Consider the following 144,179-nt stretch of genomic DNA (forward strand, 5'->3'; position numbering starts at 1 on the left):
CTGTCAAGGCAGTCATTGGTTTGTAGCTGGGCACCATCTAGTTCATCTGGTCTCAGGCTGATGTAGTCTCTGGTTTATGTGGCCCTTTCTGTCTCTTGGGCTCATCTTTACCTTGTGTCCTTGGTGTTCTTCATTCTCCTTTGCTCCAGGGGGGTTGAGACCAACTGATGCATCTTAGATGGCCAATTGTTAGCACTTAAGACCCTGGACTCCACCCTCCAAAGTGGGATGCAGAATGTTTTATGAATAGATTTTATTATGCCAATTGACTTAGAAGTCCCCTGAAACCATGGTTCCCAAACCCCTGCCCCTGCTACTCTGGCCTTCGAAGCAATCAGTTTATTCAGGAAACTTCCTTGATTTCGGTTTAATCCATTCATGCTGACCTTTCCTGTATTGTGTGTTGTCTTTCCCTTCACCTAAAGTAGTTCTTATCTACTATCTAATTAGTGAATACCCCTCTCCCTCACTCTGTTCCTGCCTCTCTCCCTCCTCTCATAACCATCGAACAATATTTTCTTCTCTGTTTAAACTATTTCTCCAGTTCTTATAATAGTGGTCTTATATAATACTTGTCCTTTTGCAACTGACTAATTTCACTCAGCATAATGCCTTCCAGATTCCTCCATGTTATGAAATGTTTCACAGATTCATCACTGTTCTTTATCAATGTGTACCATTGCATTGTGTGAATATGCCATAATTTATTTATTCATTTATCCATTGATGGGCACCTTGGTTGCTTCCATCTTTTTGCTATTGTAAACAGTGCTGCAATGAACATGGGTGTGCATATATATCTGTTTGTGTAAAGGCTTTTATTTCTCTAGGATATATTCCAAGGAGTGGGATTGCTGGATGGTATGGTAGTTTTATTTCTAGATTTTTAAGGAAGTGCCAAATCGATTTCCAAAGTGGTTTTACCATTTTACATTCCCACCAGCAGTGTAGAAGTGTTCCAGTCTCTCCAAAGCCTCTCCAACATTTATTATTTTGTGTTTTTTGGATTAATGCCAGCCTTCTTGGAGTGAGATGAAATCTCATTGTAGTTCCGATTTGCATTTCTCCAATGACTAGTGATCGTGAGCATTTCCTCACGTATCTGTTAGCTACCTGAATGTCTTCTTTAGTGAAGTGTCTGTTCATATCTTTTGCCCATTTTTTAATTGGGTTATTTGTCTTTTGGTAGTTGAGTTTTTGCAGTATTATGTAGATGTTAGAGATCAGGCAATGATCTCTAAAGCTTTTTCCCAGTGTGTAGGTAATCTTTTTACTGTTTTGAAGTCTTTGGATGAGCATAGGTGTTTGATTTTTAGGAGCTGCGTTGTTAGTAATGTTTTGTATACTGTTTATGCCATGTAATAGGGCTCCTAATGTTGTCCATATTTTTTCTTCCATGATCTTTATTGTTTTAGATTTTATATTTAGGTCTTTGATCCATTTTGAGTTTGTTTTTGTGCTTGGTGTGAAGTATGGGTCTTCTTTCATTTTTCTGCAGATGGATATCCAGTTATGCCAGCACCATTTGTTAAAAAGACTGTCTTTTCCCCATTAAACTGATTTGGGGCCTTTGTCAAATATCAACTGCTCATATGTGGATGGATTTATGCCTGGATTCTCAATTCTGTTCCATTGGTCTGTGTATCTGTTGTTGTACCAGTACCAGGCTGTTTTGACTACTGTGGCGGTATAATAGGTTCTAAAATCAGGTGGAGTAAGGCCTCCCACTTTGTTCTTTGTTTTCAGTAATTCTTCACTTATCCGGGGCCTCTTTCCCTTCTGTATGAAGTTGGTGATTTGTTTCTCCATCTCATTAAAAAATGTAGTTGGAATTCGGATCAAAATTGCATTAAATCTATAGATTGCTTTTGGTAGAATAGACATTTTTACAATGTTAAGTCTTCTTATCCATGAGCAAGGTATGTTTTCCCACTTACATAGGTCTCTTTTGGTTTCTTGCAGAAGTGTTTTGTAGTTTTCTTTGTATAAGTCTTTTACATCTCTGGTAAGATTTATTCCTAAGTATTTTATCTTCTTGGGGACTACTGTAAATGGTATTGATTTGATGATTTCCTCTTTGATGTTCTTTTTGTTGGTGTAGAGGAATCCAACTGATTTTTTATATTTATCTTGTGTCCTGATACTCTGCTGAACTCTTTATTAGTTTCAACAGTTTTCTTGAGAATTCCTTAGGGTTTTCTGTGTATAAAATCATGTCCTGTGCAAACAGAGATACTTTTAGTTCTTCTTTACCGATCTGGATGCCCTTTATTTCTTTATCTAGCCTAATTGCTCTGGCTAGGACCTCCAGCACAATGTTGAGTAAGAGTGGTGATAAAGGGCATCCTTGTCTGGTTCCAGATGTCAAGGGGAAATGCTTTCAGACTCTCTCCATTTAGGATGATGCTGGCTATTGGCTTTCTATAAATGTCCTTTATTATGTTGAGGAATTTTCATTCTGTTCCTATCTTGCTGAGAGTTTTTCTCATGAATGGATGTTTAACTTTGTCAAATGCCTTCTCTGCATCAGTTGATAAAATCCTGTGATTCTTTTCTTTTGTTTTATTTATATGATGGATTACATTAATTGTTTTTCTAATGTTGAAGCATCCCTGCATAAAATTAAAAAAAAAAAAACCTATTAATACCTGGTATAAATTTGGCTTGGTCATGGTGAATTATTTTTTTAATATGTTGTTGAGTTCTATTGGCTAGAATTTTGTTGAGGATTTTTGCATCTAAGTTCATGAGGGGTATAGGTCTGTAATTTTCTTTTCTTTCTTTTTTCTTTGGTGTCTTTACCTGGTTTTGGTATCAGGGATATGCTGGCTTCTTAGAATGAGTTTGGGATTATTCCATCCTTTGCTATGCTCTGAAATACCTTCAGTAGTAATGGTGTTAACTCTTCTCTGAGTTTGATAGAACTCTGCAGTGAAGCCGTCCAGACCAGGGCTTTTTTTTTGGCTGGGAGTTTTTTAATTACCTTTTGAATCTCTTCTTTTGTTATGGGTCTATTTAGTTGTTCTACCTCTGTTTGTGTTAGTCTAGGTAGGTAGTATTTTTCTAGGAATTCATCCATTTCTTCTAGGGTTTCAAATTTGTTAGAGTACAGTTTTTTATACTAATCTGATATGATTCTTTTAATTTCAGTTGGGTCCGTTGTAATATCACCCATCTTATTTCTTATTTGGGTTATTTGCTTCCTCTCCTGTTTTTCTTTTGTCAGTTTGGCCAGTGGTTTATCAATTTTGTTATTTTTTTCAAAGAACCAGCTTTTGGTCTTGTTAATTCTTTCAATTATTGTTCTGTTTTCTATTTCATTTAATTTTTATTATTTACTTTCTTCTAGTGTCTGAGGGTTTCTTTTGTTGGTCTCTTTCTATTTGTTCAAGTTGTAGGGATAATTCTTTGATTTTGGCCCTTTCTTCTTTTTGTATATGTGCATTTATTGATATAAATTGACCTCCAAGCACTGCTTTAGCTGTGTCCCAAAGGTTCTGATAAGAAGTGTTTTCATTCTCGTTGGTTTCTATGAATTTCTTTATTCCATCCTTAATGTCTTCTATAATCCAGTCTTTTTTGAGCAGGTATTGTTCAGGTTCCAAGTGTTTGATTTCTTTTCCCTGCTTTTTCTGTTATTGATTTCTACTTTTATGGCCTTAGGTCAGAGAAGTTGCTCTGTAATATTTCAATGTTTTGGATTTTGCCAAGGCTTGCTTTATGACCTAATATGTGATCTATTCTAGAGAATGTTCCATGTGCACTAGAAAAGAAAGTATACTTGGCTGCTGTTGGCTCGAGTGTTCTGTATATGTCTATGACATCAAGTTGGTTGATTGTGGCATTTAGATCTTCCGTGTCTTTATTGAGCTTCTTTCTGGATGTCCTGTCCTTCACCAAAAGTGGTGTGTTAAAGTCTCCTACAATTATTGTGGTGCTGTCTATCTCACTTTTCAATGCTGATAGAGTTTATGTATCTTGCAGCCCTGTCCCTGGGTGCATAAATACATAATATAGTTATATCCCTCTGGTATATTGCCCTTTTAATCATTATTTAGTGTCCTTCCTTATCCATTATGATGGATTTAACTTTAAAGTCTATTTTGTCAGAAATTAATATTGTCACTCCTGCTCTTTTTTGATTGTTGTTTGCTTGATATATTTTTTTTCCATCTTTTGAGTTTTACTTTGTTTGTGTCCCTTAGTCTAAGATGTGTCTCTTGTAAGCAGCATATAGACGGATCATGTTTTTTAATCCATTCTGCCACTCTCTGTCTCTTTATTGGTGCTTTTAGTCCTTTTAGATTCAGCGTAATTATGGATAGGTATGAATTTAGTGCTATCGTTTTGATGTCTTTTTTTATGTGTTGTTGACAGTTTCTTTTTCCCACTTAATTATTTGTGCTGAATAATTTATCTTTATATATTGTCTTTTCCTCTTCTTAGTTGTTAATTTTATTTCTGCTGAGTCTCTTATTTTTTTTTCTTGTATTTTATTTTGATGAGTAGGATAGTTTGTCTCCTTTGTGGTTACCTTAATATTTACCCCTAATTTTCTAAATTTAAATCTTTTATTTCTTTGCATCACCTTGTCTTCCTCTCCATATGTAAGATATATGACTGCATTCCTTAGTCCCTCTTTATTGTTTAAACGTTGTCTTTTTTAAAATTATTTTTATTGTGCTTTAAGTGAAAGTTTACAAATCAAGTCAGTCTCTCACATGTAAACTTATATACACCTTACTGCCTACTCCCAACAACTCTATCCCTGATGAGTCAGTCTGCTCCCTCCTTCCAGGCTCTCCTTTTGTGACCATTTTGCCAGTTTCTAACCCCCTCTACCCTCCCATCTCCCCTCCAGACAGGAGATGCCAACATAGTCTCAAGTGCCCACATGGTGCAAGTAGCTCACTCCTCATCAGCATCTCTCTCCCACCCATCGTCCAGTCCAATCCATGTGTGATGAGTTGGCTCCGGGAATGGTTCCTGTCCTGGGCCAACAGAAGGTTTGGGGACCCTGACCGCCGGGGTCCTTCTAGTCTCAATCAGACCATTAAATCTGGTCTTTTTATGAGAATTTGGGGACTGCATCCCACTGTTCTCCTGCTCCCTCAAGGGTTCCCTGTTGTGTTCTCTGTCAGGGCAGTCATCGGTTGTGGCTGGGCACCATCTAGTTCTTCTGGTCTCAGGATGATGTAATCTCTAGTTCATGTAACCCTTTCTGTCTCCTGGGATCATAATTACCTTGTGACCTTGGTGTCTTCATTCTCCTTTGATCCAGGTGGGTTGAGACCAATTGATGCATCTTAGATGGCTGCTTGCTAGCATTTAAGACCCCAGATGCCACTCTTCAAAGTGGGATGCAGAATGTTTTCTTAATAGATTTTATTTTGCCAATTGACTTAGATGTCCCCTGAAGCCATAGTCCCCAAACCCCTGCCCCTGCCTTGCTGACCTTCAAAGCCTTCTGTTTATTCAGGAAACTTCTTTGCTTTTGTTTTGGTCCAGTTGTGTTGACCTCCCCTGTATTGAGTGTTGTCCTTCCCTTCACCTAAAGTTTGTCTTATCTACTACCTAATCAGTAAATAACACTCTCTCACTCTCTCCCTTCTCGTAACCACAAAAGAATGTGTTCTTCTCAGTTTAAACTATTTCTCAAGATCTTATAATAGTGGTCTTATACAATATTTGTTCTTTTGCATCTGACTAATTTCCCTCAACATAATGCCTTCCAGGTTCCTCCATGTTATGAAATGTTTCACAGATTCATCACTGTTCTTTATCAATGCATAGTATTCCATTGTGTGAATATACCATAATTTATTTATCCATTCATCCATTGATGGGCACCTTGGTTGCTTCCATGTTTTTGCTATTGTAAACAGTGCTGCAATAAACATGGGTGTGCATATATCTGTTCGTGTAAAGGCTCTTATTTCTCTAGGATATATTCCGACAAGTGGGATTTCTGGGTCGTATGGTAGTTCTATTTCTAGCTTTTCAAGGAAATGCCAAATCAATTTCCAAAGTGGTTGTACCATTTTACATTCCCACCAGCAGTGTAGAAGTGTTCCAATCTCTCCACAGCCTCTCCAACATTTATTATTTTGTGTTTTTTGGATTAATGCCAGCCTTGTTGGAGTGAGATAGAATCTCAGTGTACTTTTAATTTGCATTTCTCTCATGGGTAATGATCGAGAGCATTTCCTCATGTATCTGTTAGCCGCCTGAATGTTTTCTTTAGTGAAGTGCCTGTTCATATCCTTTGCCCAATTTTTAATTGGGTTGTTTGTCTTTTTGTGGCTGAGTTTTAACAGAATCATGTAGATTTTAGAGATCAGTTGCTGATCAGAGATGTTGCAGTTGAAAATTTTTTCCCAGTCTGTAGGTGGTCTTTTTACTCTTTTGGTGAAGGGTTTAGATGAGCACAAGGATTTGATTTTTAGGAGCTCCCTGGCACTGGGTTTTTTCTGTTATCTGGTTTCTTTTCAACATTTTTAGTTATGTTTTATATTCTGTTTATGCCTTGTATTAGCACTCCTAACATTGTCCCTATTTTTTCTTCCATGATCTTTATTGTTTTAGATTTTATGTTTAGATCTTTGATCCGTTTGGAGTTAGATTTTGTGCATGGTGTGAGGTACGCATCCTGTTTCATGTTTTTGCAGAAGCGTCTCCAGTTATGCCAGCACCATTTGTTAAAAAGACTATCTTTTCCCCAATTAACTGACACTAGGCCTTTGTCAAATATCAGCTGATCATATGTGGTTGGATTTATATCTGCGTTCTCAATTCTGTTCCATTAGTCTTTGTTGTTGTACAAGGCTATTTTGACTATTGTGGGTGTATAATATGTTCTAAAATGAGGTAGAGTGAGGGCTCCCACTTTGGTCTTCTTTTTCAGTAATGCTTCACGTATCTGGGGCTTCTTTCCCTTCCATATGAAGTTGGTGATTTGTTTCTCCATCACATTAAAAAATGTCGTTGGAATTTGGATCAAAAGTGCATTGTATATATAGATGGATTTTGGTAGAATAGGCATTTTTACTACGTTAAGTCTTCTTATCCATGAGCAAGGCATGTTTTTCCACTTATGTAGGTCCCTTTTAGTTTCTTGCAGTAGTACCTTGTACTTTTCTTTGTATAGGTCTTTTACATCTTTGGTAAGATTTTGTCCTAAGTATTTTACTTTCTTGGAGGCTACTGTGAATGGTGTTGATTTGGTGATTTCCTCTTCAATGTTCTTTTTGTTGATGTAGAGGAATCCAACTGATTTTTGTATGTTTATCTTGTAACCTGAAACTCTGCCGACCTCTTCTATTAGTTTCCGTAGTTTTCTTGAGGATTCCTTAGGGTTTTCTGTGTATAATATCATGTTATATGCAAATAGAGATAATTTTATTTCTCTCTTGCCAATCCAGATGCCCTTTATTTCTTTGTCTAGCCTAGTTGCTCAGGCTAGGGCTTCCAGTACAATGTTGAATAAGAGCAGTGATAAAGAGCATCCTTGTCTGGTTCCAGTTCTCTAGGGAAATGCTTTCAGGCTCTCTCCATTTAGGATGATGTTGGCTGTTGGCTTCGTATAGATGCTGTTTATTATGTTGAGGAATTTTCCTTCAATTCCTATTCTGCTGAGAGTTTTTATCATGAATGGGTGTTGGACTTTGTCAAATGCCTTTTCTGCATCAATTGATAAGATCATGTGGTTTTTGTCTTTTGTTTTATTTATATGATGGATTAAATTAATTGTTTTTCTAATATTGAACCAACCTTGCATACCTGATATAAATCCCACTTGGTCGTGGTGGATTCTTTTTTTCATATGTTGTTGAATTCTATTGGCTAGAATTTTGTTGAGGAATTTTGCATCTATGTTCATGAGGGATATAAGTCTGTAAGTTTCTTTTTTTGTGGTGTCTTTACGTGGTTTTGGTATCAGGGATATGCTGGCTTTATAGAATGAGTTAGGTAGTATTCCATCCTTTTCTATGCCTTGAAATACCTTTAGTAGTAGTGGCGTTAACTCTTCTCTGAAAGATTGGTAGAACTCTGCAGTGAAGCTGTCCGGGCCAGGGCTTTTTTTGTTGGGAGTTTTTTGATTACCTTTTCAGTCTCCTTTTTTGTTATGGGTCTATTTAGTTGTTCTACTTCTGACTGTGTTAGTTTAGGTAGGTAGTGTTTTTCTAGGAATTCATCCATTTCTCCTAGGTTTTCAAATTTGTTAGAGTACAATTTTTCATAGTAATCTGATATGATTCTTTTAATTTCAGTTGGGTCTGGTGCGATATGGTCCATGTCATTTCTTATTTGGGTAATTTGTTTCCTTTCCTGTATTTCTTTAGTCAGTCTTGCCAATGGCTTATCAATTTTGTTAATTTTTTCAAAAAACCAGCTTTTGGCTTTGTTTACTCTTTCAATTGTCTTTCTGTTCTCTAATTCATTTAATTCTGCTGTGTTATTATTTGTTTCCTTCTGGTGCCTGACGGATTCTTTTGTTGCTCGCTTTCTATTTGTTCAATTTGTAGGGACAGTTCTCTGATTTTGGCTCTTTTTTCTTATGTATGTGTGCATTTGTCGATATAAATTGACCCCTGAGCACTGCTTTTGCTGTGTCCCAGAGGTTTTGATAGGAAGTGTTTCAGTCTCATTGCATTCTATGAATTTCTTTATTCCCTCTTTAATGTCTTCTATAACCCAGTCTTTTTTGAGCAGGGTATTGTTCAGTTGCCAAGTATTTAATTTCTTTTCCCTGATTTTTCTGTTATTGATTTCTACTTTTATCGCCATATGGTCTGAGAAGATGCTTTGTAATATTGCAATGTTTTGGATTCTGCAAAGTTTTGTTTTATGACCTAATATGTGATCTATTCTAGAGAATGTTTCATGTGTACTAGAAAAAAAAGTATACTTTGTAGCTGTTGGGTGGAGTGTTCTGTATAAGTCTATCAGGTCAAGTTGGTTGATTGCAGCAATTAGATCTTCTGTGTCTTTATTGAGCTTCTTACTGGATGTCCTATCCTTCACCGAAAGTGGTGTGTTGAAGTCTCCTACTATAATTGTGGGGGTGTACATCTCACTTTTCAATTCTGTTAAGGTCTGTTTTGTGTATCTTGCAGCCCTGTCATTGGGTGCATAAATATTTTATATGGTTATATCTTCCTGGTAAATCGCCCCTTTAATCATTATGTAATGTCCATCTTTATCCTTTGGGATGGATTTAACTTTAAAGTCTATTTTGTCAGAAATTAATATTGCCACTCATGCTCTTCTTTTTATTGTTTGCTTGACATGTTTTTTTCCATCCTTTGAGTTTTAGTTTATTCACATCTCTAAGTCTAGGGTGTGCCTCTTGTAGGCAGCATATAGATGGATTGTGTTTTTTCATCCAGTCTGAGACTCTCTCTCTTTATTGGTGCATTTAGTCCATTTACATTCAAGTGTAGTTATATATGAGTTTAGTGCTATCATTTTGATGCCTTTTTGTGTGTGTTGTTGACAATTTCATTTTTCCACTTACTTTTTTGTGCTGAGAAGCTTTTCTTTGTAAATTGTGTGTTCCTCATTTTCATAGCAGTTGAATTTATTTTTGCTGAGTCGTTATGTTTTTCTTGGTTTTTATTTTGAAGTATGGAATTGTTAGACCTCTTTGTGGTTACATTAATATTTACTCCTATTTTTCTAAGTAAAAACCTAACTTGTATCATCCTATATCACCTTGTTTTCCTCTCCATATGGAAGATATATGCCTCCTGTGTTTAGTCCGTCTTTTTTGATTATTGTAATCTTTTACATAATGACTTCAATGATTCCCTGTTTTGAGCATTTTGTTCTTTTTTAAATTAATCTTATTTTGTTTTTGTGATTTCCCTTTTTGAGTTGATATCAAGATGTTCTGTTCTGTGACCTTGTGTTGTGTTGGTATCTGAAATTATTGATTTTCTGACCAAAGAATTTCCTTTAGTAATTTCTGTAGCTTTGGTTTGGTTTTTGCAAATTCTCTAAGCTTGTGTTTATCTGTAAATGTCTTAATTTCACCTTCATATTTGAGAGAGGGTTTTGCTGGATATATGATTCTTGGCTGGCAGTTTTCTCCTTCAGAGCTCTATACATGTCATCCCATTGCCTTCTTGCCTGCATGGTTTCTGCTGAGTAGTCTGAATTTATTCTTATTGGTTCTCCTTTGTAGGTGACTTTTCTTTTATCCCTGGGTGCTTTTAAACTTTTCTCTTTATCTTTGGTTTTGGCAAGTTTGATGATAATATGCCTTGGTGATTTCCTTTTGGGATCTATCTTGTATGGTGTTCGATGATCATCTTGATGATGCCAGGGAAGTTTTCTGCCAACAGATCTTCAACTATTCTCTCTGTATTTTCTGTTATCCGTCCCTGTTCTGGAACTCCAATCATACGCAAGTTATTCTTCTTGATAGAGTCCCACATGATTCTTAGCGTTTCTTCATTTTTTCTTATTCTTTTATCTGATTTTTCTTCAACTATATTGGTGTCAATTGTCTTATCCTCTAACTCCCCCACTCTGCATTCCAATTCCTCAATTCTGCTTCTCTGGCTTCCTATCAATTGTCTAATTCTGTAATTTTATTGTTGATCTTTTGGATTTCTGAATGCTGTCTCTCTATGGATTCTTGCAGCTTATTAATTTTTCCACTATGTTCTTGAATAATCTTTTTGATTTCTTCAACTGCTTTATTAGTGTGTTCCTTTGCTTTTTCTGTTCATTGCCTTATTTTATTTCTGAGGTCATCCCTGATGTCTTGAAGCATTCTGTATGTTAATTTTTTATATTCTGCATCTGGCAATTCCAGGATTGTATCTTCATTTGGGAAAGATTTTGATTCTTTAATTTGGGGATTTGTAGAAGCAATCATGGCCTGCTTCTTTATGTGATTTGATATTGAGTGCTGTCTCCGAGCCATCTATAAGATATTGTAATGATTCATTTTATATTTTCTCACTAGTCTTATCTTCTCGTTTTGTTTTGTTTCAATATACCCAGATGGGCTACTGGATCACTTATGTCCTATTACCAGATGGTTTGAGCTGTTACCAGATATATGAGCTTATGAGTCCATCCACTGTTCTTGAATAGAATTAGCTTAGGTGTGCTGATTGTGGGTCACCTCGTGTGTGGTGTAGGCTCTGACCTATTAACATAGTGGAGTAGTGATGGTTGTATTCACCAGATTCTAGTAGTGGCAGGGGGTAACACTCCAAGGAGGGCAGGATGCTGACAGCCTTCTCCCACGTGCCAGTGAGGTAGGAGTGTCTCTATTCCCAGAGCACCTTGGTGAGTGGGCTCTGCTGCCGTACCTTAGGCACACAATGCTTTTACCTCTAAAGATTGGTAGGCTTCACTATCCTCAGACCCCTTTAGCAGGTGGCTAGTTGGTGTGGGTGGAGCTTTAGCCCTCAGTTCCCTGCTGTGGATCAGTGAGGACTCTAATAGGTAGAGGGGTATCAGACTTCCAAAACTTGTCTTTCCACTGCTTCGCTAAAACAATTACAGTCAGATCTCTATCAGAACGCCTTTGCATTATAATAGCCACCTGGTTCCCTGTAGAGATGAAAGCCAGAGACTATGGTTCTCTTTTGCTTGGCTGGAGCTATTTGTGTATTATTATTCCAGTTTAGGGATGTCAGGGAAGGATTTTTCTCTCCTGGATTGTTAATTGCTGCTTCTCTCAGGCCAGGAGAATGGGTTAGGAAAAAAAAAAAAAAAAAAACCCCCGCAGAGCACTTCACTCCCTGGCCCAGGAAATTCCAATGTTAATGAAGCTGCCTGGGGCAGGGAGGGGAGGGATCAGATAGATAGGAGAGAGTAGCTCGAGGCAATATAGACAAAGTTACTTATCTTGCTTGGTGAAGACTTTTATCTGAGATTCCAGAGGGGTGTGTAGCCTGTGTGTGCTAGCTGGGTCGAGATTGCCCCCGAGGGTCAGACTTGCATCCCATGCTTGCACCATCTCAGTAAGCCACGATCAGCCCAACCACTCTGCCACCAGGGAACCACGAGGGCTCAAGGCTGTGGTGGGGGACGCCGGTTCCAGAAGCAGTCACTGCTTCACCACACGGCTTTTCGCTCCCCTGTCACTCAGGTAACTCTGTAGTTCTGTGTTTGATGGTCAGGGTTTGTAGATTGTCATTTGTGTGATCATTCACTTGTTTTTCTGAGTCTTTGTTGCAAGAGGGATCCGTGGTACCTTCTACCTAGTCGGCCATCTTGGCCCCGCCTCCTAAAGTTGTCTTCTTTTATAAATCAACATTGCTTTTTCCCTGTTTTGAGCATTTTTAAAATAATTTTTATTGTGCTTTAAGTGAAAGTTTACAAATCAAGTCAGTCTCTCACATAAAAACTTATATACACCTTGCTACATACTCCCAATTACTCTCCCCCTAATGAGACAGCCCACTCTCTCCCTTCACTTTCTATTTTCGTGTCCATTTCACCAGCTTCTAACCCCCTCTACCCTCTCATCTCCCCTCCAGGCAGGAGATGCCAACATAGTCTCAATTGAGCTTTTTGTGTGTGTGTGTGTGTGATTTACCTGCCTGGGTTGACATCTGATTGCTCTGTCCAGTGTTCTTGTCTTCAGTCGATACCTGATATTATTGATTTTCTAACCAAAGAACTCCCTTTAGTATTTCTTGTAGTTTTGGTTTGGTTTTTTTCCAATTCCCTAAACTTCTGTTTATCTGGAAATGTCCTAATTTCACCTTCATATTTGAGAGAGAGTTTTGCTGGATATATGATTCTTGGCTGGCAATTTTTTTTTCCATCAGTGCTTTATATAAGTCATCCCATTGCCTTCTTGCCTGCTTGGTTTCTGCCGAGTAGTCTAAGCTTATTCTTATTGACTCTCCTTTGTAGGTGACTTTTCATTTATTCCTAGCTGCTCTTAAAATTATCTTTGGTTTTGGCAAGTTTGATTATAATATGTCTTGGTGACTTTCTTTTAAAATCTACCTTATGTGGAGTTTGACGAGCATCTTCGATAGATATCTTCTCATCTTTCACAATATCAGGGAAGTTTTCTCTCAACAAATCTTCAACAATTCTCTCTGTATTTTCTGTTATCCCTCCCTGTTCTGGTACACCAATCACTCGTAGGTTATTTCTCATGATAGAGTCCTACATGATTCTTAAGGTTTCTTCATTTTTTTAAATTCTCTTACCTGATTTTCCTTCAAATATTTTGGTGCCAAGTGCTTTATCTTCAAGTTCACAACTCTGCCTTCCACTTGCTCAATTCTGCTCCTCTGACTTTCTATTGAGTTGTCTAATTCTGAAATTTTATTGTTAATCTTCTGAATTTCTGATTGCTGTCTGTGGATTTTTCCAGATTATTAAATTTTTCATTATGTTCCTCAATTTCCTTTTGAATTTCTTCAACTTCTTTATCTGTGTGGTCCTTGGCTTGTCCTGTGTATTGCCTGATTTCCCTCCTGATGTTTTGAAAGGTTCTGTGTATTAATCTTTTGTATTCTGCATTCGGTAATTCCAGGAAGACACTTTCATCTAGAAGATCCCTGGATTCTTTGTTTTGAGAGCTTATTGAGGCAATCATGGTCTGTTTCTTTATGTGACTTGATGTTGACTGTTGTCTCCGAGCCATCTATAAGTTATTGTATTAGTTTACTTTATGTTTGCCTACTGTATCCTAGCTTCTTGCTTTGTTTTGTTTTGATATGCCCAAATGGGTTGCTTCAGTGAGCTACTTTCATTATTTTTGCCTTTGGAGCTCTGATGTCCTGCCCCCAGGCTAGCTCTGTTATCAGGTATTCAATCTAGGAGTCCATTCACTTTTCTTGTATGAATTCAACTCAGGTGTCCAGGTAGCTGATCATCAAGTGTGTGGTAGAGGCTCTGTCCTACAGTCTTAGAGGGGCATGGGTGATTGGTGTAGGTACCAGTATCTGGTTGCAACAGGGAGTCACACCCTGAACAAGGCAGTGGGCTGTGAATCATCCCCCAAGTGTCTCTGAGGAAAGCATGTCCCTCTTCCCTAGAGCATACAGGTGGGTGGGATCTGCAGATGAACCATGGGCACCCAGTGTTTTTGTTTGTAAGGACTGGGAGGTACCAGTTATCCTTGGACCCCAGTCATGGGTGACTGGGTGACCTGAGTGGACCCACCAGTCCTTAGGCCCCTGATGTGAGTAGATGAGGACCTTGTTTAATAGGCAAAGCAATGTCAAACATCAAACACCCACCTCTCCACTGCACAGCTGAAACAGTTGTAGTCTACCAACAAGGGCCTATTCTCTCAAAATAGGCCCACACAGGTCCATGCACGGGGGAAAGGTACTCAAACTCCATGGACCGTTTATGCCTGGACAGGAGCCGCTTCTGTCCTGAGCTCCTCTGGTTAATGGAGCTGGCAAATTATCTTTTCCCCCAATTGCAAATTTATTCCTTCTTCAAGGCCAGGAGATGGGTATAGGTGCTCAACAGGGCCTATTTCAGGCCGAGGAGAATCAACAGCCATTAAAGCTGGCTTGGGGGAGGGGGGCATGGTAAAATATATGCGAGTACTTGGCTTTTGCCGAGAGTGCCATTCTTCTCTCTTTCCAGAGGTGTGAGTAGGCTGTGTGGCTCGCTGCTTCTCCCTGAGGGAACTGGGGCCAAATGCTCATATTAGCCTGCCACACCCACTTCTGGGAATGGTGCCTGAGGGATCCCAGCAATTCAGGTCTTGCAACTCCTCTCTGCTTCTGAACTTTCTCTTCCTCCCATTGCTGCTCAGTTTATTTTCTAACTTTGCCTTTGATGTTCAGGGCTCCTAGCTTGTCATAAGTATACTCGTTTCACTTGTTTTTTTCAGGTCTTTGTTGTAAGAGGGCTCGCTGGAAGCATCTGCCTATTCCGCCATCTTGTCCCCACCTCCTCAGATTCATTTTAAGGGAGAGGATACATCCTGAATTCTTTCCTTTTAATTGTTGATTTTTACCTCCAATCAGGGAGATTAGCTTTAAATTTCTCTCTCTCTTTTTATAGCATTACTATTGATTCACAGATTTTAATTTACTTGATATTTTATAGTCACTTAAAGTTTTTCTTCTTTTTGATGCTCAAATCGTTTCAGATTTGACCAGTGGGAGAACGTTTTGAAGCAGGCACCTACCTGCATTCCTTAAAAGCAAACAAAAAACCACTGTTTATTTACAACTCTTTACTTTCAAAATGTCCAAACCTAAGAGAAGTTGAAAGAATAGCACATTTAACACCATGCCCAGAGGTGGTGATTCATTCAGTCTTTTTCCTGCCCCAAACTGGAATCAACCATTTCTCTGAGGAACCCCATTTCATTTTGTTAGGCATTGGTATTTAGAAACCAAGATCTTGGTTCTAAGGCAGCTCATTGGTATTGGGCTGTCATTTGCTTACAGGTTTTTTCAGTTCACCTTAACTTTGAAAACAGCTTACTAATTTCTCTCTCTACCTTAAGTGTTCCTTTTCCAATTCTTTTCTTTACCCTGCTGATGGAGTGACTATAGTGGACCATGATAACTAGACACTTTGTTCTTGGGCTTCCCTTCCCATTTCCATTCTTCACATCTGTTTGGGAAACTCCTCCCCTACTTCATTTAGTCCTGGTGATAATGTCCATCACTGGATCCTCCACCTGCCATGGAGTGGGTTTATAACCCAAGTTAACTGGAATACCCCACTCTCCCATCCATAAGGGTTGGAACATGACCCAAGTCGGGCTGATAATTTTCCCGGAGTTAATAAATAAACATTGGTAGAGAAAGAATTTCAGAGTCACTGTGTAGCACAACTAGTTAACACACTTGGTTTGTGGTTTGAATCCACCCAGAGTTACCTCAGAAGAAAGCTCTGACAATCTACTTCCATGTTGTTGTTGTTGTTGTTAGATGCTGTCGAGTTGGTTCCAACTCATAGTGACCCTATGTCCCACATAACGAAACACTGCCTGGTCCTGTGCCATCCTCACATCCCTTGTTATGCTTGAGCCCATTGTTGCAGCCACTGTGTCAATCTGCCTTGTTGAGTGCCTTCTTCATTTCTGCTGACCCTGTACTTTACCAAGCATGATGTCCTTCTCCAGGGACTGATCCCTCCTGACAACATGTCCAAAGTATGTAAAATGCAGTCTCGCCATCCTTGCTTCAAAGGAGCAGTCTGGTTGTACTTCTTCCAAGACAGATTTGTTCATTCTTTTGGTGGTCCATGGTATATTCAATATTCTTTGCCAACACCACAATTCAAAGGTGTCAATTCTTCTTCCATCTTCCTTATTCATTGTCCAGCTTTCACATGCATATGATGTGATTGAAATACCATGGGTTGGGTCAGGGCACCTTAGTCTTCAAGGTGACGTCTTTGCTTTTCAACACTTTAAAGAGATCTTGTGCGGCAAGTTTGCCCAATGCAATGTGTCTTTTGATTTCTTGGCTGCTGCTACCGTGGGCGTCGATTGTGGATCCAAGTAAAATTAAATCCTTGATAACTTCAATCTTTTCTCCCTTTATCGTGATGTCGTTTATTGATCTGTTGTGAGGATTTTTGTTTTCTTTATGTTGAGGTGTAATCCATACTGAAGGCTGTGGTCTTTGATCTTCATTAGTAAGTGCTTCAAGTCCTCTTCACTTTCAGCAAGCAAGATTGCATCATCTGCATATCGCAGGTTGTTAATGAGTCTTCTTCCAACCCTGATTCCCCATTCTTCTTCATATAGTCCAGCTTCTTGGATTAATTGCTCAGCTACTGGTTGAATAGGTATGGTGAAAGGATATAACCCTGACACACACCTTTCCTGACTTTAAACCTCTTGCTCTGTCCCAACAGCTGCCTCTTGATCTATGTACAGGTTCCTCATGAGCACAACTAAGTGTTTTGGAATTCCATTCTATCTACTTCCAAAGGAAGCAGATTATCAGGCCTTTGAAAACCCTATGGACCACAGTTCTACTCAGACATACATAGGGTCACCATGAGTCAGGATCAACTTGAAGGCAACTGGTTTATAAGGGCAGTGGTGGTTCAGTGGTAGAATTCTTTTCTTCAATGCAGAAGACCCAGGCTCTATGTGCCCTGGAATTGCTACTCTGGGAGAATGTGAGTTTGGAGAACTCATGGCCATCCTGCCTGCCACTTGGAGAGAGACAGTATGCAGAACGAAGTTGAACAGATATAAACAGAGTTCAGAAATACAAATTCTTGATGCCGTTATTGGAGCTCTGGTGGTGCAGCGGTTAAAAGCTTGGCTGCTAACCAAAAGTTTGGCAGTTAGAATCCACCAGCTACTACTTGGAAACCCCATGAGGCCATTTTACTCTGTCCTACAGGGTTGCTATGAGTCAGAAGCAACTTGAGGGCAACAGGTCCCACCCCCCAATGGTTGCCATTATTTGGGTACCTGAATCTAGCCCTACCTGAAACACACAGGCTTTGCAAGCAGATATCATGAACGTGGACTTTGCAATTACATCAACAAACAGATTCCATTTCTACTTAAGTTAAAATGAATTGGTTTCCTATCACTTGCAAACAAATGTAATTACTAATTCAGTAACTATTCACCTCTAATCTTTTATAATTAGCTTTGTGGGTTTTCCCCCCCCTTTGAGGAAGAAAGGATAGAACTTGATGTCTGTTATCATGTGTTTGATGGATACATGAGGGTTCATTATTCTGTGAGGTTCTTATCTTGAGTTACTTGGGTGTATGTGAATGCTATTTATTAAGACGCCACAGTCAGCATGAGGAACACATTGTTTACAAATAACTCCAAGTGGCAGATTAGTTAGAGGAACTCTCTGGTGTCCTGAGAACAATTTTTTAGGGATGCAACTGCAACCTCTGACTCAGGGTGCATGGTATTTATGAGTAATTCTTTAACGTTCTGAACCCAGGAAAGGAAAGTTTACAATGTATAAGGTCAAATGCTTTATGGATACATTAAAGCCAGATATTGTCTTCAGAATACCTACAGAGGAAAATTCTTGAATTGTGATATCTGCTGGACTCAAGAATTCTCTGTTCCTCATTGGAGTCCTTATTCTAACAATTTATAAATGGATTCATCAAAGGTTCCTATTTCTACCTTATTTACTAAAACATTAAAATATCAAAGAAAAGACTTGTCATCTGGCCCCTCATAAAAATGACTAGTGACATATAAAGATAAGCATATGACACTATTTTCAAGTGATATTTACCAAGAACATAGGTGACTGAGCAGAGAGTGAAGGATATAAATATATTTAATATCTTCAACCTTCACCTACTGGACATGGTCCTAGCCCAGTGCTTTGATGAGGGTGCTTAACATAAATTACCTCATTTAGTCTTCACAACTCTACAAGGTGACTATTATTTTTCCACTCTGTAGACGGTGAAATTTTGTGATTCAGTGAGGATAGGTCACTTACTTTGGATGTTAACAGGAAAGACAAATCGCTGGAGAAGGACATTATGCTTGGTAGAGTAATCAATTCCAACTCATAGTGACCCTATAGGACAGTAGAACTCCCCCATAGCGTTTCCAAGGAGCTGCTGGTGGATTCGAACTGCTAACTTTTTGGTTAGTAGCCAAGTTCTCAACCACTGGTGGGCTCAAAAATACCTACTATTGTAAAGATGATGCAGAACTGGGAAACTTTTCATTCTGCTGTACATAAGGTCACTATGAGTCGGAGCTGACTTGATGGCATCTAACAAAAACCAAGGTCACGCAACTGGTAAATGTGAATTTGGGAATTGAGTACAAGTCTGTGTGAATCCACAGATTCTCTTAATCCCTATACAGCTCCATGTATATTTCCCAACAGTGACACCATCCAAGGTTGGGGGAGGTATAAAATACAGAATTGTGAATTCTCTTTAGCAGAAGGGTTGTTGCCAGTGATTACCCCCAGGACTGCATCATTTCCAATGTCGCCAAGTCCTGCAGTAGGAGTTACATAACTTGGATGACAGGTCCTTATTATCAGTGTTGGATTGAAAGAGCGAAGGAGGAAAAGGGACAATTACTTTCTGGTTGTCTCTAATGAGGCTCTCTGGGAATATGGCCCCAGTAACCATGAGGCTCCTGTAAAGGGCTCACCCTGAGATTCCTTCAAACACCCTTCCTGCACTGAGGGCTGAAGCCATGCACTCCAGCTCTTCATTCATGCATACTTAGCCTGCAATCCCCAGGGACAAGTCCCTGTTCTTCCGGCCAATAACCTCTGTCCAGCTCTGAAGAAGTGAAGTGAGCCTGGGACTCCTGGTAACAATGAAGACTGCAATTCTTCCCAGGTAAGAGTCACACTAGTGGAGACTTCACCAATAACTGCTTGTTGGGGTGAAAAGCCTTATAGAGGAATTCTTCACTAAGTCTTTTAAGTGAAGCCACCGTTCTAAACTCATCAATTGTTTCTTGAGATCACCCAGGAATGACCAGTGCATGTCCTGTTTTTATGAGTCCCTGGCGTGTGAGCATCACTAGTTGGCTGAGTTTCTGCCTATACTTTTGGGTCATTTCCATTTTAATTTTACCAGTTGGACTTAGGGAGCTCAGTGGACAATGTTAAGAAATCTTAACTCAGGCTTCTGTAAAGTCTCTGTAACCATGGGCCCAGAAAGAAGCAATGGCAGCAGCAATATTATCAATAACACTTGGAAAACAGTGACTGATGGATGGCTGATATAAATCTCTTGGCATATGTGTTAAGAATATATTAAAGATGTTGAAACTGAAACTCAGAGAAATTAAACATTTCCTCTAAGACAACATCACTGATGATATCGATGACATCAGTCGCCTATATTAAATACTTATTACATGTTAGTCTCTATGGTAACCATTGCACATATATACGTGTTGTACACTACTCAATACAAGCCTTAAAGTCTGTATTGTTATTTTATATTTATGGTGTTTTAAAACATTTACTTAAAAAAATTCATGGTGATGGTAGAAAGTTCAAGCAGTACAAAAGGATCTATAGACAAAACCACCGTCACAATCTTTTGAGCATCTTTCCAGAGGTACTATGTGTGTGTAAGTGTTCGTTTTGATTTTGCTAATGAAGAAATGGAGGCTCAGAGAGGTCCAGTAGCTGGCTGAAACTCCCAGGGAGCAAAATCCTAATGACTTACCTATATCACACAGAGATTTCCCATTGTGATCTTAATTGTCTCTTCTCAACCATGCTTTTCCAGGTTTTGAAATTTATCCTGTCTTATGTGCATCCAAACTCAGGTCTCCATGTCCATGAGTGGGGAAAACCAGTCCAGAGTCTCTGAGTTCCTCCTTCTGGGGCTGTCCAGACCGTCCCAGCAGCAGTAGTTCCTGTTCGTGCTCTTTCTGAGCACGCACCTAGCCACAGTCCTGGGAAACCTGCCCATCATTCTGGCCATCAGGGCAGACCCCCTTCTGCACACCCCCCATGTGCTTCTATCTCAGCAACCTGTCCTTCATGGATGTCTGCTTCTCCTCCACCACCATCCTCAAGATGCTGACTAACCACATACTCGGGAGTCAGACTACATCTTTCCCTGAGTGTCTCCCACAGATGTATTTTTTCATTGTGTTTGGTGACATGGGCAATTTCTTCCTGGCTGTGATGTCCTATAATCGCTTCATTGCTGTATGCCACCCCTTACACTACACAACAAAGATAACCCGTCATCTCTGTGTCCTGCTGGTTGCTGAGTCATTGATCATTGCCAATCTGAATGCTGTGTTGCATACCCTGCTGATGGCTTGACTCTCATTTTGTACAGACAACACGATCCCCCACTTCTTCTGTGATCTGAATCCTCTCCTGAGACTCTCCTGCTTTTACACTCACCTTAAAGAGATGATGATTCTTATTGAAAGGGCCCTGATACTGAGCACCACATTTATTTGCATCCTAATTTCCTACCTTTGCATCACCTGTGCTGTCCTGAGAGTCCCATCTACAAAGGAACATGGAAAGCCTTTCCACCTGTGGTTCCCACCTGGCTGTGGTTTCCACCTGGCTGTGGTTTCCCTCTTCTATGGCACCATCTTTGCTGTGTATTTCAACCCTTCATCCTCCCACTCAGCTGAGAAAGGCATCACTGCTGCTGTAATGTACATGGTGGTGACCTCCATGCTGAACCCTTTCATCTACAGTCTGAGGAACAAGGACTTGAAATGGGCCCTAAGAAAAGTGATTGGCAGGAAGAAATTTACTACCTGATTAAAGCATCAATACTGAATCTCATTCCCAAGCAAAGTTCTTTTTCATCAGTTGAGTGTAAGGTAGCAGTTGTTTTGTCGAAGCGAGTCTGGAAACAAACGTATTACCAGGGGCACATAGAAGGCTATCATCACTTGTTACTCATTTATTAGTAGGATGGGATTCACCTGTAACCCTGCTGCATACACCAAGTAATGAGACTTCTTTATCTATTTATTAAGTGTGCTTTAAGTGAAAGTTTACAAATCAAGTCAGCCTCTCACACAAAAAGCTATACACACCTTGCTGTGTACTCCTAGCTGCTCTCCCCCTAATGAGGCAGCACATTCCACCTCTCTACCCTGTGTTCCCTGTGTCCATTCAACCAGCTCCTGTTCCCCTCTTCCTTCTCATCTCACCCCCAGACAGGAGTTGCCCACATAATCTCATGTGTCTACTTGAGCCAAGAAGCTCACTCCTCACCAATATCATCTATCTTATAGTCCAGTCCAATCCCCGACTGAGGATTTGGCTTTGAGAATGGTTCCAGTCTTGGGCTAACACAGTGTTCAGGGACCATAACCTCCAGGGTCTCTCTAGTCTCAGTCAGACCATTAAGTCTGGTCTTTTTATGAGAATTTAAAGTCCACATCCCACTCTTTTCCCACTCCATCAGGGATTCTCTGTTGTGTTGCCTGTCAGGGCAGTGATCGGTGGTAGCTGGGCACCATCTAGTTCTTCTGTTCGCAGGCTGATATAGTCTCTGGTTTATGTGGCCCTTCCTGTCTCTTGGGTTCATCTTTACCATATGTCTTTGGTGTTCTTCATTCTCCTTTGCTCCAGGTGGGTTGAGACCAATGGATGCATCTTAGATGGCCACTTTCTAGTGTTTAAGACCCCGGACGCCAGTGAGACTTCTTTTTGATCACTAATTTTTAATTATTTGGTGCCCAAAGTTTTCCTATTTAGGTGGTCTGTTGGGAAAGACACCTGAGTCACAGATTGAATAGTGTCCCACAAAAATATCTGTCAGTTGGCTAGGCCATGATTCCCAGTATTGTGTGATTGTCCACTGTTTTGTCATCTGATGTGATTTTCCTATGTGTTGTAAATTCCATCTCTACGATGTTAATGAGATGGGATTAGTGGCAGTTATGTTAATGAGGCAGGACTCAATCTACATGACTAAATTGTGTCTTAAGCCAATCTGTTTTGAGATAGAAAAGAGAATCAAGCAGAGAGGCATGGGCATGGCATACCACCAAGAAAGTAGTGTTGGGAATAGAGCTCGTCCTTTGTACCCAGGGTTCCTGCACAGAGTAACTCCTAGACCAAGGCAAGATTGTTGACAAGGAACTACCACCAGAACCAACAGATGGAGAAATCCTTTCTCTGGAGCTGGCACCCTAAATTTGGGCTTCTAGCCTCCTAGACGTGAGAGTATAAATTTCTCTTTGTTAAGCCATCCACTTGCAATATTTCTGTTATAGCAGCACTAGATAACTAACACACATGCTACAAGTATTTTTGAATGTTAAAACCACCTGGAAAAATTTTCAAACATCTTGTTGTCCAGTCCCCGGCACTGACCAAATAAATCAGAATCTCCAGGGTGGGCTCTACACTGATAACCAAAAAACAAAACCCACTGCTGTTGATTTCCTCTAGTTTAAGGAAAGTCTCAGGTGATTCTAATGTGCAGTCAGAGTAGAGAATCACTGGCCTACCTCATACTCCTTTATGTTTCCTCCATGACAGTCGATCATTAGGTCGTGTGCCAAAAGCCCTCACAAATTAGTTTTGAGACTTAGGCAAAAGGACAGCAGGGTGAAATTTGAGGACTCAAGTGGGTAATGACATTTCAGATAAGAAGCAGAGACTCTAATGGGCATTGTGGCCCAGAGCACCAAGAGGTGAAGAAACACAGAATCTTGGAAACTCTTCATGACCATTTGGCTTGGCTTCCTGACTTTGACAGGCAGGTCCAGTTGGAGTCATGTCTTTGATATCAAGGGAAAAAAAAAAAAATCAATATTTGCTATCCCCTCTGCCCAGACCAACTTCCTTTGTTTTCTTCTCAGGCTAACAACCTTCTCCTCACTCCATATCTTCAAAAACCAAGTGAAAGGTCACCTACTCCTCCATGAAGTCTCCCAGAATTTTGTTTGGGATTTCTCTCCATCAAAATGGCTCCATGGCTAGTATTTTCAAGTTTTGACCCAAAAGTAACATCTAAATATTAGGTAATCTTTCTTATCATTGTTTGGTCTAAAGGGGCCAAAAGTAGGTGGGACAATTACTCTCTTCTTGTCTCTAATGAGGTTCTCAGGAAATCTGTTCCCAGTGGCCATGGAGACGCCTATAAATGCCTGCTCTGTGATTCCCTCAAACATCCTTCCTGCAATGAAGACTATGAACCCTTGCTCCCCACTTGCACAGGACTTGCTTGTATTTCCAAGATTTTCCAATCCTCACAATAAAGAAAAACATCGGCCAGTTATGCAGAGGTGAAAAGCACATGATAGCTACAGAACCAATCTCCCTCAGTAAGATGACAGCAGAAGAGACATCAATTTTAGTTTATTAAGACATGAAGTTCTTCCAGATCCAGGCAGCAATGGTAGGAGTCTGCATCCATCAGGTAGAACTTGTGATAAATCCAGTAACAATGAACTGTTTCTCTTGCCTCTTTAGGCACGACTAATGGCTTGGGGGTGGAAACTGGGAAATATAAGTAGAGACAAATAGAGTTGGGCTGTGTATATGCCTGCGTGTTTTTTCATTGTTAAATATACAAAATAAGTGCCTGTGATTCCAGTAGGAATAGCATCAGGATTGAGTGTTGGAAATTGGGTGTATAGTTTGGATGACTGATTCTATCTTGACAACACTATTAACTGATTTGCAAATGTGGTTCAACCTGGAGATTGATTTGTCATAGCTTAACAATCCATGTCTAGGTTTCTGAATTTGCTGTTGTGCATTAACCTGGTTCTATGCCCATGAGAGGGGCAAATCAGTCAAGTTTCTCTGAGTTCCTCCTCTTGGAGTTCTCCAGGCAGCCCCAGCAGCAGCAGCTCCTCTTCCCGGTCTTCCTGAGCATGTACGTGTCCACATTCCTGAGAAACCTGTTCATCATCCTGGCAATCAGCACAGACTCCCATCTGCACACCCCCAGCAACCTGTCCTTTGTGGATGCCTGTGTCTCCTCCACCATCATCCCCAAGATGCTGACCAACCACACACTCAGGAGTCAGAACATTTCCTTCCCTGGGTGTCTCACACAGATGCACTTTCTCTTTGAGTTTGCTGACATGGACAATTTCCTTCTGGCTGTGATGTCCTACGACCACTTTTTTGCTGTGTGCCATCCCTGACACTGCACAACAAAGATAACCCATCAGCCCTGTGCCCTGCTGGTTTTTGTGTCATTGGTCATTGCCACCTGAATGCTCTGTTGCACACCCTGCTGATGGCTCACCACTCTTTTGTGCAGATAACACAATCCCTTCACTTATTCTGTGATCTGACTCCTCTCCTGAGGCTGAAGACGATTCTTACTGAGGGGTCCCTGATAATTATCACCCACTTCTTTGCACCCTGTTTTCCTATGTTTGCATCACATCTGCTGTTCTGAGAGTCCTGACCACAAAGGGAAAATGGAAAGCCTTCTCCACCTGCACAGCCCACCTGGCTGTGGAAACCACAGCCTCTCTATGGCACCATCATTGCTATGTATTTCAACCCTTCGTCCTCCCACTCAGCTGAGTACGGCACCACAGCTACTGTGATGTATACAGTGGTGACTCCCATGCTGAGCCCTTTCATCTACAGTCTGAGGAACAAGCACATGAAATGGGTGTAAGAAATATAATGGGCAGGAAGACATGTTCTAACTGACGAAAGAATCATGGACTATCATTCCCAGGTACAGAAATCTTTGCCAACTCACCATAATGTAACAATCTATTTGCCAGTGTCTGTAAGGAACTTACACTAAATATTCTCAATAGATACTTATCAATGGACTCTGACTTCACCAGTACCATGCTCTCTCAAATAGGTAATGATATTTGTTTTTAATTATTGTATTATAAAATATTTTAAATCAATGTTAAGCTGTTCCTTTCTAAGTGCTCACTCTGAAAAGCTCCAGCCATCAAATATTTTTTTGTTACCTAAAAACCCTCCTAGGATATCGTGGTCTAATGTGGGGACTATCAATAGGGATGAAAACTCTCTGGGGAGCTTTCTGCAGGCCAAAGTGTTCTTATTCTAAGACCAGTCCTTTATCCATAATTCACATTCACACAGAATCCTAAGAACATGTCATCCTTTTTAGTGTCACAACATCCAATTTGACTGTGTTTCATCTGGGGGTATATTTAGCATGAGGTATGCCTGTTTTCTTAGGAGTCCCTGGGTGGTGGAAATGGGTTAAGTGCTCATCAACTAGCTGAAAGATTGGAGGTTTGAACCCATTCAGATGTGCCTTGGAAGACTAAGGCTGGCCACCTGCTTTTAAAAGGTCACAGTCTTGAAAACCCTATGGAGCTATCCTACTCTGCACACGTGGGGTTGCCATGAGTCAGGATAGGCTCAATGGCAACTAAGAACTATAACAACAATGACTTTTTTCTTTCTAATAAATAGGTCAACATTTGTAATTCCATCTGTCCAGTCACTACTCAAAAGGAGAAGAAACAGCTACAAACATCCATTAATAATCAGAACATGAAATGTACTTGAAGTATGAATCTAGGAAAATTGGATATAAAAAAAAAACGAAATGGAATGCATAAACATCTATATCCTAGGCATTAGTGAGCTGAAATGGACTGTTATTAGCCATTTTGAAGCAGACAATCATATGGTCTACTCTGGTGGGAATGACAAATTAAAGAGGAATGAATGGTGTTACATTCATCATTGAAAGGAACATTTCAGATCTATCCTGAAGCCTGTGATAGGATAATATCATAGCCTGCAAGGACTACCAGTTAAAACGACTATCATTCAAATTTACACACCAACCACTACGGCCAGAGATGAAGAAATTGAAGATTTTTTAACCAACTTCTGCAGTCTGAAATTGATCAAACATGCAATTAAGATGCATTGGTTATTACTGGTGATTGAAATGTGAAAATTGGAAACAAAGAAAAAAGGATCAGTAGTTGGAAAATATGGCCTTGGTTATAGAAATGATTCCAGAGGTCCCATGCTAGAATTTTGCAATACCAAGGACTTCTTCGTTGTAAATACCTTTTTTCAATAACATAAACAACATGAACTTCACCAGATGGAATACACAGGAATCAAATCAACTACATCTTGGAAAAAGATGATGGAAAAGCTCAATATCATCAGTCAGAACAAGGCCAGGGGCCAACTTCAGAACAGATGATCAATAGCTCATATGCACGTTCAAGTTGAAGCTGAAGAAAATTAAAATAATTCCACGAGAGCCAAAGTACAACTTTGAGTATATCCCACCTGATTTAGAGACCATCTCAAGAATAGATTTGACACATTGGGCACTAATGACCAAAGAACAGACGAGTTGTGAAAGGACATCATACATGAAGAAAGCAAGAAATCATTAAAAACAAGGAAAAGACCAAAATGGATGTCAGAAGAGACTCTGAAATTTGCTCTTGAACATAGAGTAGCTACAGCAAATGGCAGAAGTGATGAAGTAAAAGAGCTGAAGAGGGTGGCTTGAGAAGACAAAATAAAGTATTATAATGACATGTGCAAAGATCTGGAGTTAGAAAACCAACAGGGAAGAATGTGCTCAGCGTTTCTCAAGCTGAAAGAAATGGAGAAAAGATTCAAGCTGCAAGTTGCTATATTGAAGGATTCTATGGGTAAATTATTGATTGACGCAGGAAGCATCAAAAGAAGATGGAAGGAATACAGAGTCATTGTACCAAAAAGACTTTCAATCATTTCAGGAGGTAGCACGCGATCATGAACCTATGGTACTGAAGCAAGGAATCCAAGCTGTACTGAAGACACTGGTGAAAAACAAGCTCCAGGAATTGATGGAGTAACAATTGAGATGTTTCAACAAAACATCTGGAACTACTCACTCGTTTATGCCAAGAAATTTGGAAGACAGCTACCTGGCCAACCAGATGGAAGAGATCCATATTTACATCTATTCCAAAGAAAAGTAATACAACTGAATGCGGAAGTTATCAAAAAATATCATTAATATCACACACGAGTAAAATTTTGCTGAAGATCATTCAAAAGCACATGCAGCAGTACATCAACATGGAACTGCCAGAAATTCAAACCAGATTCAGAAGAGGACATGGAATGAGGGATATCATTGCTGATGTCAGATGGATCATGTCTGAAAGCAGAGAATAGCAGAAAGATATTTACTTGTGTTTTATTGACTATGCAAAGGCATTTGACTGTGTGGATCGTAACATATTATGGAAAGCATTGCAAAGAATGGGAATTCTGCAACACTTATTTGTGCTCATGAGGAACCTGCACATACACCAACATGCAGCCATTCGATTTAAGGTCAAGAAACGTGTGTGTCAGGGTTGCGTTCTTTCACCATACTTATTCAATCTGTTTGCTGAGCAAATAATCCTAGAACCTGGGCCATATGAAGGAGAATGTGGTATCAGGATTGGAGAAAGACTCAATAACAACCTGTGATATACGGATGAAACAACTTTGCTTGCTGAAAGTGGAGAGGACTTGAAGCATTTACTGATGAAGGTGAAAGACTACAAACAGCCTTCAATATGGACTACACCTTAACATAAAGAAAACAAAAATCCTCACAACTGGACCAATAAGCAACATCATGATAAAGGAAGAAAAGGTTGAAGTTGTCAAGGATTTCATTTTATCTGGATCCATAATCAATGCATATGGAGGCAGCAGTGAAGAAATCAAATGATGCATCGCATTGGGCAAATGTGCTGCAAAAGACCTCTTTACAGTGTCAGAAAGCAAAGATGTCACTTTAAGGATTTAGGTTAGCCTGACCCAAGCCATGATGTTTTCAGTCGCCTCCTATGTATGCGAAAGCTGGACAATGAATAAGGAAGACCGAAGAAGAATTGATGCCTTTGGATTACAGTGTTGGCAAAGAATAGTAAGTATACCATGGACTGCCAAAAGAACAGACAAATTTGTCTTGGCAGTTCAGCCAGAATGCTTCTTAGAAGCATGGATATCGAGACTCAATGGCAACTAAGAACAATAACAGCAATGCCTTTTTTCTTTCTAAGGAATATATCAACATTTCTTATTCCATCTGTCCAGGATGACTTGCCTGTCCCTTCTTCCTGACCCTTCAACATCCAAGTCAATGTCATCTCCTTTGTGAAATTTTTGCTGATTTTTCTTGCTGAGACTGTCATTTCCTCTTCTGGGTTCCCACAAAAAACTATACTTTGAGCTATTGTTCACGTGACTGTCTAGTCGACTATTGCTGCTTCCTCTCCTGTTCCCTAGAGACTTTGAGGTGCTTGGGTATCATACAATTTTTACTTTGGTTGCTGTCATGGATTGAATTGTGTCCCTCCAAAATATGTGTTGCAAGTCCTAAACCTCTATACCTGTGGATATAATCCCATTTGAGAATAGGATTTTCTTTGTTATGTTAATGAGATCAGTGTAGGGTATATTTTAAGCCAATTACATTTCAGATATAAAAAGAGCAGATTAGGCACAGAGAAGGAAGCACAAATGGAGGAAAACATACACCCCACATGAAGATCACCAAGGAACAAGGAACAGAAGCCGAAAAGAGATAAGGACTTTCCTCTAGAGCCGACACAGAGAGAGAGCCTTCCCCTAGAGCTGGTGCCCTGAATTTGAACTTCTAGCCTCCTAAACTGTGAGAAAATACATTTCTGTCTGATAAGGCTGCTCACTTGTGGTATTTCTGTTATAACAGTGAGACAGAGCACCCACGGTGTTGCATTAAAAATCCTGTTTCCTTTGCGAGGCTTCCTCCCACCCAGCTTTGCATTTGAATCCTGCTTTTGCTTGAAGGTTATACTTAAACAACACTGTGCCTGCATAGTATGATTAAGAATGTTGCTGGTGTAACTTGTATAAACTCTCTACTTGTAAACCCCTTAAAAGTAACTTGTCTGCCCACCCTTGGGGAGCAGTCTTGGCAGCAACAGCTCCAACTGACTCCTTTTCCTTGTACAACGAAATAAAAGTGCCTTTCCTGTTCTCTCACCTTGGTCTCTCATTTTATTGGCCTGTATGAGTTATGCCAAACAAGAACCTGGGGTTTCTACCTGGACAGTTGCCCTGTGTAAAGCTTAGCTCCTGAAACAAAGTACAAAAATAACCCATGTTTACTGAATAAGTGAATAAATAAACATTGTCTTAATTTTCAAATTCACATACTTAATTGGGCAGTAGGCCCTAAATATTATAGTTTGGGAATTATAGTATAATATTTACATGCTGTAAGATATTTCAAAAAATATAAGGAAGAAAATGAAAATAACCCATAACACTACAGTTAAAAAAATAAGAAAATAATTTCAACCAAATCTGACCTCAAACTATCAATATAATATTGCATCCTGATGCTTCTACTTCCCATTTCCCATGCCGCTAAATACCTTAGAGATATGATTTTTTTAATGACTGCATGATGCTTCACAATATGGATGTATTACAACTTATTCAGTGAATCCCCGACTTTGCTTAGATTCCATTTCCCACAACTGTAAATTATGCTGCAGCACACATCTGGATCACATAGCTCTGTCTGCATCCATGACCATTTCTAAAAGTAATCAGTGTGACCCACTTCACCAACCAGGGCAAGAATCAGGTCATATTTTCCCTTCTTCAGTTATTCCCACCCAACCCAATGGCTTTTATTAGCATGTGGTCCCACATCTCCCTCTTGCTGACAAAGGACCCTGAAGCTCATTCAGTTAAAAGGAGTCAGTAGAGGTTCGTGAATCTAATATTCCCATTTATGGGTTGTTATGTTTTGGATTGTGTCCCCCCAAAATATTTGTCAAAGATCAGGTGACGGTAGATGGATGGATTTACATCTGGATTCTCAATTCTGTTCCATTGGTCAATGTATCTATTCTTGTACCAGTACCAGGCTGTTTTGACTACAGTAGCTGTATAGGAGGTTCTGAGGTCAGGTAGTGCGAGTCCTCCTACTTTATTCTTCTTCTTCAGGAGGGCTTTAATTATTTGGGGCTTCTTCCCTTTCCATATAAAGCTAACCATTCGTTTTTCCATCTCTTTGAAGAATGTTGTTGGTATTTGGATCGGGATTGCATTGTATTTGTAAATTGCTTTGGGTAGAATTGTCATTTTCACAATGTTGAGTTTACCTATCCATGATCATGGTATGTTTATCTGCTTATGTAGATCTCTTTCAGTTTCTTGCAGTAGTGTTTTGTGGTTTTCTTTGTATAGGTCTTTCACATCCATGGTTACATTTATTCCTAAGTTTTTTTTTTTTCTATTTTAGGGGCTAGCAGTAGGTTTTATAAATGGTATTGTTTTCATGATTTCCCTTTCATGGTTCTCTTTATTGCTGTATAGGAATCCAACTGATTTTTCTATGTTTATCTTGTATCCCGGAACTCTGATGAAGCTTTCTGTTAGTTCCAGTAGCTGTCTCATGGAGTCTTTCAACTTTTCTATGTATAGTATCATATCTTCGGCAAATAGGGACAGTTTAACTTGTTCATTACCAATTTGGATGCCCTTTATTTCTTTTTCTTGCCTTATTGCTCTAGCTAGGACTTCCAGCACAATGTTAAATAGGAGTGGTGATAAAGGGCATCCTTGTCTTGTTCCTGTTCTCAAGGGGAATGTTTTCAATCTTTCTCCATTAAGAAAGATGTTGGCCATTGATTTTATATAGATGCCCTTTATTATGTTGAGAAATTTCCCGTCTATACCTATTTTATTGAGAGTTTTTATCAGGAATGGGTTTTGCACTTTGTCAAATGCTTTCTCTGAGTCAATTGAGATGATCATGTGGTTCTTTTCTTTCCTTTTATTTATATGGTGGATTACATTGATTGATTTTCTAATGTTGAAACATCCTTGCATACCTGGTATGAATCCTACTTGGTCATGGTGTATTATTATTATTATTTTAATACAATGCTGAAATCTACTGGCTAGAATTTTGTTGAGAATTTTTGCATCTATATTCATGAGAGACATTGGTCTGTAATTTTCTTTTTTGTGGTGTCTTTAACTGGTTTTTGTATCAGGGTTATGCTGGCTTCATAGAATGAATTTGGAAGTATCCCTTCCTTTTCTATGTTCTGAAATAGTTTGAGTAGTACTGGTGTGAGCTCTTCTCTGAATGCCTGGTAGAATTCTTCAGTGAAGGTATCTGGGCCAGGGCTTTTTTTGTTGTTGTTGGGTGTTTTTTATTGTTGTTGCTTTTTCAGTCTCTTCTATCATTATGGATCTGTTCAGATTTTCAACATCATTTTGTGTTAGTTTGGGTAGGTAGTATGTTTCTAGAAATTTGTCCATTTCCTCTAGGTTTTCAAATTTGCTGGAGCATAGTTTTTCATAGTACTCTGTTGTGATCCTTTTTATTTCATTTGGGTCTGTTGGGATGTCCCCTATTTCATTTCTTATTTGGGTTATTTGCTTCCTCTCCTGTTTTTCTTTTGTCAGCTTGGCCAGTGGTTTGTCGATTTTGTTGAACCTTTCAAAGAACCAACTTCTGGTTTTGTTGATTCTTTCGATTGTTTTTCTATTCTCTATTTCATTCATTTCTGCTCTGATCTTTATTATTTCCTTCTTCTGGTGACTGTGGGCTTTTTTTTTTTTTTTTTTTTTTTTGCTGTTCTCTTTGTATTTGTTCCCCAGTTGGTGGGAGGGGAGAGGATGCGGCCTGTGGGGCAGCAGAGTTTTTGTCCAGAGGTCCAGGAGTCCAGAAATTTGAGTCAGATTTAGGGTATTATCAGCTGTAGGTCTATCCTTCTCAGTGTCCAAATGTGATCCAATCCCCAGGAATCTGGCAGGTGTGGATGAACCTGTCCCCTGCCCTGCAGTGCCCAACCTTTCCCCTCTTCACCATCCCCCTGACTCATGTGAATTTCCTCCAAACCAGACCAGCCAGGAGCCCCCACTTAAGTTCTGCCACAGGAACCCCAGGCAGTGTCATCCTCCACTTTCAGCTAAAATGCTATTTGAACTAAGAAAGTAGGGCTAATCGCGACCCTACAGGCCAATGCCTGGAGCCCACACAAGAATTAGATGCCTTGGGCAATCAACTGAGGAACGTGAGTTTTGTGTTTTCTTATTCTAAATAACCTCCCCTAGCCCAGGATCCCAGCTCAGGGTTATGGGCTATGGGTGGGACTGTGATCTTTTGGGACTGTGACCTGATTACCAGGGGATGTGAGCTTGTCTCACCTATTGGAACCTTTGGGGTTGCCGAAAGGCTGTGCCAGCTGGAACCTTCCATCTCCTGGGTCTTCCTTCTGCCTTCTGGGTCTCTTACCTGACCAGATGACCCCTAGGAATTTTACTGACTTTCAGACCTCGCACCTTGTGGGGGTTCACAGCTCATCCTCTCCCTTGTAGGTGGATGATTAGGGCATCTAGACACTCCTGCAATAAAGAAACATCGTCAGCAGTTAACATCATGTCATCAATGTAATGAAATCAGCCAACAGCAGTGGGGAAGGGAAAAAGAGTCAAATCTCTAGCCACCATACCATGGCAAATAGTGGGACTATGTAAATATCTTTGAGGAAGCACTTGAAATGTCCATTGCTTCCCCTCCTCACCCCCCCACCTCCCACCCCGGCCAGTTGAAGGCAAACTGGTCCTGGGTGGACAGGGTAAAGGGATGCTAAAGAATGCATTGGCCAGATCTAATACAGCATGATACATGCCCAGGTCTCTACTAAGGGTTTCTAACACGGAAGTTATGCTCAGAACTGAAGCAAGTATAGGAGGGATCACTTTGTTAATTTCCCTATAGTCCACAGTCACAGCCAGGAGCCAACTGGTTTCTTCACAGGCCACAGAGGGCTATTAAAAGCACTGTGGGGGACTTCCAGCCAAGATGGCACCACAGAGAGAAACACCACACTGTCCCTCCACAGCAAAGACCTGAAAAACTAAGTAAAACAGAAATAAATGCCAATCCTGGAACCTCAAGTGTCAAATGAAGAGATAAAGAACTCAGCCAAGCACTGAATGAAATAAGAAACTCACAGAGAACAGAGAGAGAGAAGAGATACATGCAGATGTCCCTTATCAGCTAACGCAGCATAGGTTCACCAGCTTGGACTCCTGTCAGAGATTGGCAGACAGGGAGCATGGGAAAGCAGCTTCATGAAGCTCTCAGCAGGAGACAGAGTACTCAGTAGCCAGTGATACACGCTTTCCCACCCCCCATCCTCTCCCCGCTGCTCTACCCCTGCACTTCCTGGCTGGCTGCAGTGGCTAGGCCAGCCATGAAGTGCAGCATCTGGGCTGCTTGAATTCACCCCACCCACATCAAGGATCAGCAGACAGGGAGTATGGGAAAGCAGCTTCACAAAGTTCCCAGGAGGAGACAGAAACCAGTAACCAATGATATATGCGTTCCTAGCCCTCACCCTTCCCCCCAACCCCCCCACCGGCTGCAGTCTCTTGGCTAGGAGGCAACTGCTTTGGCCCCAGTCTGCTTGGATTCACCCTGCCCACAGTGGCCAGCTCCCTGAGTGCCATTTGTCTGTTGCTGATGTTGCTTTTCTCTGTTTCTTTTGGTTTCTTCCATGCTCCCCACCACCTCCCACTCCTTTCTGTTAAACATCTAGCTCCATGTGCCATCTTTGCTTCTTCTTGAAAGGCTGTGAAGCACTGCTCAACTGGGGAACCACTCTTCCTGCTCATGACACCACACTGGTGGGATCCCTGGGGCTTTTTTTTTTTTTCTTTTTTCACTTTGCTTTGTTTTCTTTTTCATTTCTCCGCTTGGGAGCCCCTTCTAGCTGGAGTGCATTGCATGACTTAGGAGCCACTTCCCCAGTCTGTGCAGCCACATCGGTGGGATGCCTGGGGGCATTTTTTCTTTCTTTCTCTCTTTTTTCCCCTTTCTCCCTTTCCTCATTTCTCAGTTCCTGTCTTTCTATACATTTTTTCCTGTCTCCTGAATACCTGGTGCTGTGTGACATCTATATGCCCTCTAGCCAGGCTATACTGTGCAGCCTGGGAGCCACTTCCCTGGTCTTTAAAGCTGCACTGGTGGGATCCCTAGGGGTTTTCTTTTTCTTTTTTTCCCAAATTTTTATCGAGCCATTTTTTTCTTTTCATTTTTCTCCATTTCTTGGTTTCTCATCTCTACACTCCAATGGCAAGCTCCCTTAGCACTCCTTTTTTTTTTTTTTTGGCTCCTGTTTGTCTCTTCTCTCTCTCCTCTTTGCCATACTCATAATAGCTTCACACAGCACAACCTCCCCCCTCCTTCCTGCCTATCTGTACTATGCAGTGAACATCATACCCCCAAGCAGCACAGGCATGGCCTACTGGAACCTGCCCACCACTGATTCCCAGCCATCCCTGTCTGTCCTAGTACGTGCCACAAAAAAACCCATCCCAACCCCTCCCTTTCAGCTGTACCCACCCTGCTGCACCATAGCTGAGCAACTGGCCTTGCTCATTGGACAAGGAGGTGAAAAGTATCATGACCACAGTCAAGTAAACACCAAAGGATGCACAGCCTGCCTGCTCAGACATAAATTAAAAAAAAACAAACAAACAGGATGAAACAAATTTACAATCAAGAAATGAAGAAAATGACTACTGTATGTCCTGAAGACAGCAGACAATATCAAAACATATTTTAAAAAAGGAGAAGATGGTTCCAGTAGGCATCCCAAATGAAATACCAGATGACTTTCCAGTAGAAGAAAAGGCACTAGAACTACCTGACAGGGAATTCAAATCTCTAATATTCAGAGCTATCCAAGAGTTGAACCAAAAAGCAGACAAGAATGAAAAAATAGACAAACTCACAGAAAAGGCAGACAAATTCATGGAAAATACAGACAAAAAAAGGAAGAATTCAGGAAAATAATACAGGAACAAGATGCCAATACAAATTCACAACTAGAAATCATACAAAAACAACTGTTAGAAATCCAAAACATAAACAACAAGATTTCAGAAATGGACAGTGTCAGAAAAATGCTGAGGAGCAGGTTGGAAATAATGGAAGACAGGATCAGTGAAATTGAAGAGAAACACTTGTATACACCTCTGTTTGAGGAAAAATCAGAAAAAAGAACAAAGAAAAAAGAAGGAACCCTGAGAATTATGTGAGATACGATCAAAAGCAAAAATTTGGAGGTGATCGGGTTTCCAGAGCACACAGCACAGAAACACAGAAAGGACCATTGAAGAATTGCTAACAGAAACCCTCCCTAATATCATGAAAGATGAAAAGCCGGCCATCCAAGAACCTCAATGAACCCCTTATAGGATAGACCCCAAAAGAAAATCACCAAGGCATATCATAATCACACTCACTAAAACCAAATACAAAGAAAGAATCCTGATAGCAGCTCGAGAAAAACAAAAAGTCACATACAGAGGAGAAACACTAACACTAAGCTCTGATTATTTGGCAGAAACCAGGCAGGCAAGAAGACAACGGGATGACATATATAAAACTTAGAAAGAAAAAAACTGCCAACCGAGAATAATATATCCTGCAAAACTCTCATTCAAATATGATGGGGAAATTTCCAGAAAAGCAGAAATTAAAGGAACATATAAAAACCAAACCAAACTTACAAGAATTATTAAAGGGAGTCCTTTGGTCTGAGAAAAAACAACATCAGACCACAGCCTGAATCTAGGATGCAAGATTGTATCAGCCAGATACCAACCTAGGAAATGAACTCTCAAGGACTATCCAAAACCGAAATAATTACAACAGGGAACCAGAGAGGTTAATGTGTAAATGACAACAACGTCAGGACAATGAAAGAGGGAATAAACTGTGTAGGTATAGATCTTTCTAATGGAAAGGAAGGCAAGGTGATACCAAGTGATAATAGACTGGTTCAAATGTAGGAAGATAAGGGTAAATTTCAAGGTAGCCCCAAAGAAAGTTAACAAACCTACTCATCAAAATAAAGAAAAAAAAAGAGTCTCAATAAAAACAAGGTCTACAAAAACAAAAGAAATCCACACACACACATGAAAGGAATTCAGCACAGGAGAGTAAGAAGAAGAAAGAAAATGTCAGCACGACAAAAACAAGCACTACAAAATGACAGCAATAAATTCACACCTATCAATAATTACACTGAATGTAAATGGCCTAAATGCACCATAAAGGGACACAGAGTGACAGAATGGATTTAAAAAGAGGGTCTATCAATATGCTGTCTATAAAAGACACATCTTGGAAACAAAGACATAAATTTATTAAAAATCAAAGGAATGAAAAAAATATATCAAGCAAATAGCTACCAAAAAAGAGTGGTAGTGGCAATTCTAATCTCAGATAAAATAAACTTTAAAACAAAATTCACCATAAAAGGCAAGGAAGGGCACTTGTTTGATCAAGTCCCTTTAATGATCAAAAGGACGATCCATCATGAAGACTTAGCCATAATAAACATCTATGCACCCAATGACAGGGCTCCAAAATACATAAAACAAACTCTAACCACACTGAAAAGAGAAATTGACAGTTCCACAATAATAGTAGGAGACTTCAACACACTACTCTTGGTAAAGGACAGAGCATCTAAAAGAAACTCAACAAAGATACAAAAGAGCTAAAGAGCACAGTCAGCCAACTTGACCTCAAAGACGTATACAGAACTCTCCATCTGAAAGCTGCAAAGTCCACATTTTTTCCCAACACTCATGGAATGTTCTCAAGAATAGACCTCATCCTAGGCCACAGAGCAACCCTCAACAAAATCCAAAACATTGAGATAATACAAAGTATCTTCTCTGACCACAATGCCATCAAGGTAGAAATTAACAACAGGAAGAGCAAGAAAAAAGTAATAAATTATCTGGAAACTGAATAACACCCTGCTTAAAAACCACTGCGTAATAGAAGATATCAGAGATGGAATAAAAAAAACTCCTAGAATCAAACGAGAATGAAAACACATCATAATATCAAAACCTTTGGGACATAGCAAAGGCAGTCCTCAGAGGTCAATTTATAGCAATAGATGCACACATCAAAAAGAAGAAAGAGACAAAATCAAAACATTAGCTACACAACTCGAACAAATACAAAGAGAACAGCAAAAAAAAAAAAAAAAAAAAAGCCCACAGTCACCAGAAGAAGGAAATAATAAAGATCAGAGCAGAAATGAATGAAATAGAGAATAGAAAAACAATCGAAAGAATCAACAAAACCAGAAGTTGGTTCTTTGAAAGGTTCAACAAAATCGACAAACCACTGGCCAAGCTGACAAAAGAAAAACAGGAGAGGAAGCAAATAACCCAAATAAGAAATGAAATAGGGGACATCCCAACAGACCCAAATGAAATAAAAAGGATCACAACAGAGTACTATGAAAAACTATGCTCCAGCAAATTTGAAAACCTAGAGGAAATGGACAAATTTCTAGAAACATACTACCTACCCAAACTAACACAAAATGATGTTGAAAATCTGAACAGATCCATAATGATAGAAGAGACTGAAAAAGCAACAACAATAAAAAACACCCAACAACAACAAAAAAAGCCCTGGCCCAGATACCTTCACTGAAGAATTCTACCAGGCATTCAGAGAAGAGCTCACACCAGTACTACTCAAACTATTTCAGAACATAGAAAAGGAAGGGATACTTCCAAATTCATTCTATGAAGCCAGCATAACCCTGATACAAAAACCAGTTAAAGACACCACAAAAAAGAAAATTACAGACCAATGTCTCTCATGAATATAGATGCAAAAATTCTCAACAAAATTCTAGCCAGTAGATTTCAGCATTGTATTAAAATAATAATAATAATACACCATGACCAAGTAGGATTCATACCAGGTATGCAAGGATGTTTCAACATTAGAAAATCAATCAATGTAATCCACCATATAAATAAAAGGAAAGAAAAGAACCACATGATCATCTCAATTGACTCAGAGAAAGCATTTGACAAAGTGCAAAACCCATTCCTGATAAAAACTCTCAATAAAATAGGTATAGACGGGAAATTTCTCAACATAATAAAGGGCATCTATATAAAATCAATGGCCAACATCTTTCTTAATGGAGAAAGATTGAAAACATTCCCCTTGAGAACAGGAACAAGACAAGGATGCCCTTTATCACCACTCCTATTTAACATTGTGCTGGAAGTCCTAGCTAGAGCAATAAGGCAAGAAAAAGAAATAAAGGGCATCCAAATTGGTAATGAACAAGTTAAACTGTCCCTATTTGCCGAAGATATGATACTATACATAGAAAAGTTGAAAGACTCCATGAGACAGCTACTGGAACTAACAGAAAGCTTCATCAGAGTTCCGGGATACAAGATAAACATAGAAAAATCAGTTGGATTCCTATACAGCAATAAAGAGAACCATGAAAGGGAAATCATGAAAACAATACCATTTATAAAACCTACTGCTAGCCCCTAAAATAGAAAAAAAAAAAAAAAAACTTAGGAATAAATGTAACCATGGATGTGAAAGACCTATACAAAGAAAACCACAAAACACTACTGCAAGAAACTGAAAGAGATCTACATAAGCAGATAAACATACCATGATCATGGATAGGTAAACTCAACATTGTGAAAATGACAATTCTACCCAAAGCAATTTACAAATACAATGCAATCCCGATCCAAATACCAACAACATTCTTCAAAGAGATGGAAAAACGAATGGTTAGCTTTATATGGAAAGGGAAGAAGCCCCAAATAATTAAAGCCCTCCTGAAGAAGAAGAATAAAGTAGGAGGACTCGCACTACCTGACCTCAGAACCTCCTATACAGCTACTGTAGTCAAAACAGCCTGGTACTGGTACAATGACAGATACTTGACCATAGGAACAGCATTGAGAACCCAGATGTAAATCATCCACCTACTGTCACCTGATCTTCAAAAAGGGCCCAAGGTCCATCAAATGCGAAAAGACAGTCTTTCTAATAAAGGTTGCTGGCAAAACTGGATGTCCAGAGTCTGCAAAAAAAATGAAACAAGCCCATACCTCACACCATATACCAAAACTAATTCAAAATGGATCAAAGACCTAAGTATAAAGCCAAAAACTATAAAGTTCATAGAAGAAAAAATAGGATCAACACAACAGGCCCTAATACACAGCATTAACAGGATACAAACCATAACTTACAACACACAAACTCCAGGGATAAGCTAGATAACTGAGATCTTCTAAAAATTAAACACTTGTGCTCATCCAAAGACTTCACCAAAAAAGTAAATAGAGAACCTACAGATTGGGAAAAAATTTGGGCTATTTTAAATCAGACTATGAGTCGGAATCAACTCGAGGGCACTGGGTGGTGGGTTTAAATCAGACAAAGGTGCAATCTCTAAAATCTATGAGACAATCCAACACTTCCACAACAAAAAGACAAATAATTCAATTAAAAAATGGGCAAAGACAGTGTAGCAGGGGCAGGGGTCTGGGGACCATGGTTTCAGGGGACGTCAAAGTCAATTGGCATAATAAAATCTATTAAGAAAACATTCTGCATCCCACTTTGAAGAGTGGCGTCTGGAGTCTTAAACGCTAGCAAGCGGCCATCTAAGATGCCTCAATTGGCCTCAACCCACCTAGATCAAAGGAGAATGAAGAACACCAAGGACACAAGGCAATGACGAGCCCAAGAGACAGAAAGGGCCACATGAACCAGAGACTACATCATCCTTAGACCAGAAGAACTAGATGGTGCCTGGCTACAACCGATGACTGCCCTGGCAGGGAACACAACAGAGAACCCCTGAGGGAGCAGGAGAGCAGTGGAATGCAGACCCCAAATTCTCATAAGACCAGACTTAATGGTCTGACTGAGACTGGAAGGACCCTGGTGGTCATGGCCCCCAGACCTTCTGTTGGCCCAGGACAGAAACCATTCCCGAAGCCAACTCTTCAAACATGGATTGGACTGGACAATGGCTTGGAGACGACGCTGGTGAGGAGTGAGCTTCTTGGATCAGGTGGACACTTGAGAGTGTGTTGGCATCTTCTGCCTGGAGGGGAGATGAGAGGGTGGAGGGGGTTAGAAGCTGGCGAAATGGACATGAAAAGAGAGAGTGGAGGGAGAGAGCGGGCTGTCTCAGTAGGGGGAGAGTAATTGGGAGTGTGTAGCAAGGTGTATATGGGTTTTTGTGTGAGAGACTGACTTGATTTGTAAACTTTCACTTAAAGCACAATAAAAATTATTTTTAAAAAAAGAGGCAAAGGAAATGAGCAGATACTTCATCAAAGAAGGCATTCAAGCAGCCAGCAGACACAGAACATGCTCACGATCACTAGCCACTAGGGAAATGCAAATTAAAACCACAGCGAGATACCATCTCACCCTGGCATTACTGGCACATATCAAAAAAACAGAAAATAACAAATGTTGGAGGGGCTATGGGGAGATTGGACCTCTTATGCACTGCTGGTGGGAATGCAAAATGATACAACCAATTTGGAAAATGATATGGCTCTTCCTCAGAAAGCTAGAAATAGAAATACCATATGATCCAGCAATCATGCGAATCCGTCATACGAACAGACATATGCACAACCATGTTCATTGCAGCTTTGTTCGCAGTAGGAAAAATATGGAAACAATCTAGATGTCCACCAACAGATGAATGGATAAAGAAACTATGGTACATATACACAATAGAGTATTATGCAACGATAAAGAACAATGATGAATCTGCGAAGCATCTCACAACATGGGTGAATCTGGAGGACATTATGCTGAGTGAAATAAGTCAATCACAAAAGGACAAATATTGTATGAGACCACTACTATAAAAATTCATGAAAAGGTTAACACTCAAAAAGAACCACTCTTTGATGTTTACAAGGGAGGGGAGGGGTGGGGATGGAAAAACACTAAACAGACAATAGATAAATGGTAACTTTGGTGAAGGGTAAGACAGTACACAATACTGGGAAAGCCAGCACAACTTGTCCAAGGCAAGGTCATGGAAGCGCCATAGACACATCGAAACTCTCTAAGGGACCAAATTGCTGGACTGAGAGCTATGGGGACCATGGTCTTGGGGGAACATCTAGCTCAATTGGCTTAACACAGTTTATAAAGAAAATGTTTTACATTCTACCTCAGTGAGTAGCATCTGGGATCTTAAAAGCTTGTGGGTAGCCATCTAAGATAGTTCACTGGTCTCACCCCTTCAGGAGCAGGGGAAAATGAAGAAAACTAAAGATACAAGGGAAAGATTAGTCCAGAGGACTAATGGACCACATCTACCACAGCCTCCACTAGACTCGGTCCAGTACAAGTACATGGTGCCCAGCTACTACCACTGACTGCTCTGACAGGGATCACAATAGAGGGTCCTAGACAGAGCTGGAGAAAAATGTAGAACAAAATTCTAACTCACAAAAAAAGACCAGACTGACAGAACCTGGAGAAACCTCAAGAGTATGGCCCCTGGACACCCTTTTACCTCAGTAATGAAGTCACTCTGGAGGTTCACCCTTCAACCAAAGATTAGACAGGCTAATAAAACGAGATTAAAGGGACACACCAGCCCAGGGGCAAGGACTAGAAGGCAGGAAGGGACAGGGAAGCTGATAATAGAGAATCCAAAGTCAAGAAGGGAGAGTGTTGACATGTCGTGGAATTGTTAACCAATGTCATAAAACAATATGTGTACTAACTGTTCGATGAGAAACTAGTTTGTTCTGTAAACCTTCATCTAAAGTACAATAAAAAAATTACATGAAAAAAGAAATGATGTACTGCATTGGGCAAATCTGCTGCAAAAGATCTCTTTAAAGTGTTAAAAAAACAAAGATGTCACTTTAAGGACTAAGGTGTGCCTGACCCAAGCCATAGTGTTTTCAATGGACTCATACACATGCAAATACTGGACAATGAATAAGGAAGGCTGAAGAAGAATTGATGTCTTTTTATCACAGTGTTGGCAAAAAATATTGAATATACCATGGACTGCCAGAAGAAACGAACAATCTGTCTTGGAAGTACAGCCAGAATACTCCTTAGAAGTAAGGATGTTGATACTCAATGAAAACTAACAATAACAACGTCTTTTTTCTTTGTAAGAAACATATCAACATTTGTTGTTCCATCCATCCAGGATGACTTGCCTGTCCCTTCCTCCTGACAACCTGACATCCAAGTCAATGTTATCTCCTTTGCTGATTCCTCTCACTTAGACTGCCATTCCCTTTTCTGAGTTCCCACAAAAAAAAAAAATTATACTTTGAGTTACTGGTCATGTGTCTAGGAGGCTAGCGCTTCTTCCTCTCCTCTTCCCCTAGAGACTTTGAGATGCTTGGCACTAACATACAGTGTTTACTTTTGTTGCTGTTATGGACTGAATTGTGTATCCCTCAAGTATGTAGTGTAAGTCCTAAGCCCCTATACCTGTGGATATAATTCCACTTGGGAATAGGACTTTTTTTGTTATGTTAATGAGACCGTATCACTGAAGGGTGTGTTTTAATCCAATTACCCTTGAGATAATTGAGAGCAGATTAGGCACAGAGAAGGAAGCACAAATGGAAGGGAAGATACACTCTACATGAAGATCACCAAGGAACCAAGGAACAGAAGCTGAAAAGAGATAAGGACAGTTCCCTAGAGCTGACACAGAGAGAAGGCGTTCCCCTTCAGCTAGAACCTTGAATTAGAACTTCTAGCCTCCTAAACTGTGAGAAAACACATTTCTGTTTGTTAAAGCCACCCACTTGTGGTATTTTGGTTATAGCAGCACTAAGAAACTTAGATGCCCTGTGCAAAGCTTGGCTCCTGAAACAAAGTACATAAACAACCCACATTTACTGAATAAGTGAATAAATAAACATGGTCTTAACTTTCAATTTTGCATACTTAATTGGGCAAAAACCAAAAAACAAACCCCCCTGCCGTGGAGTAAATTCCGACTCATAGAGACCCTACAGCACAGAGTAGAACTGCCCCATAGAGTTTCCAAAGTGCACCTGGTGGATTTGAACTGCTGACCTTTTGGTTAGCAGCCCTAGCACTTAACCACTACGCCACTAGGGTAAGAGGCTGTAAAAATTATATTTTGGGAATTATGGTACAATATTTGCACTGCAAATTATTTTTTAAAATATATGGAAAAAAGTAAAATAACTTGTAACAGTACAGTTAAAAAAAATAATTTTAGCCAAAACTGATCTTGAACTGTCAATATAGTTTTGCATCCTGATTTTTCTACTTGTGATTTTCATGCCATTAAACACCTTAGAGATGTGATTTTTATGACTGCATGGTATTTCATGATATGGATGTATTACAATTTATTTAACAAATCCCCAACTTTGAAGATTCAATTTCATACAGCTGTAAATTATGCTGCAGCATGCATCTGGATCACATAGCTCTGTTTGCATCCATGACCATTTCTAAAGATAATCAGTGTGATAGACTTCACTAGCCAGGGCAAGAATCAGGTCATATTCCCATCCAACTCACTGGCTTTTATTAGCATGTGACCCCACATCTCCCTCTTGTTGACAAAAGACCCTGAAGATCACTCAGTCCAAAGGAGTCAGCCAGGTGTAAGGTGTTCATGAGTGTAATAAGCCCATATATGGGTTGTTATGGTTTGGATTGTGTCCCCCAAAAATATTTGCTGTAAATCCTAATCCCTATACCTGTGGTTATAAACCCATTTGGAAATGGATTTTCTTTGTTATGTTAATGAGACCATCTTAGTGTAGGGTGTGTCTTAAGCCAATCTCTCTAAAGGAGATTAAATGAGTAATCCAGCAAGCAGAAATGGGGAGAGAGAGATGTCACACCACGTAAGGATTACCAAGGAGTCAACGAACAGAAGCTGAAGAGACAAGGACCTTCCCCCAGAGCCAAGAGAAGGAGGAAGCCCTCCCGTAGAGTCAGTGCCCTGAATTCAGATTTCTAGCCTCCTAAACTGTGCAAAAACAAATTTATTTCTTAAAGCCACCCAGTTGTGATATTTCTGTTAGCAGCACTAGATGTCTAAGACATGAATTGTGCATATAGTCCCTTTGTCCTTGTAATTCTTTTGTTGCTTGACGTCTAATTGTTCAGTAATAAAAATCACTACCTGTGCTTCCTTGTGGTTTGAGCCTACCAGGTGTATACCTGCCCATTCTCTAGGTCACTGTCTGGGTTCTGATACTTGGGAAATGAGTTCCCATCCTCAGTGTCGGGGGGGTTTGTTGTTTTTTAAATAAAGGCTGTCCTGCTGTATCTACTTTTGGTCAGTGATAAAGAAAATAAAGGCCAAAGTCTACTGGTAATGCTTCTAAAAAAAAAAAAAAATTACCTTACATTAATTCTTTTAAAAAAACTTTTTTTTCTGATTATAAAACTAATGTATCTTTATTATAGATATTTTTAGAAAATGCAAGAAATTATAAAGAATGAAGCCTAAACTTCTAATAAAGTGAATATTCAATAACGTTTTCATGAACAATTTTTGTATTCTATCCAATCTTTTTCCTGCGAACATATAATCAATGTACTTAAATTTATACATTTATAAATTTAGATTATAATCTATGTAAAGTGCTATATTCTGCTTTTTTTTTTAGGGTTTAACACCCATTATGTAAGATTTTCAGAAGCCCTAGTGGTGCAGTGGCTAAGCACTTGACTGCTAACCAAAAGATCGGTGGTTTGAACCCACCAGCTGCTCCTTTGGATAAAAGACCTGGTGATCTGCTCCCATAAAGATTGGAGTCTTGGAGTCAAATGAAAATGAAAGTACAACATATCAAAAATTTATGGGATGCAATGAAGGCAGTACTCAGAAGGAAACTTATAGCAACCAATGCCTACATGAAAAGGAAGAAAGATCTCATATGAACAGCCTAACTCAGCAACTCCAGGAATTAGACAAAGAAGAGCAAACTAAGCCTAAACCTACAAGAAGAAAGGAAATAACAAAGATCATAGTATAAATAAGATAAAAAATGGAAAAACAATAGAGAGAATCAATAAAACCAGAAGTTGGTTCTTTGAAAAGATCAATAAAACTGACATTTAGCTAAGCTGACAAAGAAAAAAGGTACAAATAATCAAATAAGAAATGAAACCTACAACTGACCTAACAAAAATAAAAGAATTATGACAGAATATTATGAACAACTGTATGGCAACAAACTGGACAACCTAGATGAAATGGACTAATTCTTAGAAGCACATAACCTCTCCAAACTGACTCAAAAGGAAATAGAAAGTTTAACAGACCCATAACAATTGAAGAGATTGAATCAGTGATCAAAACCTTTCCAGAACGAAAAAAGTCCTGAACCAGATGGGTTCACTGGGGAATTCTACCAAACATTTACAGAATAATTGACACCAATACTGTTTAAACTCTTCCAAAAGCTAAAGAAGAAAGGAATACTCCCTAATTCATTCTATGAGGTAAACATAACCCTAATACCAAAACCAAAGAAATAACAAGAAAAGAAAACAACAGGCCAAAATCTCTTATGAATATAGATGCAAAAATCCTCAGCAAAAGACTAGAGAACAGAATCCAACAGCATATTAAAAGCGTCATGCATCACAACCAAGTGGGAGTTATTCCAGGAATTCAGGGATGGTTCAACATTAGAAAATCAATTCATGTAATACACCATATCAATAGGTCAAAAGAAAAGAACCCCCTGATCATCTCTATAGATGCAGAAAAAGCATTTGATAAAATCCAACACTTTTTCTTCATGAAAACCCTAAGGAAGATTGGAATAGAAAAGAAATTCCTTAGTATGATTCAGGGCATATAGTATAGGAAAAGCCAACAGGCAACATTATACTTAATGGAGAAAGATTGAGAGCTTTCCCCTTGAAATCAGAAATAAGAGAAGGGTGCCCTCTCTCACTACTTATATGCAATATTGTATGAGAAGTCCTAGCCAGAGCAAAAAGACAAGAAAAAGAAGTGAAAGGTATCCAGATTGGAAAAGAAGTAAAATTATCTCTATTTGAGGATGATATAATCCTATACATAAAAAAATCCCAAAGAGTCCAAAAGAAAACTTCAAGAGATAATGGAGAAATTTAGAAAAGTTGCAGGGTACAAGGTCAACAAACAAAAATCAGTTGGGTTTCTATATACTAGCAATGAGAAATCTAAAAGGGAAAATAGGGAAACAATTCATTTACAATAGCATCTAAAACAATGAAATACCTAGGAATAAATCTAACCAGAGACCTGAAGGACTTACACAATGAAATCTATAAAACACTGCTGAAAGAAATTAAAGAATACTTAAATAAATGGAAAGATGTTCTTTGTTCACGACTGGAACACTTAACATTGTTAAGATGCTGATACTACCCAAAGTGATTTGTAGAATCAACACAGTCCCTGTCAAAAATTCCAATACCCTTCTTTACAGAATCAACTTTATATGGAATGGCAAGAGGACCTGAATAGCTAAGGCAATGTTGAAAGAGAAAAACAAAGTAGTAGGACTCACACAACCTGATTTTCAAACATATTATACAGCTAGAGTAATCAAAACAGCCTGGAACTGGTATAACAAGAGACACATAGACCAAGAGGCTAGGATTGAGAGTCCAGAAATAAACCCACACATCTTTGGTCAACTGATTTTTGATAAGGATTCTAAGTCCATTCAATTGGGAAAGAATAGTCTCTTCAACAAATGGTGCTGGGAAAACTTGGATTTCCAAATGCAGGAAAATGAAACAGAATCCATGCCTCACACCATACACAAAAACTAATTCAAACAGATTAATGACCTAAATGTGCAAACTAAAACCATATAATTCTTAGAAGAAAAAACTGGAGCAATATTGTGAGGCCTAGCTTTTATCAATATATTATCTAATACAACAAAAGTACAAACAGCAAAAGACAAAATAAATAAACAAGACCTTGTAAAAAATTAAAAAATTTTATTTATCAGAAGACTTCATAAAAAACGTGAAAAGACAAGCTACTGACTGTGAAAAATATCTTTAGAAACCATATATCCAACAAGAATCTAATAATCAAAATATATGTAAAACTTCAATAACTACAAAAAGACAAATAACCCAGTCATAAAATGGGCAAAAGACTGAGTAGACATTTCACCAAAAAGGACATTCAAATGACCACCAAACATGTAAAAAGATGCTCAGTGCCATCAGCCACCAGAGATGTAAATCAAAACCACAATGATATGCCATTTCACTCCCACTGGGATGACTAAGATAAAATAATAAATAAGTAACTAATGTTGTTAAGAATGTGGGGAAATTGGAACCCTTACCCATTGCTGGTGGGAATACAAAATGGTACAGCCGTTGTGGAAAACAGTGTCATGGTTCCTAAAAAAAACTAAAAATAGAACCACCACACCATACTTTTGCCATTGAGTCAATTCTGACTCAGAGAGACCCTACAGGACAGAGTAGAACTGGCTCATAGAGTTTCCAAGGAGTGCCTGGTAGATTTGAACTGCCAACCTTTTGGTTAGCAGCTGTAGCTCTTAACCACTATGCCACCAGGGTTTCCAAGAACCACCATAAAAACCCACTGCCATCGAGTCGATTCCAACTCATAGAACCGCCATATGACCCAGCAATTCCAGTCCTAGGTAAATACCCAAAAGATTTGAAAGCAGAGACTCAAACAGAGACTTGTACACCAATGTTCATTGCAGCACAATTCACAATAGCCAAAAGGTGGAAACAACCTAAATGCTCCTCAACAAATGAACGGATAAACAAAATATGGTAAACAAATACAATGGAATACTACTTAGCCAGTAGGAGAGATGAAGTCTTGATACAGCCAGTAATATGGATGGAGCTGGAAGAAATTATGCTGAGTGAAGTAAGTCAATCACAAAAGGACAAATATTTTATGATCTCCCTTACATGAAAAGAAAAGAAAATGCAAATGTAAAGAGAACAAACTTTTTTAGTAGTTACCAGGGGTGGAAGGGAGGGGAGAAGTGGGGTTAACAATGATGGAAAAATCACATTGACTAAAGGTAGGGTTGCACAGTCATTTACTGTAATTGCTGTAAAAAGTTGAATTGGCAAAAGTTATGTGATATATTTACAACTACAACAAAAAAATAGAGTAGATGCTGAGGCTGCTTATGTACAAACCTCAGGGGATTTGGTTTCTTGGTTTGGAGGTTTAGGGTCATGGTTTCATGGTACATTCCAGTTAGTTAGCCTAATCACATATTTAGTGCTTCTGTTCTACCTCCTAGTTTATTGTGTAGTGCCTAGGGTCTTAAAAGCTTGCAAGCCACCATGCAAGACAGAACAGTTAGTCTGTTTTTGACTGGAACAACAGAGAAAGAAGGACAGTCAGGAATAGGAGGAGGATAGGCAATGTGTGGCTAATTGCCTCCATGACCAACTGCTTCCTTTGCCATGAAGCCAGAAAAACTGAAGGTGCTCAGCCACCATTACTGAACATTTTGATCAAAGATTCCATAGAAGAATGTTGATCAAAAGGGGGAAAATATAAACAGAATTTCAAATTCTCATGGACTCCAGACTGCCTGGAGCCATGAAGGCTGGAGGAACCCTGAAACTATTGCCCTGAGACAATCTTTAAGCTTCAAACAAGGAAACAAACAAAAATCCCCTGAAGTCTTCTGAAAAATAAACAATAATTATCTTAACTAGTAAAAAAAAAAAAAAAAGCATGCAAAAGCTGGACAATAGATAAGGAAGACCAAAGAAGAATTGACATCTTTGAGTTGTAGTGTTGTCAAAGAATATTGAACATACCAAGAAATCTGTCTTGGAGGAAGTACAACCAGAGTGCTCCTTAGAAACAACTATGGTGAGACTACATCTCACATTCTTTGGACATGATATCAGGAGCAATCAGTCCCTGGAGAAGGATAGAGGGTCAGGGAAAAAGAGGAAGACTCCCAACGAGATGGACTGATACAGTGGCTGCAACAATGGGCTCAAGCATAGCAACAATTATGATGATGGCACAGGACCGGTCAGTGTTCACTTCTGTTGTGTGTAGCATTGCTATAAGTCAGAACTGACACAACAGCACCTAACAACAACAGTAATAAAAATCTGCCTTTTAAGAGCTATCTATATAGGATCAAATTGACAACAGCAACTCAAAAGATTAGATAAGAACCTTAGGGGGCATGAATTTATGTTAATGGGGTAGAACAATGCAGAAAAAAAGGGTGAGAATGGTTGCACAACTCGAAGAATGTAATCAATGTTACTAAATTGTATATGTAGAAACTATTGAATTGGTGTATGTTTTTCTGTGTATATTCTAAACAACAACAACAACAAAATAAATAAAATTGAAAAACAAAAAGATTACAGTCTCGGAAACCCTATGGGGCAGTTCTATTCTGTCCTACAGTGACAATATAAGTTGGAATCAACTCGACAGCAAGAGGTTTATGTAAGATTTTACCTGTATCATTAAGAGTTCTTCAAAAAAACATTTTTTAAATGCTATATAACGGGGCTTTGAAACATTTGAACAATAATACATGGTCACTGTAGAAAATTTGAGGGAATAAAAGAAAAGCATAAAGAAGTAACTGAAGATGTCAATACTATCCAAAGTGATTTGTAGTTTCAACACAGTCCAGGTCAAAATTCCAACAGCCTTCTTTACAGAAATAGAAAAACCAATCCTCAACTTTATATGGAATGGCAGGAGGCCTCGAATAGCTAAGGCAATGTCAAAAGAGAAAAACAAAGTAGGAGGACTTACTCCCCGTGATTGCAGGAAATAATCACACAGTCAAGATAGTACCTCCTTTTGCATTAAAAAAAATTTTTTTAATTGAAGTCATCCAGCATACTTGATGGTTTTGTAACCCATCTTTGCTATTTAACATTGAGGGTGGATGCAGATCTATGTTACCCAGATTCCCCTTCCAGAAAGGTCTTGTGACCTTCAGCTGCCAGCTCCTTCCAGGATGGCCTCAGCAGCAGAGAGGGGCCTCTCTGGAGGTCATGTCATTCCCTGGTGGCCAACATCCAGTGAGTGATCCAGGAGGGGTATAAAGGCCCTGACGTGGCAGCCACACAACTGGACCAATCCTCGCAACTGGACCAATGAGCAACATCATGATAAACGGAGAAAAGATTGAAGTTGTCAAGGATTTCATTTTACTTGGATCCATAATCAACAGCCATGGAAGCAGCAGTCAAGAAATCAAAAGATGCATTGCATTGGGCAAATCTGCTACAAAGGACCTCTTCAAAGTGTTGAAGAGCAAAGATGTCACCCTGAAGACTACGGTGCGCCTGACCCAAGCCATGGTATTTTCAATCACATCATATGCATGTGAAAGGTGGACAAAGAATAAGGAAGACCGAAGAAGAGTTGACACCTTTGAATCATGGTGTCGGTGAAGAATATTGAATACACCATGGACTGCCAAAAGAACGAACAAATCTATCTTGGAAGAAGTGCGGCCAGAATGCTCCTTAGAGGCAAGGATGGCGAGACTGCAATCTTACATACTTTGGACATGTTGTCAGTAGGGATCAATCCCTGGAGAAGGACACCAGGCTTGGCAGAGTACAGGGTCAGCGGAAAAGAGGAAGACCCTCAACGAGGTGGATTGACTCAGTGGTTGCAACAATAAGCTCAAGCATAACAACGATTTTAAGGATGGCGCAGGACCAGGCAGTGTTTTGTTCTGTTGTGCATAGGGTCACTATGAGTCGGAACTGACTCGACGGCACCTAACGACAACAACATGGCAGCCAAGCCTGTGACAACTGTGATGGACTATATAGTGTCCAGACCTCCCTTTTGAGCTAGCCGCTGTGGCTGTGTGCAAACTGCACTGGAGTTTCACTTTTCCCATCACACAGTCCTGCTTCCACCCCTTCCCTCCACAGGTGTTGGTCTCTAGTAAACATCTCAACCCCAAACTTCACCTTAGTGTGTGCTTTTAGAGAATTTAACAGGAAACAACATAACAATAATAATAATAACAACAGCAGCATGACCATAATGAAAACATTATGTTGAATTACCATGGGTTAGGTATTTGAATCTAGTCCATTTGCTATATCACTATCATTGAAAACATCATTTAGTATTTTATTTGAAAACCTAAATTTGCAAAATACAATAATGCTATCCAGTCATCTTATTTGATTTTTTTGTGCATCCAGCATTATTTATCATTCATTTCTTTTTAAAACTTATGTGTCTACTAGCTCCTTAAACACTAATTTCTCTTGTTCCCTGTCTTCTTGCCCCATTTATTTCGTCACCTGCTCCTCCTCCATTATCCCCATATATGTTTTTTATCTTCCTGGACAATTATATCCACTCTAGTGTCTGTAACTAAACCTGATAATGGTGACTTCTGAATTCATATACACCAGCCCTCCCTTTGACTATGGAGCCATAATATCCAACTTTTGGGTTCCCGCACCTGCATATCTTACACAGCTTCGCACCAATATTTTCTGCAGCCTTCGTTAGCACCGCAGCCTGCCCCACACGCACAAACATGCCTTGTACTTCCCTCTAGCCTGCATTGCCTATCCCAGTTGATGGTACCACCATGTTGGGTATTACCCTACAGTCTCCCTCGTCCTGCTATCTAATCATCCACTAAGTGCTCTGCACTTGACCTCTTTAACATCCCTCCTAATATTCCCTACAATTCATGTTTGCCATCTTTTTTTAAATTAACTAGCTAATTTATTTTTTATTGTACTTTAGATGAAGGTTTATAGAAGGTTCATCAAACAGTACACACATTGTTCTATGACATTGGTTAACAACCCCACGACATGTCAATACTCTGCCTTCTCAACCCTGGGCTCCCTATTACCAGCTTTCCTGTTACCTCCTGCCTTCCAGTCCCTGCCCCAGGGCTGGTGTGCCCCTTTAGACTTGTTTTCTTCCATGGATCTGTTCAATCTTTGGTTGAAGCATGAACCTCAGGAGTGACCTCATTACTGAGCTGAAAGAGTGCCCAGGGGCCATACTCTCAGGTTTTCTCCAGTCTCTGTCAGGCCAGCAAGTCTGGTCTTCCTTTCTGAGTTAAAATTTTGTTCTACATTTTTCTCCAGCTCTGTCTGGGACCCTCTATTGTGATCCCTGTTCAGAGCAGTCAGTGGTGGTAGCCAGGCACCATGTAGTTTTACTGGACTCAGTCTGGTGGAGGCCGTGGTAGACGTGGTCCATGAGTCCTTTGGACTAATCTTTCCCTTGTATCTTTAGTTTTCTTCATTCTACCTAGCTTCTGAAGGGGTGAGACCAGTGCAGTATCCTAGATGGCTGCTCACAGACTTTTAAGACCCCAGATGCTACTCACCAACGTAGAATGTAGAACATTTTCTTTATAAGTTATGTTACGCCAATTGAGCTAGATGTTCCCCAAGACCATGGCCCCCATAGCCCTCATCTCAGCAATTTGGTCCCTCAGGGAGTTTCGATGTGTCTTTGGACCTTCCATGATCTTGCCTTGGACAAGTTGTACTGGCTTTCCCAGTATTGTGTACTGTCTTACCCTTCACCAAAGTTTCCACTCATCTATTGTCTATTGTGTTTTTCCATCCCACTCTCCCCTCCCTGTAACAATCAAAGATTGTTTCTTTCTGTATGTAAACCTTTTCATGAGTTTTTACAGTAGTGGTCTCATACAATATTTGTCCTTTTGTGATTGACTTATTTTACTCAGCATCATGTCCCCCAGATTCATTCATGTTATGAGATGCTTCACAGATTCATTGTTGTTCTTTATCATTGCATAATACTCCATTACATGTATGTACCATAGTTTGTTTATCCATTCATCTGTTGATGGGCACCTAGGTTGTTTCCATCTTTTTGCTATTGTCAACAATGCTGCAATGAGCATGGGTATGCATATGTCTATTCATGTGACAGCTCTTATTTCTCTAGGATATATTCCTAGAAGTGGGGTTGCTGGATTGTATGGTATTTCTATTTCTAGCTTTCTAAGGAAGGAAGTGCCATATCATTTTCCAAAATGGTTTTATCATTTTGTATTCTCACCAGCAGTGCATAAGAGTTTCGATCTCCCCGCAGCTTCTCCAACATTTGTTATTTTCTGTTTTATTGATTTGTGCCAGTAATGCCGGGGTGAGATGGTATTTCATTGTGGTTTTGATTTGCATTTCTCTTTTTTTTAATGGCTAGAGATCCTGAGCATTCCTCATGTGTCTGTTGGCCACTTCAATGTCTTCTTTGGTGAAGTGTCTGTTCATTTCCTTTGCCCATTTTTTAATCGGATTATTTGTCTTTTTGTTGTAGAGATGTTGGATTTTCTTATAGATTTTAGAGATTAGAGCTTTGTCTGATTTGTAATAGCCAAAATTTTTTTCCCAGTCTGTAGGTTTTGTTCTTACTACTCTTGGTGAAGTCTTCTGATGAGCATAAGTGTTTAATTTTTAGAAGATCCCAGTTATCTAGCTCATCCTCTGAAGTTTCACATTTGCCACCTTTAAGGGGCTCACCTCTGGCTGGTCTGTTGCAATACTTCATATTGGTCTTCCTTCCTCAGGGTTTTCCTTCTCTGATTTCACCCAACACACAGGGATCATTCCACAATACAAATCAGATCACATTCTGCATGGGATTTCAATGTTTGAAGGCACTCCCCCTGATTGCAGGATAAAATCCATACTTCTTAATATGACTTATTGTGGGGCAACTATATAGATTATCATCTAAACCATGATTTTGTAAAAGGACAAATAGTAATTATTAAAGGAAAAATCAAGGCTATGTCAGGCAAACCAGACTGCACCATCACTGTCCTTTCAAGGATGTCGTGATCTGCTGTCTGCTCCATGTCTTTCTCTGCTCTAATCCGCACACTCTACCTTCAGCCAAACCTGAATGTTCCTCCCCAATAGACTAGGTTACCTGATGGCCACGCTTACTTCCTCCTGCCTAAATATCTTCACAAGCGTCTTTCTTCTCAGTGACCTCCCTCTCCTGAGAACCTATTTGTGCTTAAAGCTCCAGTCGTTCTTTACTCCTCTCCACCCGTCCCAATGAAATTGCTTTATTTATGCTCTTAGTGTGCCTTGTACAACCTTCTACGGTAGTTGTCTGCATTCTTTTGGATCTTCTACCATGAGAATATAAACCTTGAAATGAAAAAGAAACATTCTTGTGGATCTATGGAGGCATTCTCTGAAAAGGTGATCTGTTGTGTGTTGAGAAGACATACCAAGAGAAATCTACTCCAGGAGCCTGGAGTTCCTCAATCATGGCATGCTATCCTCTTCCTGATATCCCTTCAACTGCCATTAAAAGCTGATTATCCTTTACATGAAATGCTTTCAAGGATTAGGGATAACTCTATAAAGCAGTACCTCCACTGGCAAAGCCATCACTCAGTCTGTGCAGTAGATGGCCAGACATGTGGGGAAAGAAGTTTACACAGATAACACTGCAATAACTCAAGTTTCAGAGCTAAGAAAGTAAGAAGAAAAATATTTTAATAACTGCATTTCCAAACCCATAGACTTAAGTCTAGATCAGAAAGGTGATGACATTTGAGATCCCAGGGAATCCTGTTTGGGGCCTGTCTCCACCAAGATGGTTTCGTCTCCAAGTTTTAGGTAATATTCTATGTCATTACTGTTTGGTCCAAAGGGGCGAAAAGTAGGTAGGACAATTACTCTCTTCTTGTCTGCCATGAGGCTCTCAGGGAATGTGGTCCCAGTAGCCATGGAGACACCTGTAAATGCCTGCTCTGTGATTTCCCCCAAACATCCTTCCTGCAGAGAGGACTAAGATGGTGAATGCCTCCTCCTCACTTGCTCAGGACCTGCCTATGTTTCCAAGAATTTCCAATTCTCACAACAAAGAGAAGCACTGGCCAGATATGCAGAAGTGAAGAAAACTTGATCACTATATCAGCAGCTACCTCCAGGTAAGATTACAGCAGAGGAGATATAAATATTTGTTTTTTTAAGATATGAAGTTCTTTCAGGAACTTCCTTTGCTAAATCTTCAAGGTCAAGAAGTAGAAGTTCTGAATCCATGAGCTAAACTTTGAGATAAACTCAGCACTAATCAGCTTTTCTCTTTTCTCTGAGCTGTAAAGGAGTTGGGGCTGGAAACCGAAAAATGTAAGCAGAAACACATATATCCCAGAGTTGGGCTGTGTATATTCTTGTGTGTTTTTCAATATTAAATACACAAAAAAAGAGTCAGTGAGTCCAGTAGGAATAATATCAGAACTTAGTGTTAGGAATTGGGTGTGTAGGTAGGGTGGGCAGATTTTGTCTTAGCAAATGTGTTAATTGATTTTCAATGTGGTCCATCCTGGAGCTTGTTTGTCATATCTTAACCATTAATGTGTAGGTTTCTGAATTTGCTGTTGTGCATTAACCTGGTTCTATGCCCATGAGTGGGGAAAACCAGTCGAGTGTCTCTGAGTTTCTCCTCCTGGGGCTCTCCAGGCAGCCCCAGCAGAAGCAGCTCCTCTTTGTGCTCTTCCTCAGCATGTACCTAGCTACAGCCCTAGGAAACCTGCTCATCATCCTAGCCATCAGCACAGACTCTCACCTGCACACCCTCATGTACTTCTCCCTGAGCAAACTGTCCTTTATGGATGTCTGCTTCACCTCCACCACCATGCTCAAGATGCTGACCAACCACATACCTGGGAGTCAGACCATCTCCTTCTCTGGGTGTCTCACACAGATGTATTTTCTCATTGTGTTATGGACAATTTTCTCCTGGCTGTGATGGCCTATGACTGCTTTGTTGCCATGTGCTACCCCTTACACTACACAACAAAGACAACCCATCAGCTCTGTGCTCTGCTGGTTGCTGGCTCGTGGGTCATTGCCAATCTGAATGCTCTGTTGCATACCCTGCTGATAGCTCAACTCTCATTCTGTGCAGACAAGATGATCCCCCGTTTCTTCTGTGATCTGAATCCTCTCTTGAGACTCTCCTGCTCTGACAGACACCTTGATGAGATGATGGTCCTTACTGAGGGGGCCCTGATAATGATCACTCCATTTTTTTGCATCTTTGTTTCTTACATTTGCGTCACCTGTGTTGTTCTGAGAGTCCCATCCACAAAGGGAAAATGGAAAGACTTTTCCACTTGTGGCTCCCACTGGCTGTGGTTTCCCATCATTGCTGTGTGTTTCAGCCCTTCATCCTCCCACTCAGCTGAGAAAGACACTGCAGCTGCTGTGATGTACCCAGTGTGACCCCCATGCTAAACCCTTTCATCTACAGCCTCAGGAACAAAGACTTGAAAGGGGCCCTAAAAAAAGTGATTTCTATGAAATTTTTTTCTGTTCAATGACATGAACGCTGAATGTCGCAAAGTAAACTAATTTGTGATAAAAATCCTTTTTTTTTTTTTTTTCTGTTCTTTTAAACACAGCAATTGTCCATCCATGGACAATGTATTTGTCTTGGGAGAATGAAACTCTTGATACAGACTTTTCAAGTTAAAGAGGGAAAGAGACATCCTTTTACCAAATGACCCAACTATTCCAACTGCCAGTGTCCTCCAGCCAAAACCACCAGGAACACACCATGAGTTTATTGTGTTTTTTATTCATTACAACAAGAAAGAACACACTCATTGGGGAACTGTGGGACTTCTCAGCAGTAGGGTGTTAGAAAGGTCTTGTAGGATTTTAATGTGAGTTGATTTTGGTGAGGATTTAAGGAATCAGGGCTTTGATCTGGATTAGATGTTGTCAGGACTAGGGTAATTCTTATTGAGCATGTCAAATATCTTGTCTAGAAGGAGAGAAAACTAGAGGGACAGGAAAGATGTAATTTGTGAGGAATCAATCATTCACTCATATCAGCCAGGATGGAGGATGTTTGGTCATTTCTGGAGCTTGGACAATGTTTATGGTTTTATCTGATGTTCTGTGAATTTCTCTATGTTTAGCAGGGAAATGTTGGTTTAGGGCTCCAACCCCAAAAAAAACAAACCCACCGTCATCGAGTCAATTCTGACTCATAGCGACCCTAGAGGACAGCGTAGAACTGCCCCATAGAGTTTCCAAGGAGCACCTGGTGGATTCAAACTGCAGACCTTTTGGTTAGTAGCCATCACTTTTAACTACGACGCCACCAGGGTTTCCATTTAGGGCTCCAGTAAGCCCTAATTCTGCCAGGCATTTGAGCTAATTATTCTTACTTTTTAATCTGAGTTTTCTGTATCACACAACATTACAGCAGAAATATGGATAATTTAAACAAGAAAGAACTATCTTCCTGAATCCCAATGCCCAGTCATGCTATCTTCAACTTTTTATTGTCTTCTGTCAATGTGCTCAGGTATTTGTACACAGATCCTAATTTTTATCCCAGGTTTCCACTTTCATTTTATAACAAACCTTTTCCAGATTTCTACACAATCGCCACAATTTTTATATTACTGCCCTTTTATATTTCCATCAGGTTTCTTTAGCAAAATTTACTCACTAGTAATTTATTTCTGCATTAAAACATAATGGAAGTTTCATATTTAAAATGTGATTTGAATTTTTTTTTTAATTGTGTGAAATAAAAAATTGAGTAATATTTGAAACTCGGTAAAACACCACTGAACAGGATGCTCCAGATTTAAAGGAGGGAAATAGGGCAGTTTGTCTTAATTTCTTGTTTCAGGGAGTTGGGTAAGATGACATCTTGTGTGAAAACTGTAGAAATCAGAATCAGAGGCTGTTTCTGAGTTTAGCATACAATTTTCTTTTTTATACTTGTCAGATTTATGTAATAAGATATTTGCCTTGAAGAATACATGATAGAGTTTTCAATATTCAGTCTCTATATATCCATGAATTCTTCATAATATCATAGAAAGTGCCTCTTCCTGGAAAGTTTGAAAGAAATTACCAGCCTTTCGTTTGTATGTGGGCATGTGGAAAGGGTGGAGGTATGTGAAAAGAAAGAAGGGGTGATGTTTTCTAATGTCTCCCTCACTTAGTAGACTATATTGCTTTTTATTTCACGTGTTAGTTTTTGCTGCCTTTACATTTTTACAGAAAATCATCTATTTCACTAGGTTTTCATGTGATTGTGTCTAGTATTTCTACACATTTAAAAATCTTTTTTATATTTATTACTATTCTTTTTGTTTCTAACTTTGTTCATGTTTTTCTTAACAGTTTTTTGCAGATACTTGTACCATGTATTTCTTCTGAACCAGTTCTTGGTTCAGAATCATTTCTAATAATTTTCTAGTTTAAAAAAAAACTATTTTACCTGAGTATCCTTGGTTTTTTTTTTTTTTTTATCCTTGGTTTTATTTCCCATGAACATCTATGTTTTGTGCCCTGCTTTACCATTAACATTAATTCATGAAACATAAAATCCTAAAACATGCTTAGAAATATATACTTGAATACCAGCTGCCTACGTGTCTACTCTAACTCATGGCTACCCTATAGTACAGAGGAGAACTGCCCCATAAGGTTTCCAAGGAGCCCTGGTGGCACAGTGGTTAAGAGCTCTGCCGCTAACCAAAAGGTTGGCAGTTCGAATCCATGAAGCTGCTCCTTGGAAAACCTGTGGGGCAGTTCCTCTCTGTGCTACAGATGGTAATGTGTGGGTTTTTAAATCTTTATGGAAGCAGATCACCAGGCCTTTCTCCCTGGAGCCACTGGTTGGTTTAAATGGCCCAAGAGGTGACCTTTTGGTTAGCAGCCAAACACTTAACCACTGTGCCACCAGGGCTCCTCAGATTCACTTGTATTTTGTTCATTTTTTACTCTTATACATAATATATCAGTAAGCTTTGTAAATATACTTCTGTAGCCATTCTTCATTATTTCCCAAGGATAAATTCCTCAAAAAGGAATTTGTGATGATAGTTGACATTTTAATACAAAACTGCTCTTTCCTTCTAAAAATCTGGAGCATCCCATTCAGTGGTGGTTTACATAGTTTCACATGTATTAAAATACATTCATACAATTGCCTATCAGAACTTTTTTTGTAAAAAAAAATAATATTTTATTGTGTTTTTGGTGAAAGTTTACACAGTAAATTAGGTTGCCATTTGACCCCTGGTGGCCAGTGGTTAAAAGCTCGGCTGCTAACAAAAAGGTGCAAAGCTCCAATCCACCATCTGCTCCTTGGAAACCCTACAGGGCAGTTCTACCCTGTCCTATAAGCTGCTATGCATCGGAATCCACTGGACAGCAATGGATTTGGTTTCTTGGTTTTATACAAATTTTTCAGTGATGTTAGTTACATTTTTCACAATGTGTCAGCATTCTCTTTAATTGTGTTCTGGTTGTTTCATTTCCAGTACTCTAGTTTCTCTGCCCCCTTATCTTCCCTTCTTTGCTTTAGAGTTATTGGTCACCTCTTGGCCTCATATAGTTTTTTTAATGGCAAGGTACTCACAAGTTTCAGAACGTTTTTATCAAATTATTTCCTAACAGCAAGTTATGAGATTGCCTTCTCACCACACTCTCATCAGCCCTGGCATTTTAATATTTTGCCAGTTTATTAAATAAAATGATACTGAATTTTTGTTTCAATTTGCATATATGCTTCAATTTCCATTTCCTTTCTTTTTGCTAATAAGAACAAACTTTTTCACTTATTCTTTTGAATTGTCCATCCTATCCTTTGTTTTTCACTTAATTTTTTCCTGATTTATGAGTTTAAAAAATATTGATTCAATAATAAATTGTTAAATAATATTTATTGAGTATGTCACACATCTTTTCACAAATGATGCAAAATGCTTCTGCTGGTTTATACTTGGCCTTTTGGTCTTGTTAATGGTTTTTTTGATATATAAAATAATTAAAATTTTATTTTTATGTATTCACCACTAGCAAGTATTTCTTTTGTGGTTTCTCCAATTCTCTTATGGTTTATCTTTTCTTTCCCATTCTGTCATTATTTAAATCTTTAGCTACATTTTCTTCTAGTTTTTACGTTTAACTTTTAAATAAATCCACAATCAATATAATTTCATTTTCTCAAATATTTATCACGTTGTCTCAGTTCATTTTTAATGGTCTTCCCTTTCCTCAATGATTTGTAATACTATTTTTGTCATTTACAAAATGCTATTATGTGGAATATGTGTTGAGAACTAATTATGTTCCAGGCTGTTGACCTAGTCCTTTCTCTAAGGTATCTACTTTAATAATCACAGCAATGAGGTAAATATCCTTATCCCCACTCAAGATGTCCCAGGTTTAGAGAGATTCAGTGACTGGTTCAGAGTCCTGCAGTAAGGTCGTAATAGAGCCAGGATTGTGGCATATTCAACTCCATGACCAAGCACATCCTTGAACAACTCTGTAAAATCATATATATCGATATATAGAGATAGATAGATACAGATATATAGATTTAGATATGTTTTTAGTCACTCTGTTCTGCTATATTGATATGTGTTTTTATTATTGTGCCGATACAGGACCATTTTAGTTTCAGGACTTTTTTTTTTTTGTGGGAGGGGGCATTATAATACTTTGCAGCATCTGGTGAATTATTCTTACAAAATTATGCCAACATACAGGTACAAGAAAGTTTATTGTTATAAACACAAATAGAGATAATACCTGAAAGAGCCCAAATATCGATCAAAAGGGAACCAAAAATATGCATCTGTATAAGGGAATCCAATATATCCACTAAAATGAATACAGATTTGTATGTTTTTATATAGAAAGAACTCCAAGATGTATTTTTAAGAGTGTTTTACAGAATGATTTCTGTGTCGATAAGAGAATAAAGATTACATAGACATACACTTCTAAGAGAAGCCATGGCTGTGTGGAGCCTGCATTGGAGTTTCACTTTTCCCATTCTATAATCCTGCTTCCACCTTATTCTTCCAAAGGTGTTGATCTCTGGTAAACATCTTGTACCCCAAACACCACCTTAGCATGTGCTTTTGGAGAACCCAACCTGAGACAACATTTAATAACAGTAACAACAACTGCATGGCCACTGTCACGGATTGAATTGTGTCCCTCAAAAATATGTGTTGTAAACCCTAACCCCTATACCTGTGGATATGATCCCTTTCGGGAAAAGGATCTTCTTGGTTATATTAATGAGGCCATGTCAGTGTAGGGTGTGTTTTAAGCCAATCACTTTTGAGATATAAAAAGAGCAGATTAGGAACAGAAGTAAGCACCAGTGGGGGGAAATAGACATAATGCCACATGAAGATTCTGAAAGAATGCAGGAACAGAAGCAAAAAAGTGACAAGGAGCTCCCCCCAGAGCTAAAAGAGACAGAAAGCCTTCCCCTATAGCTGACACCCTAAATCTGGACTTGTAGCTGCCTACACTGTGAGAAAATAAATTGCTGTTTGTTAAAGCCACCCACTTCTGTACTTCTGTTACAGAAACACTAAGAAACTAAGACAACCACACTGAAAAAGAACAGCTACAACATGCTGCCTGACCTAAGTTTAGGTACCAGGACCTAGTCCATTCACCGTATTACTATTTATTGAAACTATTATTTAGTATTTTACTGAAAATATAATTTTATAAAATACAATGATGCTGTCCACTAATTTTACTTGATTTCTCATGCATTTGGCATTGTTTACCATTAGTTTCTTTTTAAAACTCACGTCTATTATCTTATTAAATGCTATTATCTCCTTGCTCCCTGTCTTTTTTACCTATTTATTTTATCACCTCTTCATCTGTCATCCCATATATGTCTTGTCCTTCTGAGTTTTATCTTGAACTTCTTCTGTCTCACTCTACACTCTCTCCCTGGACAATTACATCCATATTTGCATCTGTAATTGAACCTGAAATGGTGACTTCTGAATTTATACCCAACAGACCTTTTCTTAGCTATAGACCCATAATATTCACCTCTTTGACAACTCTACCTGTATGCCTTACACAACTTCACACCCACCATTCCCTGCTGCCTATATCAGCACCACAACCCACCCCACATGTGCAAACACACCTTGTACTTCTCCCCAGACTTCATTGCCTATTCCAATCGACAGTACCACCATGTTGGGTATCACCCTATAGTCTCTCTCAGCCCACATAGCCAATCAGCCACAAAGCGCTCTGCACTTTACCTCCTTAGCCATTCAGGGTCTCACATCTTGCTGAACTATGGCAACGCTTAATATTGGTCTCTCTGGCTCAGAGTTTTCCTTCTCTGATTCAACTCACCACACTGCAGTCACAGGGATCTTTCTGCAATGCAAATCATATCATATCCTTCCTGGGATCGCAGCCTTTGAAGGCAGTCCCTTTGATTCCAGGATAAAATCCAAACATTTTAATATGGCTTATTGTGGGGTGACTGTAAAGTTTATCACCTAAACAGTGATTGGATAAAAGAAGGCTTATCAATAATTAGAGGTAAAATCAGACTTTCCAGGCAAACAAATTGCATGATCACCCTCCTTTCAAGGATGTCGTGATCTGCTATCTGCTCCTCACTTTTCTTTCCCTGCTCTAATCCTTACACTAACTCTTGTCAAATCTGACTGTTCCTTCTCCAATACGCTAGGTTACCTGATGGCCTCACTTACTTCCTTCTACCTAAATATCTTAACAATCCTCCTTCCCCAAACTGACCTCTCTTTCCTGAAAAGCACCTATTTGTGTTTAAAGTCAAGTCTTTCTTTACACTCCTGCACCCACTCCAATGGAATTGCTTGATCTGTGCTCCCAATGTGCCACATATAATCTTCTCCTGCAGTTGCATGCATTTTTGGGGGGTTTCCACTATGAGAATATAAGGCCCTTGAAAGGAGAAACACACTTGTGGATCTATGGATTAGGAGGGCAGTCTCTGAATAGGGTGGTTCCTTGTGAGTTGGGAAGACATCTCAAGAGAAACCTATTCCAGGAGCCTGGAGTTCCTCAATCATGGCATGCTATGCACTTCCTAATATCTCCCTGTCTTTCTTCTACCCCATTACACACAGATTATCCTTTACACAAATGCTTTAAGATTCAATGACAACTTTATAATGCACCCCAGCATTCCTACTGGCAAAGGCATCACTAAGCCCATGCAGTAGATGACTAGACATGAGAAGAAAACAGGTTTAAAAGGATAACACTGTAAATCCCCCCAGTTTCTGAGCTAAGAAAGCAAGAAGAAAAATGTCTTAATAAAGGAATTTCCAAACCTATAAACCTCAGCCCAATCAGCAAGGTGATGAGATTTGAGCCCCCAGAGAATTTTATCTGGGAATTGTCTCCACTCAGAGTGTTCTGACTTAGGAGTTAACTAATATTCTTTGTCATCATTGTTGGGTCCAAAGGGACTAGAAAGTAGGTGGGACAATTACTTTGTCTTTGTCTGTAATGAGGCTCTCAGGGGATCTGGCCCCAGTGGCCATGGAGGCCTGTAAATTCCTGCTCTGTGATTGCCCCAAACGTCCTTCCTGCACAGAGGGCCAAAGCCATGAACCTCTTGTCTTCAGTCACTCAAGACTTACCTTTATTTCCAGAATGTTCCTATCTTTAGAATACAGTGCAGCATTGGTCACTCCATACTGACAGCATCAACTTTTCTTAGGTAAGATTATGTTGGTAAGTGCTGTTGAGCCAGTTCCGACTCATAGCGACCCTATGTACAAATGAAGGCAACATTGCCCAGTTGTGAGCCATCCTCACAATCATTGCTAAGGTTGAGCCCATTGTTGCAGCCACTGTGTCAAGCCATGTTGTTGAGGATCTTCTTCTTTTCCCTGACTCTCTACTAAGTGTCATTTCCTTCTCTGGAGACTGGTCCCTCCTGACAATATCTCCAAAGTACATGAGACAAAGGCTCGCCATCTTTGCTTCTAAGGAGCATTCTGGTTGTACCTCTTCCAAGACAGATTTGTTCTTTCTTGTGGCAGTCCATGTTACTCAATATTCTTCAACAACACCATAATTCAAAGACACCAATTCTTCGGTCTTCCTTATTTATCGTCCAGCTTTTTCATGACTATGAGGCAATTGAAAATCCTATGGCTTGGGTCAGGTGCACCTTAGTCCTGCCATCTTTGCTTTTTAACACTTTAAAGAGGTCTTTTGCTGCAGATTTGCCCAACGCAATGTGTCATTTGATTTCTCAACTGCTGCTTCCATTGGTGTTGATTGTGGATCCAAGTAAAATGAACTTCTTGAAAACTTCAATATTTTCTCCATTTATCATGATGTTGCTTATTGGTCCAGTTGTGAGAAGTTTTGTTTTCTTTATGTTGAGATGTAATCGATAGTGAATGCTGTAGTCTTTGATCCAGCATCACAGCAACACACAAGCTACCACAGTATGACAAACTGACAGATGAATAAGTAAGACAATAGCAGTGGAGACGTCAAAATTTATTTATGAAGGAGTAAATTTTAGTAACTCCCTTTGCTAAATCTTGCAGATCCAGGGAGCAATAATAAGAGTCCTGAATCCATCAGCCAGAGCTTGTGATAAACCTAGTAACAATCAGCTGTTTCTCTTGCCTCTTTAGGAGCAGTTAAGTATTTAGGGTTGGGAACTGGGAAATGTAAGAGAGCCACATACAGTCATACAGTTGGACTATGTATGTCTGTGCACTTTTCAACATAAAACATACAAAATAAGAGACAGTCCAGTAGGAATAGCATTAAGACTGAGTGTTGGAAATTGGATGTGTATGTAGGATGGACAGATCCTGTCTTAACAACTACATGAATTGCTTCACAACCTGGTCCATCCTGGAGCTTGATTTGTCGTATCTTAACCATCCAAGTGTAGGTTTCCGAATCTGCTGTTGTGTATTAACTTGGGTCTGTGTCCATAAGTGGGGCAAAGCAGTCGAGTGTCTCTGAGTTCCTCCTCCAGGGGCTCTCCAGGCAGCCTCAGCAGCAACAGATCCTCTTCCTGCTCTTCCTGAGCACATACCTGGTCACAGTCCTGGGAAATCTGCTCATCGTCCTGGCCATCAGCACAGACTCCCACCTGCACACAAACATGTACTTCTTCCTCAGGAACCTGTCCTTCGTGGGTGTCTGCTTCACCTCCGCAAACATCCCCAAAGTGCTGACCAATCACGTACTTGGGAGTCAGAACATCTCCTTCTCTGGGTGTCTCACACCGCTATATTTTCTTATTGTGTTTGCAGACATGGACAATTTCCTCCTGGCTGTGATGGCCTATGACCGCTTTGTTGTTGTGTGCCATCCCTTACACTACACAACAAAGGTGACCCATCAGCTCTGTGCCATGCTGGTGGCTGGGTCATGGGTCATTGCCAGTCTGAATGCTCTGTTGCATACCCTGATGATGGCTCAACTCTCGTTCTGTGCAGACAACACAACCCTCTACTTCTTCTGTGATGTGACTCCTCTCCTGAGACTCTCCTACTCTGACACACACCTCAATGAGATGATGATTCTCACAGAGGGGGCCCTGATAATGATCACCCCATTTGTTTGTATTCTGGTTTTCTACATTTGCATCACCTGTGCTGTCTTAACACTCCCATGCACAAAGGGAAAATGGAAAGCCTTCTCCACCTGTAGCTCCCACCTGGCTGTGGTTTTACTCTTCTAAGGCACCACAATTGCTCTGTATTTCAACCCTTCATTCTCCCACTCAGTTGAGACAGACACCACAGCTACTATGATGTACACAGTGGAGACCCCCATGTTGAACTTTTTCACCTACAGCCTCAGGAACAAGGATATGAAAGGGGCTGTAAGAAAAATGATTGTTATGAAAATTTATTCTGTTCAATATTGACATAGACTCTGAATATAGAGGGGAACTAGTATCTAATAAAATTCTGTTTCCTTTTCCCATTGTTTCAAGCCTAGTGGTTTTCCTTTTAAGAGGTCCATCCCTGTATTTACCTGGTGAGAATCAATCTCTTAGTACAAAGACTTTTCAGATTAAATATGTAAAGAGAGATCTTTTACCAAATAACTGGACTATTCCAACTGCCAAGGCCCTTCAGTCAAAACACCCAGGAATAGACCTCTAGTTTAATGGGTTTGTTACTCATTTCGACAAGGAAGAACACACTCTGAGGGATCCTGGGACTTCTTAGTAGGAGGATGTTCAAAAGGACAGGATTTGAAGTAGTTTGATGCAATTTTCATGAGAATTTAAACAACTAGTGCTTTGATCTGAATTAGTTGTTACCAGAAAGCAGGGCTAATTCTCACTGGGCATGTTTGTATCTTATCTAGAATGAGGGAAGACTAGAGGGAGGCTAAAGCTGAGATTTGTAAGAAAGCAGCCATCATTATCAGCCAGGATTGGGGAATGTCTGTGACTTGGATCATGTTTATACTTTTGTCTGTGATCAAAGATGACTACAGGTGATTCTGCGAAACATAGGCACCACTTGAAAGTGGACAGAGGCAGCACTATAGCCCCTTTCTGGGATCTCATACCACCAAGAAAGAAGTGCTGGGTGTGGAGGGCATCCTTTGGACTGGGGTCCCTGTGCTGAGAAGCTTCTACACAGGGGAAGATCGAAGACAAGGACCTTCCCCTAGAACTGACAGAGACAGAAAGTCTTCCCCTGGAGCTGGCACCCTGAGTTCAGACTTCTAACCTCCTAAACTGTGACAGAATAAATTTCTGTTTGTTGAAGCCATCCATGTGTGGTATTTCTGTTATAGCAGTGCTGGATAACTAAGATGCTGCTCTTATACATTTCCATGTAGTTCCTTTAGCAAAACTTACTAGAAATTTTTTCCCAAGTTAAGGCATAATGGAAATTTATAGCTTACAGTCTGATTTGAAATTATTTTGAAAATGATTACAGGAAATTGAAAATTGAGAAATATTTGAAACCGAACAGGATGCTCTGAATTTCAAGGAAGAAAGAGGAAAACAGAGCAGTTTCTCTTCATTTCAGAGAGATGGGTAAGATGTCATGTTGTGTGAAAACTGTCAGAATTCAGAATCAGAAGCTGTTTCTGAGTTTATCATACAATTGTCTTTTTTATATTTACCATATTTGTGTTTTAAGGTACTTTCACCTCAAATAATACATGGGAGTGTTTCTAATATTTAGTCGATATAATAAAGAATTCTTCATATGATAGAAAGTGCCTGTTCCTTGAAAGTTTGAAAGAAACCTCCAGCTTTTGGTTTGTATGTGAGCATGTGCATAGGGGTAGAGGTGAGAAAAGATGTGACATTTTAAATGTCTTCATTTAGTAAACTATATTACGTCTTATTTCATCTCCTCATTTAGTAAACTATATTACGTCTTATTTCATCTATGTCAGTTTTTAGCACAAATCAAAAAAACAGAAAATAACAAATGTTGGAAACACTGCTGAGAGCCTGGAACTCTTACGCACTGCTGGTGGGAATGCAAAATGGTACAACCATTTTGGAAATGATATGGCATTTCCTTTGAAAGCTACAAATAAGAAATACCATATGATCCAGCAATCCCACTCCTAGGAATATATCCTAGAGAAATAAGAGCTGTCACATGAATAGACATATGCATACCCATGTTCATACCAGCATTGTTCACAACAGCAAAAATACGGAAACAACCTAAATGCCCATCAACAATGGATAAACAAACAAATGGATAAACAAACTATGATACATACATACAATGGAGTCCTATGCAACCATAAAGAACAATGATGAATCTGCGAAGCATCTCACAACATGGATGAATCTGGAGGACATTATGCTGAGTGAAATAAGTCAATCACAAAAGGACAAATATCGTATGAGGCCACTACTATAAAAACTCATGAAAAGGTTCTGTGTAACACAAAAAGAAACAATCTTTGATAATTACAAGGGAGGGTAGAAAAACACTAAATAGACAATAGATAAGTGGTAAATTTTGTGAAGGGTAAGACAGTACACAATACTGGTAAAGCCCGTACGACTTGTCCAAGGCAAGATCGTTGAAGCTCCAAAGACATATGCAAACTCCCTGAGGGACCGAATTGCTGGGCTGAGGGCTATGGGGACCATGGTCTTGGGGAACGTCTAGCTCAATTGGCACAACATATCTTATAAAGAAAATGTTCTACATTCTACTTTGGTAAGTAGTGTCTGGGGTCTTAAAACCTTGTGAGCAGCCAACTAAGATACTCCACTGGTTTCACCCCATTGGGAGCATGATAGAATGAAGAAAACTGAAGATACAAGGGAAAGATTAGTCCAAATGACTAATGGACCACAACTCCCACAGCCTCCACCAGACTGAGTCCAGCAAAACAATGGTGCCTGGCTACCACCACTGACTGCTCTGACAGGGATCACAAGAGAGGGTCTCAGACAGAGCTGGAGAAAAATGTAGAACAAAATTCTAACTCACAAAAACAGACCAGAGTTACTGGCCTGACAGACAGGAGAAACCCTGAAAGTATGACCCCCGGACACCCTTCTAGCTCAGTAATGAAATCACTCCTGAGGTTCACCCTTCAGCCAAAGATTAGACAGGCCCATAAAACAAAACGAGACTAAAGGGGCACACCAGCCCAGCAGCAAGTACTAGAAGGCAGGAGAGGACAGAAAAGCTGGAAATAGGGAATCCAAGGTTGAGAAGGGAGAGTGTTGACATGTCATGGCATTGGTAACCAATATCACAAAATAATATGTGTACTAATTATTTAATGAGAAGCTAGTTTGTTCTGTAAACCTTCATCGAAAGTACAATAAAAAATTAAAAAAATAAATGTCTGAAAGCTCAGCAGATGTTTTATGAATATTTTGAACATTAGTGAAGAATCTGATAACTCCATGAGATTTTATTTGAAATCTGGGTCACATAAATTGAAACCAGAATACAATAGCGTTAACAAGCACTAATTATAAATATGCCATGAGATGTGTTTAGTGGGGAAGGTACTAAATGCCAGTTAATAGAATATTATAAAGTGTCAATAAGATATTAATTACTAGTATTTTCAATTTGACAATAATTAAGAAGTGTCGAAATATGAGTGTATAATATAAGGAATCAGAAATAAAGCCCCAAAACAATAAAAGTATATTGTCCTTAATTTGCAAAAGAAATATATATATATATCAGTTTTTGTTGCCTTTACATTTTTACAGCTAATCATCTACATCACTGGGTTTTCAAATGTATTAATATGTAATTGTGCCTACTATTTCAATATAAGTCTTAAAACCCATTTTATTATTATCATGATTATTCTCTTTATTTTTAGCATAATTTTGCAAGAATAATTAATCAAGTATTGCAAAGTATTATAAAGCCCCTACCCCCCCCCAAAAAAATTCTAAAACTAAAAACTAGCACAATAATAAAAACCCAAATCAATGTAGCAGAACAGAGACGGTAAAAATATATCTATATCTCTATAGCTGTTATCTCTCTCTATATATAGATATATATAAGTTTACAGAGTTGTTCAAAGGATGCACTTGGCCATTGGGTTGGATATATCACAACCCTGGCTCCATCATGACCTTACGGCAGGGCCCTGAGCCAATCACTGAATCTATCTAAACCCAGGATGTCTTCAGAGGAGAAGCTAATGACATTTGCCTCGTTGCTGTGATTATTAAAATAGATTCTTTAGAGAAAGAATTTGGTCAATTGCCTGGAATATAATAAGTTCTCAACACATATTCAACACAACAGCATTTTGCAAATGATAAAAGTAGTGTTACAAATCAGTGAGGATGTAAAAATACCAAAACTAATGGTCTGACAGAGACTGGAGGAACCTCCAAAACTATGGCCCCCAGACACTCTGTTAACTCAGAGCTGACACTGTTCCCGAAGCCCTCTCTTTAGACAAAGATTAGACAGGGCTATAAAATAAAAAAGAATACATGTGAGGTGTGCTTCTTAGTTCAATCAGATACACGAGACCAAATGGGTGGCTACTGTCGGGAGGCAGGATGAGGAGGCAGAAAGGGACAGGAAATGGTTGAATGGACACAGGAAACCTGGGTGGAAAGGGGGGTGGAGTGTGCTGTCACACTGTGAGGATTGCAACTAATGTCACAAAACAACATGTTTATAAATTTTTGTATGAGAAATTAACTTGAGCTATAAACTTTCACCTAAAGCACACACATACACACACAAAAAAATCAGTGAGGGAAGGCAGGTTCACTAAAAGTGAACTGAGACGATTTGATAAATATTTGAGAACATAAAATTATATTGATTGTGTATTTACTAAAAAGATAAATGCAAAAATTAAAAACTAGAAGAAAATATAGCTGAATATATAAATAATGACAGAATGGGAAGAAAAGATAAACCATACGAGAAGTGGGAGAAGCCACAAAAGAAATGCTTGCTAGTGGTGATTACATAAAAATTTAATTATTTTTTATATCCAAAAAACCATTAACAAGATGAAAAGTCCAGGCATAAACTAGCAGAAGCATTTTGCATCATTTGTGAAAAGATGTCTGACATAACCCACATAATAATTATCATTTAACAATTTATTATTGAGTCAATATTTTTTAAACTCATAAATAATAAAAACAATTTAAGAGAAAAAAGTTAAAGGATAGTGTCCCCCAAAAATATCTGTCAACTTGGCTATGCCATGATTCCCAGTATTGTGTAATTGTCCACCATTTTGTCATCTGATGTGATTTTCCTATGTGTTGTAAATCCTATCACTATGATGTTAATGAGATGGGTTAGCAGCAGTGTTGTTAAAGAGATCTACATGATTGTGTTTTAAGCCAATCTCTTTTGAGATATAAAAGAGAGATGCCAGCAGAGACATAGGGACCTCATACCACCAAGAAAGCAGCGCTGGGAGCAGAGCGAGTCCTTTGGTCCCAGGGTCCCTGTGCCTGAGAAGTTCCTAGACCAGGGGAAGATTGATGATGAGGACCTTCCTCCAGAGGCAACAGAGAAAGCATTCCCCTGGAGCTGAGGCTCTGAATTTGGATTTCTAGCCTAATAGATTGTGAGAGAATAAAATTCTGTTTGTTGAAATGACCCACTTGCGGTATTTCCGTTATAGCAGCACTAGATAACCAAGACAGATTGGGTATTTAAAAGAATAAGTGAAAAAGTTTGCTTTTTCACTTATTAGCAAAAAGAGAAGAAATAGAAATTAAAGCATGAGCACAAATTGAAACAAAATTTTCTGATGAGAGTGCGGTGAGAAGGCAATCTCATACCTTGCTGTTAGGAGATAGTTTGATAAAAACCTTCTGGATCCTGTGAATTTGATGACATTAAAAAAACAAAAAACTATAGGATAGCAAAAGTAAACAATTACTCTAAACCGAAGATGTGAAGATAAGGGGGCAGAAAAACTAGAGTACTGGAAACAGAACAATCAGTGCACAGTTAAAGAGAATGCTGATAAATTGTAAAAAATGTAAATGATGTCACTGAACAATTTATATAGAAATTGTCAAATGGGAACTTAATTTACTGTGTAAACTTTCACCAAAAACACAATAAAACATTATTTAAAAAAAAAAGTCCTGATAGGCAATTGGGTAATATGTATTAAAATGTCAACTATCATACCAAATTCCTTCTTTCGGAATTTATCCTTATGAAGTAATCAAGGACACCTACAAAAATATATTTACAAAGCTGCTTATTGACTTATTATGTATAAGAGTACAAAATCAGAGTAAATGAACAAAATATTGAATTTGAAGAGCCCTGGAGGCAAGGTGGGTAAGTACCCTGCTGCTACCGTAAAAGTCAACTGTTAAAATCTACCAGCCACTCTTGGGAGAAAGATGTGTCAGCTTGCTTCCATAAAGATTACAGCCTCAGAAACCCTATGGGGCTTGTTTTTTTTATAAATACTTGTTTTTTAAGACATGAAGTTCTTTTAGGAACTTCCTTTCCTAAATCTTCCAGTTCTGGGGATCAATAGAAGTCCTGAATCTGTTAGCTGGACCTTGAGATAAACCCAGTAGTAGTCAACTCCTTCTCTTTTCTTTATGACCTACAAAGGAGTTGGAGCTGGGAACAGAAAAAAGCAGAGACATATATAGTCACAGAGTTGGGCTGTGTATATTCCTGTGTGTTTTTCAATGTTTAATATACAAAACAACAGTCAGTAAGTTGAGTAGGAACAGCATCAGGACGGAGCGTGGGAAATTGGGAATGTAGACAGAGTAGACAGATCTTGTCTTAGCAACTCCATTAACTGATTTGCATAAATGTTGTAGTCTGGAGATTGATTTGTCCCGTTTTATTCATCCATGTCTAGGTTTCTGAATTGCTGTTGTGTTATTAACTTGGTTCTATGCCCAGGTGAGGAGCAAACCAGTCCAAAGTCTCCAAGTTCCTCCTCCTGGGGCTCTCCAGGCAGCCCCCACAGCAGCAGCTCCTCTTCATGCTCTTCCTGAGCATGTACCCGGCCACAGTCCTGGGAAACCTGCTCATCATCCTGGCCATCAGTGCAGACTCCCGCATGTACCCTCCCTCTCCCCCCACCCTGCCATGTACTTCTTCCTCAGCAACTTGTCCTTCATGGACATCTACTTCTTCTCCACCACCATCCCCAAGATGCTGGCCAATCATATATTCGTGAGTCAGAATATCTCCTTCTCTGGGTGTCTCACACGGATGCATTTTCTCATTGTGTTTGCCAACATGGACAATTTCCTCCTGGCTGTGATGGCCTATAGCCTCTTTGTTGCTGTGTGCCACCCCTTACGCTACACAACAAAAATGACCCATCAGCTCTGTGCCTTGCTGGTCACTGAGTCATGGGTGATTGCCAATCTGAATGCTCTGTTGTATAACCTGCTGATAGCTCAACTCTTGTTCTGTGCAGACAACATGATCTCAAAGTTCTGTGATGTGACTTCTCTCCTGAGACTCTCTTGTACTGACACACATCTCAATGAGAGGATGATTTTTACTGAGGGGACCATGATAATGATCACCGCATTTGTTTGCATCCGGATTTCCCACATTTGTGTCACTGGTGCTGTCCTGAGAGTCCCTTCCATGAAGGGAAAATGGAAAGCCTTTACTGCCTGTGGCTCCCACCTGGCTGTTGTTTCCTTCTTCTATGGCACCTTCATTGCTGTGTATTTTAACCTTTCATCCTCCCACTCAGCTGAGACAGGCACCACAGCTGCTGTGATGTACACAGTGGTGACCCCCATGCTGAAACTTTTCATTTACAGCCTCAGGAACAAGGACTTGAAAGGGGCCCTAAGCAAAGTGATTTCTATGAAATTTTTTTCTGTTCAATAACGACATGGACTTTGAATGTCATAATGGAAACAGTTTGGAGTCAAAAAAAATTTCTTTTCTTATTTCCTGAAATACAGCAGTTGTCCATCCATGTATTTGCCTTAGAGAATGAAACTGTTGATACAGACTCTTCAAGCTAAAGCGGGAAAGAGAGATCCTTTTAAAAAATGGCCCAACTATTCCAAGTGCCAATGCTTTCCAGCCCAAACCACCAACAACACAGCTCTAGTTTATCGTGTTTATTATTCATTGCAACAAGGAAGAACCCAATGGAGAACTGTGGGACTTCTCAGCAGGAGGGTGTTAGAAAGCTCTTATAGGATTTGAGCTGTGAGGCAAGCAGTGCCACTCCAGATGAATTTTCCACATTTGGAGAGATAGAGCGGTGGAGAGTCTGCTCAAACCTTCAGAGCCAGCGAGAAGCAGCACTCAATCGGTGAAAGATAAGTACAAGCATCTAACCTACCCTGTGGATTAAAAAAAAAAAAAACTCTTTTGGGAAGTACCTTTTTCCCATTTACCTGACCCCTCCCCACTCTGCTCCAGTCCAGGTCTGCTTCAGTGATTGCTGTTGTCCCTCAGCCAGAAGTAGGACTTGTCTCACTCCCTGAGCCATTCTCCCAGCTTTGGCGAGGGAACAAATTAACAAACAGGAAAAAATAATCTGCCAGCTCCCCTAAGCTGGGAAATTCAGGGCAGGCACACCCTCTTTTCCTAGGCATAGGCGTTCATGGACTTTGAATGTCTTTCACCCCTGCATAGACCTGTGTGGGCCCATTTCAACAACACAGGCCCTCATTAGCACATTATAACAGGTATATACCTGAAGCCTATTTTCATCTGTATCTTCTGTAAGGCGGAGTGGCAGATTTGTGACATTTGACACCACTGTGCCCATTAAGCAGGGTCCTCACCTACCTACATCAGGGGCCTGAGAACTTGTGGCTCCACCCACTCCACAGAGCCACCCACAACAAGGGTCCAAGAATAAGTGGTGAATCCCAGTCCTTACAGCCAACAGCTTTAGGTGCCCATAGTCTGGCTGCAAAACCTACCTACCTACATGATCTAGAGAACTGGGAAATGTCTTCCACCTAGACACTCAGAGGCAGCAGTCAGCCCCCTGCCTTGATCAGCACATGACCCCCTACTGCAGCCAGATACCTGTGCTTACTCCAATCACCCCTGCCTGTCTAGGACTGTGTCTAGGAGAGCCTGCACCACACACTTAGTGACTGACAATCTGGACATCTGAGCTGAATCCACACAAGAAAAGTAAATGAACCCCTAGGTTCACATATGTAGTAACAGCTCCAATTACATGGATACAGGACATTAGATCTTCAAAAATGCCAATAATCAAACGAGCTCACACAGCCAGCCTATTTGGGCATATCAAAACAAAACAAAACTGGAAGCTAGGACACAGTAAGCAAACATAAAATAAATAAATATAATAACATATTGACAGCTTGGAGGCAACAGTCAATATCAAATCACATTAACAGGCAGACTATGATGGCTTCAGCAAGCCACAAAAACAAAGAATCAAGAACCCTTCTAGAGGAAGATAATTTCTTAGAATTGCGAGAGGTAGAACTCAAAAGATTAATATGCTGACCTCTTCAAGAGATCAGGCAAAATGAAGACCAAGTCAAGGAACACATAGATAAAGGGACAAAGGAACTTAAGAAGGTTATATAAGGGCATAATGGTAAATTTAATAAGTTGCAAGAATCCACAGAGAGACAGCAAACAGGAACCCAAAAGATTAACAATAAAATTTCAGAATTAGACAACTCAGTAGAAAGTCATAGGAGCAGAATTGAGGCAATGGAAGTCAGAATTAGTGAGATTGAAGATAAAGCACTTGACACCAACTTATTTGAGGAAAAATTAGATAAAAGAATTAAAAAAAATGAATAAACCCTAAGAATTATGTAGGAATTTATCCAGAGGAATAACCTACGAGTAATTGGAGTACCAGAACAAGGGGAGATAACAGTGAATGCAGAGAGAATTGCTGAAGATTTGTTGCAGAAAACTTCCCTGATATCATGAAAGATGAAAAGATATCCATCCAAGAAGCTCACTGAACCCCACACAAGGTAAATCCCAAAAGAAAGCCACCAAAACATATTATAATCAAACTTGCCAAAACCAAAGATAAAGAGAGAATTTTAAAAGAGGTTAGGGTTAAATGAAAAGTCACCTACAAAAGAGAGTCAATAAGACTAAGCTCTAACTACACAGCAGAAACTATGCAGGCAAAAAAGTGAAGGGATGACATATATAAACCCTTGAAGGAAAAAATTTGCCAGCCAAGAATTATATATCCAGAAAAACTGTCTGTCAAATATGATGGTGCTATTAAGGCATTTCCGATAAACAGAAGTTTAGGAAAGTGGTAAAAACCAAACTAAAATTACAAGAAATACTAAAGAGAATCCTCTGGTTAGAAAATCAATAATATCAGATAAGAACCCAAGACAGAGCAATCAGATATCAACCCAGATAGGTAAGTCACAAAAATAAAGCAAAGCTAAAACACTGAAAATAGGGAAACAGAGACATCAATACGTAAAAGATGACAACATTAAAACAAAAAAGAGAGACTAAAAAATGTAGTCATAGATCTTTCATACGGAGAGGAAGTCAAGGAGATATAAAGAAATAAAAGACTGGTTTAAACTTAGAAAAATAGGGGTAAATATTAAGGTAACCACAAAGGAAACTAACAATCCTATACATCAAAATAAAAAACAAGAAAAACATACAGACTCAGCAAATAAAAAATAACAACAATGAAAAAGATGAAAAGAAAATACATAAAGAAAAGGCTCAGCACAGAAAATTCAGTGGATCAAAGAAACTGTCAACAACACACACGCACACACACAAAAAAATACATCAAAATGACAGCACTAAACTCATACCTATCAATAATTACACTGAATATAAATGGACTAAATGCACTAATAAAGATACAGACAGTGGCAGAATGGATTAAAAAATTTTTTAAAAGAAACATGATCCATCTATATGCTGCCTACGAGAGACACATCTCAGACTTAAAGACACAAACAAACCAAAACTCAAAGAATGGAAAAAACATATATCAAGCAAACAACAATCAAAAAAGAGCAGGAGTGGCAATATTAATCTCTGACAAAATAGACTTTAAAGCAAAATCCACCACTAAAGGATAAGGAAGGACACTATATAATGATTAAAAGGTCAATATACCAGGAGGACATAACCATAATAAATATTTATGCACCTAGCAACAGGGCTCCAAAACACATAAAACAAACTCTAACAGCATTGAAAAGAGAGATAGACAGCTCCACAATAATAGTAGGAGACTTCAACACACCACTTCTGGTGAAAGAACATCCAGAAAGAAGCTCATTAAAGACATGGAAGATCTAAATGCCACAATCAATCAACCTGACCTCATAGACATATACAGAAGACTCCACTCAACAGTAGCCAAGTATACTTTCTTTTCCAACCACATGGAACATTCTCCAGAATAGACCACATATTAGGCCACAAAGCAAGCCTTAACAGAATCTAAAACATCAAAATATTAAAAAGCATCTTTTTTGACCATAAAGCCATAAAAGTAGACATCAATAACAGGGAAAGCAAGGAAAAAAAAAAATCAAATACATGGAAACCGAGCAACACCTTGTTCAAAAACTACTGGGTTATAGAAGGAATTAAGGACAGAATGAAGAACTTCACAGAATCAAATGAGAATGAACATACATCCTACAAGAGCCTTTGGGATGGAGCAAAGCACTGCTCAGAGGTCAATTTATAGTGATAAATACACACATCCAAAAAGAAGAAAGGGCTAAAATCAAAACATTAACTCTACAACTTGAGCAAGTAGAAAGAGAGCAGCAAAAGGAGTCCTTGGGCACCAGAAGGAAGGAAACAATAAAACTTAAAAACCAAAAACCAAACCCATTGCCATCAAGTCGATTCTGACTCATAATGACCCTATAAGACAGAGTAGAACTGTCCCATAGAGTTTCCAAGGACTGCCTGGTGGATTCGAGCTGCAGGCCTTTTAGTTAGCAGCTGTAGCACTTAACCACTACGGCAACGGATTCAGGTTTTAATAAAACTTAGAGCAGAATTAAATGAAATAGAGAATAAAAAAACAACTGAAAGAGTTAACAAGATGAAAAGCTGGTTCTTTGCAAAGATCAACAAAATTGATAAACTATTGGACAAACTGACAAAACAAAAACTCGAGAGGAAGCAAATAACCTGAATAAGAAATGAGATTGGTGATACCACAATAGACCCAGCTGAAACTAAAAGAATCATAACAGAATACCATGAAAAATGGCACTCCAACAAATTTGAAAACCTAGAGGAAATAGATAAATTTCTAGAAACACACTACCTACCTGATTAAAAGAGGTAGAACAACTAAATAAGCCTATAACAAAAGAAGAGACTGAAAAGGTAATTTAAAAACTCCCAACAAAAAAAGCGTTGGTCATGATGGCTTCATTGGAGAATTCTACCAAGCTTTCAGAGAAGAGTTAACACCACTACTATTAAAGGTATTTCAGAGGATAGAAAAGGATGGAATACTCCCAAACACATTCTATGAAGCAGGCATAACCTTGATACCAAAACAAGGTAAAGACAGAACCAAAAAAAAAGAAAATTACAGAACAATATCCCTCATGAACTTAGACGCAAAAATCCTAGCCAACAGAATTCAACAACATATCAAAAAAATAATCCACCATGACCAAGTGGGATTTATACCAGGTATGCAGGGATGGTTCAACATTAGAAAAACAATCAATGTAATCCATCACATAAATAAAACAAAAAACAAGAGCCACATGATCTTATCAATTGTTGCAAAAAAGGCATTTGACAAAGTCCAACACACATTCATGATAAAAACTCTCCGCAAAATAGGAATAGAAGGGAAATTTCTCAACATAATAAAAGCTATTTATACAAAGCCAACAGCCAACATCGTCCTAAATGGAAAGAGTCTGAAAGCATTCCCCTTGAGATCAGGAAGCAGACAAGGATGCCCTTTATCACCACTCTTACTCAACATTGTGTTGGAGGTCCTAGCCAGAGGAATTGGGCTAGATAAAGAAATAAAGGGTATCCAAATTGGTAAGGAAGAAGTAAAAGTATCTTTATTTGCAGATGATGCAATTTTATACACAGAAAACCCCAAAGAATCCCCAAGAAACTACTGGAACTAACAGAAGAGTTCAGCAAAGTATCAGGATACAAAAATCAGTTGAATTCCTTGACACCAACAAAGAGAACGTTGAAAAGAAATCGCCAAATCAATACCATTTACAATAGCCCCCACAGAGACAAAATACTTAGGAATAAATCTAACCAGAGACATAAAAGACTCATACAAAGAAAACTATAAGATACTACTGCAAGAACCAAAAGAGGACTACATAAGTGGAAAAACATACCTTGCTCATGAATAGAAAGACTCAACATTGTGAAAATATCAATTCTGCCCAAAGTGATCTACAAATGCAATGCAATCCCTATCGAAATTTCAATGGCATTTTTTAATGAGATGGAGAAAAAAATCACCAACTTCATATGGAAATGGAAGAGGCCCCGGATAAGTAATGCATTACTGAAAAAGAAGAACAAAGTGGGAGGCCTCACAATACCTGATCTTAAAACCTGTTATACCACCATGGTAGTCAAAACAGCCTGGTACTGGTACAACATAGACCAATGGAACAGAATTGAGAATCCAGACAAAAATTCATCCACCTATGAGCAGCTGATATTTGACAAAGGCCCAAAGTCTGTTAATGAGGAAAAGACCATCTCTTTAACAAATGGTCCTGGTATAACTGGATATCCAACAGCAAAAAAATGAAACAAGACCCATATCTCACACCATGCACAAAAACTAACTCACAATGGATCAAAGACTTAAATATAAAATCTAAAATGATAAAGATCATGGAAGAAAAAAATAGGTACAATGCTAGGAGCCCTAATACATGGCACAAATAGGATACAAAACGTAACTAACAATGCACAAACACGAGAAAAGAAACTGGATAACTGGGAGCTCCAAAATCCAAAAATTATGTTCATGCAAAGACTTCACCAAAACAGTAAAAAGACAGCCTACAGACTGGGAAAAAAATTGGCTACAAAAAATCCAATAAGGGTCAAATCTCTAAAATCTGCAAGATACTGCAAAACTTCAACAATGAAAAGACAAATAATCCAATTAAAAAATGGGCAAAGAATATGAACAGGCACTTCACCAAAGACATTCAGGCAGATAACAGATACATGAGGAAATGCTCAGGATCATAGCCATTAGAGAAATGCAAATCAAAACTACAATGAGATACCATCTCACCCCAACAGGCTAGCATTAATCCAAAAAACACAAAATAATAAATGTTGGAGGGGTTGTGGAGAGACTGGAACACTTACAGACTGCTGGTGGGAATATAAAATGGTACGACCAGTTTGTAAGTCTATTTGGTGCTTCCTTAAAAAGCTAGAAATAGAAGTACCATATGATTCAGCAATCCCACTCTTTGGAATATATCCTAAATAAGAGCCCTCACATGAATAGATATATGCACATCCATGTTCACTGCAGCACTGTGCACAATAGCAAAAAGATGGAAACAACCTAGGTGACCATCAATGGACGAATGGATAAACGAATTATGGTATATTCACACAATGGAATACCACACAATGATGAATCTGCAAAACATCTCATAACACGGATGAATTTGGAAGGCATTATGCTGAGTGAAATTAGCCACAAAAGGACAAATACTGTATGAGACCACTATGGTAATAACACAAGAAAAGGTTTAAACATAGAAGTAAACATTCTTTGATGGTTATGAGGGTGGGAAGGGAGGGAGAGGGGTATTCACTAATTAAATAGTAGACAAGAATTATTTTAGGTGAAGGGAAGGACAACACACAGTACAGGAGAAGTCAGCACAACTAGACTAATCCAAAAGCTAAGAAGTTTCCTGAATACAATCAAATACTTCAAGGGACAGACTAGCAGGGGTGGGGGTCTGGGGACTATGGTTTCAGGGGACATCTAGCTCAACTGGCATAACAAAGTGTATTAAGAAAACATTCTGCATCCCACTTTGGTGAGTGGCGTCTGGGGTCTTAAAAGCTAGCAAGTGGCCAACTAAGATGCTTCAATTGGTCTCACGCCACCTGGAGCAATGAAGAATGAAGAACACCAAAGAAACAAGGAAAATATGAGCCCACAAGAAAGAAAGCGCCACATAAACCAGAGACTCCATCAGCATGAGACCAGAAGAACTAGATGGTGCCCCACTACCACCAATGACTGTCCTGACAGGGAACACAACAGAGAATCCATGATGGAGCAGGAGAAAAGTGAGGTGCTTAAGACCTCAAATTCTAGTAAAAAGACCAGACTTAATAGTCTGACTGAGACTGGAGGCACCCCAGAGGTCATGGCCCCTGAACTCCTGTTAGTCCAAAACTAAAACCGTTCCTGAAGCCAACATTTCAGACAAAGATTAGACTGGGCTAGACTGGGCTATAAGACATAAAATGATACTAATGAGGAGTGTGATTCTTAGCTCAAGTAGACACATGAGACTATGTGAGGAGCTCCTGTCTGGAGGCGAGATGAGAAGGCAGAGGAGGGTAGGAGCTGGTTGAATGGACACGGGAAGTTCAGGGTGGAAAGAAGAAGTATGCTGTCACATTGGAGGGAGAGCAACTAGGGTCATATAACAATATGCGTATAAGTTTTTGAATGAGAAACTGACTTGAATTGTGAACTTTAACTTAAAGCACAATTAAAAAAAAAAAAACTAGCTTGAGTCCTGGCAGAATTAGGACTTCCTGGAACCCTAAATGAACTCTTCTCCATCCTGCCTCAACACCAGTATGATCCTCCCTTCAGCTGTGCTCATGTGAAGTTCTCTTTTATGAGAAAGAGAAAAGCAATACTGACATCCAGGAGTTGGGTGACCACTCACAGCTGGGCCTAGAGAATTTCACAGAACATCACTATCAGACAAGGTCATTCTGTGACCATGGTGGATCAAGACAAAGGAAGACCACAGTAGTCGTATTTGACGAGAGACAAAAGCATAAACATGGTCCAAGTCACAGACATTTCTCATCCAGGCTGATGTGATGGCTGCTTCTTTACCAATCTTGCCTTTAGCCTCCCTCTAGCCTTCCCTCCTCCTAGATAAGATAATGACATGCCCAATAAGAATTAGCCCTGATTTCTAGCAACATCTAATCCAGATCAAAGCACTGATTGCTTGAATTCTCATCAACATCACCTCGCACTAGTACAAATCCTTTCAGTTCTTTCTAACACCCTCCTACTAAGAAGTCCCAGGGTTCCCCAAAGAGTATGTTCTGCTTTGTTGTAATGAGTAACAAACCCATTAAGGTTCATTCCTGGGCGTTTTGACTTAATGACATTGCAGTTGGAATAGTCCAGTCATTTGGTAAAAGAGTATCTCTTTCGATATTTAACCTGAAAGTCTTTGCATCAGGAGATTCGTTCTCACTAGATAATACCTGGATGGACCTCTTATAAAGGAAAACTGCTAGGTTTCACACAGTTGGGAAAGCAAACAGGATTTTATTAGATACTAGTTCTCCTCTATGATATTCAGAGTCCACGTCAAGATTGAACAGAAAAAAAATTTCATGGCAATCATTTTTCTTACGGCCCCTTTCATGTCCTTGTTCCTGAGGCTGTAGATGAAGGGGTTCAACATGGGGTTCACCACAATAGCTGTGATGACTGTCTCAGCTGAGTGGAAGAATGAAGGGTTGAAATACAGAGCAATGATGGTGCCATAGAAGAGTAAAATGACAGCCAGTTGTGAGCCACAGGTGGGGAAGACTTTCCATTTTCCCTTTGTGGATGAGACTCTCAGAATACCACAAGCAATAAGGACGTATGAGATATGGGTGTAAATGAATGGAGCAATCATTATTGCCCTGTTACAATAAGAATCATTATCTCATTGAGGTGTGTGTCAGAGCAGGTGAGTTTCAGTAGAAGAGAAACATCACCAAAGAAGTGGGGGATCCTGTTGTCTGCAGAGAAAGAGAGTCAAGCCATCAGCAGGGTATGCAACAGACCATTCAGTTTGGCAATAACCCACAACCCAGCAACCAGTAGGCCACAGAGCTGATGGGTCATTTTTGTTGTGTAGTGTAGGGGTGGCACACAGCAACAAAGCAATCACAGGCCATCACGGCCAGAAGGAAATTGTCCACGTATGCAAACACAATGAGAAAATACAGCTGTGTGAGACACCCACAGAAGGAGATGGTCTGACTCCTGAGTAAAGGATTGGTCAGCATCTTGGGGACAGTTGTAGAGGTGAAGCAGATGTCCATGAAGGACAGGTTGCTGAGGAAGAAGTACATGGGTGTGTGCAGGTGGGAGTCTGTGCTGATGGCCAGGATAATGAACAGGTTTCCCAAGACTGTGGCCATGTACATGCTAAGGAAGAGCATGAAGAGGAGCTGCTGCTGCGGGGGCTGCCTGGAGAGCCCCAGGAGGAGGAACTCATAGACACTCGACTGTTTGCCCCACTCATGGGCACAGACCCAAGTTAATACACAACAGCAAACTCCGAAACCTACAAATGAATGGATAAGAAATGACTAATCAAGCTCCAGGATGGACCACATTGCAAATCAATTAACAGAATTGCTAAGACAAGAACTGTGCAATTTCCAACACTCTGTCCTTATGCTATTCCTACAGGATTTACTGACTCTTATTTTGTATATTTGGCATTGAAAAGCACACAGGCACGTACACAGTTCAACTCTATGACTGTATGTATCTCTCTTATATTTCCCAGTTCCCATCTTCAGCTGGAGCCCTGGTGGCGCAGTGGTTAAGAGCTACTGCTGGTAATCAAAAGGTTGGTGGTTTCAACCCACGAGCTGGTCTTTGAAAACCCTATAGGGCAGTTCTACTCTGTCCTATAGGGTCGCCATGAGTCAGAATTGACTTGATGGCAACAGGGTTTTTATCCCCAACTATTTAGGTTCTCCTAAACAGACAAAGAAACGCCTTATTATTACTGGCTTTATCACAAGCTCCAGCTGATAGATTCAGGACTCCTATTATTGCTCCCTGAATCTGCAAGATTTACCAAAAGGAGTTCCTAAACTTTACTCCTTAGTAAACAAATATTGACATCTCTACTGCTATAGTCTTACCAACTTGTCTGTCATTTTGTCGAGCTGTGGTGGCTTGCATGTTGCTGTGATGCTGGATCAAAGACTACAGCCTTCACTATGGATTACACCTCAACATAAAACAAAAATCCTCACAACTGGACCAATAGCCAACATCATGATAAATGGAGAAAATATTGACGCAGTCAAGGATTTCTTTTTACTCGGAAGCACAATCAACACCCTTGGACACAGCGGTGAAGAAATCGAACAACTTATTGCATTAGGCAAATCTACTGAAAAAGCCCTCTTTAAAGCCTTAAAAAGCAAAGATACCATTTTGAGAACTAAGGTGTGACTGGCCCAAGCCATGGTATTTTCAATTGCTTCAAATGCATGCAAAAGCTGGAAAATAAATAAGGAAGACTGAAGAACTGATGCCTGTAAATGATGGTATTGGTGAAGAATATTGAATATACCATGGAATGCCAGAAGAACAAACAAATCTGTCTTGTAGAAAGGACAAACAGAATGCTCTTTAGAAGCAAGATTGGCAAGACTTTGTCTCATATACTTTGGACATGTTATCAGCAAGGACCAGTCCCTGGAGAGGGACATCACGCTTGGTAAATTAGAGGATCAGCAAAAAAAGAGGAAGACCCTCAACAAGATGGGTTAACACAGTTGCTGCAACAATGGGCTCAAACATAACAAAGATTGCTTAGATGGTGCAGGACTGACAGTGTTTTGTTCTGTTGTACACAAGGTCGCTGTAAGTCAGGACCAACTCGATGGCACCTAACAACATAACAACAACAACATAGTCTTAGCTGGGAGAAGTGGGTGCTGTTACTGTGGAGTGGTCAGTGCTCTACTGTATTATAAAGATGGGCAAGTTTTGGAAATAAAGACAAGTCCTGAGTGAGTGAAGACAAGAGGTTCATGGCCTTGGCCCTGTGTGCAGGAAGGATGTTTGGGGCAATCACATAGCAGGCATTTACAGGAGCCTCCGTGGCCACTGGGACCAGACTCCCTGAGAGCCTCATTACAGACAAGCAGAAAGTAACTGTCCCAACTAGTCCCTTTGGACCCTACAACGGTGACAAAATGTATTAGTTAACTCCTAGGTCAGAACTTGAAGATGAAGCAATCTGGGTGGAGACAATTCCCAGACAAAATTCCCTGGGCCTCAAATATCATCACCTTGCTGATTTGGGTTTATGTTTATAGGTTTAGAAATTTCTTTATTAAGACTTTTTTCTTCTTGTTTTCTTAGCTCAGAAACTGGGTGGATTACAGTGTTGTATCTGTAAACTTGTTTTCTTCTCATTTCTGGCCATCTACTGCATGGATTTAGTGATGCCTTTGCAAATGGGACTGCTGAGGCACATTAAAAAAAAAAAACATTATAAAGCTGTCCTTAATCCTTAAACATTTGGCATAGAGGATAATCTGTGTGTAATGGGGTAGGGGGAATACGGGGAGATATCAGGAAGTGCATATCATTCCATGATTGAGGAACCCCAGGTTCCCGGAGTAGGTTTCTCTTGGGATGTCTTCCCAACTTTCAAGTGATCACCGTGTTCAGAGAGTGCCCCCTAATCCATAGATCCACAAGTGTGTTTCTCCTTTCAAGGGCTCTGTATTCTCCTAGTGGAATGCCCTAAAAAATTCAAACAACTGCAGGAGATACAGGGCACATTGGGAGCATAAATCAAGCAATTCCATTGGGATGGGCGGGGAAGAGTAAAAAAAGACGAGTTTTAAACACAGATAAGTGCTTTTCAGGAAAGGGAGGTCAGTTTAGGGAAGGAGGCTTGTGAAGATATTATACCCAGATGGAAGTAAGTGTGGCCACCAAGTAACCTAGTCTATTGGAGAAGGAGCTATCAGGTTTGAGTGGAATTAGTGCGTTTGGATTAGAGCAGGGAAAGAAAGGCATGGAGCAGACAGCAGACTACGGCATCCCTGAAATTAGGGTGATGGATCATGCAATTTGCTTTGCCTGGCAAGTCTGATTTTAACTCTAATTACTGATAAGCCTCCTTTTACCCAATCATTGTTTGGATGATAAATCCAATCTTTTTAATATGTGTGTTATAGCCACTCCATAACACACATATTAAAAAGATTGGATGTTATCCTGGAGTCAGAGGGATTGCCTTCAAAGATTGCAATCTCAGGAAGGCTAGGATATGATTTGCATTGTAGAAATGTCCCTGTGACAGCAGTGTGGTGAGTGGAATCATCAGAGAAGGGAAACTCTGAATCAAGAAGACCAATATTAAGTGTCACCATAGTTCAGCAAGTCATGAGACCCTCAACAAGAGCAAATGTGGAGAATAGAGAATATCATGAAGGATGCTAAGGAGGTAGAACGCAGAGCACTTATTCACTGATTGGCTATGCCAGCTGAGACAGAGTGTAGGGAGATATGCAATATGGTGTTACTATTAATTGGGATAGGCAACACAGGCTGGAGAGAAGTATGAGGTGCGTTTGTGCATGTGCAGCAAGCTGTGGTACTAATGTGGGTAGCAGGAAATATTGGGTGTGAAGCTGTGTAAGATGTGCAGGTGGAGTTGGCCAAGAGTTGGATATCTTGGGTTTACAGTCAAGAGGAGGTCTGTTGGGTATGGATTCAGAAGTCACCATATCAGGTTCAGTTACAGATGCGAATGTGGTTGTAATTGTCCAGGGAGAGTATAGAATGAGATGTGGAAGAAGTCCAACAATAAAACTCAAAAGTACAAGACATGTATGGGATGATAGATGAGGAGGTAACAAAATAAATGGGGCAAGGTGACAGAGCAATGAGAAAATACTGTTGAAGAAGCTAATAGACACGTGAGTTTAAAAAAAAAATGGAGGTGGAGCCAAGATGGCAGAATAGACAGACTCTTCCAGTGAGCCGTCCTTACAACAAAGACCCAAAAAAACAACTGAAACGAGTATACTTGTGACAAGCTGGAAGGCGTGAGCTTCAAAGGCAAGCTCAGAAAATGAACTGAGGGGCAGGGGGAGGAAGAGGCCGTTCAGAAGTGGAGAGGAGTTACCGGATCTGAATCGCGGGGAGCCCTCAGGCACCATTCCTGGAGCGGCACTGGCGGTGGACTGGTACTAGCATTCAGCAGCAGTTTCCTCAGGGAGAAGCAGCCAGCCACACAGCCTACTCACGTCTCCAGAACCTGAGAAGAATAGCACTCTTGGCAAAAGCTAAGTACTTGTGTATATTTTACCACGCCCCCCTAACGCTGAGCCAGCTTCAGTGGCTGAATTCCCTGGGCCTGAGATAGGCACTGTTGAACACATAGAGCCATCCTCCTGGCCTTGGGGAAGGGAAAGAATTTGAAATTGGGGGAAAAGATAATTTGCTAGCTCCACTAACTGGGGGAGCTCAGGACAGAAGCGGCTCCTGTCCAGGCGTAAACCGTCCATGGACTTTCAGCACTTTTCCCTTCTACATGGACCTGTGTGGGCCTATCTCAGGAGAATAGGCCCTTGTTAGCAGACTCCAACTATTTCAGCTGTGCGGTGGAGAGGTGGGTGTTTGGTGTTTGACATTGCTTTGCCTATTAAACAGGGTCCTCACCTACCCACATCAGGGACCTAAGGACTGGTAGCTCCATTCAGGTCACCCAGCCACCTGTGACAGGGGTCCAAAGATAACTGGTACCTCCCACTCCTTACAACCAAAAACTTTGGGTGCTCATGGTCCATCTGCAGAACCCACCCACCTGCACACTCTCGGAAACAGTGATGCACTTTCCTCAGAGACACTTGGGGGTTGGTTCTCAGCCCCCTGCCTTGTTCAGAGCATGATCCCCCACTGAAATCAGTTACTGGTACATACACCAATCACAGCTGCCCCTCTAAGACTGTAGAACAGAGCCCGTACCACACACTTGATGATCAACTACCTGGAAACCTGAGTTGAATTCATACAAGAAAAGTGAATGGACTCCAAGACTAATATACCTGATAACAGCTCTAACCATCTGGGGACAGGATGTCAGAGCTCCAAAGGTGAAACTAATCAAGTTAGCTCACTCAAGCAACCCATGGGGGTATACCCAGTGCACCCAGTGCCATAAAACAAAACAAAGCAAGAAGCTACGACACAGTAAGCAAGCATAAACTAATATAATAATTTATAGATGCCTCAGAGACAACAGTCAGTATCAAGTCACATAAAGAAACAGGCCATAATCACCTCAACAGACTCTCAAAACAAACAATCCAGGGATGTAATAGATGAAAGTGCATTCCTGGAATTACCAGAGCCAGAATACAAAAGTTTAGTATACAGAATCCTTCAAGACATCTGGAAGAAAATGAACACACCAAGGAACACACAGATAAAGCAATTGAAGAAATTAGAAAGATTATTCAGGAACATAATGAAAAGTTTAATAAGCTGGAAAAATCCATAGACAGCAATCAGAAATTCAGGAGATTAACAGTAAAATTACAGAAGTAGACAACTCAATAGAAAGTCAGAGGAGCAGAATTGAGCAAGTAGAAGCTAGAATTTCTGAACTCGAAGATAAATCACTTGGTACTAGTATATTTGAAGAAAAATCAGATAAAAGAATTTTAAAGAATGAAGAAACCTTAAGAATCGTGTGGAATTGTATAAAGAGAAATAACCTCTGAGTGACTGCAGTACCAGAAAAAAAAAACGGAAAATACAGAGAGAATTGTTGAAGATTTGTTGGCAGAAAACTTCCTTGATATCGTGAGAGATGAAAAGATATCTATCCAAGATACTCATCGAACTCCAAATAAGGTAGATCTTAAAAGAAAGCCACGAAGACATATTGTAATCAAACTTGTCAAAACCAAAGGTAAAGACAGAATTATAAGAGCAGCGAGGGATAAACAAAAAGTCACCTACAAAGGAGAGCCAATAAGAATAAGCTCAGACTACTCAGCAGAAACCAGGCAGGCAAGAAGGCAATGGGATGACATATTTAAAAAATTGAAGGAAAAAATTGCCTTCCAAGAATCATATATCCAGCAAAACTGACTCTTAAATATGAAGGTGAAATTAAGACATTTCCAGATAAACAGAAGTTTAGGGAATTCGTAAAAACCAAACCAAAACTACAAGAAATACTAGAGGGAGGTCTTTGGTTAGAAAATCAATAATATCAGGTATCGACCCAAGACTAGAACACTGGGCAGAGCAACCAGAAGTCAACCCAGACAGGGAAATCCAAAAAAACAAGGTTATAAAAAGAAAAAAACAAAAATAAAACTTCAAAACAGGGTAACAGCGATGGTATTATATAAAAGAAGACAACATTAAAATAATAAAGAGGGACTAAGAAATGTAATCATACACCTTCCATATGGAGAGGAAATATGGCAATACAAAGAAATAAAAGTTAGGTTTAAATTTTGAAAAATAGGGGTAAATGATAAGGTAACTACAAAGGAGACAAACTATCCTACTCATCAAAATAAGATACAAGAAAAAAATAGAGACTCAGCAGAAACAAAATCAACAATAACAAATATGAGGAAAGGACAATATATAAAGATAATCTACTCAGCACATAAAATTAAGTGCGAAAAAGAAACTGTCAACAACACACAAAAAAAAGACATCAAAATGATAGCACTAAATTCATACCTATCCATAATTACCCTGAATGGAAGTGGACTAAATGCACCAATGAAGAGACAGAGAGTAGCAGAATGGATTAAAAAACACGATCCATCTACAAGAGACACAGCTTAGACTTAGAGACAAAAACACACTAAAACTCAAAGGATGGAAAAAAATATATCAAGCGAACAACAATCAAAAAAGAGCAGGAGTGGCAATACTAATTTCTGACAAAATAGACTTTAAAGTTAAATCCATCAGAAAGGATAAGGAAGGACACTATATAATGATTAAAGAGACAATACACAAAGAAGATATAACCATATTAAATATTTATGCACCCAAAGACCGCGCTGCAAGATACATAAAACAAACTCTATCACCATTGAAAAGTGAGATACACAACTCCACAATTATAGCAGGAGGCTTCAACATACCACGTTGGTGAAGGACAGAACATCCAGAAAGAAGCTCAATAAAGACACAGAAGATGTAAATGCCACGATCAACCAACTTGACCTCTTAGACATATGCAGAACACTCCACCCAACAGCAACCAACTATACTTTCTTTTCTAGTGCACATGGAACATTCTCTAGAATAGACCACATGTTAGGTCATAAAGCAAGCCTTAGTAGAATCCAAAACATTGAAATATTACAAAGCATCTTCTCTGACCATAAGGCCATAAAAGTGGAAATCCATAACAGGAAAAGCAGGGAAAAGAAATCAAACACTTGGAAACTGAACAATACCCTGCTCAAAAAAGACTGGACTATAGAAGACATCAAGGATGGAATAAAGAAATTCAGAGAATCAATGAGAATGAAAACACTTCCTATCAGAACCTTTGGGACGCAGCAAAAGTGGTGTTCAGAGGTCAATTTATATCAATAAATGCACATATACAAAAAGGAGGGCCAAAATGAAAGAATTATCCCTACAACTTGAACAAATAGAAAGAGAGCAACAAAAGAAACCCACAGGCATCAGACGAAAATAATAAAAATTAGAGCTGAACTAAATGAAATAGAAAACAGAGAAACAATTGAAAGAATTAACAAGACCAAAAGCTGGTTTTTGGAAAAAATCAACAAAATTGATAAACCACTGACCAATCTGACAAAAGAAAAACAGGAGAGGAAGCAAATAGCCCAAATAAGAAATGAGATGGGTGCTATTACAACAGACCCAAATGAAATTAAAAGAATCAGATTACTATGAGAAATTGTTCTCTAACAAATTTGAAAACCTAGAAAAAATGGGTGGATTCCTAGAAACACACTACCTACCTAAACTAACACAAACAGAGGTAGAACAACTAAATAGACCCATAACAAAAGAAGAGATTGAAAAGGTAATCAAAAAACTTCCAACAAAAAGAAGCCCTGGTCCGGACAGCTTCACTGGAGAGTTCCACCAAATTTTCAGAGAAGAGTTAACATCACTACTACTAAAGGTATTTCAGAGCATAGAAAAGGATGGAATACTACCAAACTCATTCTATGAAACCACCATATCCCTGATACCAAAACAAGGTAAAGACACCACAGGAAAAGAAAATTAAAGGTCTATATCCCTCAAGAATGTAGATGCAAAAATCCTCAACAAAATTCTAGCCAATAGAATTCAACAACATATCAAAAAAATAATGCACCATGACCAAGTGGGATTCATACCAGGTATGTAGGGATGGTTCAACATTAGAAAAACCATTAACGTAATCCACCACATAAATAAAACAAAAGACAAGAGTCACATGATTTTATCAATTGATGCAGAAAAGGCATTTGACAAAGTTCAACACCCATTCAAGAGAAAAACTCAGCAAAATAGGAATAGAAGGAAAATTTCTCAACATAATAAAGGGCGTTTATACAAAGCCAACAGCCAACATCACCCTAAATGGAAAGAGTGTGAAAGTATTCCCATTGAGATCGGGGACGAGACAAGGATCCCTTTATCACCGCTCTTATTCAACATTGTGTTGGAAGTCCTAGCCAGGGAATTAGTCTAGATAAAGAAATAAAGGGCATCCAGATTGGCGGGAAGAAGTCAAAGTATCTCTATTTGCAGATGACATGATCTTATACACAGAAAACCCTAAGGAATCCTCCAGAAAACTACTGAAATTAATAGAAGACTTCAGCAGAGTATCGGGATACAAGATAAACATACAAAAATCAGTTGGATTCCTCTACACCAACAGAAAGAACATCGAAGAGGAAATCACCAAATCAATACCATTTACAGTAGCCCCCAAGAAGATAAAATACTTAGGAATAAATATTACCAGAGATGTAAAAGACTTATACAAAGAAAACTACAGTACACTTCTGCAAGAAACCAAAAGAGACTTACGGAAGTGGAAAAACATACCTTGCTCGTGGATAGGAAGACTTAGCATTATAAAAATGTCTGTTCTACCAAAAGTGATCTATACATTTAATGCAATTCCGATGCAAATCCCAATGACATTCTTTAATGAGATGGAGAAACAAATCACCAACTTCATATGGAAGGGAAAGAGGCTCCGGATAAATAACGCATTACTAAAAAAGAAGAACAAAGTGGGAGGCCTTACTTTACCTGATTTTAGAACCTATTATACTGCCAAAGTAGTCAAAACAGTCTGGTACTGGTACGACAACAGACACATAGACCAATGGAACAGAATTGAGAATCCAGACATAAATCTATCCACATATGAGCAGTTGATATTTGACAAAGACCCCAAAATAGTTAAATGGGGGAAAAGATAGTCTTTTTAACAAATGGTGCTGGCATAACTGGATATCCATCTGCAAAAAAATGAAACAAGACCCATACCTCACTCCATGCACAAAAACCACCTCAAAATAGATCAAAGACCTAAATATAAAATCTAAAATGATAAAGATCATCGAAGAAAAAATAGGGACAATGTTAGAAGCCCTAATACATGGCATAAACAGTATACAAACATTATTAAGAATGCAGAAGAAAAACTAGCTCACTGGGAGCTCCTAAAAATCAAACACCTATGCTCATCCAAAGACTTCACCAAAAGAGTAAAAAGACTACCTACAGACTGGGAAAAAGTTTTTAGCTATGACATTTCCGATCAGCACTTGATATCTAAAATCTACATGATACTGCAAAAACTCAACAACAAAAAGACAAATAACCCAATTAAAAAATGGGCAAAAGATATGAATAGACACTTCACTAAAGAAGACATTCAGGTAGCTAACAGATACATGAGGAAATGTTCACGATCATTAGCCATTAAAGAAATGCAGATCAAAACTACAATGAGATTTCATCTCACTCCAACAAGGTTGGCATTAATCCAAAAAACAGAAAATAATCAATGTTGGAGAGGCTGTGGAGAGATTGGAACACTTCTACACTGCTTTTGGGAATGTAAAATGGTACAACCACTTTGGAAATTGATTTAGTGCTTCCTTAAAAAGCTAGAAATAGAACTACCATACGACCCAGCAATCCCACTCCTCGGAATATATCCTAGAGAAATAAGAGCCTTTACACGAACAGATATATGCACACCTATATTTATTGCAGCACTGTTTACAGTAGCAAAAACATGGAAGCAACGAAGGTGTCCATCAATGGATGAATGGATAAATAAATTATGGTATATTCACACAATGGAATACTACGCATTGATAAAGAACACTGAGGAATCTGTGAAACATTTCATTACATGGAGGAACCTGGAAGGCATTATGCTGAGTAAAATTAGTCAATTGCAGAAGGACAAGTATTGTTTAAGACCACTATTATAAGAACTTGAGAAATAGTTTAAAGTGAGATGAAAACATTCTTTTGTGGTTACGAGATGGGGGAGGGAGGGAGGGTGGGAGAGGGATATTCACTAATTAGATAGTAGATAAGAACTACATTAGGTGAAGGGAAAGACAGCACACAATACAGGGGAGGTCAGCACAACTGGACTTAACCAAAAGCAAAGAAGTTTCCTGAATAAACTGAATGCTTCGAAGGCCAGTGTAGCAGAGGCAGGGGTTTGGGGACCATGGTTTCAGGGGACATCTAAGTCAATTGGCATAATAAAATCTTCTAAGAAAACATTCTGCATCCCACTTTGAAGAGTGGTGTCTGGGGTCTTAAGCGCTAGCAAACAGCCATCTAAGAAGCATCAATTGGTCTCAACCCACCTGGATCAAAGGAGAATGAAGAACACCAAGGACACAAGGTAATTATGAGCCCAAGATACAGAAAGAGCCACATGAACCAGCGACTACATCAGCCTGAGACCAGAATTGCCCTGACAGGGAACAAAACAGAGAACCCCTGAGGGAGCAGGACAGCAGTGGGATGCAGACCCCAAATTCTCATAAAAAGACCAGACTTAATGGTCTGACTGAGACTAGAAGGACCCTGGGGGTCATGCCCACCACACCTTCTGTTGGCCCAGAAATGGAACCATTCCCGAAGCCGACTCTTCAGACATGCATTGGACTGGACAATGGGTTGGAGAGGGATGCTGGTGAGGAGTGAGCTTCTTGGATCAGGTGGACACTTGAGACTATGTTGACATGTCCTGCCTGGAGGGGAGATGAGAGGGTAGAGGGGGTTAGAAGCTGGTGGAATGGACACAAAAAGAGAGAGTGGAGAGAGAGAGCGGGCTGTCTCATTAGGGGGAGTGTAATTGGGAGTATGTAGCAAGGTGTATATATGTTTTTGTGTGAGAGACTGACTTGATTTGTAAACTTTCACTTAAAGCACACTAAAAATTATTTAAAAAAAAGATTAATTAAAAAAAAACTAATGGTAAACAATGCCAAATGCATGAGAAATCAAGTAAGATTAGTGGACAGCATCATTGTATGTTGCAAAATTATATCTTCAGTAAAATACTAAATGATGTTTTCAATAAATAGTGATATGGCAAATCCTAGTACCTAAATTTTGGTCAGGCAGCATGATATAGCTATTCTTTTTCATTGTGGTTGTCTTAGTTTCTAGGGTTGCTATAGCAAAAACACACAAGTGGGTGACTTTAACAAAGAGAAATTTATTTTCTCATAATTTAGGTGAAGTCTGGATTCAGGGTGCCGGCTCTAGGGGGAGCCTTTCTGTCTCTGTTGGCTTTGGGGGAACATTCCTTGGTTCCTTAGATATCTTCATGTGGCATGCATCTATCTTCCCTGATCTGTGCTTGCTTGCTTCTGTTCCTAATCCAGTCTTTTTATATCTCAAAAGTGATTATCTTAAAAATACACCCTGGACTGATATGGTTTCTTAACAAAACAAAGAAGACCCTTTTCTACAGGTATAAAAAACAAAACCAAACCAATTGCCATAGAGTCAATTCTGACTCATAATGTTCCTCTCGGACAGAGTAGAACTTCCCCACAGGGTTTCCAAAGAGCACCTGGTGGGTTCAAACTGCCAAACCTTTTGATTAGTAGCCAAACTCTTAACCACTACACCACCAGGATTTCCATCCACAGGTATATAGGTCGATTTACAGCACATATTTCTGAGGGACACAATTCAATCCATAACGGTGGCCATGCTGTTGTTGTTACTGTTACTAAATGTTGTCTCAGGTTGGGTTCTCCAAAAGCACATGCTAAGGTAGCATTTGGGGTACAAGATATTTACCAGAAACCAATCACCTATGGAAGGAGGAGGTGGAAGCAGTATCGTGCAAATGGGAATAGTGAAATTCCAATACAGGCTCCACACAGTCACAGCTTCTCTTAGAAGTGTATGTCTATGTAATCTTTATTCTCTTATCAACACAGAAATCATTCTTCTTGGAGTTCTTTCCATATGTTGTTAGATCCCGTCGAGTCAGTTCCATCTCGTAGTGACTCTATATACCACAGAACGAAACACTGCCCAGTCCTGCGCCATCCTTAAAATCGTCATTGTTATGTTTGAGCCCATTGTTGCAGCCACTGTGTCAATCCATCTCATTGAGGGTTTTTCTCTTTTCCACTGACCCTGTACTTTACCAAGCATGATACCCTTTCCAGAGATTGATCCCTCCTGACAATATGTCCAAAGTATGTAAGATGCAGTCTCACCATCCTTACTTCTAAGGAGCAAAACCCAAATCAATGTAGCAGAACAGAGAGGGTAAAAATATATCTATATCTATCTCTCTCTTATATAGATATATATGAATTTACACAGTTGTTAAGAGGACATACTTGGTCCTGGAGTCAGATATATTACAATCCTGGCTCCATCATGACCTTACTGCAGGACTTTGACCCAATCAGTGAATCACCGTAAACCTGGGATTCTTCGGTAGGAATGATAAGGATGCTTACCTCATTGCTGTGATTATTAAAATAGATAAGATACCTTAAAGAAAGGACTTGGTCAACTGCCTGGAACATAATAAGTTCTCAACACATATTTGACATAACAGCATTTTCCAAATGACAGAAGTGGTGTTACAAATCAGTGAGGAAAGAGAAAGTCATTAAAAATGAACTGAATCAATTTGACAAATATTTGAGAATATGAAATTGTATTGATTGTAGAGTTATTGAAAAGTAAAATGTAGAAACTGAAAACTAGAAGAAAATGTAACTGGAGATTTAAATGACAGACTGGGGAAGACAAGATAAACCATAAGAGAAGTTGGAGAATCCACAAAAGAAATGTTTTGCTCATGGTGATTACATAAAAATTTAATTATTTTATATATTCAAAACACCAGTAACAAGACCAACAGCCAAGTATAAACTGGCAGAAGCATTTTGCATCATGTGTGAAAACATGTTTGACATACTGAATAAATATTACTTAAAAATTTATTATTGAATCAATATTTTTTAAACTCATAAATAAGAAAAACAGTAAGTGAAAAACAGTTAAAGGACAGGATAGACAATTTAAAAGAATAAGTGAAAAAGTTTGTTTTCATTAGCAAAGAGAAAGGAAACAAAGCATAAACACAAATTGAAACAAAAATTTGGTATTGTTTCAATTTATTACATTGGCAACATATTAAAATGCTGGGGCTGATGAATGTGTGTTAAGAAGGCAATCTCATACGTTGTTTTTAGGAAATAATTTGATAAAAACATTTGGAATTCTTGAGTACAGTGCTATTAAAAAAACTATCAACAGGAGACCAACAGGTCAACAACTACTCTAAAGCAAAGATGAGAAGGGGGCAGAGAAACTCATTGTTGTTAGGTGGTGTTGAGTCAGTTCCTACTCATAGTAAACCTACACACAAGAGAACAAGACACTGCCCAGTTCTGAGCCATCCTCACATTTGTTGTGCTTGAGCCCATTGTTACAGCCACTGTGTCAATGCATGTCGTGCAGGGTCTTCCTCTTTTTCACTGGCCCTTTACTTTACCAAGCATGATGTCCTTCTTCAGGGAATGATCCCTCCTGATAACATGTCCACAGTATATAAGATGAAGTTTTGCCATCCTTGCTTCTAAGGAGCATTCTGTCTGTACTTCTTCCAAAACAGATTTGTTCGTTCTTTTGGCAGTCCATGGTACATTCAATATTCTTTGCCAACACCATAATTTGAAGGCATCAATTCTTCAGTGTTCCTTATTCATTGCCCAGCTTTAGCATGCATATGAGGCAATTGAAAACACTATGGCTTGGGTCAGGTGCACCTTAGTCTTAAGGTGACATCTTCACTTTTTAACTTTTTTTAAAGTAGGTCTTTTGCAGCAGAATTGCCCAATCCTATACATCTTTTGATTTCTTGACTGCCGCTTCCACGGTGTTGACTGAGGACTCAAGTAAAATGAAGTCCTTGACAACTTCAATATTTTCTTCATTTGTCATGATGTTGCTTATTGGTACAGTTGTGAGGATTTTTGTTTTCATTTTGTTGAGGTATAATCCATACTAAAGGCTGTGGCCTTTGATCTTCATCAGTGAGTGTTTCAATTCTCTTCACTTTCAGCAAGCAAGGTTGTGTCATCTGCATAGTGCAGGTTGTTAATGAGTCTTCCTCCAATCCTGATGCTGAATTCTTCTTCATATAGTCCAGCTTTCCGTATTATTTGCTCAGCATACAGATTTAATAAGTATGGGGGACGGGTACAATCCTGACACATACCTTTCCTAATTTTAAACCACAGAGTGTCCCCTCGTTCTGTTCGAACAACTTGCCTCTTGATCTATGTACAGGTTCCTCATGAGCACAATTAAAAAAAAAAAAAAACAATTAAGTGTTCTGGAATTCCCATTCTTCACAACATTATCCATAATTTGTTATGATCCACACAGTCAAATGCCTTAGCGTAGTCAGTAAAACTCAGGTAAACATCCTTCTGGTATTCTCTGCTTTCAGCCAGGATCCATCTGACATCAGCAACGATATCCCTGGTTCCACGTCCTCTTCTAAATCTGGCTTGAATTTCTGGCAGTTCCCTGTCCTTGCACTGCTGCATTTGCTTTTGAATGATTTTCAGCAAAATTTTGTTTGCACGTGATATTAATGATATTGTTTGATAATTTGTGCATTTGGTTAGATCGCCTTTCCTGGGAACAGGCATAAATATGAATCTCTTCCAGTTGGTTAGTATAGACAAGTGAGCACTTCCAGCACTGCATCCTTTTGTTGAAACATCTCAATTGGTTCTCTGTCAATTCCTGGAGCCTCATTTTTCACTGATGCCTTCGGTGCAGCTTGGACTGCTTTCTTCAGTACCACTGGTTCCTGATTGAAATGGTTGAACGTCTGTGTATTCCTTCCATGTTCTTTTAATGCTTCCTGCATCGTTTAATATTTTCCCCATAGGATCCTTCAATATTGCAACTCAAGGCTTGAATTTTTCCTTCAGTTCTTTCAGCTTGAGAAATGCTGAGCGTGTTACTCTCTTTTGGTTTTCTATCTCCAGGTCTTTGCACATATCATAATACTTTGCTTTGTCTTCTCAAGCTGCCCTTTGAAATTTTCTTTTCAGCTCTTTTACTTCATCATTTTTTCCTTTTGCTTTAGCAGCTCGACGTTCAAGAGCAAGTTTTAGAGTCACTTCTGACATCCATTTAGGCCTTTTCTTTCTCTTCTGTCTTTTTAATGATGTCTTGCTTTCTTCATGTATGATGTCCTTGATGTCATTCCACAACTCCTCTGGTCTTCAGTCATTAGTATTCAACATGTCAAATCTATTCTCGAGATAGTCTCTAAATTCAGGTGGTATATACTCACAGTCATACTTTGGCTCTTGTGAACTCATTCTAATTTTCTTCACTTTTGACTTGATGTTGCATATGAGTAACTGATGGTCTGATCCACAGTCGGCACCTGGCCTTGTTCTGACTGATGATATTGAGCTTTTCCATTGTCTCTCTCCACAAATGTAGTTGATTTGATTCCTGTGTATTCCATCTGGTGAGGTCCATGTGTATAGTCACCGCTCATGTTGGTAAAAAAGCGTATTTACAATGAAGTCATTGGTTTTCCAAAATTCGATCATGCAATCTCCAGTATCGTTTCTATCACCAAGGCAATATTTTCCAACTATCGATCATTCTTCTTTGTTTCCCACTTTCACATTCCAATCACCAGTAATTATCAATACATCCTGATTGCATGTTTGATCAATTTCACACTGTAGAAGTTGGTAAAAATCTTCAATTTCTTCAACTTTGGCCTTAGTGGTCGGTGCATAAATTTGAATAATAGTTGTGTTAACTGGTCTTCCTTGTAGGCATAGGGATATTATCCTGTCACTAACAGCGTTGTACTTCAGGATAGATCTTGAAATGTTCTTTTTGGTGATGAACATGACACCATTCCTCTTCAAATTGTCATTCCTGGCATAGTAGACCCTATGACTGCCCAATTCTAAATGGCCAATACCAGTCCATTTCAGCTCACTAATGCCTAGGATACTGATCTGTATGTGTTCCATTCCATTTTTGATGATTTCCAATTTTCCTAGATTCATACTTTGTACATTCCAGGTTCCGATTGTTAATGGATGTTTGCAGCTGTTTTGTCTCATTTTGAGTTGTGTCACATCACCAGTGAAGGTCCCGAAAGCTTGACTCCATCCACGTCATTAAGGTGCACTTTGAGGAGGCAGCTCTTCCGCAGTCATCTTTTGAGTGCCTTCCAACCTGAGGGGCTCATCTTCGAGCACTGTATCAGATAATGTTCTGCTGCTATTCATAAGATTTTCACTGGCTAATTCCTTTCAGAAGTAGATTGCCGAGTCCTCCTTCCTAGTCTGTCTTAGTCTGGAAGCTCAGCTGAAACCTGTCCACCATGAGTGACCATACTGGTATTTGAATACCGGTGGCATAGCTTCCAGCATCACAGCAACACACAAGCCCCCACAGTAAGACAAACTGACAGGAAGTAAGGAGAAGATGTAATGACTGAATTTCCACATCTGTTTTATCCACAGAACCCGAAGAGCAAGGTGCTGTGGATTGAGGTCCTAGGTGCTTTTGTCTGGGATTTGTCTCCACCAAGATGCCTCCATGTCTAATATCTTTACGTTTTGACCCAAAAGTTATATCTAAAACTTAAGTAATCTTTGTCATCACTGTTTGGTTCAAAGCGGCCAAAAAATAGGTTGGAAAATTATTCTCTTCTTGTTTCTAATGAAGCTCTCAGGGAATCTATTCCCAGTGGCCATGGAGAGGCCTGTAAATGCCTGCTCTGTGATTCCCCACACACGCTTCCTACAGAAAGAACTAAGACCATGAACACTTGCTCCTCACTTGCTCAGGACCTGCCTTTATTTCCAAGACTTTCCAATCCTCCCAATAAAGAGAAGTATTGCCCAATAATGCAGAAGTGAAGAACACACAATAGCTACAGAACAAACTTCCCTCCATAAGACTACAGCAGAGGAGACATCAATTTTTATTAAGACATGAAATTTTTCCAAATCCAGGCAGCAATAGTAAGAATCCTACATCCATCATTTAGAACTTATGATAAAGCCAGTTAACAATCAGATGTTTCTCTTGTTTCTTTAGGCACAACTAAGGACTTGGGAGTGGAAACCAGGAAGCATAAACAGAGACAGATAGAGTTGGGCTGTGTATATGTCTCTGTGTTTTTCAATGTTAAATATACAAAATAAGTTCCAGTGATTCCAGTATGAATAGCATCAGGATGAAGTGATGGAAATTGGATGTATAGTTGGGATGGGCTGATTCTATCCTGTCTGATTTGCAAATGTGGCTCAACCTAGAGCTTGATTTCTCATATTTTAACCATCCCTGTCTAGGTTTCTGAATTTGCTGTTGTGCATTAACCTGACTCTATGCCCATGAGTGTGACAAACCAGTCCAGTGTCTCTAAGTTCCTCCTCCTGGGGCTCTCCAGGCACGCCCAGGAGCAGCAAGTCCTCTTCATGCTCTTCCTGAGCATGTACCTAGCCACAGTTCTGGGAAATCTGCTCATCATTCTGACCAGCATCACAGACTCCCACCTGCAAACCCCCATGTACTTCTTCCTCAGGAACTTGTCCTTTGTGGACATCTGCTTCACCTCCACCACAGTCCCTGAGATGTTGGCCAAGTACATCCTCAGGAGACAGACCATCTCCTTCCCTGGGTGTCTCACACAGATATATTTTCTCATTCTGTTTGCAGACATGGACAATTTTCTCCTGACTGTGATGACCTATAATTGCTTTGTCGCTGTGTGCCACTTCTTACACTACAGAACAAAGATGATCCATCAGCTCTGTGTCCTACTGGTTGCTGGGTCATGGGTCATTGTCAATCTGAATGCTCTGTTGCATATCCTCCTGATGGCTCAACTCTCATTCTATGCAGACACCATCCTCCACTTTTTCTGTGATATGTCTCCTCTCCTGAAACTCTCCTGCTCTGACACACAGCTCAATGACATGATGATTCTTACTGCAGCAGGGCCGATAATAATTGCTCCATTCATTTGCATACTCATCTCATACATCCTTATTACTTATGCTGCCCTGAAAGTCCCATCCACAAAGGGAGAATGGAAAGCCTTCTCCACCTGTGCCTCACACCTTGCTATGGTTTCTCTCTTCTATGGCACCATCATTGCTCTGTATTTCAACCCTTCATCCTCCCACTCAGCTGAGACAGACACCGCAGCTACTGTGATATACACAGTGGTGACCCCCATGTTGAATCCTTTCATCTACAGCCTCAGGAACTAGGATATGAAACGGGTCTACGAAAAATGATTGCCATAAATTTTTTTTCTGTTCAATATTGACACAGACTCTGAATATCATAGAGGGGACTAATCCAAACCCACTGCTGTCGAGTCAATTCTGACTCATAGCAACCCTATAGGACAGAGTAGAACTGCCCCATAGGGTTTTCAAGGAGCGCCTGACAGATTTGAACTGCCAACCTCTTGGCTAGCAGCCATAGCACTTAACCACTACGCCACCAGGGTTTCCTAGGGGGGACTAGTATCTAATAAAATCCTGTTTTTCCCATTGTGTACAACCTAACATTTTCCTTTGTAAGAGGTTCATCTCTGTATTTACCTGGTGAGAATGAAACTCTTGATAGAAACTCTTTTCAGGTTAAATATGGGAAGACAGACCCTTTTACCAAATGACTGGACTATTCCAACTTCCAATGCCCTCCAGTCAAAATCTCCAGAAATATACTTCTAGTTTAATGAGTTTGTTACTCATTAGAACAAGGAAGAATACACTCTTGGGAAACCCTGGGACTTCCCAGTAGGAGGGTAAGGAGTTTTGAACTAGTGTAAGGAGTTTTTTGGGTTTTTTTAAGGAGATTTTGGTGAGAATTTAAACAATCAGTGCTTTGATCTGAATTAGATGTTGTCAGAAAGCAAGGCTAATTCTTACTGGGCATGTCATATCTTATCTAGAAGGAGGGAAGACTAGAGGGAGGCTAAAGCTGAGATTGGTAAGGAAGCAGCCATAACTCGTATCAGTCAGGATTGGGGAATGTCTATGACTTGGATTATGTTTATGCTTTTGTCTGTTGTCAAACATGACTACCATGGTCTTCTTTAGTCTTGATCCACCATGGTCACAGAGTGGCCTTGTCTGACAGTGATGTGAAATTCTCTATGTTCTACAAAGGAACACTAAGGCCCAGCTGTGAGTGGCCACCCAACTCTTGGGTGTCAGGACTGATCCCAAGAGAAAACAACATGAGCACAGCTGATGGGAAGATCAGACTGGTGTAGGGGTAGGAAGGGAAAGGTTCATTTAGGTTTCCAAGAGGTCCTAGTTGTGCCAGAACTCAAGTTAATTATTTTTATTTTCTTTTCCGAGCTTCATGTATCATACAACATTACAACAAGAATATGGGTAGAAAAAGCAAAGAAGTTTCCTGAATAAACTGAATGCTTCAAAGGCCAGTGTAGCAGGGACAGGGGTTTGGGGACCATGGTTTCAGCGGACACCTAAGTCAAGTGGCATAATAAAATCTATTCAGAAAACATTCTGCATCCCACTTTGGAGAGTGGTGTCTGGGGTCTTAAACTAGCAAGCGGCCATCTAAGATGCACCAATTGGTCTCAACCCACCTGGATCAAAGGAGAATGAAGAACACCAAGGACACAAGGCAATGACGAGCCCAAGAGACAGAAAGGGCCACATAAACCAGAGACTACATCAGCCTGAGACCAGAAGAACTAGATGGTGCCTGGCTACAACCGATGACTGCCCTGACAGGGAACACAACAGAGAACCCCTAAGGGAGCAGGAGAGCAGTGGAATGCAGACCCAAATTCCCATAAAAAGACCAGTCTTAATGGTCTGACTGAGACTAGAAGGACCCTGGTGGTCATGGCCCCCACACCTTCTGTTGACCTAGGACAGGAACCATTCTCAAAGCCAACTCTTCAGACAGGGATTGGACTGGACAATGGGATGGAGAGGGATGCTGGTGAGGAGTGAGCTTCTTGGACCAGGTGGGCACTTGAGACTATGTTGGCATCTCCTGTCTGGAGGGGAGATGAGAGGGTAGAGGGGGTTAGAAGATGGTGGAATGGACATGAAAAGATAGAGTGGAGGGAGGGGGCAGGCTGTCTCATTAGGGGGAGAGCAATTGGGAGTATGTAGCAAGGTGTATATATGTTTTTGTGTGAGAGACTGACTTGATTTGTAAACTTTCACTTAAAATTTGTAAACTTTCACTTAAAGCATAATAAAAAAATTAAAAAAAGAATATGGGTAGAATCACCTTCCTCAATCCCAATGCCAGACACTCTAACTTCAGCTGTTTTTATGCTCTGTCAATGTGTTCAGGCTTTTGTGCAGAGATACTAATTTATATTCTGGGTTTCCACTTTCATTTCATAACAAACTCTTTCCAAATTTTTACATAGTCTGCACAATTTTATTTTATTGCCCTTGTATATGTCTATGAAGTTCTTTTATCAAAATTTACTCACTAGAAATTTTGTTCTAGAGTTAAAGCATAATGGAAATTTACAATTTAGAGTCTGATTTGAAATTTATTTTGAAAATGATTACAGGAAATCAAAAATTGAGAAATATTTGAAACTGAACAGGATGCTCTGGATTTTGAGGAAGAAAGGAGAACAGAACAGTTTCCCCTAATTTCAGAGAGATAGGTAAGATGACATCTTGCGTGAAAACTGACAGAATTCAGAATCAGAGCAGGTTTCTGAGTTTATCATATGATTGTCTTTTTTATATTTATCAGATTTGTATGTTAAGATATGTTTGCCTCAAAGAATACATGGGATTGTTTCCAATATTTAGTTTATGTATCTAAGAATTCTTTATATGGTAGAAAATGCCCTTTCCTTGGAAGTTTGAAAGAAACTCTCAATCTTTGGATTGTATGTGAGCATGTGGACAGGGGTAGGGGCTAGAAAAGGAGTGGTGTTTTAAATGTCCTACTCAATCAGTAAACTATATTGCTTATTTCATATATGTCCGTTTTTGTTGCCTTTACATTTTTACAGATAATCATCTACTTCTTTGGGTTTTTGATTGTATTAACATGTAATTGTGCCTACCCAGTGCCATCGAGTCGATTCCAACTAGTATTATAAATTTTTTTAATACGTTTTATATTTATTATGATTTTTTTTTTGTGTTCAACTTCATTCATTTTTTTCTTCATTGCATTTGGTGGTCGTTTATACCACTCATTCCCTATGAATCCGTTCTTGGATTCACTGAACAATTCCATTAATTACATTGCTTTAAAAATGTATTTATTTTATCTGAGTATCCTTGGTCTCCTTTCCTCTGAAAACCTAAGTTTTATATTCTGTTTTTTTCATTTAACATTAATTCATGAAACACATAATCATAAAATGTTCTTAGAAACATAATTTGAATAAAAAAACATAAAAACCAAAGTGGTTATCATTGAGTCAATCCCGACTCATAGCAGCCCTATAGCATAGAGTAGAACTGCCTTATAGGGCTTCCAAGGAGCAGCTGGTGGATTCGAACTGCCAAACTTTTGGTTAGTACCTAAGCTCTTAACCACTGCGTCAATCAAGTTCAATCATATTTTGTTCATTTACTGTTTTTTTACTTTTATAAATAGTATGTCAGCAAGCAGCTTCATAAATAATTTCCAAAGGCATACTTGATTATTTGGCAAAGTAGAACTATCAAGAAGGAGTTCTATACTTGGGTTTAGACATCAGGAGAGAAGTTGGAGTTGGATATACATTTGGGGAACATCAGTATGTAAATAGTATTTGGTGGTGCAAACTTGTTTGTGCTCAACTGCTAATCTAAAGGCTGGCGTTTTTGAACCCCCCCAGTCGAATCGTAGAAGAAAAGACCTTGAGATGTACTTCCATTAATATTAGAGCCAAGAAAACCCTATGGAGCAGTTCTACTCTGTAACACATGGGGTCACCGTGAGTCAGAATCAACCTGTCAGCAACTCACAATAACAAAAACCATGAAATTAGATGAGATCACTTAGGGCAGTTCTCCACACCAGACTAATGGAGTCAATCTCTGGGGGTGGGCCACAGGCATTGGTAATTTTGGAGGCTACCTAGGTGATTCTATTGTGCTCCTAGTGTTAAAAACTTCTGATGTAGAGAGTTAGTGTCCACAGGGGAGATAAGAAGAGGGCTAAGGACTGAGCACTGGGGTACATGGATATTTACAAAAGTGGTCCTGATCTTGGCTGAAAATTGGAATCACCTGGGAGTCCTAAAATCTATGGACATTAAATCTACCAGTTAAGATCAGAAGAACTGAAATGTTCCTGCCAATCCAGGAACATTTTATAATGTCACAACTTATGGTGTTAAATCTCTTGTGTGGTTTTCTTCATAAAGGTCTTGTAGCCTAGTTTACTCCTAAGTATTCTCAAACCCCATTCTTTTCCACCCCCGGGCCTTAGCACATGCTGGTCCCCTGCCTGGAACATTCCCATCTGCACCCCATCTCATCCTTATGGTTTCAGTTTAAATGCCACTTCCCCAGAGGTCTCTCTAGAATACTCTTCTACAACACTCTCCTAGAATCCTTTCTCTTCCTTGCACTTGTCATCTTTTGTAGCTACATACATATTTATGAGATATACTGAATTTCTGTCTTTATTGAATCCTTCCCCTGTTGAACATAGAGAAATTCACAGAATATCAGTATCAGACAAGGTCACTCTGTGACCATGATGAATCAAGACAAAATAAGACCACTGTGGTCACGTCTGAACACAGACAAAACCATGAACACTGTCCAAGCCACAAAAATGACCAAACATTCCCATCCTGGCTGATATGAACGATGGCTGATTCCTTACCAATTACAGCTTCTGCCTCCCTCTAGTCGTCCCTCCTTCTAGATAAGATATTGGCATGCCCAATAAGAGTTATCACTGATTTCTGACAACATGTAATCCAGGCTTGATTCCCTATATCTTCACTAAAATCAGCTCACACTCAAATCCTATAAGAGCTTTCTAACACCCTCCTTCTCAGAAGTCCCACAGTTCTCCATTGTGCTCTTTCTGTTTGCAATGACTAATGAACACAATAAACTAGAAGTGCGTTGCTGGTGGTTTTGAGTGGAGGGCACTGATGGTTGGAATAGTTCAGCCAGTTGGTAAAAGGATCTCCTTTTCCCTCTTTAATTTGAGGAGTCTATACCAAGAATTTCATTCTGCCAAGAAAATACATGGATGGACAACTTCTATGTTTAAGAGAATAGGGAATTAAAAAAAAAAAAAAGATTTTATTACAAACTAGTTTCCTTTATGACATTCAGGGTCCATATCATTATTGAACAGAAAAAAATTTTCATAGAAATCACTTTTCTTAGGGCTCCTTTTTTGTCGTTGTTCCTGAGACTGTAGATGAAAGGGTTCAGCATGGGGGTAACCACTGTGTACATCACAGCAGCAGTGATGTCTTTCTCAGCTGGGTGAGAGAATGAAAGTTTGAAATACACAGCAATGAGGGTGCCATAGAAGAGGGAAACCACAACCTGGTGGGAGCCACAGGTGGAGAAGGCTTTCCATGTTCCCTTTGTGAATGGGACTCTCAGGACAGCACAGGTAACGCAAACGTAGGAAACAAGGATGCAAACAAATAGGGTGATCTTGTTGCCTTCACAGAACTAGTTGAGCCATCAGTAGGGTATGAAAAGAGCATTCGGATTGGCAATGACCCACAGCCCAGCAACCAGCAGGGCGCAGAGCTGATGGGTTATTTTGTTGTGTAGTGTAAGGGGTGGAAGACAGCAACAAGGCAGTCATTGGCCATCACAGCCAGGAGGAAATTGTTCATGTCTGCAAACAATGAGAAAATGCAGCTGTGTGAGACGCCCAGAGAAGGAGATGGTCTGACTCCCAAATATGTGGTTGGTCAGCATTTTGGGAACAATGGTGGAGGAGAAGCAGACATCCACGAAGGACAGGATGTTGAGGAAGAAGTACATGGGAGTATGCAGGCGAGAGTCTGCACTGATGGCCAGGATGATGAGCAGGTTTTCCAGGACTGTGGCCATTTCCTTTCTTTTAGCTAATGAAAACAAACTCTTTCACTCATTCTTTTAAATTGTCCATCTTGACCTCTGTTTTTCTCTTAATTTTTTTTATTATTTATGAATTTAAAAGATACTGATCCAATAATAAATTGTTAAATAATATTTATTGAGAATGTCAGACATCTTTTCACAAATGATGCAAAATGCTTCTGCCAGTTTATACTTGGCCTTTTGGTGTTGTTAATAGTTTTTTTTGGTTTATAAAATAACTAAATGTTTATGTAATCACACTAGAAAGCATTTCTTTTGTGGCTTCTCCTGCTTCTCTTATGGTTTATCTTTTCTTCCCCATTCTGTCATTATTTAAACCTTTAGGTATATTTTCTTCTAATTTATAGTTCTTACATTTAACTTTTTAATAAATCTACAACAAAAATAATTTCATTTTCTCAAATATTTATCAAATTGCCTCAGTTCGCTTTTAATAAACTTCTCTTTCCTCACTGATTTGTAACACCACTTTTATCATTTGCAAAATGCTATTGTGTCAAATCCCCCATGCATCTGTCAGTTTGTAGTACTGTAGGGGCTTGCTTGTTGTGGTGATACTGAAAGCTATGCCACCATTATTCAAATACAAGGAGGGTCACCCATGGCAGACAGGTTTCAATCGAGCTTACAGACTAGGAAGAAGGACCTGGCAGTCTACTTCTGGAAAAAAAAAAAAAAACTGGCCAGTGAAAAAGTTATGAATAGCAGCAGAACATTGTCTGATATAGTGTTGGAAGATGAACCCCTTAGGTTGGAAGGCACTTAAAAGATGACTGGGGAAGAGCTGCCTCCTCAAAGTAGAGTTGACCTTAATAATGTGGAAAGAGTCAAACTTTTGGGTCCTTCATTTGCTGATGTGGCACAACTCATAATGAGAAGAAACAGCTGCAAACACCCATTAATAATCGGAATGTGGAATGTACAAAGTATGAATCTAAGAAAATTGGAAATCACCAAAAATGAAATGGAACACATAAACATCGGTATCCTAGGCATTTGTGAGCTGAAATGGATTAGTACTGGCCATTTTGAATTGGACAATCATATGATCTACTATGCCAGCAACAACAACTTGAAGAGGAATGGTGCTGCATTCATTGTTAAAAAGAACATTTCAAGATCTATCCTGAAATACGATGCTATGAGTGATAGGATAATATCCACACATCTGCAAGGAAGACTAGTTAATATGGCTATTATTCAAATTTATGCACCAACCACTAAGGCCAAAGATGAAGAAATTGAAGATTTTTACCAACTTCTGCAGTCTGACGTTCATTAAACATGCAATCAGGATGCATTGATAATTACTGGTGATTGGAATGTGAAAGTTGGAAGTGAAGAAGGATCAGTAGTTGGAAAATATGGCCTTGGTGATAGAAATAATGCTGGAGATTGCATGATGGAATTTTGCAAGACTAACCACTTCTTCATTGCAAATACCTTTTTTCAATAACATAAACAGAGATATACACGTGGACCTCACCAGATGGAATACACAGGAATTAAATCAACTACATCTGTGAAAAGAGATGATGGAGAGCTCAATATTATAAGTCAGAACAAGGCCAGGGGCTGACTGCAGATCAGACCATCAATTACTCATATGCAAGTTCAAGTTGAAACTGAAGAAAATTAGAACAAGTCCATGAGAGCCAAAGGATGACTTTGAGTGTGTTCCACCTGAATTTAGAGACCATCTTAAGTACAGATTTGACATGTTGAACACTAATGACCCAAGACCAGAGGAGTTGTGGAATGACATCAAGGACATCACACATGAAGAAAGCAAGAGGTCATTAAAAAGACAGCAAAGAAAGAAAAGACCAAACTGGATGTCAGAAGAGACTCTGAAACTTCCTCTTGAACATCAAGTAGCTAGAGCAAAAGGAAGAATTGATGAACTAAAAGAACTGAACAGGTTTCAAAGGGTGGCTCAAGAAGACAAAATAAAGTATTATAATGACACGTGCAAAGATTCGGAGTTAGAAAACCAAAAGAGAAGAACGTGCTCAGCATTTCTCAAGCTGAAAAAACTGAAGAAAAAATTCAAGCCTTGAGTTGCAATATTGAAGGATTCTATAGGCAAAACATCGAACAAGGCAGGAAGCCATCAAAAGAAGATGGAAGGAATGCACACAGTCACTGCACCAAAAAGATGGTCAACCATTTCAGGAAGTAGCAAATGATCCAGAACCGATGGCACTGTAGCAAGAAATCCAAGCTGCAACGAAGACACTGGCGAAAAGCAAGGCTCCAGGAATTGACGGAATACCAACTGAGATGTTTCAACAAAATATTTGGAAGTGCTCACTCATCTATGCCACCTGGCTAACCAATTGGAAGAGATCCATATTTATGTGTTTTCCAAAGAAAAGTAATCAAACAGAACGCAGAAATTATCAAACAATATCATTAATATCACAACAAGTAAAATTTTGCTGAAGATCATTCAAAAGCGGTTGCAGCTGAATATGGACTGGGAACTGCCACAAATTCAAGCCAGATTCAGAAGACCATATGGAACAAGGGATATCATTGCTGATGTTGGATGGATCACGGCTGAAAGCAGAGAATACCAGAAAGGTGTTTACCTGTGCTTTATTGGCTATGCAAAGGCATTTCGCTGTGTGGATCATAACAAATTATGGACGACATTGCAAAGAATAGGAATTCCAGAACAATTAATTGTGCTCATGAGGAACCTGTACATAGACCAAGAGGCAGTCATTTGAACAGAACAGGGTGATACTTCCTGGTTTAAGGTCAAGAAAGGTGTGTGTCAGGGTTGTATTCCTTCACCATGCTTGTTCAATTTGTATGCTGAGCAAATTATCTTGGAAGCTGGTCTATGTGAAGAAGAATGTGGCATCAGGATTGGAGGAAGACTCATTAACACCCCGTGATATGCACATGATACAGCCTTGCTTGCTGAAAGTAAAGAGGACTTGAAGCACTTACTAAAGAAGATCAAAGACTACAGCCTTCAGTATGGATTACACCTCAACTTAAAGAAAACAAAAATCCTCACAACTGGATCCATAAGCAACAAGGCGGGTCCTTTTCCACAGTGCTCAGACATTCCAATTGTCTGGACACCGGTCCTTGAGAAAGAGAAAGTAACTTTACTGCAATGCGCAGAGCAAGGAGCCAGGAGGAAATTCCTCAGATCCGGCTTCCCAAGCTACGGCGAAGTAGGGCTTATATGTGATTTGGGCAGCAAGATGGTGGCCACCCAGACATACTGGGGAGCGAAAACTGGAGAAGGTAGCCAGGAAACAGGAGGTCACACGGTTCTTGTCAGACCTCTTGCTTCGAAATAGGGTCTGGGTGATGATTTTCCTTTTGATTCATTCCACCTGTTGCTGCGTCCTCTGTTGAAGTCAATTAGTGGTCACAGATGGCCCTTCTGTGCATGCGAGGCAGACCAACTCTGGCTTGGACTAGTTTAAGAACTAATGGAAATTTACTGGCATTCATAGGGTCAGGTTACAAGGATAAATGCAGAAAACATTGAAGCTGCCAAGGATTTCACTTTACTTGGATCCACAATCAACACCCATGGAAGCAGCAGTCAAGAAATCAAATGACACATTGGATTGGGCAAATCTGTTGCAAAAGACCTCTTTAAAGTGTTAAAAAAAAAAACAAAGATGTTGAAGACTAAGGTGGGCCTGACCCAAGCCATGGTGTTTTCAATTGCCTCATATGCATGCAAAAGCCAGATGATGAATAAGGAAGACTGAAGAAGAATTGACACCTTTGAATTGTGGTGTTGGCAAAGAATACTGAATATACCATGGACTGCCAAAGAACAAACAAATCTGTCTTGGAAGAAGTACAACCGGAATGCTCCTTAGAAGCAAGGATGGTGAGACTATGTCTCACATACTCTGGACATTTTATCAGGAGAGACCAGTCCCTGGAAAAGGACATCATGCTTGGTAAAGTAGAGGGTCAGCAAAAAAGAGGAAGACCCCCAATGAGATGGATTGACACAATGGCTACAACAATGGGCTCAAGCATAACAATTGTGAGGATGGTGCAGGACCCAGCAGAGTTTTGTTCTGTTGTCTCTATGAGTCGAAACCAACTGGATGGCACCTAAAAACATTATATCAAATATGTGTTGAGGACTTACTACGGTCCGGGCAGTTGACCAAGTGTTTTCTCTAAGGTATCTGTTTTTATAATCACAGCAATGAGGTAAGTATCATTATCATCCCCACTCAAGATATCCGGGGTTTAGAGAGATTCATTGATTGGGTCAAGGTCCTGCAGTAAGGTCATGACAGAGCCAGGAATGTGACATATCCAACCCCATGACCAAGTACATCCTCTGAACAATTTTGTAAACTCATATGTCTATATAGAGAGATAGAGATGTGTAGATATGTTTTTAATCTCTCTGTTCTGCTACACCGATTTGGGTCTTTTTTATTGCACCAATGCTGGGCTATTTTAGTTTCAGGATTGGGAGGGGGCTTTATAATACTTTGCAATATATGATAAACTATTCTTGCAAAACTGTGCCAAGATACAGGTACAAGAATGTTTACTGTTGTCAATAGACATAGACATAACACATGAAAGAGCCCAAGTATCCATCAAAAGGGAACCAATAAATAGATTGATTCATCCATATAAGGGAGTCCAATATATTCATTAAAATGAGTACAGATTTGTACGTTCTTATATGGAAAGAATTCCAAGATATATTTTTAAGAGTGTTTTGAAGAATGATTTCTGTTCCGGTAAGAGAATAAAGATTACATAGACATATACTTCTAAGGGAAGCCATGGCTGTGTGGAGCCAGCATTGGAGTTTCATTCTTCCCATCACACAATCCTACTTCCATCTCCTCCTTCCACAGGTGTTGATCTCTGGTAAACATGTTGTACCCTGTGATAGTTAAGGTTGTGTGTCAACTTAGCTGGGCCATGATTCTCAGTGGTTTGGCAGTTATGATGTAGTTTGACAGTCGTACAATGTTGTGATCACATCCATGATGACATTTGATATACTGAGATCATCTCCATGATGGAATCTTCTGTGAGTAGCCAACCAGTTGAAAGGGAGTTTCCTTGTGCATGTGGCCTGCATCAAATATAAGTAGACATTCTGGCAAGGTTCATGGGCTTTTGCTTGCTCTGGATCCTGCAGCTGGCTCCTGTTAATGTGACAACTGGTTCTTGGGACTTGAGCTAGCAGCTTACCTGTGGTCTTGCCTGCCGATCTTGGGATTCATCTATCTTCCCAGCCTGTGGGCAAGAGCCCTGCTCTCTGACCTGCTTGTCTTAGGTTCATCAGCCTCTGTGGCTACATAAATCAGGAGAATCCTCTATCCTGACCCACAGACTTGGGACCTTCCAGCCTCTACAACCACGTGAGCCATTTCCTTGATACACATACACGTACACGTACACGTACAGGTACACGTACACGTACACGTACACATACATATATATATACAATGGTTTTGCTTCTCCAGAGAACTTGGCCTAAGACTTAAACCAAACTCCACCTTAGAATGTGCTTTTGGAGAACCTAAACTGAGACAACATTTTAACATTAGTAACAACATCAGCATGACCACTGTTATTAATTGAATTGTGTCCCTCAAAAATATGTGTTGTAAATCCTAACCCTTATACCTGATGCTATCCACTAACCTTACTTGATTTCCCATGCAATTGGCATTGTTTACCATTAGTTTCTTTTCAAAATTCACATATCTATTAGTTTATTAAGCATTATTATCTCCTTGTTCCTTGTCTCTTTGCCCCATTTATTTTATCACCTACTCATCTATCATCTCATATATGCCTTGCTTAAGTTTTATCCTTGAACTTCTTCCATCTCACACTCTTTCCCTGGACAATTATATCCATTTCACCTGTGTAACTGCACCTGAAATGATGACTTCTGAATCCATACCTATCAGACCTCCTCTTGACTGTAGACCCATAATATCCAACTCTTGGGCTCATCCACCTGGGTGTCTTACAGCTTAACACCCACCATTTCCTGTCGCCTCCATCAGCACCACAACTCGCCCACCCATGCAAACACACCTCATACTTCTCTCCAGCCTGCACTGCCTATCACAGTTGATGTTATCACCCTACAGTCTCTCTCAGCCCACATAGCCAATCAGCTACTAAGTGCTCTGCATTCTACCTCTTTAGCATCCCTCACGATATTCCCTATTCTTCATGTTTGCTGTCATTCAGAGTCTCGAGTCTTGCTCAGATATTACAATGCTTAATCTTGGTCTCTCTGCCTTGGAGTTTTCCATCTCTCATTCCACTCACCACACTGCAGTCACAGGAGTCTTTCTACAATGCAAATCATATCATAGCCTTCCTCGGATTTCAATCTTTGAAGGCAGTCCCTCTGATTGCAGGATAAAATCCAAACTTTTTAATATGGTTTATTGTGAGGTGACTATATAACTTTTCATCCAAACATGATTGGGTAAAAGGAGGCTTATCAATAATGGGAAGTAAAATCAGACTTGCCAGGCAAACCAGACTGTACAATCAACCTCTTTTCAGGGATATCATGATCTTCTGTCTGCTCCATGCCTTTCTTCCCTGGTCTGATCCACACACTCCAACTCCAGTCAAACATGATTGCTCCTTCTTTTTTTAATTCTTTTATCTGATTTTTCTTCAAATATATTAGTGCCAAGTGATTTATCTCCAAGTTCAGAAATTCTGGCTTCTACTTGCTCAATTCTGCTCCTCTGACTTTCTATCGAGTTGTCTACTTCTGTAATTTTATTGTCAATCTTCTGAATTTCGAATTGCTGTCTGTCTATGGATTTTTCCAGATTATTAAATTTTTCATTATGTTCCTGAATAATCTTTCTAATTTCTTCAATTGCTTTATCTGTGTGTTCCTTGGCTTATTCTGCATATTGCCTCATTTCCTTCCTGATGTCTTGAAGGGTTCTGTATATTAATCTTTTGTTTTCTGGCTCTGGTAATCCCAGGAATGCACTTTCATCTAGAAGATGCCTGGATTCTTTATTTTGAGAGCCTGTTGAGGTGATCACGGTCTGTTTCTTTATGTGACTTGATATTGACTTCTGTCTCCGAGACATCCATAAGTTATTGTATTAGTTTATGCTTGCTTACTGTGTCATAGCTTCTTGCTTTGTTTTGATATACCTAAATGGGTTGCTTGAATGAGCTAGCTTGGTTATTTTCACCTCTGGAGCTCTGACGTCCTGTCCCCAGATGGCTAGAGCTGTTATCAGGTATATCAGTCTAGGAGTCTATTCACTTTTTTTGTAGGAATTCAGCTCAGGTGTCCAGGTAGCTGATTATCAAGTGTGTGGTACAGGCTCTGTCTTAGAGGGGCAGCAGTGATTGGTGTATATACCAGTATCTGACTGCAGCAGGGGGTCATGCTCTGAACAAGGCTGTGAACTGACCCCTGAGTGTCTCTGAGGAAAGCGCGCCCCTACAGCATGCAGGTGGGTGGGTTCTGCAAATGGACCATGGGCACCCAAAGTTTTTGGTTGTAAGGACTGCGAGGTATCAGTTATTCTTGGACCCCTGTCACAGGTGGCTGGGTGACCTGAGTGGAGCTACCAGTCCTTAGATCCCTGATGTGGGTAGGTGAGGACCCTGTTTAATAGGCAAAGCAATTTCAAACATCAAACACCCACTTCTCCACTGCACAGCTGAAATGGTTGGAGTCTGCCAACAAGGGCCTATTCTCCTGAAATAGGCCCACACAGGTCCATGCACAAGGGAAAGGTGCTCAAAGTCCATGGACCATTTATGCCTGGATAGGAGCCACTTCTGTCCTGAGCTCCTCCGGTTAGTGTAGCTGGCAAATTATCTTTTCCCCCAATTGCGAATGTTTTCCTTCCCCAAGACCGGAAGGATGGCTCTAGTCACTCAACAGGGCCTATCTCAGGCCCAGGGAATTCAGCTGCTGAAGTCTGCTTGGGAGTGGGGGAGTGCAGTAAAATATATGCAAGTACGTAGCTTTTGCCGAGAGCACCGTTCTTCTCAGGTTCCGGAGGTGTGAGTAGGCTGTGTGGCTGGCTGCTTCTCCCTGAGTAAACTGCAGCTAAACGCTAATACCAGCCTGCTGCCACCACTCCAGGAATGACACCTAAGGGCTCCCCATGACTCAGGTCCGGTAACTCCTCTCCACTTCTGAACGGTCTCTTCCTCCCCCTGCCCCTCAGTTCATTTTCTAAGCTTGCCTTTGATGCTCAGGCTCCTAGCTTGTCATAAATATACTTGTTTCACTTTTTTTTTTTTTTTTTTGGGTCTTTGTTGTAAAGAGGGCTCGCCAGAAGCATCTGTCTATTCTGCCATGTTGGCTCCGCCTCCCCTGATTGCTCCTTCTGCAATAGATTAGGTTACCTGGTGGCCATACTTACTTCCTTCTGCCTGTAATATGTTCACAAGCCTCCTTTCAAAACTGACCTCCCATTCTGGAAAAGCACCTATTTGTGTTTAAAACTCCAGTCTTTCTTTACTCCTCTCTACCCATCTCAATGAAATTGCTTGATTTATGCTCCCAGTGTGTCCTGTACAAACTTCTTCTGCAGGTGTTTGCATTTTTCAAGGTCTTCCATTATGAGAATATAAAGCCCTCAAAAGGAGAAATACACCTATGGATCTATGGATTAGGGGGCACTCTCTGAATAGGGTGATCCCTTGTGAGCTGGTAAGACATTCCAAGAGAAATCTACTACAGGAGCCTGGAGTTCCTCAATCATGGCATGCTATGCACTTCCTGATATCTCCCCATCTTCCGTTTATCCATTACACACAAGTTATCCTTTACACCAAATGCTTCAAAGGATTAAGGACAACTTTATAATGGGCCCCAGCATTCCCATTGGCAAAGGCATCACTAAGCCCATGCAGTAGATTACCAGAGGAGAAGAAAATAGATTTACAGAGATAACATTGTAATCCCCCCAGTTTCTGAGCCTAGAAACCAAGAAGAAATATGTCTTAGTAATTAAATTTTCAAACTTATAAACATAAGCCCAAATAAGGAAGGTGATAAGATTTGAGGCCCCAGGGAATTTTGTCTGGGAATTGTCTCCACCCAGATTTCTTCATCTCCAAGTTCTTACCTAGGAGTAAACTAATATTCTTTGACATCATCATTGGGTCCAAAGGGACTAGGAAGTAGGTGGGACAATTACTTTCTGCTTGCCTGTAATGAGGCTCTCAGAGAATCTGGTCCTAGTGGCCATGGAGGTTCCTGTAGATGCCTGCTCTGTGATTGCCCCAAACATCATTCCTGCACACAGGGCCAAGGCCATGAACCTCTTGTCTTCACTCACTCAGGACTTGCCTTTATTTCCAAAACTTTCACATCTTTAGAATACAGTGGGGCACTGTCCACTCCACAGTGACACCACCCTCTTCTCCCAGATAAGACTATATTGTTGTTGATATGTTGTTGGTCTCGACTCATAGGGACCCTATATACAACAGAATGAAACACTGTCCAGTCCTGCAACATACAGTCATTGCCATGTTTGAGCCCATTGTTGCAGCCACCATGTCAATCCATCTTGTTGAGGATCTTCTTTTTTGCTCACCTGCTACTTTACCAAGCATGAGGTCCTTCTCCAGGGACTGGTCCCTCCTCATAATATGTCCAAACAAAGCCTCACCATAATCACTTCTAAGGAGTATTCTGGCTGTATATCTTCCAAGACAGATTTGTTTGTTCTTCTGGCAGTCCATGGTATATTCAAAATTTTTCACCAGCAACAAAATTAAAAGGCATCAATTCTTCTTGAGTCTTCCTTATTCATTGTCCAGCTTTCATATGCATATGAGGCTATTGAAAATACCATGGCACGCACCTAAGTACTCACGGTGACTGCTTTTTAACACTTTAAAGAGGTCTTTTGCAGCAGATTTGCCCACTGCAATGTCATTTGATTTCTTGACTGCTGCTTCCATGGGTGTTGATTGTGGATCCAAGTAAAACGAAATCTTTGACAACTTCATTTTCTCTGTTTACCATGTTGCTTATTGGTCCAGTTGTGAGGATTTTTATTTTCCTTATGTTGAGGTGTAATCCATATTAAAGTCTGTATTGTTTGATCCAGCATCACAGCAAGCCACCACACTACGACAAATTGACAGACAAGTAGGTAAGACTATAGCAGTGAAAATGTCAATATTTATTTACTAAGGAGTAAAGTTCAGGAACTCCCTTTGGTAAATCTTGCAGATCCAGGGAGCAATAATAGGAGTCCTGAATCCATCAGCTGGAGCTTGTGATAAACCCAGTAAAGTTAGGGACAGTAACTGGGAAATGTAAGAGAGGCACATAGAGTCATAAATTGGACTGTGTATATGCCTGTGTGTTTTTCAATGTAAAATATGCAAAACAAGATTCAGTAAGTCTGGTATGAATAGCATCAGAACTGAGTGTTGGAAATTGGGTGTGTAGATAGGGTGAGCAGATCTTGTATTAGCAACTCTATTAATTGATTTGTAATGTGGTCCATCCTGGAGCTTGATTTGTCATATCTTAACCATTCACATGTAGGTTTCTGAATTTGCTGTTGTGTATTAACTTGGGTCTATGCCTATAAGTGGGGCAAACCAGTCCAGTGTCTCTGAGTTCCTCCTCCTGGGGCTCTCCAAGCAGCCCCAGCAGAAGCAGCTCCTGTTTGTGCTCTTCCTGAGTACTGACCTGGCCCCAGTCCTGGGAAACCTGCTCATCATCTTGGCCATCAGCACAGACTCCGGTCTGCATACCCCCATGTACTTCTTCCTCATCAATCTCTCCTTCCTGGACATCTGCTTCACCTCCACCACTGTCGCCAAGGTGCTGTCCAACCACAAACTCAGGAGTCAGACCATCTCCTTCTCTGGATGTCTCTCACAGATGTATTTTCTCATTGTGTTTAACAGCACCAACAATTTCCTGCTGGCTGTGATGGCCTGTGACTGCTTTGTTGCTGTGTGCCACCCCTTACACTACACAACAAAGATGACCCATCAGCTCTGTGCCCTGCTAGTCACTGGGTCATGGGTCATTGCCAATCTGAATGCTCTGCTGCATACCCTGCTGATGGCTCAACTCTCATTCTGTGCAGACAACACGATCCCCCACTTCTTCTGTGATGTGAGTCTCCTGAAACTCTCCTGCTCGGACACTCACCTCAATGACATGATGATTCTTATTGTAGCAGGACCGATAATAATTGCTCCACTCATTTGTGTCCTCATCTCATACATCCTTATTGCTTGTGCTGTCCTGAGAGTCCCATCTTCAAAGGGATAATGGAAAGCCCTCTCCACCTGTGGCTCCCACTTGGCTGTCATTTTACTCTTCTATGGCACCATCACTGCTCTGTATTTCAATCCTTCATTCTCTCACTCTTCCAAGACAGACATCACAGTTACCATGATGTGCACCATGGTGACCCCCATGTTGAACCCTTTCATCTACAGTCTCAGGAACAAGGATATGAAAGGGGCTCTAAGAAAAATGCTTGCCATGAAAATTTTTTCTGCTCAATCTTCACATGGACTCTGAATATCATAGAGGGGACTAGTATCTAATAAAATCCTTTTTGCTGTGTGAAACCTACCAGTTTTCCTTTGTAAGAGGTCCATCCCTGTGTTTACCTGGTGAGAATGAAACTCTTCATACAAGTACTTTTCAGGTTAAATACAGAAAGAGAGGTCCTCTTACCAAATAACTGGACTATTCCACTGCCAATGTCCTCCAGTCAAAACCCACAGGTATACACTTCTAGTTTAATGGGTTTGTTACTAATTACAACCCTGGAACTTCTTAATAGGGGGATGTTAGAAAGTCCTTTAAGATTTGAACTATTGTGAGGTGGCTTTGGTAAGAATTTCAGCAATCAGTGCTTTGATCTGCATTAGATGCTACCAGAAAGCAGGGCTAATTCTTATTGTCATGTCAATATCTTATCTAGAAGGAGGGGAGACTAGAGGTAGGCTGTCTTAGTTATCTAGTGCTGCTGTAACAGAAATACTGTGACTGGATGGCTTTAGCAAAGAGAAATTTATTTCCTCACAGTAAAGTAGGCTAGAAGTCCAAATTCAGGGCGTCAGCTCCAGGAGAAGGCTTTTTCTCTCTGTTGGCTCTAGAGGAAGGTCCTTCTCATCAATCTTCCCCTGGACTAAGAGCTTCTCTGCATAGGAACTCGGGGTCCAAAAGATGTGCTTTCCTCCCAGCACTGCTTTCTTGGTGGTATGAGGTCCCTCTGTCTCTCTGCTCACTTCTCTCTTATATCTCAAAAGAGATTGCCTCAAGACACAATCCAGTCTTGTAGATTGAGTCCTGCCATGCTAACGCAACTGCCACCTATCCCCCTTCATTAATATCATAGAGGCAGGATTTACAACACATAGAAAAATCATATCAGTTGACAAAATGGTGGACAATCACACAATACTGGGAACCATGGCCCAGCCAAATTGATACACACATTTTTGGGGAACACAATTCAATCCATGACAGAAGCCAAAGCTGAGATTGGTAAGGAAGCAGCCATCACTCACATCAGCCATGATGGGAGAAGTCTGTGACTTGGATCATGTTTATGCTTTTGTCTGTGGTCAAACATGACTACCACGGTCTTGCTTTGTCTTGATCCACCATGGTCACAGGATAGCCTTGTCTGATAGTGATATTCTGTGAAATTCTCTATGGTCAACAAAGGAGCTCCAAGGCCCAGTTATGAGTAGCCACCCAACTTCTGGATGTCAGGACTGCTTTTTTCTTTCTCAGAAGAGAGATCTTGACATGAGCACAGCTGATGGGAGGATCAGACTGGTGTTGGGACAGGATGGAGAAGAGTTCATTTAGGGCTCCAGGAAGTCCTAATTCTGCCATGACTCAAGCTAGTTATTTTTATCTTCTTTTCTGAGCTTTGTGCATCATAAAACATTACAGCAGGAATAGGGGTAGAACCGTCTTCCTCAATCCCAGTGCCCAGACCTGCCAACTTCAGCTTCTTTTATGCTCTGTCAATGTGCTCAGGTATTTGTAGAGAGATACTAGTTTATATCCTGGATTTCCACCTTCATTTTAAAAGAAACCCTTTCCAAATTCATACATAGTCTCCACAATTTCATTTTACTGCCTGTGATCGTTAAGACTGTATGTCAGCTTGGCTGGCATGATTCTCAGTGGTGTGGCAGTTATGATGTAGTCTGGCAGTCATATAATGATGTAATCACTTCCATGATGAGAGCTGATATAACGTGATCACTTCCATGATGGGATCTGCTGTGAGTAGCCAATCAGTTAAAAGGGATTTTTCTTGGGGGTGTGGTCTGCATCCAATAGAGGTGCACTTTCTGGCAAAGCTCACTGGCTTTTGCTGTACCCTGGATCCTGTGTTTGGCTCATCAGCATCTGACCTCCAGTTCTTGAAACTTGGGCCAGCAGCCTGCCGTCTGACCTGTGAATCTTTGCTTCATCAGCCCTTGCAGCTACGTGAGTCAGGAGAAGCCTCCAGCCTGACTCCTGATGCCTGACCCATAGGCTTGGGACTTGCCAGCCTCTACAACCTCATACATACACTTCTCTAAAGAACCCAGACTAAGACATTTGGTAATGGGAGTGGAGTATGTAGAGATATTCCTTCTAAAGTGAAGGATGAATTATTGCATCTGGCCCCTCCCACAACTAAAAAGGAGGCAGAACACCTAGTAGGCCTCTTTGGATTTTGGAGGCAACATATCCCTAATTTGGTATGCTACTTTGGCCTATTTATCCAGTGCCTCGAAAAGCTGGTAGTTTTGAGTGGGGCCCAGACCAATAGAAGGCTCTGCAATAGGTTTAGGCTGCTATGCAAGCTGCTCTGCCACTTGGACCACATGATCTGGCTGATCCAATAGTGCTTGAAGTGTCAGTGACAGATAAAGATGCTATTTGGAGCCTCTGGCATGCCCCTATTGGTGAATCACGGTGCAGACTCTTAGGATTTTGGAACAAAGCTCTGCCATCCTCTGAAGATAACTACTCTCCTTTTGAGAAACAGTTTTTGACTTATTACTGGGCCTTAGCAGAGACTGAACACTTAACCACAGGCCACCAAGTCATCATGCAGCCTGAGCTGCCCATCATGAACTGGGTGTTGTCTGACCCACAGAGCCATAAAGTTGAACATGCACAGCAGCACTCCATCATTAAATAGAAGTTATATATATGAGTTCGGGCTTGAGCAGAAACTGAAGGCACAAGCAAGTTGCATGAGGAAGTGGCCCAAATGCCCAGGGTCACCACTCCTGTCGTATTACCTTCCATCTCCTAGTCTGCACCTATTGCATCATGGGGACTTCCTCATGATCAGTTGACTGAGGACGAGAAAACTCATGCCTGGTTTACAGATGATTCTGAGCAATAGGCAGGCACCACTTGAAAGTGGACAGAGGCAGCACTACAGCCCCTTTCTGGGACCTCATATCACCAAGAAAGAAACACCTTCAGGTGTGGAGGGCATCCTTTGGACCAGGAGTCCCTGGGCTGAGGAGCTCCTAGACAGGGAAGATTGATGACCAGAACCTTCCCCCAGAACTGACAGAGGCAGAAAGCCTTCCCCTGGAGCTGGCACCCTGAATTCAGACTTCTAGCCTCCTAAACAGTGACAGAATAAATCTCAGTTTGTTAAAGCCATCTGCATGTGCTATTTCTGTTATAGCAGCACTGGATAACTAAGACACTGCCCTTATATATTTCCATGAAGTTCCTTTAGCAAAATTTACTCACTAGAAATTTTGTTCTAGAGTTAAAGCATAATTGAAATTTAAAATTTAAAGTCTGATTTGAAATTTATTTTGAAAATGATTAAAGGAAATCAAAAATTGAGAAATATTTGAAACTGAACAGGATGCTCTGGATTTTGAGGAAGAAAGGAAAACAGGGCAATTTCCCTTAATTTCAGAAAGATAGGTAAGATGGCGTCTTGTATGAAAACTGGCAGAATTCAGAATCAGAGGATGTTTCTGAGTTTAACATATGATTGTCTTTTTACACTTATTAGATTTGTGTGTTAAGATGTTTGCCTAAAAGAATACATGGGATTGTTTTCAATATTTAGTCTACATATTTAAGAATTCTTCCTATGATAGAAAGTGCCTGTTCATTGAAAGTTTGCCCCCAGCTTTTGGTTTGTATGTGAACATGTGGATAGGGGTAGGGGCAAGAAAAAATGTGACATTTTAAATGTCCTCCTTAATTGGTAAACTATAGTACTTCTTATTCATGTATGTCAGTTTTTGTCGCCTTTATATTTTTACAGATAATTATCTACTTCACTAGGTTTTCAAATTTATTAACATGCAATTGTGCCTAGTATTTCAATAAAAGTTTTAAAACCTGTTTTATATTTATTATAATTACACTCTTTATTTTTGGCATAATTTTTCACGAATAATTTATCAGATATTGCAAAGTACTATAAAGCCCCCACCCCGCCAAAAAAAATCCTAAAACTAAAATAGCTCAGTATTCACACAATAATAAAAATCCAAATCAGTGTAGCAGAACAGAGGCTAAACATATCTACATCTATGTATGTATATATATATCTATGTAGATATACATGAATTTACAGAGTTTTTCAGAGGATGTACTTGGTCATGGAGTTCAATATGTCACAGTCCTGGCTCCATCATGACCTTTCTGCAGGACCCTGAGCCAATCAATGAATCTCTCTAAACCCAGGATGTCTTAAGTGGGGATAATAAGGATACTTACCTCACTGCCATGATTATTAAAATAGATACCTTAGAGAAAGGACTTTTTTGACCACCTGGAACATAATAAGTTCTCAACACATATTCGACACAATAGCATTTTGCAAATGATACAAGTGGTGTTACAAACCATTAAGGACAGGAAAGGTCATTAAAAATGCACTGAGGAAGTCGGGCCAAGATGGCAGAGTAGTCAAAGGCTTCCTGTGGTCCCTCTGGCAACAAACACCTGAAAAAACAAGTGAATCGATTTTATATGACAACCCAGAAGCCCTGAACATCAAAGGCAAAGTTGAGGAATCAGACCAAGTGGCAGAGGGAGGAAGAGATTGATAAGAAGCAGTGAGAAGTTGCCAGACCTCACTCAGCAGGAACCAGCACCCCACAGGCCGGATCTGCTGGTGCAAGCGTGGTGAGGCAAGCAGTGACATTCAGGACACATTTTCCACATTAGGAGAGACCAAGTGGTGGAGAGAGTCCACTCACACCTCCAGAATCAGCAAAAAGCAGCGCCCTCAGCAAGAGATAAGCATATGCATCCAATCTAACGTGCGGGCCAAAAAAAAATCCCTTTAGGGAGAAAAAAACTCTCTCTCCCATTTTCCTGACCCCTCCCTGCTCTGAAATGGGTCCCAAGCCAGTGTCAGTGAAAATCACTTTCCCTGGGTTGGAAGTAGGACCTGTCGCACAACTTGAGCCATTCTCCCAGCCTTGGAGAAGGAACAGATTAACAAACAGGGAAAAAATGATCTGCCAGCTCCCCTAAGCTGGAAACTCAGGGCAGAACAGCTTCTTTGCCTAGGCAGAGGCATAAGGGGTCGATGGACTTTGAATGCCTTTCACCCCCCCATAGACCTCTATGGGTCCATTGGAACAGTGTAGATCCTCATTAGCACAGTACAACAGGGTATATACCTGAAGTGTAACTTCAGCTGTTTCAGCTATATGCTGAAGAGGCAGGTTCATGATGTTTGACACCACTCTGCCTATTAAGCAGGGTCCTCACCTACCCACATCAAGGGCCTGAGGACTGGTGGCTCCACCCATGCCACCTAGCCACCCACAACAGGGGTCCAAGGATAAGTGGTGCCTTCCAGTCCTTACAGTCAACAGCACTGGGTGTCCATAGTCTGGCTGCAAAACCCACCCACCTACACACTTTAAGGAACAGGGACACACTTTCCACACAGACACTCAGGGGTGGTTGTCTGCCCCTTGCCTTGCTCAGCACCTGACCTCCTACTGCAACCAGGTACCTGTGCCTACACCAATCACCCTTGCTCATCTAAGACTGTAGGTGAGAGCCTCCACCACACACTTGGTGACCAACTACCTGAACACCTGAACTGAAACTATACAAGAAAAATAAATGGACTCTTGGGCTCGTATGCCTAATAACAGCTCTAATCACCTGGTGACTGGATATTAGAGCTTCAAAGTCACCAATAATCAAACTAGCTCGATCAGCCCATTTGGGCATATCAAAACAAAGCAAAACAAGAAGCTAGGATACAGTAAGCAAACATAACATAAAATAAATAAATACAATAACTTATTGATGGCTCAGAGACAACAGTCAATATCAAATCACATAAAGAGGCAGACCATGATGGCTTCGTCAAGCTCCCAAAACAAAGAATCACGAAATCTTCCAGATGAAGAGAAATTCCTGGAATTACCAGAGATGGAATACAAAAGATTACTATAAAGAACTCTTCAAGGGATCAGGAAGGTCAGGCAAAAGGATAAAAAAGCCAAGCAACACACAGACGCAGTAGTAGAGTAACTTAAGAAGATCAGAGAAAAGCATAATGACAAATTTAATACACTGCAAGAATCCATAGAGAGACAGCAAACAGAAATCCGGAAGATTAACAATAAAATTTCAGAATTAGACAATTCAATAGAAAGTCATAGAAGAATGAGGAAACAGAAATCAGAATTAGTGACATTGAAGGTAAAGCACTTGACACCAATATATTTGAGGAAAAATCATATAAAAACATTTTTAAAAAATGAAAAAAGCCTAAGAATTATGTGGGACTCTATCAAGAAGAATAAACTACAAGTGATTGGAGTGCCAGAACAGGAAGGGATAACAGAAAATACAGAAAGAATTGTTGAAGTTTTTTTTGGCAAAAAACTTCCCTGGTATCATGAAAGATGAGAAGGTATATTCAAGATGCTCACCGAACTCAACACAAGGTAGATCCCAAAAGAAATCACCAAGACATAACCAAAGTTTTCAAAACCAAAGATAAAGAGAGAATTTTAAAAGTGACTAGGGATAAACCAAAAGTCCCCTACAAAGGAGAGTCAATAAGACTAAGCTCAGACTACTCATCAGAAACCATGCAGTCAAGAAGGCAATGAGATGACATATATAAAGCCTTGAAGGGAAAAATTGCCAACCAAGAATTATATATCAGCAAAACCATGTCTCAAAAATGAAGGTGAAACTAGGACATTTCAGACAAACAGAAGTTTAGAGAATTTGCAAAACCCAAACCAAAAGTACAAAAAATACTAAAAGGAGTCCACTGGTTAGAAAATCAATAATATCAGATAAACACCCAAGACCAAAACACAGGACAGAGCAACTAGATATCAACCAAGACAGGGAAATTAAAAAAAAAAAAAAAAAAATCAAAGCTAAAACACTCAGAACAGGTAAACACAAATGTCATGTAAAATATGACAACATTAAATCAAAAAAAAGGGACTAAAAAATGTAGTCATAGATCTTCCATATGGAGAGAAAGTCAAGCCAATATAAAGAAATAAAAGATCAGTTTAAACTTAGAAAAATAGGGGTAAATATTAAGGTAACCACAGAGGAAACTAATAATCCTACACATCAAGATGAAAAACATAACGACTCAGCAAATGCAAAATCAACAACGATGAAAAAGATGAAAAGAAAATACATAAAGAAAAACAACTCAGGCCAGAAAATTAAGTGGAAAAAAGAAACTGTCAACAACACACACACAAAAGACATCAAAATGACAGCACTGAACTCATACCTATCAATAATTACACTGAATGTAAATGGACTTAGTGTATCAATAAAGAAATAGAGAGTGGCAGGATGGATTTAAAAAAACACAATCCATCTATACGCTGCCTACAAGAGACAAATCTCAGACTTAAAGAAAAACAAACTAAAACCCAAAGGATGGGGAAAAAAAATATATCAAGCAAACTACAATCAAAAAAGAGCAGAAGTGGCAATATTAATTTCTGACAAAATAGACTTTAAAGTTAAATCCACCACAAGGATAAGGAAGGACACTACATAATTAAAGGACACTACTGGACACATGGAAACTGAACAACACCTTGCTCAAAAACTACTGGGTTATAGATGAAATTAAGGACAGAACAAAGAAATTCACAGAATCAAATGAGAATGAAAACACTTCTTACCAGAACCTTTGGGACACAGCAAAAGCAGTGCTCAGAGACCAATTCATAGCAATAAATGCACACATCCAAAAAGAAGAAATGACCAAATCAAAGAATTATCCATACAACTCAAACAATTAGAAAGAGACTAGCAAAAGAAACCCCTGGGCAGCAGAAGAAAGCAAATAATAAAAATTAGATCAGAATTAAATGAAATAGAGAACAGAAAAACAAGCAAAAGAGTTAGCAAGACCAAAAGATGGTTCTTTATAAAGATCAACAAAATCGATAAACCATGAGCCAAACTGACAAAAGAAAAACAGGAGATGATGCAAATAACCCAAATAAGAAATGCGATGGAGATATCACAACAGACCCAACTGAAATTAAAAGAATCATAACAGAATACTATGAAAAATTATACTTTAACAAATTTGAAAACGTAGAGGAAATTGACAAATTTCTAGAAACACACTACCTACCTAAACTAACACAAACAGAGGCAGAACAAATAAATAAACCTATAACAAAAGAAGAGATTGGAAAGGTAATTTAAAAACTCTCAAGAAAAAAAGCCCTGGCCCTGACAACTTCACTGGAGAATTCTACCAAACTTTCAGAGAGAAGAGTCAACACCACTACTAATAATGGTATTTCAGAGCATAGAAAAGGATGGAATACTCCCAAACTCATTCTGTGAAGCCCACTGATACCAAAACCAGGTAAAGACACAACGACAAAAAAAAAAAAGAAAATTACAGACCAATATCCTGCATGAACTTAGATGCAAATATCCTCAAAAAAATTCTAGCCAATAGAATTCAACAACATATAAAAAAAAATAATAATAATTCACCATGACCAAGTGGGATTCATACCAGGTATGCAGGGATGGTTTAACATTAGAAAAACAATCTATGTAATCCATCACATAAATAAAACAAAAGACAAGAACCACATGCTCTTATCAATTGATGCAGAAAAGGTATTTGACAAAGTCCAACAACCCACTCATGATAAAAACCCTCAGCGAAAGAGGAATAGAAGGGAAATTCCTCAACATAATAAAGGGCATTTATACAAAGCCAACAGTCAACATCAACCTAAATGTAGAGAGTCTGAAAGCATTCCCCTTGAGAACAGAAACCAGACAAGGATTCCTTTTATCACCACTCTTATTCAACATTGTGCTGGAGGTCCTAGCCAGAGCAATTAGGCCAGAAAAAGAAATAAAGGGCATCCAAACTGGTAAGAAAGAAGTAAAAGTATCCCTATTTGCAGATGATATGATCTTATACACAGAAAACCCTAAAGAATCGACAAGAAAACTACTGGAACTAATAGAAGAGTTCAGCAGAGTATCGGGATACAATATAAACATAAAAACTCAGTTGGATACCTCTCCGTACCTCTACACCAACAAAAAGAACATCGAAGAGGAAATCACCAAATCAATACTGTTTACAATAGCCCACAAGAAGATAAAATACTTAGGAATAAAACTAACCAGAGATGTAATAGACGTATATAAAGAAAACTACAAAGCACTACTGCAAGAAATTAAAGAGACCTACATACGTGGAAAAACACACCTTGTCCATGGTTAGGAAAACTCAACATTGTGAAAACGTCTATTCTACCCAAAGTGATCTACAGATACAAAGCAATCCCAATCCAAATTCCAATGGCATTTTTTAATGAGATGGAGAAACAAATCACCAACTTCATGCGGAAGGAAAAGAGGCTCCGGATAAGTAAAGCATTACTGAAAAAGAAGAACAAAGTGGGAGGCCTCCCACTACCAGATTTTAGAAACTATTATACCACCGCAGTAGTCAAAACAACCTGGTACTGGTACAATAGATACATTGACCAATGGAATAGTATTGGGAATCCAGACATAAATTCATCCACGTATGAGCAGCTGATATTTGACAAAGGCCCAAAGTCTGTTAAACGGGGAAAAGACAGTATCTTTAACAAATGGTGCTGGCATAACTGGATATCCATCGGCAAAAAAAAATGAAACAAGACCCATACATACCTCACACCATGCACAAAAACTAACTAAAATGGATGGAAGACCTAAATATAAAATCTAAGGACTTCCAGCCAACATGGCACCATAGACAGAAGCACCACATCCTCCCTCTACAGCAAAGACCCAAAAAACTAAGTAAAACAGAGACAAACAGCATTCCTGGAACCTGAAGTGTCAAAGATTAAAAAAAAAAAAAAAAAAAAAAAAACCTCAGCCAAACACTCAATGGAATATGAAACTGAGATCAAGGAGAGATACTTGCCAAGGTTCCTTATCCGCTAATGCAGCATGGATTTGCCATCTTGGACTCCTGTCGGAGGTCAGCTGACAGGGAGCACAGGAAAGCAGCTTCACAGAGCTCCCAGCAGGAAACAGAGCACCCGGTAACCAGCGATACATGCTTTCCCACCCCCTATCCTCTTCCTGCTGCTCTAACTCTGAGCTTCCTGGCTGGCTGCGGTGACTCTGCCAGCCGGGAAGTGCAGCGTCAGTGGCAGTTGGATTCGTCCCACCCACATCACAAATCGGCAGACAGAAAGTATAGGAAACCAGCTTCCCGAACTTCCCAGCAGGAGACGGAGCACCCGGTAATAAGCCATATATGCACTCCTAACTCCCACCCTCCTTCTCCTCCCCATTCAGCCTCCTCTGCTTCCTACCTGCCACAGTCTTTTGGCCAGGAGGCAACTACTTCCCTCCCGGGCTGCTTAAAATTGCCGCATCCACACTGGTCGAGTCCCTGAGCTGGTATAACGTCTTTTCATCTCTTTTGGTTTCTTCCATGCGTCCCACCACCTCCCCCTCCTTTCTCTTGGACACCTAGCTCCGTGTGCCATCTTTCCTTCTTCTTGAAAGGCTGTGAAGCCCCACTGGACTGGGGATCCACTCCCCCTGGGCTGGCTACACCATGCTGCTGGGATCCCTAGGGCCTTTTTAAAAATTTTTGCTTGTTTTGTTTTGCATTGTTCTGTTCTGGTTGGTTGGTTGGTTGGTTGGTTTTCTTTTTCTTTTCACACTTGGGATCCCCTTCTAGCCAAGCTGCACTGCATGGCCTAGGAGCCACTCCCCCAATCTTTGCAGCTACGTAGGTGGGATCCCTGGGGGCATTTTCTTTTTTCCTTCTTTCTCTTTTTCCTTCTCTATTTTTCCCTTTCTGACTTTTCTTCATTTCTCAGTTCTCATCTATTTATACTTATCTTCTTTTCCAGTCTCCCGAACACCTGGTGCTGTGTGACATCTATACCCCCTCTAACCAGGCTATTCTGCACAACCTGGGAAACTTTCCTGGTCTTCACAGCCGCACTGGTGGGATCCCTGGGGGCTTTTCTTTTCTACTTTTTTTTTCTTTTCCTAATTTTCATCTAGGTGTTTTTTTTTTTCCTTTTTCCTTTTTTTTTTTTTTTTCTTTTTCTCTCCATTTCTCGGGTTCTCATCTCTCCACTCCAATGGTAAACTCCCTTTGCACTCTTTTTTTTGGGGGAGGGGTGTATTTTTTCCTTCATTTGTTTTTGACTCCTGTTTCTCTCCTCTTTCCCATACCCATACTAGCTCCATACATCACAACCTCCCCCCTCTTTCCTGCCTACCTGCACCATGCACTGGACATCACACCTCCAAGCAGCACAGGCACAGCCTACTGGAACCTGCCCAGCACTGATTTATGGCCCATCCTGTCAGCCCTAGCACATGCCACAAACAACCCATCCCAGCTGCTTCAGTTGGACTTGTCCTGCCACACCATACCTGAGTGACTGGCCCTGTCTGTTGGACAAGGAGGTGAAAAGCATCACTACTACAGATGAGCAAAAAACAAAGAACACACAGCCTGCCTGCTAAGACATAACCAAATAAAACAAAAAACCAGGATGAAACAAACAAATCTACAATGAAGAAAATAACTACTGAATGTCCCAAAGACAGCAAACAATATCAAAAAAAAAAAAAAAAAAAAACCAAATAGGATGGTTCCTGTAGGCATCCAAAATAAAACACCAGGTAACTTTCCAGTAGAAGAAAAGGCACTAGAACTACCTGACAGGAAATTCAAATCTCTAATATTCAGAGCTATCCAAGGCTTGAAGCAAAAAACAGACAAAAATGAGGAAAAAATAGACAAATTTATGGAAAAGGCAGAGAAATTCATGGAAAATACAGACAAAAAATGGAAGAATTCAGGAAAATAATACAGGAACAAAATGCCAAAATTAATTCACAACCAGAAATCATACAAAAACAACAATTAGAAATCCAAAAGGTAAACAACAAGATTTCAGAAATGGACAGTGTCACAGAAGGACTGAGGAGCAGGTTTGAAATGATGGAATACAGGATCAGTGAAATGGAAGACAAACACTTGGATACAACTCTGAGGAAATATCAGAAAAAAGAACGAAGAAAAATGAGGAAAACCTGAGAAATATGTCAGATACAATTAAAAGCAAAAATTTGTAAGTGATCAGAGTTCCAGAACAGAGAAAATGGAAAACACAGGGATGATCATTGAAGAACTGCTGACAGAAAACTTCCCTAATATCATGAATGATGAAAAATTGACCATCCAAGAAGCTCAACAAACCCCAAATAGGGCAGGCCCCAAAAGAAAAACACCAAGGCATACTGTAATCACACTCGCTAAAACCAAAGACAAAGAAAAAATCCTGCGTACAGCTCAAGAAAAACAAAAAGTCACCCACAGAGGAGAAACAATAAGACCAAACTCTGATTATTTGGCAGAAACAATGCAGGCAAGAAGGCAATGAGATGATATACATAGAACCTTGAAAGAAAAACATTGCCAACCACAAATAATATATCCTGCAAAACTTTTGTTCAAATATGATGGTGAAATTAGGACATTTCCAGATAAACAGAAATTAGGGGAATATGTAAAAACAAAACCAAACCTACAAGAATTATTAAAGGAAGTCCTTCAGTCTGAGAACAAACAACATCAGACCACAGCCTGAATCTAGGACGCAAGATTGTACCAGCCAGATACCAGTAGGAAATGAACTCTCAGGGACTATCCAAAACCAAAAAAAATGCAAAAAGGAAACAGAGAGGTTAATCTGTAAAAGACAACAAAGTCAGAACAATAAAACAGGGAATAAACGGTGTAGGTATAGAACTTTCTAATGGAGAGAAAGGCAAGGCGATACTAAGTAATAACAGACTGGTTCAAACCTAGGAAGATAAGGGTAAATTTAAAGGTAACCTCAAAGAAAGTTAACAAACCTCCTCAACAAAATAAAATTTTTTTCTATAGGCAATACAGTCACACAGTTTTAAAGCGTATATATATATATATATATGTTTAGATTACATATATACATAAAATATGCAGAAAAATTTCCTTCCCACTCTTTCCCCAATTCCCAATACCAGACCTCAGAATAATCACTGATTAAATTTTTGTATCCTTCCAATTTTATTTTATATATATATACTATTTTTTTATAAAAAAAATAGAATACTGAAAAAATTAAATAAATATAAAACCTGAAACAATAAAGATCATGGAAGAAAAAATAGAGACAATGCTAGGAGCCCTAATACATGGCATAAACAGTACACAAAATACCAGAAGAGAAACTAGATAACTGGGAGCTCCTAAAAATCAAACACTTAGGCTCACCCAGAGGCTTCACCAAAAGAGTAAAAAGACTACCTACAGACAGGGAAAAAGTTTTTAGCGATAACATTTCCGATCAGCATCTGATCTCTAAAATCTGCATGATACTGCAAAAACTCAACTACAAAAAGACAAATAACCCAATTAAATAATGGGCAAAGGATATGAATAGGCACTTCACCAAAGAAGACATTCAGTCAGCTAACAGATACATGAGGAAATGCTCACAATCATTAGCAAAATGCAAATCAAAACTACAATGAGATACCATCTCACTCCAACAAGGCTGCCATTAATCCAAAAAGTGCAAAATAATAAATGTTGGACAGATTGTAGAGAGACTGAAACACTTACACACTGCTGGTGGGAATGTGAAATGGTAAAAGACTTTGCAAATCGATTTGGTGCTTCCTTAAAAAAAAAAAAAAAAACTTCCTTAGGAAGCTGGAAATAGAACTACCATACGATCCAGCAATCCCACTCCTCGGAATATATCCTAGAGAAATAAGAGCCTTTACACGAACAGATATATGCACACCCATGTTTATTGCAGCACTGTTTACAATAGCAAAAAGATGGAAGCAACCAAGGTGTCCATCAATGGATGAATGGATAAATAAATTATGGTATATTCACACAATGGAATACTACACATAGATAAAGAACAATGATGAATCCGGGAAACATTTCACAACATGGAGGAATCTGGAAGGCATTATGCTGAGTGAAACCAGTCCGTTGCAAAAGGACAAATATTGTATAAGACCACTACTATAAGAACTTAAGCAATAGTTTAAACACAGGAGAAAATATTATTTGATGGTTACAAGGGTGAGGAGGGAGGGAGAGAGAAGGGTATTCACTAATTAAATAGTAGACAAGAACTATTTTAGGTGATGGGAAAGACAACACACAATACAGGAGAGGTCAGCACAACTGGACTAAACCAAAAGCAGTTTCCTGAATAAACCTAACGCTTCGAAGTCCAGAGTATCAGGGGTAGGGGTTTAGGGACCATGGTTATAGGGGACATCTAGGTCAATTGGCATAATAAAATCTATCAAGAAAACATTCTGCATCTCACTTTGGAGAGTGGCATCTGGGGTCTTAAACGCTAGCAAGCAGCCATCTAAGACGCATCAGTTGGTCTTAACCCACCTGAAGCAAAGAGAATAAAGAATTCCAAAGATAGAAGATAATTATGAGCCCAAGAGACAGAAACGGCCACATAAATCAGAGACTACATCAGCGTGAGACCAGAAAAACTAGATGGTACCTAGCTACAAGCTATAACTGCCCTGACAGGGAACACAACAGAGAATCCCTGATGGAGCAGGAGAGCAGTGGGATGCATACCTTGAATTCCCATAAAAAGACCAGACGTAATGGTCTGACTGAAACTAGAGGGACCCCAGAGGTCATGGTCCCCAGATCTTTTGTTGACCCAAGACTGGAACGATTCCCAGAGCCAACTCTTCAAACAGAGATTGGACTGGACGTGGACCTCGCCAGATGGAACACACAGAAATCAAATTGACTACATCTGTGGAAAGAGACGATGGAAAAGCTCAATATCATCAGTCAGAACAAGGCCAGGGGCTGACTGTGGAACAGACCATCAATTGCTCATATGCAAGTTCAAGCTGAAACTGAAGAAAATCAGAGCAAGTCCACGAGAGCCAAAATGTGACCTTGAGCATATCCCACCTGAATTTAGAGACCATGTGAAGAATAGATTTGAACCATTGAACACTGGTGACCGAAGACCAGACGAGTTGTGGAATGACGTCAAGTACATCATACATAAAGAAAGCGAGAGGTCATTGAAAAGACAGGAAAGAAAGAAAAGACCCAGATGGATGTTGGAGGAGACTCTGAAACTTGCTCTCGAATGTCGAGCAGCTAAAGCAAAAGGAAGAATTGATGAAGTAAAAGAACTGAACAGAAGATTTCAAAGGGCAGCTCGAGAATACAAAGTAATGTATTAAAATGACATGTGCAAAGAGCTGGAAATGGAAAACCAAAAGGGAAGAACATCCTCGGTGTTTCTCAAGCTGAAAGAACTGAAGAAAAAATTCAAGCCTTGATTTGCAATAGAGAAGGATTCTATGGGGAAAATATTAAATGACGCAGGAAGCATCAAAAGAAGATGGAGGAATACACAGTCATTATACCAAAAAGAATTAGTCGATGTTCAGCCATTTCTAGAAGTAGCATATGATCAGGAACTGATGGTACTGAAGGAAGAAGTCCAAGCTGCTCTGAAGGCATTGGTGAAAAACAAGGCTCCAGGAATTGATGGAATATCAATTGAGGTGTTTCAACAAATGAATGCAGCACTGGAGGTGCTCCCTCGTCTATGCCAAGAAATATGGAAGACAGCTTCCTGGCCAACTGATTGGAAGAGATCTGGAAGAGATCCATATTTATGCCTATTCCCAAGAAAGGTGATCCAACTGAATGTGGAAATTATAGAACAATATCATTAATATCACACACAAGCAAAATTTTGCTGAAGATCATTCAAAAACAGCTGCAGCAATATATCGCCAGGGACCTGCCAGAAATTCAGGCCAGTTTCAGAAAAGGACGTGGAACCAGGGATATCATTGCTGATGTCAGATGGATCCTGGCTGAAAGCAGAGAATACCAGAAGGATGTTTACCTGTGTTTTATTGACTATGCAAAGGCATTCAACCGTGTGGATCATAACAAATTATGGATAACATTGCGAAGAATGGGAATTCCAGAACACTTAATTGTGCTCATGAGGAACCTTTACATAGATCAAGAGGCAGTTGTTCGGACAGAACAAGGGGATACTGATTGGTTTAAAGTCAGGAAAGGTGTGCGCCAGGGTTGTATTCTTTCACCATACCTATTCAATCTGTATGCTGAGCAAATAATCTGAGAAGCTGAACTATATGAAGAATGGGCCATCAGGTTTGGAGGAAGACTCATTAACAACCTGCATTATGCAGATGACACAACCTTTCTTGCTGAAAGTGAAGAGGACTTGAAGCACTTACTAATGAAGCTCAAAGACCACAGCCTTCAGTATGGATTGCACCTCAGCATGAAGAAAACAAAAATCTTCACAACTGGACCAACGAGCAACATCATGATAAACAGAGAAAAGATTGAAATTGTCAAGGACTTCATTTTACTTGGATCCACAATCAACACCTATGGAAGCAGCAGTCAAGAAATCAAAAGACACATTACATTGGGTAAATCTGCTGCAAAGGACCTCTTTAAAGTGTTGAAGAGCAAAGATGTCACCTTGAAGACTAAGGTGCGCCTGACCCAAGCCATGGTATTTTCAATTGCATCATATGCATGTGAAAGCTGGACAATGAATAAGGAAGGCCAAAGAAGAATTGATGCCTTTGAATTGTGGTGTTGGCGAAGAATATTGAATATACCATGGACTGCCAGAAGAACGAATAAATCTGTCTTGGAAGAAGTACAACCAGAATGCTCCTTAGAAGCAAGGATGGCGAGACTGTGTCTTACATACTTTGGACATGTTGTCAGGAGGGATCAGTCTCTGGAGAAGGACATCATGCTTGGCAGAGTACAGGGTCAGCGGAAAAGAGGAAGACCCTCAACGAGATGGATTGACACAGTGGCTGCAACAATAGGCTCAAGCATAGCAACGATTGTAAGGATGGCACAGGACCAGGCAGTGTTTCTTTCCGTTGTGCATAGGGTCGCTATGAGTTAGAGCCGACTCAACGGCACCTAACAACAATGGGATAGAAAATGATACTGGTGAGGAGTAAGCTTCTTGGTTCAAGTGGACACAAGAAACAATGTTGGCTGCTCCTGTCTGAAGGAGAGATGAGAAGGCACAGGGAGACAGAAGCTGGCTGAACGGACACGGGAAATACAGGGTAGAGATAAGGAGTGTACTGTCTCATTAGGGGGAGAGCAACTAGGAGTACATAGCATGGTGTATACAAAATTTTTGTATGAGTGAGACCAATTTGATTTGTAAACTTTCAGTTGAAGCACAATAAAAATTTTTAAAAAAGAAGTAAAAAAAATTATGTTGAATTGTTTTACATTGTATCTTTTGTGCTATTTCTTGATAAATAAGGACCTGAAATTTTTATATAACAAAATCCATCTTTTTCTTTTATGAGTTTTGTCATTATTCTTCAATAAGAAAGCATTACTCCACTCAGAGGCTAATTACAATGGTCCTTATATTACCTTTAGCTGCTCTGTGGTGGGATTTTGTGTTGGTGGTGCTGGTTTGGGTTTTGTTTTGTACATTTAATTCTTTAATTTTTCCAGAATTCATTTTACCATGAGATATGGTGTGATCATCTAAATTCCACACTCTTATGTTAGTGAATCATTTCAGCAACATTAAACAATTCTTCCTTTCCTTTATTATTTGTACATTTATCGGAATCCATTTCTAGACTATTCTTATTAAAACATCTAGCCCTTGGACCAGTACCAAACTGTGTTAATTATTATAGGTTTCAAATATGATGTAGACATTTAAAAAAAATAAAAACATTCTATTGTTATTTTTTTTTATTGTTAAGGCAGTCTTTCTGTTATTACTCTTCTGATTTTTCTAACCATTTTAATCATGTTTAGCCTCCTAAGTGCCATTTAGAATCCATCAAGTTTCTCCCAAGAATTTCACTGTGCTTTTTATTTGGAGTAGCACTGAGTCTATCAATTAAGATGAGAAAAAATGAAATGTTCCTGCCAATTCAGGAACATTTTACAATGTCGCAACTTTTATAGTGTCAAATCTCTTATGTGGTTTCCTTCATAAAGGTCTCATAGGCTAGTTTACTCCTACATATTCTCAAATCCCACTCTTTCCAACCCAAGAGCCTTAGCACATGCTGTTCCCCCTACATGGAACATTCCCATCCCCACCCTATCTCACCCTTCTGCTTTCAGTTCAAATGCAACTTACCCAGAGGTCTCTCCAGAATACCCTCCCGCAACACTCTTCCTAGAATCTTTTGCCTTCCTAGCACTTGTCACCATTTGTAGCTACACACATATTTATGAGATTTACTGAATTTCTGTCCTAAATGAACCCTTCCCCTGTTGTGCAGAAAGGAATTTACAGAACGTCAGCATCAGACACGGTCACTCTGTGACCACAATGGATCAAGACAAAACAAGACCACTGTGGTCATGTCTGAACACAGACAAAACCATAAACCCCAGAAATGACCAAACATCCCCCATCCTGGCTGAAAATGAGTGATAGCTGAATCCTTACCTTCTGCCTCCTGTAGTCTTCCCTCCTTCCACATGGGATATTGGCATGCCCAGAAAGAATTGCCCCTGATTTCTGACAACATCGAATCTAGATCAAAGCCCTGATTCCTTAAATCCTCACCAAAATCAGCTCACACTCAAATCCTCTGTGACCTTTCTAACACCCTCCTACTGAGAAGTCCCACGGTTCTCTATTGTGTTCTTTCTTGTTGTAATGAGTAATAATAAACTAGCAGAAGGGCATTGGCAATTAGAATACTTAGGTCATTTGTTAAAAGGATCTCTCTTTCCTTCTTTAACTTGAAGAGTCTGTATCAAGAGTTTCATTCTCCCAAGACAAATACATGGATGGACAACAGCTATGTTTCAGAGAATAGGAGAAAAAAAAAAAAAAAAAAAAAACTTTATTACAAACTAGCTTCCTTTATGACATTCAGAGTCCATGTCATTATTATGTCATTATTGAATAGAAAATATTTTCATAAAAACACACTTTTCTTAGGGCACCTTTCAAGTCGTTTTCAGCACGTGGGTCACCACTGTGTTTATCACAGCAACTGCGGTGTCTTTCTTAGCTGGATGGGAGGATGAAGGGTTGAAATACACAGCAATCATGGTGCCATAGAAGAGGGAAACTACAGCCAGGTGGGAGTCACAGGTGAAGAAGGTTTTTCATGTTCCCTTTGTGATGTTACTCTCAGGACAGCACAGGTGATGCAAACTTAAGAAGTCAGGATGCAAACAAATGGGGTGATCATTATCAGGGCCCCTTCAGTAAGAATCTTTTTCTCAGTGAGGTGTGTATCAGAGCAGGAGAATCTCAGGAGAGGAGTCACATCACAATGTGGGATCATGTTGTCTGCACAGAATGCGAGTCGAGGCATCAGCAGTGTACGCAACAGAGCATTCAGACTGGCAATGACCCATGACCCAGAGAAAGGCAGGGCACAGAGCTGATGAGTCATCTTCGGTGTTAAGCATAAAGGGTGGTACACAGCAACAAAGCGCTCATAGACCATCACAGCCAGGAGGAAATACTCCATGTCCACCAACGCAATGAGAAAATACAACTGTGTGAGTGAGACACCCAGAGCAGTAGATGGTCTGACTCCCGAGTATGTGCTTGGTCAGCATCTTGAGGATGTTTGTAGAGGTGAAACAGATGTCCACAAAGGATAGGTTCCTGAGGAAGAAGTACATGGGGGTGTGCAGGTGGGAGTCTGAGCTGGTGGCCACGATGATGAGGAAGTTTTCCAGGACTGTGGCCATTTCCTTTCTTATTTGCTAATGAAAACTTTTTCACTTATTCTTTTAAATTATCCATCCTATTCATTAACTGTTTTTCTTTTAAATTGTTTTTTATTACTTATGAGTTTAAAAAATAGTGATCCAATAATAAACTGTTAAGTAATATTATTGAGTATGTCAGACATCTTTTTACAAATGATGCAAAATGCTTCTGCTAGTTTTTACTTGGCCTTTCAGTCTTGTTAATAGCTTTTTGGATATACAGGATAATTAAATTTTTATGTAATCACCACTAGCAAGCATTTCTTTTGTGGCTTCTCCAGCTTCTCCTGTGGTTTATCTTTTCTTCCTAGTCTGCGATTATTTAAATCTTCAGCTATATTTTCTTTCAGTTTTTAGCATTTACGTTTAGCTTTTTAATAGATCTGCAATCAATATAATTTCATTTTCTCAAATATTTATCAAATTAAAAATTCTCACTTCATTTTTAATGACCTTCCCTTCTTCACTGATTTGTGACACCACTTTTATCATTTACAAAATGCTATTATGTTGAATATATGTTGAGAACTTATTAAGTTCTCTAAAGTATCTATTTTAATAATCACAGCAATGAGGTAAATATCCTTATCATTCCCACTCAAAATATCCCGGGTTTAGAAAGGTTCAGTGATTGGTCAAGGTCCTGCAGTAAGGTCATGATGGAGTCAGGATTATAACATATCCAACTCCATGACCAAATACATCCTCTGAACAACTCTGTAAATTCTTATGTATCTATATATAGAGAGAGATAGATACAGATATGTTTTTAGCTTCTCTGTCCTGCTACATTGATTGGGTTTTTATTATTGTGCCAATATTGGGATATTGTAGTTTTAGGATTTTTTTTAGGGGGGGCAGGGAGAGCTTTATAATACTTTGCAGTTTATCTGGTAAATTATTCTTGCAAAAGTATGCCAAGACACATGTACAAGAATGTTTATTGTTGTAAACACACAGACATAACAATCCACTAATTCTACTTGATTTTTCATGCATTTGGTGTTATTTACCATTATTGTTGTTATTGTTAGGTGTGTCAAGTTGATTCCAACTCATAGCAACCCTATGTACAACAGAAGGATACACTACCTGGTCCTGTGCCATTCTCACATGGTTGTTATACTTGAGCCGAATGTTGTAGCCATTATGTCAATCCATCTTGTTGAGGGTTGTCATGGACTGAATTGTGCCCCCCAAAAATATGTGCCAACTTGGTTAGGCCATGATTCCCAGTACTGTGTTGTTGTCTCTATTTTGTGATTATAATTTTATGTTAAAGAGGATTAGGGTGGGATTGTAACACCTTTACCCAGGTCACATCCCTGATCCAATGTAAAGGGAGTTTTCCTGGAGTGTGGCCTGCACCACCTTTAATCTCTTAAGAGATAAAAAGGAAAAGGAAGCCGGAAAAGAGGGGAGATCTCATACCACCAAGAAAGCATGCTGGGAGCAAAGCGCATCCTTTGGACCTGGGGTCCCTACGCAGAGAAGCTCCTACTCCAGGGAAGACGGATGAGAAGGCTGACAGAGAGAGAAAGCTTTCCCCTGGAGCTAACGCCCTGAATTTGGACTTTTAGCCTACTTCACTATGAAGAAATATATTTCTCTTTATTAAAGTCATCCACTTGTGCTATTTCCGTATAGCAGCACTAGACAACTAAGACATGGGTCTTCTTCTTTTTCACTGACCCTCTACTTTACCAAGCATGATGTCCTTCTCCAGGGACTAATCCCTTCTGGTAACATGTCCAAATTCTTGCTTCTAAGCAGCATTCTGGCTGTACTTTTTCCAGGATAGATTTGTTTGTTCTTCTGGAAGTCCATGGTATATTCAATATTCTTCGTCAACACCATAATTCAAAGGTATCAATTCTTCTTAGATCTCCGTTATTCATTGTCCAGCTTTCACATGCATATGTGATGGAAAACATCATGGCTTGTGTCAAGCGCACCTTAGTCCTTAAAGTGACATCTTTGATTTTAACAAAAGAGGTCTTTTGCAGCAGATTTGCCTAATGCAATACGTCCTTTGATTTCTTGCTCCTTCCATGGGTGTTGACTGTGGATCCAAGTAAAATGAAATCCTTTACAACTTTAATCTTTTCTCTCATCATGATGTTCATTATTGGTCCAGTTCCGAGAATTTTGTTTTATGTTGAGGTGTAATCCATACTGAAGGCTGTAGTCTTTGATCTTCATCAGTAAGTGCTTCAAGTTCTCTTCACTTTCAGCAAGCAAGGCTGTGTCATCTGCATATCTCAGGTTGCTAATGAGTCTTTCTCCAATCTTGACACCACGTTCTTCATATAGTCCATCTTCTTGGATTACTTGCTCAGCATACAGATTGAACAAGTATGGTGAAAGGATACAACCCTGACACACGTCTTTCCTGGCTTTAAACCACACAGTATCCCCTTGTTCTGTTCAAATGACTGCCTCTTGATCTATGTACAGATTCCTCATGAGCACGATTAAGTGTTCTGGAATTCCCATTCTTTGCAATGTTATCCATTTGTTATGATCCACACAGTTGAATCCCTTTGCATAGTCAATAAAACACAGGTAAACATCTTTCTGGTATTTTCTGCTTTCAGCCATGATCCATCCATTAGTTTCTTTTTAAAACTCACATGTCTATTAGCTTCTTTAATACTATTATTGTCTTGCTCCCTATCTTCTTGCCCCACTTATTTTGTCAACTCCTTGTCTATCAACTTCATATATATCTTGCACTTCTGAGTTTTATTCTTGGGCTTCTTCCATCTCACTCTACACTCTCTCCCTGGACAATTACATCCACTTTTGCATCTGTAACTGAACTTCAATGGTGACCTCTTGAATCCATACCCATCAGACATGCCCATGACTGTAAACCCATAATATCCAACTCTTGGACAACTCTACCACCATGTCTTACACGTCACACTCAACACTTCCTGCTGCCTCCATCAGCACTATAACCCGCACCCCACGTGCAAACACAACTCTTACCTCTCTCTAGTCTCCATCACCTCTCAAATTGATAGTACCACTTTGTTAGGTATCACCCTACACTCTCTCTTAGCCCACAGAGCCAATAGGACACTAAGAACTCTGCACGCTACCGCCTTAGCATCCCTCATGATATTCCCTATTCTCCAAGTTTGCCATCATTCAGGGTGTCGTATCTAGCTGAACTATTGCAACACTTAATATTGGTATCCCTGCCTCAGGGTTTCCCTTCTCTGACTCCACTCACCACACTGCTGTCACAGTGATCTTTCTACAATGCAGATCATATCTTTCTGGGATTACAATCTCTTAGGAACTCCCACTGATTCCAGGATAAAATCCCAACTTTTTAATATGGCTTATTGTGGGGTGACTATATAATTTATTATCCAAACGATTGAGTAAAAGGAGAGTTATCAATAATCAGAGGTAAAATCAGACTTGCCAGGCAAATCAAATTGAACGATCACCCTCCTTTCAGGTATGCCATGATCTTCTCCAAGTCTTTTTTTCCCTGCTGTAATCCACACACTCTAACTCCAGACAAACCTGATTGCTCCTTCTCCAATAGGCTAGGCTACCTGATGGCCTCACCTACTTCCTTCTATCTGTAATATCTTCACAAGCCTCTTTCCCCAAACTAATCTCCCTTTCCTGAAAAGTACCTATTTGTGTTTAAAACCCAAGTCTTTATGCTTCATGCCTCCCAATGGAATTGCTTGATTTATTAATACATCCTTGCATTTTTTGGTGTTTTCCACCATAAAAATATAAGGCCCACTGAAAGGAGAAACACACTTGTGGATCTATGGATTAAGGGGGCACTCTGAATAGGGTGATCCCTTGTGAGTTAGGAAGATATCTCAAGAAATGTACTCCAGGGGCCTGGAGTTCCTCAATCATGGCATGCTATGCACTTCCTGATATCTCCCTGTCTTCCTCCTATGCATTACACACAGATTTTCCTTTACTCTCAATGCTTGAAAGGATTAAGGACAACTTTATAATGTGTCCCAGCACTCCCACTGGCAAAGACATGCAGTAGATGACCAACATGAGAAGAAAAAAGTTTATAGAGATAACACTGTAATCCCCCTAGTTTCTGAGCTAAGAAAGCAAGAAGAAAAATGTCTTAATAAAGGAATTTCCAAACCTGTAAACAAAAGTCCAGATCAGCAAAGTGATGAGATTTGAGGCTCCATGGAATTTTGTCTGGAAATTGTCTTCATCCAGACTGCTTCATCTCCAAGTTCTGACCTAGGAGTTAACTAATATTCTTTGTCCTCCTTGTTTGGTGCAAAGGGACTAAGAAGTAGGTGTCACAATTACTTTCTGCTTATCTGTAATGAGGCTCTCAGGGAGTCTGGTCCCAGCGGCCACGGAGGCTCCTGTAAATGCCTGCTGCATGATTGCCCCAAACATCATTCCAGCACATAGGGCCAAGGCCATGAACCTCTTGTCTGCAGTCACTCAGGACTTGCCTTTATTTCTAAAACTTTCCCATCTTTACAATACAGTGGAGCATTGCCCACTCCATCCTGACAGTGCCCACTTCTCCCAGATAAGACTATACTGTTATTGCTATGTTGTTAGGTGACATCAAATTGGTTCTGACTCATAACAATCCCATGTACAACAGAACAAAACACTGCCCATTCCTGCATCATCCTCACAATCATTGCTATGTTTGAGCTCATTGTTGCAGCCACTATGTCAATCCATCTCGTTCAGGGTCTTCTTCATTTTCGCTGACCTGCTACTTTACCAACCATGATATTCTTCTTCAGGGACTGGTCCCTCCTGATAACATGTCCAAAGCACATGAGACAAAGTCTCATCATTCTCACTTCTAAGGAGCATTCTGGCTGTACTTCTTCCAAGACAGATTGGTTCATTCTTCTGGCAGTCCATGGTGTACTCAATATTTTTCACCAATGCCATATTTCAAAGGCTTCAATTCTGCTTCCTTCTCCCTTATTCATTGTCCAGCTTTCACATGCATAGGAGGCAATTGAAAATACCATTACTTGGGTCAGGTGTGCTTTAGTCCTTAAAGTAACATCTTTGCTTTTTAACACTTTAACCAGGTCTTTTGTAGCAGATTTGCCCAATGCAATACATCATTTTATTTCTTGACTACTGTTTCCATGGGCAATGATTGTGGATTCAAGCAAAATGAAATACACGACAACTTCAATATTTTCTCCATTTATCATGATGTTGCTTATTGGTCCAGTTGAGAGGATTTTTGTTTTATGTTGAGGTGTAACCCATATCGAAGGCCATAATCTTTGATCCAGCATCACAGCAACACGAAAGCCACCACAGTACGACAAACTGACAGACGAGTAGGTTAGACTATAGCAGCAAATGTGTCAATACTTATTTACAAAGGAACTCCCTTTGCTAAATATTGCAGATGCGGGGATCAATAATAGCAGTCCTGAATCCCTCAACTGGAGCTTGTGATCAGCCCAGTTATAATCAGCTGTTT

At 39.7% G+C, this 144,179-nt stretch overlaps 1 protein-coding gene and 9 pseudogenes across 1 annotated transcript; 7 read left to right on the plus strand and 3 right to left on the minus strand.

Annotated features, from left to right (window-relative positions):
* Positions 1-20,239: 20,239 nt before the first annotated feature.
* Positions 20,240-21,300, plus strand: LOC100676637 (olfactory receptor 1f45-like; annotated as a pseudogene).
* Positions 21,301-22,779: 1,479 nt separating this feature from the next.
* On the plus strand, positions 22,780-25,038 carry LOC100676354 (olfactory receptor 1F1-like; annotated as a pseudogene).
* A 30,424-nt stretch (positions 25,039-55,462) lies between these two features.
* On the plus strand, positions 55,463-56,666 carry LOC100676071 (olfactory receptor 1F1-like; annotated as a pseudogene).
* Positions 56,667-65,104: 8,438 nt separating this feature from the next.
* On the plus strand, positions 65,105-66,206 carry LOC100675787 (olfactory receptor 1f45-like; annotated as a pseudogene).
* Positions 66,207-67,194: 988 nt separating this feature from the next.
* LOC100675504 (olfactory receptor 1f45-like) lies at positions 67,195-73,499 on the plus strand (annotated as a pseudogene).
* Positions 73,500-82,180: 8,681 nt separating this feature from the next.
* On the minus strand, positions 82,181-86,825 carry LOC100675223 (olfactory receptor 1f45-like; annotated as a pseudogene).
* A 13,509-nt stretch (positions 86,826-100,334) lies between these two features.
* On the plus strand, positions 100,335-101,617 carry LOC100665718 (olfactory receptor 1F1-like). The gene has a single exon (XM_003417751.2). The coding sequence runs from the start codon at positions 100,599-100,601 to the stop codon at positions 101,484-101,486; it is 888 nt and encodes a 295-aa protein (XP_003417799.2). The 5' UTR covers positions 100,335-100,598; the 3' UTR covers positions 101,487-101,617.
* Positions 101,618-105,972: 4,355 nt separating this feature from the next.
* Positions 105,973-107,979, minus strand: LOC111752702 (olfactory receptor 1f45-like; annotated as a pseudogene).
* A 9,614-nt stretch (positions 107,980-117,593) lies between these two features.
* Positions 117,594-118,857, plus strand: LOC100674647 (olfactory receptor 1f45-like; annotated as a pseudogene).
* An 18,974-nt stretch (positions 118,858-137,831) lies between these two features.
* Positions 137,832-139,385, minus strand: LOC100674362 (olfactory receptor 1f45-like; annotated as a pseudogene).
* Positions 139,386-144,179: the final 4,794 nt, after the last annotated feature.

This window comes from Loxodonta africana, chromosome 12, assembly GCF_030014295.1.
Source record: "Loxodonta africana isolate mLoxAfr1 chromosome 12, mLoxAfr1.hap2, whole genome shotgun sequence".
Taxonomy (NCBI): domain Eukaryota; kingdom Metazoa; phylum Chordata; class Mammalia; order Proboscidea; family Elephantidae; genus Loxodonta; species Loxodonta africana.

Coding starts and splice junctions, on each gene's coding strand:
- LOC100665718 (XM_003417751.2), top strand. CDS start 100,599: ATGCCCATGAGTGTGACAAACCAGTCCAGTGTCTCTAAGTTCCTCCTC.